Source organism: Salvelinus alpinus, chromosome 22, assembly GCF_045679555.1.
Source record: "Salvelinus alpinus chromosome 22, SLU_Salpinus.1, whole genome shotgun sequence".
Taxonomy (NCBI): Eukaryota; Metazoa; Chordata; class Actinopteri; order Salmoniformes; family Salmonidae; genus Salvelinus; species Salvelinus alpinus.
In genome coordinates, this window is record NC_092107.1 from 18,121,763 (window position 1) to 18,235,657 (window position 113,895).

Below are 113,895 nucleotides of genomic sequence, written 5' to 3' on the forward strand. Positions count from 1 at the left end.
CACCCCCACAACATGATGCTGCCACCCCTGTGCTTCACGGTTGGGATGATGTTCTTCAGCTTGCAAGCATCCCCTTTTTCCTCCAAACATAACAATGGTCATTCTGGCCAAACAGTTATATTTTTGTTTCATCAGACCAGAGGATATTTCTCCAAAAAGTCTGATCTTTGTCCCCATGTGCAGTTGCAAACCGTAGTCTGGCTTTGTTATGGTGGTTTTGGAGCATCAGCTTCTTCCTTGCAGAGCAGCCTTTCAGGTTGTCGATATAGGACTCGTTTTACTGTGGATATAGATACTTTTGTACCTGTTTCCTCTAGCATCTTCACAAGGTCCTTTGCACTTGTTCTGGGATTGATTTGCACTTTTCGCACCAAAGTACATTCATCTCTAGGAGACAGAAAGCGTTTCCTTCCTGAGCGGTATGATGGCTGCGTGGTCCCATGGTGTTTATACGTGGGTACTATTGTTTGTACAGATGAACGTGGTATCTTCAGTGTCACGTTCCTGACCTATTTCTGTTAGTTTGTTGTATGTGTTAGTTGGTCAGGACGTGAGTTTGGGTGGGCATTCTATGTTGTCTGTTTCTATGTTGGTTTAAGGGTTGCCTGGTATGGCTCTCAATTAGAGGCAGGTGTTTGGCGTTCCTCTAATTGAGAGTCATATTTAGGTAGGTTGTTTCACAGTGTTCGTTGTGGGTGGTTGTCTCCTGTGTCAGTGTTTGTCGCACCATACCGGACTGTTCGGTTTGTGTTGTACATCGTCATTTTATGTGTAGGCTATTTTCCCTGTTCGTGCGTTCTCGTGTTTAATGTAAGTTCGTCGTTCAGGTCTGTCTACTCCGTTTGTTGTTTTGTTAGTTTATAGTGAAGTTCGTGTTTTCGTCTTGTCTTTAATAAATATTATGTGTTCACAACCCGCTGCGCCTTGGTTCCCTCAATACTCCTCCTTTTCGGTTGAAGAGGAGGAGGACCACCGTTACAGAACCACCCACCAATCCAGAACCAAGCAGCGTAATGTCGAGCAACGGGAAAGTATACAGGACTTGTGGAGTTGGGAGCAAGTATTTAACGGAGAAGGACCATGGGCTAAAGTGAATCACCGTCCATGGGAACAGCTGGAGGCAGTTCGGAGAGCGGAGGAAAAGAGAGAGAGGAACCGGCGTTATGAGGGGACGCGTCTTGCACGGAAGCCCGAAAAGCCCGTGAGTAACACCCAAAAATTTCTTGGGGGGTGGCTAAGAGGTAGTGGGCCAAGGGCAGGTAGGAGACCTGCGCCCACTTCTCAGGCTAACCGTGGAGAGCGGGAGTACGGGCAGACACCGTGTTACGCAGTAGAGCGCAGGGTGTCTCCTGTACGTGTGCATAGCCCGGTGCGGGTTATTCCACCTCCCCGCACTGGTAGGGCTAGATTGGGCATTGAGCCAGGTGTCATGAGGCCGGCTCAACGCGTCTGGTCTCCAGTGCGTCTCCTCGGGCCGGCATACATGGCACCTGCCTTACGCATGGTTTCCCGGTTCGCCTACATAGCCCGGTGCGGGTTATTCCACCTCCCCGCACTGGTCGGGCGACCGGGAGCATTCAACCAGGTAAGGTTGGGCAGGCTCAATGCTCAAGAGAGCCAGTACGCCTGCACGGTCCGGTATTTCCGGCGCTACCTCCCCGCCCTAGCCCAGTACCACCAGTGCCTACACCACGCACCAGGCTTCCAGTGCGTTTCCAGAGCCCTGTTCCTCCTCCACGCACTCTTCCTATGGTGCGTGTATCCAGTTCGGTGCCTCCAGTTCCAGCACCACGCACTAAGCCACCTGTGCGTCTCCAGAGTCCTGTACACACTGTTCCTTCTCCCCGCACTCGCCCTGAGGTGCGTGCCCTTAGCCCGGTACCACCAGTGCCGGTACCACGCACCAGGCCTATAGTGCGCTTTGAGAGGTCAGTGTGCCCTGTCCCTGCTCCCCGCACTAGGCTTGAAGTGCGTGTCTCCAGTCCGGTGCCTCCAGTTCCGGCACCACGTACCAGGCCTACAGTGCGTCTCAGCCGGCCAGAGTCTGCCGTCTGCCCAATGGCGCCTGAACTGTCCGTCTGCCAAGCGCCGCATGAACTGCCCGTCTGTATTGAGCCTTCAAAGCCGCCCGTCTGCCATGAGCCTGCAAAGCCGCCCGTCTGCCATGAGCCTACAGAGCCTTCCGCCAGACTGGAGCCGCTAGAGCCTTCCGCCAGACAGGAGCCGCTAGAGCCTTCCGCCAGACAGGAGCAGCCAAAGCCTTCCGCTAGACAGGATCAGTCTGAGCCATCCGTCTCCTCAGCGCCGTCTGAGCCATCCGTCTCCCCAGCGCCGTCTGAGCCATCCGTCTCCCCAGCGCCGTCTGAGCCATCCGTCTCCCCAGCGCCGTCTGAGCCATCCGTCTCCCCAGCGCCGTCTGAGCCATCCGTCTCCCCAGCGCCGTCTGAGCCATCCGTCTGTCCCGAGCCATTAGAGCCGCCCGTCTGTCCCGAGCCGTCAGAGCCGTTAGTCAGTCAGGAGCCGCTAGAGCCATTCGTCAGTCAGGATCCGCCAGAGCCGCCAACCAGACAGGATCTGCCAGAGCCGCCAACCAGACAGGATCTGCCAGAGCCGCCAACCAGACAGGATCTGCCAGAGCCGCCAACCAGACAGGATCTGCCAGAGCCGCCAGCCAGACAGGATCTGCCAGAGCCGTCAGCGAGCCATGACCGTCCAGAGCCGTCAGCGAGCCATGAGCGTCCAGAGCCGTCAGCCTGCCATGAGCGTCCAGAGCCGTCAGCCTGCCATGAGCGTCCAGAGCCGTCAGTCAGCCATGAGCTGCCCCTCAGCCAGAAGCGGCTAGTAATCCAGAACTGCCCCTCAGTCCAGAGCTGTCTCTCTGTCCGGAGCTGCCCTTCAGTCCGGAGTTGCCCCTCTATCCTAAGCTACCTCTTTATCCTGAGCTACCTCTTTATCCTGAGCTACCTCTCTGTCCTGAGCTATTTCTCTGTCCTGAGCTACCTTATTCCGGAGCTGTCCTTTATCTTGGTGTTGCCCCTTAAATTAGGTGGGGGAAATAAGAGGGTGGTCATGATAAGGGGTAAACGTAAGCTGGGATTGACTATGGTGGGGTGGGGACCTCGTCCAGAGCCTGAGCCACCACCGTGGTCAGATGCCCACCCGGACCCTCCCCTAGACTTTCTGCTGGTGCGCCCGGGGTTCGCACCTTAAGGGGGGGGTTATGTCACGTTCCTGACCTATTTCTGTTAGTTTGTTGTATGTGTTAGTTGGTCAGGACGTGAGTTTGGGTGGGCATTCTATGTTGTCTGTTTCTATGTTGGTTTAAGGGTTGCCTGGTATGGCTCTCAATTAGAGGCAGGTGTTTGGCGTTCCTCTAATTGAGAGTCATATTTAGGTAGGTTGTTTCACAGTGTTCGTTGTGGGTGGTTGTCTCCTGTGTCAGTGTTTGTCGCACCATACGGGACTGTTCGGTTTGTGTTGTACATTTACATTTTACATTTAAGTCATTTAGCAGACGCTCTTATCCAGAGCGACTTACAAATTGGTGCATTCACCTTATGACATCCAGTGGAACAGCCACTTTACAATAGTGCATCTAAATCTTTTAAGGGGGGGGGTGAGAAGGATTACTTTATCCTATCCTAGGTATTCCTTAAAGAGGTGGGGTTTCAGGTGTCTCCGGAAGGTGGTGATTGACTCCGCTGTCCTGGCGTCGTGAGGGAGTTTGTTCCACCATTGGGGGGCCAGAGCAGCGAACAGTTTTGACTGGGCTGAGCGGGAACTGTACTTCCTCAGTGGTAGGGAGGCGAGCAGGCCAGAGGTGGATGAACGCAGTGCCCTTGTTTGGGTGTAGGGCCTGATCAGAGCCTGGAGGTACTGAGGTGCCGTTCCCCTCACAGCTCCGTAGGCAAACACCATGGTCTTGTAGCGGATGCGAGCTTCAACTGGAAGCCAGTGGAGAGAGCGGAGGAGCGGGGTGACGTGAGAGAACTTGGGAAGGTTGAACACCAGACGGGCTGCGGCGTTCTGGATGAGTTGTAGGGGTTTAATGGCACAGGCAGGGAGCCCAGCCAACAGCGAGTTGCAGTAATCCAGACGGGAGATGACAAGTGCCTGGATTAGGACCTGCGCCGCTTCCTGTGTGAGGCAGGGTCGTACTCTGCGGATGTTGTAGAGCATGAACCTACAGGAACGGGCCACCGCCTTGATGTTAGTTGAGAACGACAGGGTGTTGTCCAGGATCACGCCAAGGTTCTTAGCGCTCTGGGAGGAGGACACAATGGAGTTGTCAACCGTGATGGCGAGATCATGGAACGGGCAGTCCTTCCCCGGGAGGAAGAGCAGCTCCGTCTTGCCGAGGTTCAGCTTGAGGTGGTGATCCGTCATCCACACTGATATGTCTGCCAGACATGCAGAGATGCGATTCGCCACCTGGTCATCAGAAGGGGGAAAGGAGAAGATTAGTTGTGTGTCGTCTGCATAGCAATGATAGGAGAGACCATGTGAGGTTATGACAGAGCCAAGTGACTTGGTGTATAGCGAGAATAGGAGAGGGCCTAGAACAGAGCCCTGGGGGACACCAGTGGTGAGAGCACGTGGTGAGGAGACAGATTCTCGCCACGCCACCTGGTAGGAGCGACCTGTCAGGTAGGACGCAATCCAAGCGTGGGCCGCGCCGGAGATGCCCAACTCGGAGAGGGTGGAGAGGAGGATCTGATGGTTCACAGTATCGAAGGCAGCCGATAGGTCTAGAAGGATGAGAGCAGAGGAGAGAGAGTTAGCTTTAGCAGTGCGGAGCGCCTCCGTGATACAGAGAAGAGCAGTCTCAGTTGAATGACTAGTCTTGAAACCTGACTGATTTGGATCAAGAAGGTCATTCTGAGAGAGATAGCGGGAGAGCTGGCCAAGGACGGCACGTTCAAGAGTTTTGGAGAGAAAAGAAAGAAGGGATACTGGTCTGTAGTTGTTGACATCGGAGGGATCGAGTGTAGGTTTTTTCAGAAGGGGTGCAACTCTCGCTCTCTTGAAGACGGAAGGGACGTAGCCAGCGGTCAGGGATGAGTTGATGAGCGAGGTGAGGTAAGGGAGAAGGTCTCCGGAAATGGTCTGGAGAAGAGAGGAGGGGATAGGGTCAAGCGGGCAGGTTGTTGGGCGGCCGGCCGTCACAAGACGCGAGATTTCATCTGGAGAGAGAGGGGAGAAAGAGGTCAGAGCACAGGGTAGGGCAGTGTGAGCAGAACCAGCGGTGTCGTTTGACTTAGCAAACGAGGATCGGATGTCGTCGACCTTCTTTTCAAAATGGTTGACGAAGTCATCTGCAGAGAGGGAGGAGGGGGGGGGAGGGGGAGGAGGATTCAGGAGGGAGGAGAAGGTGGCAAAGAGCTTCCTAGGGTTAGAGGCAGATGCTTGGAATTTAGAGTGGTAGAAAGTGGCTTTAGCAGCAGAGACAGAAGAGGAAAATGTAGAGAGGAGGGAGTGAAAGGATGCCAGGTCCGCAGGGAGGCGAGTTTTCCTCCATTTCCGCTCGGCTGCCCGGAGCCCTGTTCTGTGAGCTCGCAATGAGTCGTCGAGCCACGGAGCGGGAGGGGAGGACCGAGCCGGCCTGGAGGATAGGGGACATAGAGAATCAAAGGATGCAGAAAGGGAGGAGAGGAGGGTTGAGGAGGCAGAATCAGGAGATAGGTTGGAGAAGGTTTGAGCAGAGGGAAGAGATGATAGGATGGAAGAGGAGAGGGTAGCGGGGGAGAGAGAGCGAAGGTTGGGACGGCGCGATACCATCCGAGTAGGGGCAGTGTGGGAAGTGTTGGATGAGAGCGAGAGGGAAAAGGATACAAGGTAGTGGTCGGAGACTTGGAGGGGAGTTGCAATGAGGTTAGTGGAAGAACAGCATCTAGTAAAGATGAGGTCGAGCGTATTGCCTGCCTTGTGAGTAGGGGGGGAAGGTGAGAGGGTGAGGTCAAAAGAGGAGAGGAGTGGAAAGGAGGAGGCAGAGAGGAATGAGTCAAAGGTAGACGTGGGGAGGTTAAAGTCGCCCAGAACTGTGAGAGGTGAGCCGTCCTCAGGAAAGGAGCTTATCAAGGCATCAAGCTCATTGATGAACTCTCCGAGGGAACCTGGAGGGCGATAAATGATAAGGATGTTAAGCTTGAAAGGGCTGGTAACTGTGACAGCATGGAATTCAAAGGAGGCGATAGACAGATGGGTAAGGGGAGAAAGAGAGAATGACCACTTGGGAGAGATGAGGATCCCGGTGCCACCACCCCGCTGACCAGAAGCTCTCGGGGTGTGCGAGAACACGTGGGCGGACGAAGAGAGAGCAGTAGGAGTAGCAGTGTTATCTGTGGTGATCCATGTTTCCGTCAGTGCCAAGAAGTCGAGGGACTGGAGGGAGGCATAGGCTGAGATGAACTCTGCCTTGTTGGCCGCAGATCGGCAGTTCCAGAGGCTACCAGAGACCTGGAACTCCACGTGGGTCGTGCGTGCTGGGACCACCAGATTAGGGTGGCCGCGGCCACGCGGTGTGGAGCGTTTGTATGGTCTGTGCAGAGAGGAGAGAACAGGGATAGACAGACACATAGTTGACAGGCTACAGAAGAGACTAAGCTAATGCAAAGGAGATTGGAATGACAAGTGGACTACGCGTCTCGAATGTTCAGAAAGTTAAGCTTACGTAGCAAGAATCTTATTGACTAGAATGATTAAGATGATACAGTACTGCTGAAGTAGGCTAGCTGGCAGTGGCTGCGTTGTTGACTTTGTAGGCTAGCTGGCAGTGGCTGCGTTGTTGACACTACACTAATCAAGTCGTTCCGTTGCGTGTAATGGTTTCTACAGTGCTGCTATTCGGGGGCTAGCTGGCTAGCTAGCAGTGTTGATTACGTTACGTTGCGTTAAAAGAACGACAGTAGCTGGCTAGCTAACCTAGAAAATCGCTCTAGACTACACAATTATCTTTGATACAAAGACGGCTATGTAGCTAGCTGTGTAGCTAGCTACGATCAAACAAATCCAACCGTTGTACTGTAATGAAATGAAATGAAAATGTGATACTACCTGTGGAGCGAAGCGGAATGCGACCGGGTTGTTGAGTGCGGAAGTTCTATTCGGTAGACGTTGGCTAGCTGTTGGCTAGCTAGCAGTGTCTCCTATGTTAAGGACGACAAATAGCTGGCTAGCTAACCTCGGTAAATTAAGATAATCACTCTAAAACTACACACTCTAACTACACAATTATCTTGGATACGAAGACAGCAAAGACAACTATGTAGCTAGCTAACACTACACTAATCAAGTCGTTCAGTTGAGTGTAATAGTTGCTACAGTGCTGCTATTCGGTAGACGGTGGACGTTTGCTAGCTGGCTAGCTGCTGGGCAGATAGCAGTGTAGACTGCGTTAGGACGACGTAATACGATAATTACGCAATTATTTTTGATACAAAGATGGCTATGTAGCTAGCTAAGAAGAAATTGCTAAGATTAGACAAATCAAACCGTTGTACTATAATTGAATGTAATGAAATGTAATGAAAAGTTATACTACCTGCGGACCAAAGCGCAAATGCGACCGCTCGCTCCAACCCGGAAGTGACAACCGCTCGCTCCAACCCGGAAGTTGTACATCGTCATTTTATGTGTAGGCTATTTTCCCTGTTCGTGCGTTCTCGTGTTTAATGTAAGTTCGTCGTTCAGGTCTGTCTACTCCGTTTGTTGTTTTGTTAGTTTATAGTGAAGTTCGTGTTTTCGTCTTGTCTTTAATAAATATTATGTGTTCACAACCCGCTGCGCCTTGGTTCCCTCAATACTCCTCCTTTTCTGTTGAAGAGGAGGAGGACCACCGTTACATTCAGGCATTTGGAAATTGCTCCCAAGGATGAACTAGAGGTCTATAATTTTTATTCTGAGGTCCTGGCTGATTTCTTTAGATTTTCCCATGATGTCAAGCGAAGAGGCACTGAGTTTGAAGGTAGGCCTTGAAATACATCCACAGGTACACCTCCAATTGACACAAATTATGTCAATTTGCCTATCAGAAGCTTCTAAAGCCATGACACCATTTTCTGGGATTGTCCAAGCTGTTTAAAGGCACAGTCAATTTAGTGCATGTAAACTTCTGACCCACTGGAATTGTGATACAGTGGATTATAAGTGAAATAATCTGACTGTAAACAATTGTTGGAAAAATGACTTGTGTCATGCACAAAGTAGATGTCCTAACCGACTTGCCAAAACTATAGTTTGTTAACAAGACATTTGTGGAGTGGTTGAAAAACGAGTTTTAATGACTACTACCTAAGTGTACGTAAACTTCCGACTTCAACTGTATGTCTTAATCTGTGATGATGGGCAATTTTTTTACTGTGTGACCATACAGTATATTTTCCATGTTTAATTTCTGTATGTTTTGTAGAATTCACAAAGCTTGAAGACATTGCCTATGTGTTTACAGATGAAGGAAAACAGAACAAGACAAGATTAACAGGAACTTGGTTTAGTTGGGGTTTAGACAACACAACTGCTTGGACCTTGCCAGTCAGTCACACACAAAACAAAATGGCCTCTGTGAGACAATGACATGAACGTTTATGATTCTTAGAAATATAGAGGAATAAACGTCATTGGCAAGAGAAATGCCATTTCTATGGTTTACAGTAAGTATAAATATACAGTCATAAATTATTCATAAAACTTCACTTCAACAACCATGCAGTATATGCATATACAGTGGGGAGAACAAGTATTTGATACACTGCCGATTTTGCAGGTTTTCCTACTTACAAAGCATGTAGAGGTCTGTAATTTTTATCATAGGTACACTTCAACTGTGAGAGACGGAATCTAAAACAAAAATCCAGAAAATCACATTGTATGATTTGTAAGTAATTAATTTGCATTTTATTGCATGACATAAGTATTTGATACATCAGAAAAGCAGAACTGAATATTTGGTACAGAAACCTTAGTTTGCAATTACAGAGATCATACGTTTCCTGTAGTTCTTGACCAGGTTTGCACACACTGCAGCAGGGATTTTGGCCCACTCCTCCATACAGACCTTCTCCAGATCCTTCAGGTTTCGGGGCTGTCGCTGGGCAATACGGACTTTCAGCTCCCTCCAAAGATTTTCTATTGGGTTCAGGTCTGGAGACTGGCTAGGCCACTCCAGGACCTTGAGATGCTTCTTACGGAGCCACTTCTTAGTTGCCCTGGCTGTGTCTTTCAGGTCGTTGTCATGCTGGAAGACCCAGCCACGACCCATCTTCAATGCTCTTACTGAGGGAAGGAGGTTGTTGGCCAAGATCTCGTGATACATGGCCCCATCCATCCTCCCCTCAATACGGTGCAGTCATCCTGTCCCCTTTGCAGAAAAGCATCCCCAAAAAATGATGTTTCCACCTCCATGCTTCACGGTTGGGATGGTGTCCTTGGGGTTGTACTCATCCTTCTTCTTCCTCCAAACATGGCGAGTGGAGTTTAGACCAAAAAGCTCTATTTTTGTCTCATCAGACCACATGACCTTCTCCCATTCCTCCTCTGGATCATCCAGATGGTCATTGGCAAACTTCAGACGGGCCTGGACATGCGCTGGCTTGAGCAGGGGGACCTTGCGTGCGCTGCAGGATTTTAATCCATGACGGCGTAGTGTGTTACTAATGGTTTTCTTTGAGACTGTGGTCCCAGCTCTCTTCAGGTCATTGACCAGGTACTGCCGTGTAGTTCTGGGCTGATCCCTCACCTTCCTCATGATCATTGATGCCCCACGAGGTGAGATCTTGCATGGAGCCCCAGGCCGAGGGTGATTGACCGTCATCTTGAACTTCTTCCATTTTCTAATAATTGCGCCAACAGTTGTTGCCTTCTCACCAAGCTGCTTGCCTATTGTCCTGTAGCCCATCCCAGCCTTGTGCAGGTCTACAATTTTATCCCTGATGTCCTTACACAGCTCTCTGGTCTTGGCCATTGTGGAGATGTTGGAGTCTGTTTGATTGAGTGTGTGGACAGGTGTCTTTTATACAGGTAACGAGTTCAAACAGGTGCAGTTAATACAGGTAATGAGTGGAGAACAGGAGGGCTTCTTAAATAAAACCTAACAGGTCTGTGAGAGCCGGAATTCTTACTGGTTGGTAGGTGATCAAATACTTATGTCATGCAATAAAATGCAAATTAATTACTTAAAAATCATACAATGTAATTTTCTGGATTTTTGTTTTAGATTCCGTCTCTCACAGTTGAAGTGTACCTATGATAAAAATTACAGACCTCTACATGCTTTGTAAGTAGGAAAACCTGCAAAATCGGCAGTGTATCAAATACTTGTTCTCCCCACTGTATATATAAAAAAGAGGTAATTGAAAGACCGGACTGACAGTATAGAGTTGGCACAGACCACAGCATTTCTCACCAGAGGGACTATCATCTGAGTGAAGGCAGGAAACCATAACCAACAGATACTGCCACCACAAAGCCTACTCCTTTACCAAAGCCTTAGCAACAAAATAAAATCTAGTAGGAAGTAGAGCAGCTTTACTGACACATTAAACTGATAGATGCTTCATTTCCCAGCATTGCTTGTGTGTGTGCGTAAGAGAGAGAGAGAGAGAGCTACTTACAAGCCAAAACACTTTATGCTCATTCATAATAAAGCAACAAATTCCCTATATCATATTCCCCGGTAATGTGATTCCACTAAGTGGTTGAGGACGGTCCTTCAATTGCAAGATGATTTCTCATGGTCAAATAATAGCTATGTTTATTTACCATTAAGAGCCAACACAGAAAGAGGCAAAGCCCTCTCCCTGTCTTCATGGTCTTTCATCATCACCATTATCCCAAAGATTTTGTCGAGAAAACGCTACTTGAGTAAAGTGAGTGTTATTTGTGCAGGCTATTTACATAGATGCTTATTCATGTAACCACTCTGGTTTAGTAGTGTGTTGTGTGCTCAAGACTGTAGAACCAGCAGGCCTGTCCTTTGAGACAATAGCGTTCCAGATACACATTTGGCGCAGGTCTCTACAGATGATTAGATCTGGCGATATTTTCAAAATGCATCCTTCCCCCCCTTCACTGGCGACATCACTGATGTATCACAAAACTTTTGTTCATGACTAAATAACTCAATGATTAATAATGTACAGTGCATTCGGAAAAAGTATTCAGACCCCTTTACTTTTTCCAGATTTTGTTACGTTACAGCCATATTCTAAAATGAAATAAATTGTTTTTTTCCCCTCATCAATCTACACACAATACCCCATAATGACAAAGCAAAAACAGGTAAACATTTTTTTTTAAATAACTGAAATTTCACATTTACATAAGTATTCAGTATTCTTCTTGGGTATGACGCTACAAGCATGGCACACCTGTATTTGGGGAGTTTCTCTCAAGCTCTGTCTGGTTAGATGGGGAGCATCGCTGCACAGCTATTTTCAGGTCTCTCCAGAGATGTTCAATCCGGTTCAAGTCCGGGCTCTGGCTGGGCCACTCAAGGACATTCAGAGACTTGTCCCGAAGCCACTCCTCCATTGTCTTGGCTGTGTGCTTCGGGTTGTTGTCCTGTTGGAAGGTGAACCTTTGCCCCAGTCTGAGGTCCTGAGCGCTCTGGAGCAGGTTTCCATCAAGGATCTCTCTGTACTTTGCTCCGTTCATCTTTCCCTCGATCCTGACTAGTCGACCAGTCCCTGCCGCTAAAAAACATCCCCACAGCATGATGCTGCCACCACCATGCCTCACTGTAAGGATGGTGCCAGGTTTCCTCCAGATGTGAAGCTTGGCATTCAGGCCAAAGAGTTCAATCTCAGTTTCATCAGACCAGAGAATCGTGTTTCTCACCTTTAGGTTTCTATCGGAAAACTCCAAGCAGGCTGTCGTGTGCCTTTTACTGAGGAGTGGCTTCCGTCTGTCCACTCTACCATAAAGGCCTGATTGGTGGAGTGCTGCAGAGATGGTTGTCCTTCTGGAAGGTTCTCCAATCTCCACAGAGGTACTCTGGAGTTCTGTTAGAGTGACCATCAGATTCTTTGTCATCTCCCTGACCAAGGCCTTTTTAAATGTATTTGTATTTTTTATTTAACATTTATTTAACTAGGCAAGTCAGTTAAGAACAAATTCTTATTTACAATGACGGCCTACCCTTCTCCCCTGATTGCTCAGTTTAGCCGGGCGTCCAGCTCTAGGAAGAATCTTGTTGGTTCCAAACTTCTTCCATTTAAGAATGATGGAGGCCACTGTGTTCTTGGGGACCTTCAATGCTGCACACATTTTTTTGTACCCTTCCTCAAATCGGTGCCTCGACACTCTCCTGTCTCGGAGCTCTACGGACAAATACTTCGACCTCGTGGCTTGGTTTTTACTCTGACATGCAATGTCAACTGTGGGACCTTATATAGACAGGTGTGTGCCTTTCCAAATCATGTCCAAACAATTTAATTTAACACCGGTGGACTCCAATCAAGTTGTAGAAACATCTCAAGGATGATCAATAGAAACAAGTCTTATGGGAAAGGTTCTGAATACTTACGTGAATAAGGTATTTCTGTTTTTTATTTTTAATAAATTTGGAAAATGTTCTAAAAACCTGTTTTCCCTTTGTTTATATGGGGTATTGTGTGTGGATTGATGAGTTTTTTTTATCAATACATTTTAGAATAAGGCTATAACATAACAAAATGTGGAAAAACCACTGTATGCCATTTAGCAGACACGTTTATCCAAATCAACTTACATTATAGGTGGTCCCAGGAATTAAACCCACTGTCTTGGCATTGCAAGCACCATGCTTTACCAACTGGGCTACAGAGGATCAGAAGGACGGAATGATGGTTTGCTCTAGTTTTGGAACAGTAGCCTGGTCTGTTGTACAGACAGGAAGCCCATCACTCTGGTTATCTGTGATTCACCAGAGGTTTGACAGTGATGAATCTTTATCTGAAGCAGAGCACTAATGAACAGCAGTCCTGGCCCTCACTGAGGTTGTAATTAAAAGTGTTCATTGATTAACCAGATGGAAATAGAATGGATGAACAGAACAGGGAATGATGAACTGAGATGAACCAGACTGATACGTACAGTTGAAGTTGGAAGTTTCCATACATCTTAGCCAAATACATTTATACTCAGTTTAATCCCAGTAAAAATTCCCTGTCTTAGGTCAGTTAGGATCACCAGTTTATTTTAAGAATGTGAAATGTCAGAAAGAATGATTTATTTCAGCTTTTATTTCTTTCATCACATTCCCAGTGGGTCTGTCATGGCCGATGCTGGAAGAAGACCAAAGTGCAGCTTGGTGAGCGTACATTTTCCTTTTTTTAAATGACGCCAACAAAAACAACAAACGATGAAAACAACCGTGAAGCTTACAGGGCCAAGTGCCACTAACAAAAGTCAACTACCCACACCTAAAGGAGGGAAAAAGGGCTACCTACAAAATCTTAGAAAACTAAACATAGAATGCCCACCTCAAATCACACCCTGACCAAACCAAATAGAGACATAAAAAGGCTCTCTCCCCAAAGGTGCGGACTCCGGCCGCAAAACCTGAACCTATAGGGGAGGGTCTGGGTGGGCATCTATCCGCGGTGGCGGCTCAGGTGCGGGACGCAGACCTCGCTCCACCTCTGGCCCACCCCACTTTGGTGGCACCTCTGGTGCGGGGACCCTCGTAGCTGGCCCCGGACTGGGCTCCCTCGTTGCGGGCCCCGGACTGGGCACCCTCGCTGACATCATTTTCTGGATTTTTCCAAGCTGTTTAAAGGCACAGTCAACTTAGTGTATGTAAACTTCTGACCCACTGGAATTGTGATACAGTGAATTATAAGTTAAATAATCTGTCTGTAAACAATTGTTGGAAAAAATGACTTGTGTCATGCACAAAGTAGATGTCCTAACCGACTTGCCAAAACTATAGTTTGTTAACAAGAAATTTGTGGAGTGGTTGAAAACGAGTTTTAATGACTCCAACCTAAGTGTATGTAAACTTCTGACTTCAACTGTAGCAGTATACATACACTTTGACATTAGTATCTTCTTGTTCTTTCATTGTCTTTCGGTCTTTCTTCATCAGAACTCACAGTATTTTTCACATTCTAATTACAGTGGCCAACCTAATCTGTCTGTAACCCTGACCCTCACCTGACACCCTCAGTCTACATCTTTCCCTTTCCTCCTGATAAATTATACTGATAAATGATATCCGCTTGGGGGTGTGTTGAGAGATACAAAGACTAAGGGCTTGATTCAATCCGTAGCACTGACATTTAAAGACAATGTTTCCGCGTTCACATTCATTGTGAACACCGCATATGTCGGGTCAATTGGAAATTACCTTTAAATTTCAAGCATGCTATAGCGCTGAACTTAAGCAATATGGATTGAATCGCGCCCTATTGCGTCATTGTGTGACATCGCAAAGTCTTTGAGAAGGGTCTTAAGTACAATGTTAGATTCTATGGAGAATTCTCGTCTGAAATCACTCCATTGACTTATTGACTAACAGGGAATTTATGTTGAAAGAACATTAACCAAAGTGTGATTTTCAAACAGCAGTTTTCTAAGTGTTGTTACATGGGGAGCCCCTTGTCTTTTATTGATCTAAAGGCCATGATCCTCCGAGTATGAATCACTTTTCATCTGATTTCAAAACGATCCTCATTTTCAGAGTGATTGTTATACTTTATCACGGTGCCTATTTCCAGATTTATTTTCAAAACGACTGGCCATTTTTTTACAGGAATGAGAATCACACTAGTTTTCTACTTTTACACATACAGTGGCAAGAAAAAGTATGTGAACCCTTTGGAATTTCCTGGATTTCTGTTTTGACATAAAACGGTATCTGATCTTCATCTAAGTCACAACAATAAACAAAGATGGTGTGCCTAAATTAATAACACACAAATTATTAGGTTTTTCTTGTCTATATTGAATACGTCATTAAACATTCACAGTGTAGGTTGGAAAAAGTATGTGAACCCCTAGGCTAATGACTTCTACAAATGGAGAAATTTCAGCAGTGTTGCTACTCTCCCTAGGAGTGACCGTTCTGCAAAAATGACTGCAAGAACACAGCGCAGAATGCTCAATGAGGTTAAGAAGAATACTAGTGTCAGCTAAAGACTTACAGAAATCTGTGGAAGATGCTAACATCTCTGTTGACGAGTCTGCGATACGTAAAACACTAAACAAGAATGGTGTTCATGGGAGGATACCATGGAAGAAGCCACTGCTGTCCCTCCAAAAAATTGCTGCACGTCTGAAGTTCACAAAGAGCACCTGGATGTTCCACAGCGCTACTGGCAAAATATTCTGTGGACAGATGACTAAAGTTGTGTTGTTTGGAAGGAACACACAACACTATGTGTGGAGAAAAAAAGGCACAGCACACCAACATCAAAACCTCATCCCAACTGTAAACTATGGTGGAGGGAACATCATAGTTTGGGGCTGCTTTGCTGCCTCAGGGCCTGGACAGCTTGCTATCATCGATGGAAAAATGAATTCCCAAGTTTATCAAGACATTTTGCAGGAGAATCTGTCCGCCAATTGAAGCTCAACAGAAGTTAGGTGATGCAACAGGACAACAACCCAAAATACATAAGTAAATCAACAACAAAATGGCTTGAACAGAAGAAAATATGCCTTCTGGAGTGGCCCAGTCAGTCCTGACCTCAACCCGATTGAGATGCCGTGGCATGACCTCAAGAGAGCAGTTCACACCAGACATCCCAAGAATATTGTCGAACTGAAACCTGTTTTGAAAAGAGGAATGGTCCAAAATTCCTCCTGACCGTTGTGCAGGTCTGATCTGCAACTACAGAAAACGTTTGGTTGAGGTTATTGCTGCCAAAGGAGGGTTAACCTGTTATTAAATCCAAGGGTTCACATACTTTTACCAACCTGCACTGTGAATGTTTACACGGTGTGTTCAATAAAGACATGAAAAATCATAATTGCTTGTGTGTTATTAGTTTAAGCAGACTGTGTTTGTCTATTGTTGTGACTTAGATGAGGATCAGATAGAATTACATGACCAATTTATGCAGAAATCCAGGTCATTCTAAAAGGTTCACATACTTTTTCTTCCCACTGTAGATATCAGACCTCATTGCTGAATGGACACTTTCGATCGAGGACACATAAAGACAAATCAAAGACTGATATCTTGACTTGAGGACAATACAGTCTTGCTCTCTGTGCAGCATACGACTTGTTACCTAGTTTACCAAAGGTGATGTGTTTAACAGAGATGGTGTTCCATTTCTGAACATTGCAGTTCCGGCAATGACTCCCCATGGAGTAATTATAATGACCATCAGCGATAATAAGTCAACCTCCAGTGAAAGGTAGGAATCTGTTTTCTGTGTGGTACAGCAGTGGGAGAGCATTGTGATACAGACATCACTCCTTTCGGTGCGTAGAGGCTAGACACATAACGTTTTTGCTTAAAGGGCAAGTGACTGTGCAGATGGATTGTGCCTTCATCTGACTACAGCTATCCCACTTTTCCAGAAGTGCATGTCTGTCCTGTTGGGGCTGTTCTTTACTGCAGGACAGAATCAAACACCTTATTATAAAAGGTCATGACTTTCATGCCTTCTTTTAACCTTTAGATTTGTAATGGCAAACTCAGTGAGGGAGACAAAGTCACTGTTACAGCCTTAAGGGTCAATGGCCAAAGCTCTCTGGAATAGCTGGGGAAAATCATATCAGAATTGAGTCTCTTTGGCTGCCATTATGAAAGGAATTCCCCTGACAGGCTGCCAGAATGGGGTTTTGGGATGAACGCCGAAAATAAGATGCGAGGTTAACACAGGCTTAGAAGATACATTTTGTTCTATGTGAGGTAATATCAGTCAGTTAACATGACCTTTATGAATTATGAAGCCTTTATGTGCTTTAGGTGTTTGTTTTGAGTACATAAATTCCTCAAAATTCACAAAAAAGTGATGTTAGCTGATGAACAAAATGTATAAGATCTCCTAAGCCTGTGTTTACCACAGACATTATTTTCTGCATTTATCCAATAACCCTCCAAAAAAAAACATTCATTTCCCTATAGGCTTTGACCAATGAGTTCAATGTAATGTCATTGAAATGATGTAGAAACAACGTTGATTCAACCTGTTTTTGCCCAGTGGGTCTCTATACTTTCCAGATTATAATAATAATAACAACATATGTATATTGTATAGTGTTTTTCATTACAAAGAAGAATCTCTTCCACAGCTTCATACTGTATGTCTGGTTGGAAAGGCAGTCAGGAGCTTTAGCGGAAGAAGCAGTGGAATACTGCAGGAAGGAGCAATGCTTTTTTTAGCCATGGGGCAAAGATAAAAATGTGCAGTTTTATAGCTAATCTCATGCTATTCTACACATTTTGCCATGAGGCTGAGAGATAATGTCGCTGTTTTAAAGCTAATTTCCTGCAGTTCTACACATATTTCCACGGGGCAGAGAGAAACTGTAGTTTTATAACTAATCTCATGCTATTCTACACATTTTGCCATGAGGCTGAGAGATAATGTCGCTGTTTTAAAGCTAATTTCCTGCTGTTCTACACATATTTCCACGGGGCAGAGAGAAACTGTAGTTTTATAACTAATCTCATGCTATTCTACACATTTTGCCATGAGGCTGAGAGATAATGTCGCTGTTTTAAAGCTAATTTCCTGCTGTTCTACACATATTTCCACGGGGCAGAGAAACGGTAGTTTTATAACTAATCACATGCTATTCTACACATTTTGCAACGAGTCTGAAACCATTTAGCATTTTTAAAGCTGCTATTCTACACATTTTGCCATGAGGCTGAGAGAAAATTGTGCAGTTAAACAAACTAAATTCCAGGGGGCCTGTCATGCCAAATAGTGTCCACTTGCCAAAATTTGTCCTGCCTTGTGAGGGCTGCTGGGTGTGTGGTACAGCAGTGGGAGGGAGCATTGTGATACAGTCAGGCAGGGAGAAAAGTCAGTCAGATACTGGTAGACAAGCCCAGAGGTCTTCATCAGACACGCCATCTTCTCCTCCTCCTCCTCCGTAGGAAGGCTGGATCTGGGTGATGCTTCGCCGGCTGTAAAAGCGCCAGAAAAGACCACCACACCTCAACAGTAGTCCGAAACAGTCCTCTACGAGGCGAGCCTCTTCCATTCCCTCAGACTGCAGTCCACAACCTTCCAGGAACCGGAACAGATGGAACAAAAAGCTGGTGGTGTGGTGCACCATTCAAATGCCATTAGCCAGCTAGCTAGCAAATGAACTGACCTGCCATCAGACCTGCAACTCCGTGAGTCACGACCAGATATTTTAGTTCAAACACATCCCGACCAACCACCCTACTTTCGTTTTTGCCTTAAGTAACCTTCTGTCTTATGTAACAATACCAAACATAACATACATTCATGTAGATGATTAATAACAATAGGGTACACTACAGCACAGGCAACATTTTAACACAATCATGGCAAGGCTGAATCTCCGGGTATCTTTTATCAATACATATACTGCCACTAACCGATTTAATAAATAAAACTGCAGCTAATTATCGTTTGTAGCAATATTTGCTTTGATTTGATTGAATTCCAACGATTGTGATCTAGGGGCATGAGAACATTTTGCATCCTGTAGATTAGATCTGTCCCTACCCACCAGGTTAATAAAGTGTGAGGTCTTTGTGTGAGAGAGTGACTAGACACCCACCTTAGATGTTTCCTCCATTATTTCCATGTTTGTCTGTCTGTACGTAATGTTTGCTTGTGCCTTAGTGTGAATCACGGGTAATGTATGAGTGACTAGGGATAAACTGACTTCTTTTTTTATCAACATTTTCACAGCTGGTGTGAGCTGGTGTGTGTGTGTGTGAGTTTGTGTGCCCCTTTATTCAAAGTAGACTCCTGATGCCGTAGATGCTTCTTAATGCGGAATTGAACACACTGTATCTCTGCAACTTTGATCTGCAGAGCTCTACAGAATCAGTTTGGACATATCACCCACAGAGTTTTCTAATATGCTCCCTCACAGTTTGTTTTGTAGAGCACTGCAGTGCAGGTGCTGTTGTAACCAGTTCTGCTACATTTGATAAGTGGTACAGTAGTAGTACACCAAAGGCCCGCACTTACAAAACTCTCAACTTTGAGAACTTTTTTCCCAGTGGTGACCAGGTGTCTGTAAAAACAATGATGTTGGGTGACAAACAATAACTGAGTTATGAAATGCGAGATAATTAGAGAGGGTACATTGGTTGTTTTAGATTTCCCCACTAAGATGAATATCAGGGGATAATTATATTATCTTACCATTGAGACAGAGACAGACCAACAAAGCACCTAAATCAACAATAAGGCTTATGCTGGACCAATACCGTTAAGTCCTTGAAGGACTGGTCTGCTGAAACGATCACAAGCATAAGAACAGTTTCAGAATGATTTTCACCATAAAATGACTAACGTGAATATTGTTCCTGTGTTGTGGCATATTATCCTTTATACAAACAATGAGTTTATAAAAACACCAGTCTCAACTTATTGAAATGTTAAAAGTTCAATCAAAAAACGTTTCACTATGAGGTCGAAACGTTCCTCTATGAGGTCGAAATAACACTGTGAAATTGTGAAAATTATGATAATTCCATTTTAGTGTAAGAGCGTGTTCAGCATGACATCACAATCTGATCTGATTATTCTGACCAATGACGAGTCATCATTTATTTGCATATTTATTTGTTTATTTATTTGCATAGGCTCTAGACTCTAGTAAATCCTGTCCACCAATCAGTACTGTGTATGTAAATATATTTACATATGTATCAACACGGCCACACAATCAGTCTGAGCATTTCAATCGTGAAATAAATTATAACAAATATACAGTACCAGTCAAAAGTTTGGACACACCTACTCATTCAAGGGTTTTTCTTTATTTCCACTATTTTTCTACATTGTAGAATAATAGTGAAGACATAAAAACTATGAAATAACACATATGGAATCATGTAGTAACCAAAAAAGTGTTAAGCAAATAAAAATATATTTTAGATTCTTCAAAGTAGCCACCCTTTGGCTTGATGACAGCTTTGCACACTCTTGGCATTCTCTCAACCAGCTTCACCTGGAATGCTTTTCCAACAGCCTTGAAGGAGTTCCCACATATGCTGAGCACATGTTGGCTGCTTTTCTTTCACTCCACGGTCCAACTCATCCCAAACCATCTCAATTGGGTTGATGTCGGGTGATTGTGGAGGCCAGGTCATCTGATGCAGCACTCCATCACTCTCCTTTCTGGTCAAATAGCATTTACACAGCCTAGAGGTGTGTTGGGTCAATGTCCTGTTGAAAAACAAATGATAGTCCCACTAAGCTTTAACCATATGGGATGGTGTATCGCTGCAGATGCTGTGGTAGCCATGCTGGTTATGTGGGACTTGAATTCTAAATAAATCACTGACAGTGTCACCAGCAAAGCACCCCCACACCATCACACCTCCTCCTCCATGCCTCACAGTGGGAACCATACATGCAGAATTAATCCGTTCACCTACTCCACTTCTCACAAAGACATTTGGAACCAAAAATCTCAAATTTGGACTCATCAGACCAAAGGACATATTTCCACCAGTTTAATGTCCATTGCTCATGTTTCTTGGCTCAAGCAAGTCTCTTCTTCTTATTGGTATCCTTTCATAGGGGTTTCTTTGCAGCAATTCGACCATGAAGGCCTGATTCACGGTCTCATCTGAACAGTTGATTTTGAGACGTGTTTGTTACTTGAACTCTGTGAAGCATTCATTTGGGCTGCAATCTGAGGTGCAGTTAACTCTAATTAACTTATCCTCTGCAGCAGAGGTAACTCTGGGTCTTCCTTTACTCTGGCGGTCCTCATGAGAGCCAGTTTCATCACAGCGCTTGATGGTTTTTGCGACTGCACTTGATGAAACTTTAAAATGTCTTGAAATTTTCCAGATTGACTGACCTTCATGTCTTAAAATAATGATGGACTGTCATTTCTCTTTGCTTATTTGAGCTGTTCTTGCCATAATATGGACTTGGTCTTTTACCAAATAGGACTATCTTCTGTATACCACTCCTACCTTGTCACAACACAACTGATTGGCTTAAACACATTAAGAAGGAAAGAAATTCCACAAATGAACATTTAACAAGGCACACCTGTTAATTGAAATGCATTCCAGGTGACTACCTCATGAAGCTGGTTGAGAGAATTTTTTGGTTACTACATGATTCCAGATGTGTTATTTAATAGTTTTGATGTCTTCACTATTATTCGACAATGTAGAAGATAGTAAAAAATAAAGAAAAATCCTTGAATGAGTAGGTGTCCAGATTTTTAATTGGTACTTATTTTCATGCAATAAACATACAGTGATGATTACAAATATATTTTTTAAATTGCATGGGGGCTTTAAATGTCTAAACATTCTATAACTAAACTCAGCAAAAAAAGAAACGTCCTCTCACTGTCAACTGCATTTATTGTCAGCAAACTTAACACGTGTAAATATTTGTATGAACATAAGATTCAACAACTGAGACATAAACTGAACAAGTTCCACAGACATGTGACTAACAGAAATGGAATAATGTGTCCCTGAACAAAGGTGGGGGTCAAAATCAAAAGTAACAGTCAGTCTCTGGTGTGGCCACTAGCTGCATTAAGTACTGCAGTGCATCTCCTCCTCATGAACTGCACCAGATTAGCCAGTTCTTACTGTGAGATGTTACCCCACTCTCCCACCAAGGCACCTGCAAGTTCCGGGACACTTCTGGGGGGAATGGCCCTAGCCCTCACCCTCTGATCCAACAGGTCCCAGACGTGCTCAATCGGATTGAGATCCGAACTCTTCGCTGGCCATGGCAGAACACTGACATTCCTGTCTTGCAGGAAATCACGCACAGAACGAGCATTATGGCTGGTGGCATTGTATGCTGGAGGGTCATGTCAGGATGAGCCTGCAGGAAGGATACCACACGAGGGAGGGGGATGTCTTCCCTGTAACGCACAGCGTTGAGATTGCCTGCCATGACAACAAGCTCAGACCAATGATGCTGTGACACACTACCCCAGACCATGAAGGACCCTCCACCTCCAAATCGATCCCGCTCCAGAGTACAGGCCTCGGTGTAACACTCATTCCTTTGACGATAAACGCGAATCCGACCATCACCTCTGGTGAGACAAAACCGTGACTCATTAATGAAGAGCACTTTTTGCCAGTCCTGTCTGGTTCAGGGACGGTGGGTTTGTGCCCATAGGCGACGTTGTTGCCAGTGATGTCTGGTGAGGACCTGCCTTACAACAGGCCTACAAGCCCCTCAGTCCAGCCTCTCTCAGCCTATTGAGGACAGTGTGAGCACTGATGGAGAGATTGTGCGTTCCTGGTGTAACTCGGGCAGTTGTTGTTGCCATCCTGTACCTGTCCCGCAGGTGTGATGTTCTGATGTTCGGATGTACCGATCCTGTGCAGGTGTTGTTACACGTGGTCCGTCCTGTCTCCCTGTAGCGCTGTCTTAGGTGTCTCAAGGGTACGGACATTGCAATTCATTGCCCTGGCCACATCTGCAGTCCTCATGCCTCCTTGCAGCATGCCTAAGGCACGTTCACGCAGATGAGCAGGGACCCTGGGCATCTTTCTTTTGGTGTTTTTCAGTCAGTAGAAAGGCCTCTTTTAGTGTCTTAAGTTTTCATTACTGTGACCTTAATTGCCTACCGTCTGTAAGCTGTCAGTGTCTTAACGACCGTTCCACAGGTGCATGTTTATTAATTGTTTATGGTTCATTGAACAAGCATGGGAAACAGTGTTTAAACCCTTTACAATGAAGATCTGTGAAGTTATTTGGATTTTTACGAATGATCTTTGAAAGACAGGGTCCTGAAAAAGGGACGTTTCTTTTCAGCTGACAAATACTTATCAGCTGACAAATACTTCTTAGCAGATTTCAAGACAACGATACAGCATCATCTAGTGAGGATATGTGAAACTACACCCACAGCATCACATAGGGCCATTTTGGCCTCCACACATCTTTGAAAAGGTGAGGACAACACATAGAGTTAGACAGAGGACTCTATATGGATAAAACCTGCTTTGGCATTGACATTGCCATTGAAGGCTTTCACCATTTTAAAGTAGTCAACTGGGTGGGACTTCCTCTGGGTTAAGGAATAGATCACATGATTCTATCTGGGTCATCAGGAGGGATCAGCCAATCAATTATACTTGTGCACAAACACTAGGTGGCAGTAAAAAGTAAAATAAAATGTTTTATTGTTTATTATTACATCTGGTTGGCTTGGGTGTTCGATCCAGGGACTTGTTGGTTATTTGGTTCCTTCCGATCTGCTGTAGTTGTAAGCAAATCATATAACAGAGGCTATTCTCTTCTACTACCAGTAGGGGAGGCACTAATACAGACCAATACCTTGTACTCTGTAAATTCACTGAACAAGCTTGAAGAACAAGTTTGCGCCTAAATATCAGCAAAGTTATTGTAGTACTAGTGCAGTATGTAATATCTCTACATATATTGTAGTTAACTGCTCTAACACAGGAACCTTGCCCAGTCATGATCATATACAACTGCCATAGTCTATATTTAGACAATCAATCATAGGCAGTTGAAGTACAATAAAGGGGGTTATAGCTTTCCAGCCGATTGGAGGTCCTCAGATTCCAGTACCTGAGCTACTTACTGGACTATAACATAAGATAATATCACATCCTACAGGCTGCAGATATGATTTCATTGGCTGTCCCTGCCCGTCACCGCAGAAGCATGTGTGGGTCGGACTTGGGAGGCATTTGGAGTTACAGGGGTGAGATGTCATGAACCTGACTGACCCGGATTACCAGAGGCTCCTGTGGCGATCGCATGAGCCACCAAATATAGCCTGGTGCAGCCAGGGATAGCTCCTCTTACGGAGGCCCGGGTGACTTCCTCTGACAATCTCAAAGGGTGTCTTGTAAAGGATATTATGAAGACAGCAGAGAGACTGGCATCCAGGGATATACACACTAACTGAACTGAGTTCAAGTTCCATCCACACTCCAAATAAAGAAAGCTAACTTTAGCATGTAGTTAACACAAAAAAAAGTGAGAAATAAAAATTGCATATGAAGTATTACGCAGGACAAGGAGACACTCGGTGAAGTTCAGTAAATGTATTTATTCATGGCAAACATTAATATTTCACATCTTTAAATTTGTACACTACCTCCAGAAGTTTAACAGTCCTTAACCATGTGTCTTTTCCAACCTGTAGATCAAAGTTAACCAACCAGTAAAAGCTAGCCATAGTTTTAGTCCACAAGTTGTCTTTCACGCAACGATTCAGTACCTCTGCTATCATTCCTTTCACTCAACCCCAAATAATAAAAAATGCAACCCCTAATTTATACCCGTCAAACTGATTTATTTTTTCAACTCACTGACAAAAATAAATATATTAGTGAATATATATACTCTGTTCAGCAGAACAGCAAGCGGAGCACGGATAAAAGATGTGAACACTTGACGACAACATGAGGATCTGACAAATCCACAGGAGCAAGAGACAAATTAGTTGTTCTAGCAGCAGCAACATTGTCTTTTTTACAGAACATGTTCAAATATACGGTTTACACCAAAGTGCAAATAGGTATGTACTGTATATAGCTTATACTGTATATTCATAATATGTTCTAATTTACTAAGTGTTCTTGCAAGGTTGAGGCTTTAGAGTATTATGGCACATTTCACAGGTCATACTATATCAACAATAGGTCATGCAAAGTTTACGATACACTAATATATATTTGTGTGACCAAAATGTTTAATTAATTTATATGTTAAATGTTTGATAACATACATTTAAAAAGCATGACATTCATATTTGTATCAGGATATATGAAAGATAGAATATCTTCACAGCAATGCTCTCAGTGTGCTACCGTAATCAACATTCTGAAACTGTACATCTAAGTACTCCTATGCCATAGGTCAGTAGTGCTGGGAAATTAAAAGCCTTGTTTGAAAACGAAAGCCTGCCGAAACAATGGAAAATACAATTAAAACCAACCAACCAGTGCTTTTCTATCAGCTCCCCACAATCCCTTAGGGACGGGAGAATCCTCTCCTCAGCCAAGCACCAAAGCAACCTTTTCCACTGTAATTCTTGCACCAACTGTTAGCATTTTTACATACATGTGTATATTACACACCGAGAGTACAAAACATTAGGGACACCTGCTCTTTCCATGTTATAGACTGACCAGGTGAAAGCTATGATCCCTTATTGATGTAACTTGTTAAAAGGGGAAGAGACAGGTTAAAAAATGATTTTTAAGCCTTGAGACACGGATTGTGTATGTGTGCCATTCAGAGGGTGAATGGGCAAGACAAAAGATATAAGTGCCTTTGAAGGGGGTATGGTTGTAGGCAGGCGCACCAGTTTGAGTGTGTCAAGAACTGCAATAGTGCTGAGATTTTCACACTCAACAGTTTCCTGTGTGCATCAACAATGGTCCAGCACACAAAGGCCAACTTGACAACTGTGGGAAGCATTGGAGTCAACATGGGCCAGCATCCCTGTGGAACGCTTTCGACACCTTGTAGAGTCCATGCCCGACGAATTGAAGTGTGTTCTGAGGGCAAAAGGGCGGTGTTCCTAATGTTCTGTACACTCAGTGTATAGCTATATATATATATATATATATATATATATATATATATATATATATATATATATATCTTTGTGTATATACCTAGAGTGTATAGCTATATATTTATGTATATGACTCCAGCTTGTATACAATCCACAATCTCCGATGGGATCAAAACCACCTTGTGACATGAAACCATCTCAGAATGAGTGCATGCAAGAAGGCTGTTACCCAATTCAATGTTAGAAATCAGCACTGCGATTTGTGTAGGTGTGCCGTTAGCCTTAAATTGTTTTCAGGGTAGAAAAAGACTCTCGAAATAGTAAGCTTCTCTCAATGAGGAAAAGACAGCCATCTCTGGCATGGATTCCTATCCCTCGTTTCAGCATCTGGGAGCCTCCCAAGGATCTTACTCTGGAGTAAGGGCCTCATGCCTCGTTAAAGCTTGGTCCATTAACTTCTGTTAGGGATTCATCTGCAGTTGCTCTTAAAACAGATACCCTAGAAGTACTTGGATTTTTCTTTTATTAAATAATTTTGTACATAGAATCATTTTTTGAGTTTGACATTTTGGCTTGATTATTGTTTTGTTTTCTTAAAGACAGAGTGATCTTAGGAGGACAAGCAATGTAAGAGAGAAATGTGTGAGAGCACAGTCTACTTCACTTGGCTGTCATCATCTGCACAAACTCTGCAAGGCAGAACAAAACAGGGAGAAAAAAATTAGAAGAAATCCACAAGAATAAAAAGGGCATTCTGTTAACAATGATTATGGCACATTAATAAGACTATTGGAACAAAGTAACATGAGGAATCAAGGTCTTCAATACTATTTTAAATTCAATGAGCAGTGATTCATTAAGCAGGTTATGTATAACTCCTTTTATTGCGGTTACTTTTAGCATCAAATCAAAGAGAAATAAGGCACAACTGACAGGGGCAACAGGGGCAACTGACAGGGGCAACAGTGGAAACACTAACTTCAGTGAACTTCAGTGAGCTCACCTTCATAGTTGACCTGTCCGTCTCCGTCAATGTCGGCCTCACGGATCATCTCGTCCACCTCCTCGTCTGTGAGCTTCTCCCCGAGGTTGGTCATGACGTGCCGCAGCTCTGCCGCGCTGATGTAGCCGTTCCCATCCTACAGGGAGAACAGGCTCATTCAATAGGCAACGAGAGAAGGTTCTACATACAGTACTTTGACCCGATCTCATTCTGACAGGGTTAAACAAGACTTTTCTATCGGAACGATCAGTGACATCTCCCTCTTCTGAATAGAGCCCAGGTTTATCTGGTCTGCTGGCACATGAACATGGTCCCTGGCTGCCCCATCTGTGTGACAGCTAGAGATATGCATGGCTCGGGGCCGTCTGCTCACCCAGCCCCAGCCTGGCGTGATCTCTGGATCTAGCTCTGCCAAGACTCAAGAGCCGCAAAGGGAGAGATAATAAACAGAGCAGGGGGATGCTGACACAGACTGGTGCCCTAGCAAACTGGCATTGTAGCAGTTACCAAGGTCCTTCAGGACTGTTGCACAAATGTCCAACAAAAACAAGGCCTGACACAATCACACCACTCACATCCGATCCGCCAATGAGGGTGCAAAGAAACAACCGCAATACACACTAAATTTAAATCCACACACACACCACTCCCAAAATCACATGGCTCTGTTTAAAAGCTGTTGCATTGTTCCAGGCTGCACGAAGCAATAAGCAATATAAGCCCAGGCAATGAGCGCTCTCCATTAGCTTGTGACTCAGATTTCTGCACTGCAATAAGCCCCCCATCCTGCATGCGGGTAACGTTATACTCCGCTCCCAACAGACAAAGCCCTCCTCTCAGCAACACAGTTAAGAAGACATAAGCATGATGACAAACACTGGATTACATAACACCGGGATGGCAGAGGCACGCGCACGAGCAGTGGCGCCGTAGTCCATCCCACTTTCAACGTCACATTCTCAAAACATGAAGTGTCAGTTTTTGTTCAATCACTTTGGTGCAATTTTCACAAGTATGTGATACATTTTCACAATTCTAAGCACAAAAATCTAAAACAGATAATCAAAATGGCTCAAAACACTAAGCACATTTCCAATTGACTGAGTACAACAATCAAAAGGGGACGGTGTGGAGCGTGCGTACCTTATCAAAGACTCTGAAGGCTTCTCTGATCTCCTCCTCGCTGTCTGTGTCCTTCATCTTCCTTGCCATCATTGTCAGGAACTCTGGGAAGTCGATTGTCCCGTTACCTAAGAACGAACAAGACAGTGTTTATTTTACGTTTGTGCACGTGCACACACACAGTTATTTTATTTCATAATAAGCCGTGTTGAAATCTTGTCGGTACATTCTGGAATGCGCCCAAAGAGAGATATCATCTTTGCATCTGTGAGTACACGGGCAGCACCATTGAGGCAATCTCCATTTCTAAGTAGTCCATTTTCTTCTTCTTCCATTAAGAATATGAGTTGGCAAACAAACAAAGGTTGCAAACTACCGCCTAGGTGTGTTGTTTGAACAGATATAAAGCCAAGGTGGCTGATTTACTGCCACCTACAGTTATGGAATGTTTGCTCATGAGTATAATTCATTGGCTGATACCTCCTGATGGAATCATGTGATCCTTCCATAACCCATATGGAATTCCCACCCAGTTGACTACTTTAAAAATGGTGGAAGCCCTCAATGGCAAGAGAGCAATAGTAATGGCGTCTTTTTGTAGGCATTAACTCTGCCAATGGCTCAACGTTTTTTTTGATAAACGCCATAAATAAGGTCTGTGGTAAACACATGCGTAGGGCTCCCGAGTGGCGCAACGGTCTAAGGCTCTGCATCTCAGTGCAAGAGGCATCACTACAGTCCCCGGTTCGAATCCAGGCTGAATCACATCCGGCCATGATTGGGAGTGCCATAGGGCGGCGCACAATTGGCCTTGCTTCGCCTGGGTTTGGCCGGAGTAGGCCGTCATTGTAAATAAGACTTTGTTCTTACCGGACTTGTCTAGTTAAAAATAAAACAAAATGTTTACCTTTATTTAATGCTTAGAAGATCTTACACGTTTTGTTCTATGAGAATCACCATCAGCTAACGTTACTTTTTGTGAATTTGGAAGCATTTATGTAATCAAAAACAAGCACATACAGGCTTCATAATTTTAACGGTCATGTTAACTGACTGATGAAAACGTTTAAGATCCCCTAAGCTTGTGTTAACCTCAGACCTTATTATCTGCATTTATCCCAAAACCCCATTCAATTCCACCATAAGAATGGCTGAACGAACCAAAAGGTAAGTAATTTCTAGTTTTCGGATCTAGTCCGCCAACTCGATGGGTGAGCCGCTGTTGTGGTTGGAAACGATAGATATTTGAAATGTGATCCACCACGAAACCAGAGCCATGGTGCCATCCAGGTGGGGCAGCAGGTAGCCTAGCGGTTAAGGGCCAGTAATTATGCAGTGTGTGTGTGTCACCATTCATCCACTATGTGAAAGGGGTCAGCCTCGTTAGGTTCTGACCATACTTCTGCGTGCGTGTCAGCACGTCAGTGTGTGTGTGTGTGTGTGTGTCATTGTACACATCTCTCGAATCTTACCATCGGCGTCCACCTCGTTGATCATGTCCTGTAGCTCTGCCTCAGTAGGGTTCTGTCCCAGAGAGCGCATGACAGTGCCCAGCTCCTTGGTGGTGATGGTGCCATCGCCGTCCTTGTCGAACAGTGAGAAGGCCTCCTTGAACTCTGATTAAGCAAACAGGGAACAGTGTGGGATTGGTGGAAATGCCTATATTGGCTACGTCAATAGTCTACATGGTCTTCCTATCCTTGTCTCCTTTCCTTCATCTGCACTGATGTGAGAGAACTGGACAGTTAAGGGCAAATTCCCTGGATGCGTTCAACATACTGATTTCACCCAAATTTTTTGATCTGTGCAGATGAAGAAAAAAAAAAATTACAACTACTAAGAATGGTTGGTACAAGATTAGCAGCAGCTGTACAAACTAACAGGCAGAGTAGCCTAAATGGTGGCCACTACCATGAGGATCCATGACTCTAAGCACCCACACTATCTGCCAACCGACAGGAACTCAAATCACTTTTCCTAACTGGGATTGGATTGAAGAGCTTTGAACGGACAGAACCTCACTGTTCAGGGTTAGGGATAGTACTCACCAGCAATCTGCTCCTCAGTCAGTTGGTCAGCCTGTGAAGACGAGAGGAAGCATGAGTGAGAGTTGTCCACGGCCCCAAACATATTATAGCCCGAGATAAAATTAAGCCACAATCACCTAATGGCTGCTCTTTTACTCCTGTGTGTAACCATACCTGCTCCACTGGATTCGCATGAGACCAGATGAGATGAGTGATACTTTCACCCCTATAACCTCAGTGCTCACAGGAGTAGCATAACGTTGTTCCTACACACGTTTACATGCACACCGTTATCCCATTATTATTCGGGATACTCAAGTATTCTGTTTTTGAGTTGACGCATAAAGTACCATTTAAAAGTCTGGACACACCGACTCAATCAAGGGTTTTTATTTTTTACTATTTTCTGCACTAGAATAATAGTGAAAACATCAAAACTATGAAATAATACATATGGAATCATGTAGTAACCCCCCAAAAAAGGGTGGCATTCTCTCCACCAGGTGCACCTGAAATGCTTTTCCAACAGCCTTGAAGGAGTTCCCACATAGGCTGAGGACTTGTTGGCTGATGTTCCTTCACTTCGCGGTCCAACTCATCCCAAACCATCTCAATTGGGTTGATGTCGGGTGATTGTGGAGGCCAGGTGATCTGATGCAGCACTCCATCACTCTCCTTCTTGGTCAAATAGCCCTTACACAGCCTGGATGTTGGGTCATTGTCCTGTTGAAAAACAAATGATAGTGGGACTAAGCGCAAACCAGATGGGATGGCGTATCGCTGCAGATGCTGTGGTAGCCAATGCTGGTTAAGTGTACCTTGAATTCTAAATAAATCCCAACAGTGTCACCAGCAAAGCACACCATCACACCTCCATGCTTCACGGTGGGCACCACACAGTCGGAGATCATCCGTTTACCTACTCTGCATCTCAAAAGGACTCAAATTTGGATAGATTCCCACCGGTCTAAATGTCCATTGCTTGTGTTTCTTAGCCCAAGCAAGTCTCTTCTTATTGGTGTCCTTAGTAGTGGTTTCTTTGCAGCAATTCGCCCAGGCCTGATTCCCACAGTCTCCTCTGAACTGTTGAGATGTGTCTGTCACTTGAACTCCGTAAAGCATTTATTTGGTCTGCAATTTCTGAGGCTGGTAACTGTAATGAACTTATCCTCTGCAGCAGAGGTAACTCTGGGTATTCCTTTCATGTGGCGGTCCTCATTGGAGCCAGTTTCATCATAGCGCTTGGTTCTTGTAACTGCTCTTGAAAAAAAACTTTCAAAGTTTGTGAAATTTTCCAGATTGCCTGACCTTCATGTCTTAAAGTAATGATGTACCGTCGTTTCTCTTTGCTTATTTGAGCTGTTCTTGCCATAATATGGACTTGTTTTTTTTACCAAATAGGGCTATATACCAGTAGATAGCCCTATACCTTGGTCACAACACAACTGATTGGCTCAAACACATTAAGGAAAGGAATTCCACAAATGAGCTTTTAACAAGGCACACCTGTTAATTGAAATGCATTCCAGGTGACTACCTCATGAAGCTTGTTGAGAGAATGCCAAGAGTGTGCAAAGCTGTCATCAAGGCGAAGGGTGGCTACTTTGAAGAATCTCAAATATATGTTGATTTGTTTAACACTTTTTGGGTTACTACATGATTCCATTTGTTATTTCATAGTTTTGATGTCTTTACTATTTTTTTTTACATTGTAGAATAATAGTGAAAAGAGAAACCTCTGGATTGAATAGGTGTGTCCAAACTTTTGGCTGGTACTGAATGAACATATCTGGTTTACAATAACTGGAAAAAGCTTGTATTCTGGTTGAGAATTATGCTGATGTTAAGGCAGGATATTAAGACGGGATACTGTGGCATGTAAAACATCTTATCCCGTTTACTGTTGTTTTTCGCGGTTTGCGCATGCTCTGTTCCAAATATCATGGCTGTTGAGTGATGTTTATCTAACTGTCAAACAAATCACTTCAAAAAAGTAAGCTCCCCACAGTTAGATCCACCATAATTCATTTTGCTGATATTCTGTACTTTCACCCCTAAGTTTCTGCTTATAATTTGACACTTGGCAGGCCATTTGTTTGTCAACTGTAGTTAGGCTGTGACAGAAGAGAAGCTGCATGTATCTAGACTAAATACAGTAGTGCTCACCAGAATAATGTCTTACATAGATAGAATGCATTAGTAATCTAGTTAACACCAATAAAGTTGTCTGTTTTGGTTTAGGCACCGGGGGTGGACGCAATAACTACAAAACAGTGGAAAGATTGGTCCTGTGCAAAATGTAATCAGTTTGATCGATTTCTCAACGTTTAAGGAAATTAAACGTTGAGAAAACAATGAATGTCTTCAGTTGCATATTTTATGTGGTTGAAATACTGTGTGCTTGCATAACAGCGTCAAAGATAACACGTCTCAAGAGATGCTGAAAGAAAGAAATCCAATTTCTCCAGTCCTGTTCCCGAGTCAAAATGAACATTGTGTACAAATTTTACTGCAAGAAATTGATAATTCTGCAGGAGTTAAATTAAGGACTGGCCACTTTTTTTCAATTTTCACCTAAAATGACATACCCAAATCTAATTGCCTGTAACTCAGGCCCTGAAGCAAGGATATACATATTATTGGTACCATTTCAAAGGAAACACTTTGAAGTTTGTCGAAATGTGAAAGGAATGTAGGAGAATAACACAATAGATCTGGTAAAAGATAATACAAATAAAAATACCAACCGTTCTTTTTTATTTCTTTGGAACAATCATCTTTGAAATGCAAGAGAAAGGCCATAATGTATTATTCCAGCCCAGGTGCTATTTAGATTTTAGCCACTAAAGGCAGTAGTATATGTGCAACGTTTTAAACTGATCCAATGAAACATTGCATTTCTGTTCAAAATGTTGTATCAAGACTGCCCAAATGTGCCTAATTTGTTTATTAATAACTTTGTTCAACTGTGCACTCTCCTCAAACAATAAAATTGTATTATTTCACTGTAATAGCTACTGTAAATTGGACAGCGCAGTTAGATTAACAAGAATAAGCTTTCTGCCAATATCAGAATTGTCTATGTCCTGGGAAATGTTCTTGTTACTTACAACCTCATGCTAATTGCATTAGCCTACGTTAGCTCAACCGTCCCGCAGGGGACCCACCAATACTGAAGTTAATACAGTGCCTTCAGAAAGTATTCAGACCCCTTGACTTTTTCCACATTTTGTTACAGCCTTATTCTCAAATGAATTAAATTGCTTAAATTGCCCCCTGCATCAACGTACACACAATACCCCATAATTACCAAGCAAAAACAGGTTAAGACATTTTCACACATTAAAAATATTGGGGTGGCAGGTAGCCTAATTGTTAGAGCGTTGGACTAGTAACCGAAAGGTTGCAAGATCGAATCCCCGAGCAGACAAGGTCAAAATCTATCGTTCTGCCCCTGAACAAGGCAGTTAACCCACTGTTCCTAGGCCGCCATTGAAAATAAGAATTTGTTCTTAACTTCCACTAGGGTAGGGGGCAGCATTCGGAATTTTGGATGAAAAGCGTGCCCAAATTAAACTGCCTGCTACTCAGCCATAAAAGCTAGAATATGCATATTATTAGTAGATTTGGATAGAAAACACTGAAGTTTCTAAAACTGTTTGAATGATGTCTGAGTATAACAGAACTCATATGGCAGGCAAAAACCTGAGAAAAAAATCCAACCGGGAAGTGGGAAATCTGAAATTTGTAGTTTTTCAAGTCATTGCCTATCGAATATATAGTGTCTATGGGGTCATATTGCACTTCCTAAGGCTTCCACTAGATGTCAACAGTCTTTAGAACCTTGTTTGACGCTTCTACTGTGAAGGATGGGGGAATGGGAGCTGAATGAGTCAGAGGTCTGCCAGAGTGGCATGAGCTGACCACGCGCGTTCACGTGAGAGTTAGCTTGCACTCCATTGCATTTCTACAGACAAAGGAATTCTCCGGTTGGAACATTATTGAAGATTTATGATAAAAACATCCTAAAGATTGATTCTATACTTCGTTTGACATGTTTCTACGAACTGTAATATGACTGTCTGAACTTTCGCCTGGACTTGCCCGCGCCTCGTGAGTTTGGATTGTGTACTAAACGCGCGAACAAAAAGGAGGTATTTGGACATAAATGATGGACTATATCGAACAAATCAAACATTTATTGTAGATTGTTATTGTTATTTTTTTATCTGACACAGCGGTTGCATTAAGGAGAAGTGGATCTATAATTCCATGCATAACAGTCGTATCTTTTATCAATGTTTATTATGAGTATTTCTGTAAATTGACGTGGCTCTCTGCAAAATAGCCAGATGTTTTGGAAGCAAAACATTACTGAACATAACACGCCAATGTAAACTGAGATTTTTGAATATAATATGAACTTTATCGAACAAAACATACATGTATTGTGTAACATGAAGTCCTATCCTATGAGTGTCATTGATGAAGATCATCAAAGGTTAGTGAATCATTTTATCTCCATTTCTGCTTTTTGTGACTCCTCTCTTTGGCTGGAAAAATGGCTGTGTTTTTCTGTGACTAGGTGCTGACCTAACATAATCGCATGGTATCTTCGTAAAGCCTTTTTGAAATCGGACACTGTGGTGGGATTAACAACAAGTTTCTTTAAAATGGTGTATAATACTTGTATGTTTGAGGAATTTTAATTATGAGATTTCTGTTTGAATTTGGCGCCCTGCACTTTCACTGGCTGTTGTCATATTGATCCCGTTAACGGGATTTCAGCCATAAGAAGTTAACTAATTATGACAAATGTTATGAAAATGTGGAGCAATGTAATAAAGGAATTACTTTTCAAATTAGTTACGTTATGTTGGTTGACAATTTCTAGCTAGTCTTACGAACCGCATAGCATTACAGCAGTATGTACCGGTATGTTAGCTAGTTACCTAACGTTAGTTGGCTACTAATACATCAAACTTGCCAAGCTGTATATTAACTAACTACCCAACGTTTGACTTGATTATTCACATCATTCTTAGCTAAGTGAAATTGTCGTTGTGCGTTTCAATGGACATTGTTAATTCTGGCCATCTACTCCAATTTTAGAGCACTGCTGAATTTACGAACGCTCAACACCCGTTGAATATGGCCAGTGTCAATAAATGTCAGCAAAATAACATCTAAAAAATGTTTTGTTGCCAGCAGCACAGTTAGTCACTAACGCTCGGATCAACCCTACCCTTCGGCCAGAGCGTCCAGTGTGCGCTCTGAACGCTCCAAGAGCGAAACACGAACGGACAATCTGACAACGCTTTGGATTTATGAACACCCAGAGCGCACTCTGGCACTCCAGATTGAATTTACGAACATCCGAAATCGTAAAATGTTCAGCTAACAAACTAGCAAGATGTTGCATAGCAACAGCATCAACTTCCGGTAGACAGACACAGCTCTAGCACGCTCAACTGAAATGACACTTTGTTTACAGTATACTAAAATGAACTAATAGTATGTAGTATATGCTCATTAAGCATGTAGTATGCTAGTATGGGTATTTGAACACAGCTTTGGTGGTTTCAATCTTCTTTCATATTTTGGTACCCTTCCCCAGATCTGTGCCTCGACACAATCCTGTCTCGGAGCTCTACGGACAATTCCTTTGACCCCATGGCTTGGTTTTTGCTCTTACATGCACCGTCTAATGTGTGGCCTTATAGACAGGCGTGTGCCCTTCCAAATCATGTCCAATCGAATTTGCCACAGGTGGACTCCAATCAAGTTGTAGAAACATCACAAGGATGATCAATGGAAACAGGATGCACCGGAGCTCAATTTTGAGTCTCACAGCAAAAGGGTCTGAATACTTACACTATCGTTCAGTTTGGTGTCACTTAATGTCCTTGTTTTCCATGAAAACATACATGAAATTAGTTGCAAAATTAATATGAAATAGTCAAGACGTTGACAAGGTTAAAAATAATGATTTTTAATTTAAATAGTAATTGTGTCCTTCAAATTTTGCTTTCGTCAAAGAATCCTCCATGTGCAGCAACTACAGCATTGCAGAACTTTGGCATTCTAGTTGTCAATTTGTTGAGGTAATCTGAAGAGATTTCACCCCATGCTTCCTGAAGCACCTCCCACAAGTTGGATTGGCTTGATGGGCACTTCTTACGTACCATACGGTCAAGCTGCTCCCACAACAGCTCAATAGGGTTAGAATCCAGTGAATATGCGGGCCACTCCATTATAGACCGAATACCAGCTGACTGCTTCCTCCCTAAATAGTTATTGCATAGTTTGGAGCTGTGCTTTGGGTCATTGTCCTGTTGGAGGAAATTAGCTCCAATTAAGCGCTGTCCACAGGGTATGGCATGGCAATGCAAAATGGAGTGATAGGGATCTTGAAGGTTTTTACCCTGTACAAATCTCCCACTTTACCAACACCAAAGCACCCCCAGACCATCACATTGCCTCCACCATGCTTGACAGATGGCGTCAAACACTCCTCCAGCATCAATTCCTTTTTTCTGCATCTCACAAATGTTCTTCTTTGTGATCCAAACACCTCAAACTTAGCAAAAAAGTTATGGACAGACAAATCTATCTTCTCTCTCCAGTGTCTTTGTTTTTTTGCCCATCTTAATATTTTATTTTTATTGGCCGGTCTGAGATATGGCTTTTTCTTGTCAACGTCTTGTCAACTCTGCCTAGAAGGCCAGCATCCCGGAGTCGCCTCTGCACTGTTGACATTGAGACTGGTGTTTTGCAGGTACTATTTAATGAAGCTGCCAGTTGAGGACTTGTGAGGCGTCGGTTTCTCAAACTAGACACGCAAATGTACTTGTCCTCTTGCTCAGTTGTGCACCGGGGCCTCCCACTTTTTTATTTTCTGGTTAGGGCCAGTTTGCGCTGTTCTGTGAAGGGAGTAGTACACAGCATTGTACGAGATCTTCAGTTTCTTGGCAATTTCTCACATGGAATAGCCTTCATTTTTCAGAACAAGAAGACTGACGAGTTTCAGAAGTAAGGTCCTTGTTTCTGGCCATTTTGAGCCTGTAATTGAACCCACAAACGCTGATGCTCCAGATACTCAACTAGTCTAAAGGCCAGTTTTAATGCTTCTTTAAGTCAGAACAACAGTTTTCAGCTGTTTTAACAAAATTGCATAAGGGTTTTCTAATGATCAATTAGCCTTTTAAAATGATACAATTTGGATTAGCTAACATAACATGCCATTGGAACACAGGAGTGATGGTTGCTGATAATGGGCCTCTGTACGCCTATGTAGATACTCCATTAAACAAAAAAAAAGTAGCTGTCATTTCCAGCTACAAGTAATTTACAACAATGTCTACACTTTATTTCTGATCAATTTGATGTTATTTTAACCAAAAAAATTGGTTCTTTCAAAAACAAGGACATTTCTAAGTGACCCCAAACCTTTGAACGGTAGTGTATGTAAATAAGCTAGTTCTTTCTTTAATTTTCAATACATTTGCAAAAATGTCTAAAAACCTGTTTTCGCCTCGTCATTATGGGGTAGTATGTGTAGATTGAGGGGAAACAATTAATTCAATCCATTTCAGAATAAGGCTGTAACGTAACAAAATGTGGAAAAAGTCAAGGGGGTCTGAATACTTTCCGAACGCACTTTATTATATTAAGCTACATGTGAGAGGTTATAGGCCTACAATCAGTGTCCATATTTCTGTTAGTATTCCATTTAACCCATATGAATATTCTGTTAAGTCATGGATACAGGGATACTCGTGAGTGGGATATCAACAGGTGCATCTAAACAGTTTATCCCAAATAAGACCGTAAGCAGAATGAGCTACTATCTGGAATGCTGTGCGCATGTAAACGTGGTCACTAATATCAGGCCAGTTAGCGGTTTCCCGCCAATTAGATCTGTATCTGGTACATGATATTTCAAATCTAATCCAGGTTTATTAGTCTCATACACAGATTTGCAGGTGCATGGAAATCCTTGTGTTTCTAGCTACAATGGTGCAGTAATACCAAGCAAAAAAATAAATACACACATAATCCATTAAAATAAAGAAATATCAGAACGAGCGACGTCAGAGACCATCAGTTGAGGACGAGGTCTTATCAGGCCTGTCTGAGTCAGTCAACCAGCACATTTCAGGCTGAGGAAGTGTGATGAGGGTTGGGTATAAATACACCTCAGTACGCCTGCTATAATTAGAGCGGCACGAACAGGGTGGCCAATGTAGCACACTGACTATTACCACCTCTGTTGCTTTTTGTGGGTCTTCGTCATCATACATACATACTTTATTGCTTGAGAGTGAAAGTGTACATACTAGTCAAAGTGTGCGCAACCCCCCCCCCCAAAAAAAAAAACAACAACAAAGGAACAGGTTAGTGTGCACGTAGCCGACAGAAAGGGGCGCACAGACTTATCAACACATGTTCATTACAATTAAAGGAAAATTCCACCCCAAAACAATATTTTTGAACATTAGTACATTGTTCACAAAGTCTCAAAATGTCTTGCTTGTCAGCACACAAGTTCAGATGAGTCACTTGGGATGAAAGTTGCATAACAGTCTAAGGCACTGCATCGCAGTGCTTGAGGCGTAACTACAGGCCCGGGTTTGATCCCAGGCTGTGTCACAGCCGGACATGACCAGGAGACCCATAAGGCGGCGCACAATCGGCCCAGCGTCGCCCGGGTTAGGCCAGCCGTGATTTCCTTGTCCCATCGCGCTCTAGTGCCTCCTTATGCCAGGCGCCTTCAAGCTGACTTCGGTCGCCAGCAGGACGGTGTTTCCTCCAACACGTTGGTGCTTCTGGCCTCCGGGTTAAGCGAGCAGTGTGTCAAGAAGCAGTGGGGCTTGGCAGGGACGCGTTTCAGAGAACACATGGCTCTCAACCGTCGCCTCTCCCGAGTCCGTAGGGGAGTTGCAGCAATAAGACAAGACTAACTGCCAATTGGATATCACGAAAAGGGGTAAAAGTACAACAAAAAACATATGATTCTGCGTTTTGCACATGTTCATTACAGTTAAAGAATTTAGCCTAGGACATGTGCTTTGCTCTATCTCAGTGAGTCATCAGAATGGGAGGGGGAAGGAAAGGGCAGCAAGCAGACTGCAGCGCATTCTATCCACGCAGAGGGTGGAGGAATCAAGCAGTGGTTGAGGAGCATTTACAAGGCAGTGTCAAGCACCAAATGGCTCAGGAAAACAGTGTTGCATTTGAGCAGTATTGAGATCCCATGTACTATACTGTGCCATTACATACAGTCCTGGTTAAAGGCTGTTCATTCCATTTTCACTGTGGTGGTAAAGTGGTGCTGCCTCATTTTTTGGGGCAGATGGCAAGATATTCAGATTTGCAATTGTGTCTTATCCTTTGGTGCAAAACAAACCCACCATGAATAATAGACTTACTTTCGTCCCGCAAAATAGCACTTATGAAGGATAAAGCAGAGCATACGAGGACAAGCCTTCGTTTGTCACAAGGTCTTTCAGAGTCTCTTTCCCATTTTTGCAGAAGCATGCACTGCGGATCCCGTGCCAGCATACTGCACCAACCATGATGTGGTTCAATGCAGAAGGGAGGAATGCGTGTGGTAGAGGGGCGAGAAAGGAGGGGTGGCAACGAAGATCATTCCCGAACAGCAGACTGCGGATCAACGTGGTGGTGCAATACGCAACAACACCATGACGAAAGACTCAAATATCGCGTCGCTATTGCCATCTCAATTTGCGCAACAAAACGATGCACAACAAGTATTACTAGCTATATCATATTGCCAGCTAGCTATGTAATTGGAAACATGACACTACACAGGTTCACTTGTGGCGCACAAGCTATCAGCTGCCTTGGGACAGTACAATCTTGGCATTGTTCATTGCAAAATACAAATGAACTGGCTCATGTCTATATAGCTGATGTTTCTAATGAAAACAATTATTTAGATGGCTAGCTAACCAGCCAACTAATACTATCGATTAAGTTAATTCAATTAGCAGTGTGTTTGGGTTTTATTACATCAAACAGCGCTATGCTTCTGTCTTAACCACCACGCCCACTCACCATTAGTACCCCCCCAACCCCGATAAGCGAAACCAATGACCTTAGCTAGCTAACAGTATGTAAAATTAGCCATGGCTAACGTTAATCAGATAGTCATGCCTCATACGTTTTTCCTTGGCAAGGAATACGTGACCACAATCAAGCATGCTCTTATTGTCTGTCATCCTCTGAGTCCGTATGAGCTTGTCCAACTGCAAGTTATTGCATTCCAACGTCGAGCCAACAGCCCGGTCAGGTGGTAATAGCAACAGTTGAGCTGCCAGCCCGACAAACTTTTTCAGTCACACCTCATTTAGCTAGCTAGTTTACGGATAGCAAGCTAGTTATAACTATAGGCGTTGCTCGAACCCAATACGAATTCATGTTAGCGAGATAGCATACGCTTGGCTTTGTCTGTGGATTGAATGAGTGTAGGAAGCTAGCTAGCAAAACGGTGGCTATACTCACCATTTTATTATGTTAGGTCTTCGCACTTCGAAAATATGAATGACTAAATAGTCAATGTCCCCCTCGTGGCTGGCAAACCAACTGTAGCCAACGTCTGTATCGTTGTTTAGTGCTGAAAAACAATTCGCTAGAGGTATACAGTCCCTTCACTGCGAAGTTGCCCGGAAACACTAGGGACCACGTCACTGCCGATGTGGCCTCATTTGCACTATATCGCTCCGCGAAAAAAAAAAAAATAACTATATCGCTCCGCGAAGTGACATCTTTCACCCATCTCCAACGAACCGGCCAATCTTAAAACTGCACACCACAAATGCGTCAGAATATAATCATGTATTCACCTTATATTGACCACTGCAATCACTGAAATTGCCTAGCAGATCCCCTGTTACTCATCAAAAAATAAAGTCATTGTACTATTTGCACGAATCGCGCAGAGATACTGCAGGATTCTGTTTGATGAGAAGCAGACGCACCCATTATTTCAGTCTATCGAAGCGGTGAACAGACAATATTTGAAATGGATATATACATTGTCAATTTGATAGCTATTATTTTTGATCAAGTATGACCACAGTGGTGTAATGAGATGAGCTTCAACTTGGCCAATGTAAAGCAGATCCTTATTGGCTCAGAGAAACGGGTAGAAAAGTACCCGGTTTTGTAATTGGCTGGTTGTAAACTGCATTGCGCCAAATTGGATGTATGCATTGCAAGACTAATGAGTTTATAATGAATATGCTGATTTCAGATATGACTAATTGGTCAAAATGTAAATCCTTGCAGTAGTATAGTAGTATGACATCGTGTGTAGGCCTATATGACAAGGACAAAAAAAAAAACACCCTGTAGATATTTATGATGTTTATCATATTTTTTACATCAATACTAATGGCATTTAAATGGAACCATGGCAGGGGTCTATAATAACTGCTCCTGTGTGTACAAAAAGTAGAGATATATCAATAATTCTTAATTGCGTTTGTGTGCCATATTGCAATATTCAGTCAGTGTTGTATCTTTTCGTCCTTTCATTTATTTGCACACAAAAAAGTCAGGACAACAGTTGGAAAAAGTTGGATCAGTAAAAAATGCGGTCCACCAAAATAAAATCCACATGGCTTTATCCATGTGCTCCCTCTTGTGGAGACAAATTGCATCATGAAACCACATTGTAAACTACTGTACTACAACCATCATCACACGCCTAATGGACTTTATGGGGAGAGTAAAACTGGTTTCACGATACATTGAGTACATTAAGTGTAACAGTATAACTTTAAACCGTCCCCTCGCTCCGACACGGGCGCGAACCAGGGACCCTCTGCACACATCAACAACTGACACCCACGAAGCGTCGTTACCCATCGCTCCACAAAAGCCGCGGCCCTTGCAGAGCAAGGGGAAACCCTACTTAAGTCTCAGAGCAAGTGACGTAACTGATTGAAACGCTACTAGCGCGTACCCGCTAACTAGCTAGCCATTTCACATCCGTTACATAAGTATACAGTACCCTAAAAAAAATGCAGATGAAAAAAAGTTTCAAAGTAACACAATTGTTGTATATATATGCAGGTAAATCCAGGGTCTTTCCAGTCTGGAGCTGTTGTACCAGTCATGGTGGTCCGACATGTATGACTTCCTCTTGGGGAAGGCTGTATCCATGTTGCCCCATTTCTCTGGCTTTGGTGGTGCTCAAGTCCATGTTCCTGTGGCATAGGGTTTCCACTGTGGCACCAGCACACAAGCATTTACCCACCGGGTTTGGCAAGTACATGGGCAACAGTGGGCATCGTAGAAGTCTGCCTTGGCACAGGCAGCTACGTAGATGGATCAGCTGACTCAGGATCTGGTTCAGCCTCTGTTTGATGATGACAGAGAGGGCACTGAATAGGGAGTAGGTACAGCATACCCACAGGAGCATGAGGATGCAGGTAGGTTCCACTGGGGGCTCCTCCGTAAGACTCTTCCTGGTTGCTCACCAGGTTCCTGAAGCCCACCGTATTGAAGGCCACGAAGCAGAAGTACAGGGATTTGAGCAGCTCCAGCCCTCCATGGCTGAGTAGAGAGTGAAGCACCGCACGCCAACACCAGGGCAGCAGCAAACAGTATGAGAGTGACGGTATACACAAAGGACCTTGACCCCTCTTTCCCACCCTCCATGTCTCTTTCCTCTCCTCCCCCCTCGGGTTGGTTGCTCTTGCCCCCTAGCCTGATGTGTGTTCTCCTCCGGTGGCACCATCACATGAGAAAGCCCAACATGGTGACAACCCTCTCCAGGAAGAGTCTGAAGAAGAGGATGGTGGCAGAGCAACCCAGCAGGCCGTAGATTACCAGGAGGACTATCCCATCTGTGGTGGATTGGGTCGTCATCCCAAAACCTGTCTGAGGGAAACGGAGAGAGAGAGAGTTTAATCTGTATGAGAAATCTAATTTCAGACAAGATCTCTTTTATTATGTCAGGTCATTTGGATAAGATTTTGAAACTTAATCTCAGAAATCACACTATTCCAATCAGCCGTTTAGAGGCAATTGTTAGAGTCAGAGGTCAAAGAATTTCAGGGTTGTGTGTGATTGTATTTCATCATCAAACATAAAAGTTCATGTGTAAAACTAGGTTGAACATGGTACTAAGGTCTTTGCCTACAAGCATCATCTGTCACACTACGAAATGAGCACATACCGGTAGTAAATATGCAGGCTGTTGAAAAAGGAAATTGATCCACAGTCGATTGTGTCAACCGCTCCCACCGTTTCTGTGTTTATAAAGTGGACACTGATAAGAGTGGTAGAATGTGGCTGTAAAATGATGACTGCACCTCTGCAACTTAGGTTGGTAAATAGTCTCTCCCCTTTCATATTTGTTTGTGGTTTCTACTGTATATGAAATGTTACCTATATTATTACCTGTTGGGGTTTTCCCATTTTTAGACCTCTTATGTCATGCACATTCCCCACAGAAGAGACCCTGTAGTTATTACAGTAGACATGGTAACACTGTTTGACAAATATCAAATCAGTGTAGATGAAGGGGAGGCAACAGGTTAAACCTCTACAGGATCGGTGTCCCGTCCATGGGACGGTTGAGCTAACGTAGGCTAATGTAATTAGCATGAGGTTGTAAGTAACAAGAACATTTCCCAGGACAGACATATCTGATATTGGCAGAAAGCTTAAATTCGTGTTAATCTAACTGCACTGTACAATTTGCAGTAGCTATTGAAGTGAAATAATACCATGCTATTGTTTGAGGAGAGTGCAGAGTTTTGAACTTGAAAAGTTATTAATAAACAAATTAGGCACATTTGGGCAGGCTTTGTAAGGTTCTGCTTTTCTTTTGTTAGTCAACCTTTCTTTTTCTTTGTGTTCTGGAACTTAGCCCAGTCTTTCATTTTTGATTTCACCCGTGTTCGTTTCTCACCTGGTTTCATCAGCTCCCTATTTAGTTCAGTTCTTTCTGGTTATGCTTTTGACTGCCTACCTGTGTTTGACCATTGCCTGCCTGTGACCACGATTCCTGCCTGTGACCACGATTCCTGCCTGTGACCACGATTCCTGCCTGTGACCACGATTCCTGCCTGTGACCACGATTCCTGCCTGTGACCACGATTCCTGCCTGTGACCACGATTCCTGCCTGTGACCACGATTCCTGCCTGTGACCACGATTCCTGCCTGTGACCACGATTCCTGCCTGTGACAACGATTCCTGCCTTTTGCGAAGGCTCAATAAACATCTGCTGCGCTCTGCGCGTGAATCTACACCTTTTTCTCCCTGAGTATTCATTACAGTCTTGATGCGCCGAAGTCAACAGGTGTAGACCTTTAGACCTTACTGTGAAATGCTTACTTACAAGGCCTTAGATGTGGGTGTCATTTTAGGTGAAAATTGAAAAAAGGGGCGGATCCTTAATAGGTTTTAACTAATAGCAAAGAAAAGTTTTGGAATTGACCTAATCAAGACCAAATTAAATCTGTGTGACATACCCTTTGGATATATCATTTTAGAATGTCAGTGTACTAGCTAGTACACAGTGCAGGTTTTAATCATGACCAGAGGGACCGCCTAAGTGCCAAATGATCCTAGGTAAAACAGCATAATTATACAGTTCTGGTGAGAACTGCCTAAACGTTTCACAAACTCATCCATGTTGAGGGAGCGTGCCCTTCTTGACTCAACACTGAGAATTCCAAGGTGACTTAACCTGTCATCAACCATTGTTGTCCTAAGGTGGGTTTTAATCCGTTTTAAAGCTGAGAAGCTTCTCTCGCAAGAAGCACAGCAGACTAGTGTAACAGAAATCTTACAAAGTCAAAATAGCTCATGGAAGACCTCTTTATAAGGTTCTAGAAACACAACAAAGTTATTAAGGAGGGGAGACTGTCTGTCCCTTCCACTTTCCGCTCTCCTATCAAGAAGCCGCTTGGTTTGATGAACCTCATGTTTGAGGTCCTCTAAATCTGACTCAAAGGTCTGAGCAAAGGCAAACAGAGGCTCCACATTCAAGAATGTCGTACTCTTTGATTTGAGAGACTTGACCCCTTGGACTCTCTTGCAATTCTTTGAAAAACGCCTCTGCAGCTCAGCTGTGAGACTGCCAAGCACCTGATAAAAGATAGCTCTTTGGAAGCTCTCACCATCACTTTGGTCACTATTTTTCTGTCCTACAGTGCTCATCAATGAGTCGTGAAATCTTAAGCTTGTTTTAGGCTGTCTTTCACACACAGTTTGTACACTTATTTTGCAGTGCTCTGCAATCTCCAAAGTAACCCTTTGTAGTCCTACTTCTGTAGTCCTGTAATGTGTCTGTAAGGGCACCTACTAGATCCACAGCCCTTGCTAGATCAAGAGAGCTTGATTGGAGCATGTCAGAAAGACATTAGGCATCACCAAGCACTTTACAAAAGGTAACCAAAAGCCCTGTGAAATGTAAATCCTTGCCTCTACTGATCTATCACCACTATTTTCATGTGTGATATCCTGTAGCACTCTCAGAACTTCTGGAAGACTGTCCCTCAGATTACGGCATGCCCACCTTACATCCGTAAGTCTCTGTAGTTCCCTGGTCTGCTGCTGTGGCTACAGCTCTTTCTGAACTGCAAGCCACTTGAGATGAACGTACGAGCCAGATACAAAAAAAGTTACCTGCCTCAGGCATTGATTTTACAGCATCGACAAGAACCAAATTCAAACAATGTGCATTACAGTGCACATAAAATGCAAATCTTGCACTGTTTTTAATCTGTGCAGACACACCAGAATGCTTTCCGCTCATGACGGATGCACCGTCATAGCCTTGCCCCACAAGATTATTTCTGTAGTCCAGACCATGTTTTCAAGGCAATCAATTATCCTTTTCTGAAAGCATCTAAGCTTTCAGCTGACTGAAAGTGTAAAAAGCTGTTGTGGATGGCCCCGTTTTAATAGTACCTCACAACTAAAGACGTGTTCTTTTTTCTTTAAATCTTTGGTTTCATCTGCAATTACACTAAAACTTCACTTTGTACCATCTCAGCTAAGCCCTCAAGAACTTCGTTCTGGATTTGGTGGCTTGTGTACTTAGCATTGCCACATGCATTCATCATTTTCTCTATGAGAGGGTCAAAATTACCCTTGTTGTGAGAGTCAAACTCTCAATGACCTCTCTGCGCTATATTTTGAGTGGTAGTTAATAGGTACACATATGCAATTGTTTTAATTACAGTTTTCCTCCACTTTCTTTCTCCGGTACTCATTTATGATATCTAACATTGATGAGTGACTGTCAATAGCCCTTTTATGCTGATTCCAAGCATACATAGCATTGATATGATGCTCTGCCTTCGAATGGAGCTTAAACCCAGAATCTTTAAACAGCGCCTTTTTCCAGTTACAAAAACCTAACTGTGATGTGAAGCCAGATTCAGGTGTATTGGGCAGAGAAAAATGCCTACAGGTGAAACAATAAGTCGAATCTTGACTTACAGAATATTCAAGCCATGAATTGTCCTTATACCAGGAGCTGTTGAAAGCCCTTTTCCTAGTACCATGCTGAGTTCTGGAAAACGTTTTCAAACACGGCTGTACAGGACCCTCTTCTCTGGATCTTGAAATGTCTGAATTACATGTTAAATAATGTGTCATAGCTCTATGGAAATGTATAATTTAGGGATCCACAAAATTAGATTCTAACAGGTGCTAAAACTAAAATGTGTAGTTTAAAGTATAGACCTGGCCTACCATTGGGTCCTTTTGGAACAGCATATCTGGTGCTTGATGCAGTTGGGAGGGGCTCCCATCTCCTGGCAGCTCTGACTCATTGTCTTGCTCAGAGCCAGAGGTCTCTGTGTCATCCCTTGATACATCTATTACATTAAAATAACAGAAGAACCATTAGCGTATAATCACAATAAAAATGCCAATGCCATCAAAACAAGAACACACATGAATCAACAACCAACATTTTAAAGTGAGGCTTAAATCTGACTAATCATCTATTACAAGCCGAAGCTAAACTTACATTTTGAACTGGGCATCTGACTGCGTGGTAGATGCTCTGACCTGGTGGTGGTAGACTGGGTCCTTGTGAAGTCTGACCACACTGACTCTGGCTACTCTGACTCTGGGGTCCGGTGGTGATGCAAGGCCTTGGGTCTGTCTGCACCTGATCTGCCTGTTTGTGCTTCTTTAAAAATAAGTCCGAAATCTCTCCCTTTCTTTTCATTGACCCTATGCAAAAATAAGAGTCTATGGTTACATCTAAGCATCCAATTACCCACATTTTAGTCCAATCTCAATAACAAATCTCCATTATCATAACTGTACCTTAAAATCAACTATTAGCTTAAGTTACTATTTATATCATGGCTAGCCCTACTCTGCAGTAAGTAACTTAGCTAGCTATAATTTCTTACACCTTTACGATAGCCTGTTTGCTATCTGCAAACTGTGGTCATCTTTTGAGTAACGTTAACAGATTGATAATAACAATTGTTCATTTTGAGTTCAAGAACAAAAATCTAACTGAGTTAATGAATTTCCAATTGTGGAACACTGACAGCTGTAGCCTACTAGTCACCCCACATTAGCTAAACATTCGAATAATGTAACTTACAACACTGCACATGCGTGTATTACTAGCACAGATGTAAACAATGTTAGTCTAAATTGAGAAGCCCTCTCTTACCTGATTAACTGTCTGTTAATGGAGCCAAAGGTCTAACGTTAACTTACACAGCGACACAACTTTCATAAAATTTGTTCAGGAAACCTAAACCTTAAAATTTACTTCAAAACTGAAGCCTTTGCCAATCGTGAAAAGAGCTCGTGGAGCTGTGGATATAGTCTCTCTTCTGTATGGTTCTTATTCTTCTGTATTTCGCAACGTTTTATTCTTTCTTCCTCGATTTGAAAAATGCGCCGCCGAACGTCAAAATAAATGCTTCTTTCAGCAAGAGCCGCGCCACCTTCCTGTTCAATTGAGCACAGCACAACAAGGGGAGTCCAAAAAATGTATTGTATGCTGTGGCATAAATTATATAATATGCCAGGGAGATATGTATTCTGTAGCTAATAAAGTAATACTAAATGTATGTGGTGTAGTAAGATGTTAGCGCATGTGCCACACCCTAATAATTTGGTCTATTTACTCCACTTAATTTCGCCTACTGTTCTGACTTGGTGGTGCACATGTAGCCTATAACCTGTTTTAGGGAAATGTAATCATCGAATATTGGAAGAGCTTTCATTGTCTGCTTATATTACCCCTTAACTTATCCTACGGTTCTGACTTGGTGTACAGTGAGAACACTAAGAATGGCCCATGTTCTGAATTATGTCGCTGTACATTCCAAAAGGGCTAAGCAAATACATTTGAAGTCAGAAGTTTTACACCTTAGCCAAATACATTTAAACTCAGTTTCACAATTCCTGACATTTAAGCCTAGTAAAAAATCCCTGCTTTAGGTCAGTTAGGAACAACACTTTATTTTAATAATGTGAAATGTCAGAATAATAGTAGAGAGAATGATTTCAGCTTTTATTTCTTTCATCACATTCCCAGTGGGTCAGAAGTTTACACACACTCAATTAGTATTTGGTAGCATTGCCTTTAAATTGTTTAACTTGGGTCAAACTTTTCGGTTAGCCTTCCACAAGCTTCCCACAATGAGTTGGGTGAATTTTGGCCCACTCCTCCTGACAGAGTTGGTGTAACTGAGTCAGGTTGGTAGGCCTCCTTGCTTGCACAGACTTTTTCAGTTCTGCCCACAAATTCTCTGTAGGATTGAGGTCAGTGATGGCCACTCCAATACCTTGACTTTGTTGTCCTTAAGCCATTTTGCCACAACTTTGGAAGTTTGCTTGAGGTCATTGTCCATTTGGAAGACCCATTTGCGACCAGGCTTTTAACTTCCTGACTGATGTCTTGAGATATTGCTTCAATATATCCACATAATTTTCCATCCTCATAATGCCATCTATTTTGTGAAGTGCACCAGTCCCTCCTGCAGCAAAGCACCCCCACAACATGATGCTGCCACCCCCGCGCTTCAGTTGGGATGGTGTTCTTCGGCTTGCAAGCCTCCTTTTTTCCTCCAAAAATAACGATGGTCATTATGGCCAAACAGTTCTATTTTTGTTTCATCAGACCAGAGGACATTTCCCCAAATAGTATAATCTTTGTCCCCATGTGCAGTTGCAAACTGTAGTCTGGCTTTTTTATGACGGTTTTGGAGCAGTGTCTTCTTTGCTCAGGCCTTTCAGTTTTTTTATTTCACCTTTATTTAACCAGGTAGGCTAGTTGAGAACAAGTTCTCATTTACAGCTGCGACCTGGCCAAGATATAGGTTATGTCGATATAGGACTCGTTTTACTGTGGATATAGATACATTTGTACCTGTTTCCGCCAGCATCTTCACACGGTCCTTTGCTTTTGTACTGGGATTGATTTGCACTTTTCGCACCAAAGTACGTTCATCTTTAGGAGACAGAACACGTCTCCTTCCTGAGCGGTTTGACGGCTGCGTGGTCCCATGGTGTTTATACTTGCGTACTATTGTTTTTACAGATGAACGTGGTATCTTCAGGCGTTTGGAAATTGCTCCCAAGGATGAACAAGACTTGTGGAGGTCTATAATTTTTTTTCTGAGGTCTTGGCTGATTTCTTTATTTTCCCATGATGTCAAGCAAAGAGGCACTGAGTTTGAAGGTAGGCCTTGAAATACAGCCACAGGTACACCTCCAATTGACTCAAATTATGTCAATTAGCCTATCAGAAGCTTCTAAAGCCATGACATATTTTCTGGAATTTCCAAGCTGTTTAAAGGCACAGTCAACTTCGTGTAAAAGAGTGTTCTGACCCACTGGAATTGTGATACAGTGAATTATAAGAGAAATAATCTGTCTGTAAACAATTGTTGGAAAAATTACTGTCATGTACAAAGTAGATGTCCTAAACGACTTGCCGAAACTATAGTTTGTTAACAAGAAATTTGTGGAGTGGTTGAAAAACGAGTTATAATGACTCCAACCTAAGTGTATGTAAACTTCCGACTTCAACTGTAGTTATATTGACTACGTCTGTCGTAGCTTGCTCATTAATGTCTTAATCGAAATTACAGATCGCCTCTTATCTTCGTCGTCCCCTTATATCATAGTTTGTACATCAGAAACCACAATTGTTTAAGCAAGTCAGCCATATCAGCTATGTTAAGGTTAAGCTCATAAAAGTAGTCCACCACAATCTTATATGGCACCGGCCGCCACTGGATTCAACCACAGAGTCAAATTGAAAGTAAATTCAAGTGCGACACTCACAACTGCACTGTTCTCAGACTTACCGCTTGTTTCATGGCCTCAGTATTGAGTAATTGCATCTGTATAAATTCAGACAGGCATGCAACTTCCCGGGAACCGTACTATGGGTCTCCGGCCTGCCCTCAGACATGGTACATTTTTCTGTATTCCCAATAAACAGACTTCAGTCAATAATTAACATTTACATGGAACATACATTAGTGACATTCCTCAAATAGCAAACAAGAATCAACCATTTTCCTCCTAGAGTCAGACATCGAGGTCAAGCACAAGTTACACAAAAGGGCTAGGTAGACAAAAACAACTACCCACCCCCCAAACAGGTCTGGCCACCTCCTAGAGATCCCGAAGCAGACATACCACCTCTCTTAGGAGATGTCTGGCAGTCTAACTGTCTGAATGCCTCTGACTGGAAAAAGAGAAGTGATGTACAGAATGGGAGGAGACCCTTGGCAGCGAGGAGACCCTTGGCTGGGAGGAGACCCTTGGATGCAGCGGTAGACGCCCTGTTGAAATATGTCTGGAAGTCTGTGGCTGCCCACAGAATTCTCCAACATCTGGCATTCACACATTGCACACACGCTTTGTATTAGCATCCATCCATGTCTCAGACAAACATAAAAAGATGCACACCCAGTCTCAGACAGTGGGAAAACACTTTCCGCAGTTATAATACAAACACGTACATGCACACACACACACACACACACACACACACACACACACACACACACACACACACACACACACACACATTGGAGGCTGGATACATTCTGTTGAAGATGAAGTGATCTAATCTTTAGCCTTTAGGCACTCTGAACTGTGCCACTCTGAACTGTGCTTGCAGACAGTGATAACCTCACGTCTTTGGGATAAACTGCCTGGCTAGGTTCATCTACCTATAGTTTCACCCTACAGAGCAACTCACTAGTGTCCGTTGCAGCAAATTTTATCCTGAGGGTAGAAGGTCTCTTTTCCACAGCAGTGTTTGCCTGGATTGTTGAGATGAACACGTGACTCACACACCATGTCACAGGATGGCAGATACAAGTGGCCACCTGGGGAGCACTGGTGCCCAGCCTCCACCCCACGGTGCAAAGTCTGGTTACAGCACAGCACCCCTCGGTCCACTACACCATATGGAGTTGTACCGCAGTACTGGGAGAGAGACAAAACAGTCAGCAGGGTATCAACACACATACAACATGAATAACAGACACATATACAGACATGAATACAGACAGCTTCATGCCAACACACTGTAGCATGCACATACCCAAAGTTCACATGCTAGAGAAGAGTGTAACTTTCTTACCAGGTGACCTGTGCCCATACTCCACTGACAGTGCTGTGATAGAAGAGAGACTGAAAGAGAGCTCGTTATCCGTCGTCTGACACACTCACAACAGAGCTGCTTTACCGCTTGGGGCTTACGGAACTAACTGTGCAGACAAAACTGACATAATACAGCATATATTTTTTTATTTTACATTTATTTAACTGGGTAAGTCAGTTAAGAACAAATTCTTATCTACAATGATGCCTACCAGGGAACAGTGGGTTTACTGCCTTATTCAGCGCCAGAACAGATTTTTTACCTTGGCTCAGGGATTCAAACCAGCAACCTTTTGGTTACTGGCCCAACGCTCTAACCACTAGGCTACCTGCCACCCAAAGTAAAGCAAACACCACTATGAAGAGTCATTCATACTGGCAAATCATGGGGCATATTTTCTCCCTGATAGACAGGTAGCACTCTAGGACATTGACAATGAATATAGGACACTCACTTCCCACTAGGGACAATGGGTCTGTGGACAACATGTCATTTCAGCCTTGTCTTATGTCACTTTTAGTTATTTTGACCATTTAAAAAAATGCACAGATACATCCCTGTAGTGTACAGCATTGTCTTCATGCCTTGACCAACAGCAACTCAACAGACAGATGGATAATTTAGCTGTTTGACTTGACTTTGAGATCAGAATTAAACCTAACGCGGTGGAGGATGTTCAATGAACTAGGCTTTAGCTGTAGGCCTTAGGTCTGTGGGTTAACGGACAGGTTGTCTCCAAGCACCCTATTGGACAGCTTCCCGGCACAGCAGATCTTGATGTCTGGATTGTCAACCTGAGACAAAGCTAGCACCATGGTAGTGATTAGATCAAGATTGGATAATGATTTGTCTAACCTGGCAGCATATACTGTACATACAGTAAAAGCAGCATCCATACAATAGTGTGATGACTGCTGAACAAAACTGGTCGTCTGTTAGAAAATGGACTTCTCTTTCAACCAACATATTTTGTACATTACAGCCTTGTAGAGAAATGTTAAAAGAAAAAACAAATTCCTTTTTGGAGTTACCCAACGCCTACATAATTTCCAGCAGCTGCCAAGATGTTACGAAACCATGTACTGTTAGGTGTACGATAGCATCTGCTAACCGCTTTGATGCTCAAGAGGGCTACATTAAAGAGGTTCTGGTTGTTGTAGGGCTGTTGCGGTGACTGACGCAGTCGATTACATTATCGCCACACCAGATCCAGTCATGACTACATCCCCTTAACCGTTCAGTCACGGTAATCTCCTATTAACTCTGCACGTGAATGGCGCTGATGGGTTGGTAGTACCCATCTCGCTAACGTCACAGCCCAGCTCTCAGATGTGTCAAACAATGGAGTCCACACGTTGGCAGTTAAGTATCAAAAATATGAATTAAAAACTAAACGTATCAAACTACAAAGGAAAACTAAACTATGTAGTGTGAAAGTTGGCATGCGTGGGGTGTAATGGAGAAGGTAAAATGTGTGTAAGTGTTGAAGGGTGCACCTAATCAAAAGAAAATAACAAAATCAACCAGATCACAAAATGGTGCTTGAGGAAAGAGAGCAAAAATTCCATCAACAACAAAATATAAAAACTACAAGACAGCTATAAATACATTACATCATGTCAATACAACAAGTTATACTTGTTACATTACAACCGTTTTAAACTGCCCTATCGGCACCAGGGAATCCAGGTGTGAATTGTTTTGTATGGTATTCCAGAACTGCAGCGGGTTGAAACTAAAGATGGATTTACCAGACTTTGTGGAGACAAGCAGGACCTCAAGAATGAACCAACCCTGTGAATGGGTTTGGTATCTCATATTTCACCAGGGAAGTGAGCTATGTTGGAAGCTTGTGGAGCAGAGCTTTGAAAAACATGAAGGGAGTAATGAAGTGATCTAGGGAAATTTAGTCCAGCTGACCTTCTGATACAAGATGCAGTGATGAGTATTAAAACTGTCACCTGTAATAAAGTGAAGGGCAATATGGTAGACAGCATCCAATGGTATCAGAAGTGGCTGCTGCATTCTGGTAAATGGTGTCACCATAGTCAAGAACTGGCAGGAAATTTGACTGCACAATTTGCTTCTTGCTGTTCATGGAGAGGCAAGATCTATTTCTAAAAAAGAAGCCAACTTTAATTCTTAGCGTTTTAACTAACTCATCCGTACGTTTTTTAAACGTTAGATCTTTATCAATCCAAATGCAAGGATATTTACATTCAATCAGTGAATATGTAGCCCATCAGACATTTTTCTGTGAATTAGAGAACATATGTTTAGTTTTTCCCGCATTAAGTACAAGTTATAAATCAACAAGGCTTTCTGTAATACAACAAAATCAGGTTGCAGTTCTAACGTAGAGTACCAGTCAAAAGTTTGGACATTGTCATGTGTGCTCCCTCTCCGGTCTCTAGGTCACCAGGCTGCTCGTTATGGCGCACACCTTTCACCATCGGTACGCGCGTCATTAGACTCACCTGCACTCCATCACTTCCTTGATTACCTTCCCTATATATGTCACTCCCTTCGGGCCCTTCCTCAGGCGTCATTGTTTCTGTTTCTTGTCTGTGCGCTGTTCTTGTTATGGATTATGTTTTCATTTATTAAACGATTCACTCTGAACTTGCTTCCTGACTCCCAGCGCACACATTACAGACACACCTACTCATTCAAGGGTTTTTATTTTTTACTATTTTATACATTGCAGAATAATAGTGAAGACCTCAAAACTATGAAATAACACATATGGAATCATGTAAAAACCAAAAAAGTGTTAAATAAATATAATAAATATATTTTACATTTGCGATTTTTCAAATAGCCAACCTTTGCCTTGACAGCTTTGCACACTTGGCATTATCTCAACCAGCTTCATGAGGTAGTCACCTGGAATGCATTTCAATTAACAGGTGTGCCTTCTTAAAAGTGTATTTGTGGAATTTCTTTCCTTCTTAATGCGTTTGATCCAATCAGTTGTTACAAGGTGGGGTACATAGAAGATAGCCCTGTTTAGTAAAAGACCAAGTTATGATATTATTTCAAGAACTTTGAAAGTTTCTTCAAGTTCAGTCGCTAAAACCATCAAGCGCTATGTTGAAATTGGATCTCATGAGGACCGCCACAGGAATGGAAGACCCAGAGTTACCTCTGCTGCAGAGGATAAGTTCATTAGAGTTACCAGCCTCAGAAATTGCAGACCAAATAAATGCTTCACAGAGTTTAAGTAACAGACACATCTCAACATCAACTGTTCAGAGGAGACTGTGTGAATCAGGCCTTCATGGTCGAATTGCTGCAAACAAACCACCACTAAAGGACACCAATAAGAAGAAGATACTTGCTTGGGCCAAGAAACACGAGCAATGGACATTAGACCGGTGAAAATAGGTGCTTTGGTCTGGAGTCCAAATTGGAGAGTTTTGGTTCCAACCGCCATGTCTTTGTGAGATGCGATGTGGGTGAACGGATGATCTTCGCATGTGTGGTTCCCACCATGAAGCATGGAGGAGGAGGTGTTATGGCACACTTAACCAGCATGGCTACCACAGCATTCTGCAGCAATACGCCATCCCATGTGGTTTGGGCTTAGTGGGACTATCATTTGTTTTTCAACAGGACAATGACCCAACACACCTCCAGGCTGTGTAAGGGCTATTTTACCAAGAAGGAGAGTGACGGAGTGCTGCATCAGATGACCTGGCCTCCACAATCCCCCGACCTCAACCAAATGGTTGAGATGGTTTGGGATGAGTCGGACCGCAGAGTGAAGGAAAAGCGGTCAACAAGTGCTCAGCATATGTGTGAACTCCTTCAAGACTGTTGGAAAAGCATTCCAGGTGAAGCTGGTTGAGAGAATGCCAAAGCTGTCATCAAGGCAAAGGGTGGCTATTTGAAGAATTTCAAATATAAAATATATTTGGATTTGTTTAACAATTTTTTGCTTACCACATGATATCATATGTGTTATTTCATAGTTTTGATGTCTTCACTATTATTCTACAATGTAGAAAAGTGGAAATAAAGAAAAACCCTTGAATGAGTTGGTGTTCTAAAACTTTTTACATGTAGTGTAAATGCTTTGATTTCTAAGACATTCTAAGGTTTGTATCAGCCACAACTGAAGCTGCGAAATAACTACATTTAGAGTTTAGGACCCTTTCTTAAATGACTACTTTTATGCTCAACATTTATGCTCAACATTGCGCACTTGGGAATGGGAATAATATCCTTGTTATTTTATTCAGTTCAATTATTTTCATCTTACTATAAAATCATGTAATGTAAAATAATGGCACTGGATTTATAAGCATGTCTTGTGTGCTAAATGAACTAGCCTACAGCCTAGGCTGCCATTGGAATGGCACATAGCCAGATAACATACAGTAGGCCAACTCAGAATATGCTATTCTGTTCTTCTGAAATACATTTTCTTCATATCATAATGTCTAGACCTGCCTAAAAGAAATAATTGATTTATTGTGATGGTGTATATTAAATTTATTAATTATTGTTTTTTAAAATTTAGATATTCCACAGGGGCGCATTAGCGGTTTGTATAAACAGGCAGGTGGCCTGTGACACAAGTCAGTATTCGACGTCCATCCATGTCTGAGGACGTCAGGAGATGACATGGAAACCGGCCACTAGGGGCAACAGTTAGTGCTGTTAGCTTCTAGTAGGTTTCAGTTTTGCTAGAGTGCTGTGGACAGGGATGGCAGATGGGTGCAAGCATCTGCTTCTGGTTCCAAAGGTTGCATGTTTTTGATGTTTTTGTTTTAAGCCTATCCCAGACCTTAACCCTTACCTTAACCATTTGGAGTTAATGCCTAACCTTAAGAATTCTGAGTTAATGCCTAATCCTGACCCTAACCTTAAAATTCTGAGTTAATGCCTAAACTTAACATTAAACAGTTTGAAATGTGCCATTTTGAACAACTACGTCATTTGAAGTTTGAAAAACATGTATGAATGCCTAATTCAATCAAATGTATTTATAAAGCTTACATCAGCTGATGTCACAAAGTGCTGTACAGACCCCTGCCTAAAACCCCAAACAGCAAACAAAGCAGGTATAGAAGCATGGTGGCTAGGAAAAACTCCCTAGAAAGGCCAGAACCTAGGAAGAAACCTCGAGAGGAACCAGGCTATGAGGTGTGGCCAGTCCTCTTCTGGCTGTGCCGGGTGGAGATTATAACAGAACATGGCCAAGATGTTCAAATGTTCATAGATGACCAGCAGGGTCAAATAATAATAATCACAGTGGTTGTCGAGGGTGCAACAGGTCAGCACCTCAGGAGTAAATGTCAGTTGGCTTTTCATAGCCGATCATTCACAGTATCTTTACTGCTCCTGTTGTCTCTAGAGAGTTGAAAACAGCAGGTATGGACAGGTAGCACGTCCGGTGAACAGGTCAGGGTTCCATAGCCGCAGGCAGAACAGTTGAAACTGGAGCAGCAAGCAAGAAATCAGCAAGAAATCATCAGGCCAGGTAGTCCTGAGGCATGGTCCTAGGGCTCAGGTGCTCAAAAAAGAAAGAAAGAGAGAAAGAGAGAGAAAGAGAAAGAATTAGAGAGCGCATACTTAAATTCACACAGGACACCGGATAAGACAGGAGAAATACTCTAGATATAACAGACTAACCCTAGCCTCCCGACACAAACTACTGCAGCATAATTCTGAGTGAGATTGTGAGAGCTTGTAGTATATGCGTGGATGCCAGTAGATGCTAAACAAGTACAATTTTCTTGACTGATATTGACCACACATCGTGTTTGATATCAAACAGCTGTTTAAACTTCTTCGGGCTAGGGGGCAGTATTTTCACGCACGGATGAAAACCGTGCCCAAAGTAAACTGCCTTTTACTCAGGCCCACAAGCTAGGATATGCATATAATTGGTAGATCTAGATAGAAAACACTCTAAAGTTTCCAAAACTGTTAAAATAATGTCTGTGAGTATAACAGAACTGATTTGGCAGGCGAAACCCCGAGGACAAACCATCCAGGGGAGAAAAAAATTGAAGTAATAGGATTTCCCAATAGGTTTCTATGGGAAGCCCTATTTAATAGGAACCGGTTGCAGTTCCTATGGCTTCCACTAGATGACAACAGTCTTTAGAAATTGGTTGATATTTTTCTTTTGAGAAATGAAGAAGTAGGGCTGTTCTTTGTAAGTGTCACTCCTGGTGGACTGTACTGTTTTGGTGCGCGTGAACTGGAACCCGCTTCACGTTGTTTTTATCCGGGATTAGAAACAGTTTATCCCGTCTTAAATTTGATTGATTATTTACGTTTTACGATACCTGAGGTTGGATTAGGAACGTTGTTTGAAATGTTTGGACCAAGTTTACAGGTAACTTATTAGATACTTTGTAGTCATGTTGGGCGAGTTTGAACCGGTGTATTTCTGAATCAAACGCGCCAAATAAATGGACATTTTGGGGATATGGAGAAGGAATTTATCGAACAAAAGGACAATTTGTGATGTTTCTGGGACATTTTGGAGTGCCAACAGAAGATCTTCAAAGGTAAGGCAGTAATTATATCGCTATTTCTGACTTTTGTGGTGCACCTGCCTGGTTGAAATATGATTTTCATGTGTTTGTATGCGGGGCGCTGTCCTCAGATAATCGCATGGTTTGCTTTTGCCGTAAAGCCTTTTTGAAATCTGACACTGCGCCTGGATTAACAAGAAGTTAAGCTTTATTTTGATGTATTACACTTATATTTTCGTAAATGTTGAATATTTATATTTCTGTAGTTTGAATTTGGCGCTCTGCAATTTCACTGGATGTTGTCAAATCGATCCCGCTAAAGGGATTGGCACGGGAAGAGATCACTAAGAGGTTTTAATGCTGATTCCTCCCATGTGTGGTATGTGTAGAGGTGGTTGGTGATAGTTAGACAATCATTACATTCTAAATTCCTCAACACGTGATTTCCCATCGAAACAGCTCTTTTCATTATATTCAGGATGGTGACCACCTCTCATACTTTAAAATGTTTATAATCATGATATATCTCTTTTTAATTTGTTACCGTTACACCATAGCCTACCCTACCAGTAATACAATTTCATATTTATTTTTTGCCAACTATTCTTAACATTTTAGCCTGTAACCTGGAGTCGCACAGTATAAGTACACATGGCTAGAGATTTTAAGTGGTTCGAGAAACAGTTCAAGAGTGACCAAGTAAAAGTGATATATCTTTTGAATTGCTTATCATTATTTCAATATCTTATTTGGTGGTAGAGGACCTAATCTTCAAATGGATATCCTATGGGGGCAGCCAAAGAACCCCTTTGGAACCCTTTTTTCTATGAGTTACTAGACAGACATAGAGTCAGACACAGAGTCAGAACGCGTGCGCGCACTTGTAAAGAGTAGCTGACAGAGGAGTATGGGGGGTGATAAAAGACATAATAAAGCCTAGGCAACCGTACCACCGTGTAGCTGTCGCCTACCGTTGAACGTCTGACTGACATGACGTGATACCAACGCCTTACTAACGTCTGTGTGACGCCTGCATGTTAATGAAAGTCATAAGGTGCATAGTTTATATTTATATTAATTAAATGTTAGAAATGTACCGTTTTCCCCGTGCAAGCCGACATTCCGAAGTAGCCACCTTGAGCTATAGTGTAGCCTCAGGCTTGTGTATTTCCTGTTATCGCTAATGTCCTAGAAAAGATTATGTCCAATCTATACGTAATCCATCTTTCCTTCAACACCTCATGGCAAGGTATGTTATCTTATCTCACTGTATACAGATCTATGTTGTTAGCCAATCACAGATGGTGTTGTTACCAGTTCCCAGTAGCCTACACCAGACAACCAATAAGAGTTGTGTCCACGGTTTTCAGTCGAATATAGGAGTTCATAGGCTTTCCCATTTCCCAAGGAATGCGAATAGCAGTGACCGTTCATAGAGTGAGAGACGGGCACAGTATTTGAGAGCTTGGCGGCGACACAGATTTTTTATTTATTTTTATTTTTACAAGCGGCAGATGCAATTTTCGAGAGTGTCTGCCTCAGATAGTTTCCTTAGAGATGAAAAGAATTACCAAGATTTCCTTGATCCGAGTAGTGAGTAGGCTATATTTAAGTTGTGATATCGTTGGGGGAATATTTCAGCCTACTGTGTCGATAATGCTAATTAGATTTATTTGAAAATAATAACTTTTTGTCGATAACGTATTGTGGAAAGCACATAGGCAATATTATTTACTGTGTCGATAAGGGAGTAGGCGATAAGGGAGTACAATAACGTCACTTGATGTAGGGTTTTTTTATGTGATTTTTCCACTGTCACTAGGCCTACACATTCACACTCGACCTGAATTGAATGGGGAATGCATAACTACTTTTCACTGAAGAAGGGAAACGAGGTACAACATACAACTTTCGATCGAAGACCGAAAATCATGCCTGACAAAATCACAACGATATCCTAATATAGTGTGAATACAGTAGAGCCTATTCTACACCAACGTAACTGTATGTGCAAGTATTATTTATCTAACGGATGCATTAAATTGTAAATGCACCTGTCTTCCTCCTCCCTGGGCCTGCTGTTTAAACATAGGCAGTGAAACAGATCTTGGGGCTATCTGCCTGTCTCCTGCTTTTCTCGCACTCTTTACCCTTTGTAGTGTGACACTACACAATGTCTTGCGGGAATTACAATACAATATTTCGATACATTGTAAAAAACTCTGATTCTTCTATAGAGGTGGCTCGACAGGGTAGATTGAGTAGTTCTTACTTACGGCTGAGATCGATATGACAACAGCCAGTGAAAGTGCAGGGCGCCAAATTCAAAACAACAGAAATCTCATAATTAAATTTCCTCAAACATGCAAGTATTTTACACCATTTTAAAGATAAACTTGTTGTTAATCCCACCACAGTGTCCGATTTCAAAAAGACTTTACGACGAAAGCACACCAAATGATTATGTTAGGTCTGCACCAAGTCATAGAAAAACCCAGCCATTTTTCCAGCCAAAGAGAGGAGTCACAAAAAGCAGAAATAGAGAGAAAATGAATCACTAACCTTTGATGATCTTCATCAGATGACACTCATAGGACTTCATGTTACACAATACATGTATGTTTTGTTCGATAAAGTTCATATTTATATCCAAAAATCTTAGTTTACATTGGCGCGTTATGTTCAGTAATGTTTTGCCTCCAAAACATCAGGTGATTTTGCAGAGAGCCACATCAATTTACAGAAATACTCATAATAAACATTGATAAAAGATACAAGTATTAAACATGGAACTTTAGATAAACTTCTCCTTAATGCAACCGCTGTGTCAGATTTAAAAAAAAAAATTGCTAAAAAAGCACACCATGCTATAATTTGAGTACAGCGCTCAGAGCCCAAATAAGCCATAAAGATATCCGCCATGTTTTGGAGTCAACAGAAGTCAGAAATAGCATTATAAATATTCACTTACCTTTGATGATCTTCATCAGAATGTACTCCCAGGAATCCCAGTTCCACAATAAATGTTTGTTTTGTTCGATATAGTCCATCATTTATGTCCAAATACCTTAATTTTGTTTGCGCGTTCAGTCCAGTAATCCAAATTCATGACGGCAGGTCAGACGAAAAGTCAAACAATTCCATTACAGTTCGTAGAAACATGTCAAACGATGTATAGAATCAATCTTTAGGATGTTTTTAACATAAATCTTCAATAATGTTTCAACCGGAGAATTCCTTTGTCTTCAGAAATGCAATGGAAAGCAGATCGCTCTCACGTGAGCGCGCATGTTCAGCTCATGCCAGACACCTGACTCAAAGAGCTCTCCTTCCTTCATTCTTCACAGTAGGAGCATCAAACAAGGTTCTAAAGACTGTTGACATCTAGTGGAAGCCTTAGGAAGTGCAATATGACCAATAGCTCACTGTATATTGGATAGGCAAACCTACAAACCTCAGATTTCCAACTTCCTGGTTGTATTTTTTCTCAGGTTTTTGCCTGCCATATGAGTTATGTTATACTCACAGACATCATTCAAACAGTTTTAGAAACTTCAGAGTGTTTTCCATCCAAATATACTAATAATATGCATATATTAGCTTCTGGGACTGAGTAGCAGGCAGTTTACTCCGGGCACCTTATTCATCCAAGCTACTCAATACTGCCCCCAGCCATAAGAAGTTTTATAACAGACTCACAGGCCATGGGCGACTGTATAGGTCTGTGGTCCACCAGTAGGTTGCCAATGAATATGGACATCCGGATGTATTGGTTTAGGTCAGTTAAATCTCCCCTGCAGGCCAGTTCGGTCTGTAACTCCTGATTAAGACCCCTCCGGTAGACTGTAAGGAGAGCTGGTTCACTCCATACGCTGCCGGCAGCCATGGTGCGGAACTCAAGTGCATACTCAGTAGTGGAGCGAAGGCCCTGTCGCAGCTGTGGTCCCCGGGGGGACGACCTGAAGCCGATTGGTCAAACACCTCCTTGAAGAGGGCGTGGAAATGGGATTAGTGTTTTTGGAGAGAGATGGAAGGAGATGGACCAAACTCATTTACATGCATACTTTGGGGTTATTATCCTTGCTGGTGTTTTCAGATCCAATGGAGAATCCACAGAATCCCTGTGGGATACAGAAACTGTCTGGTGGTGAATTTCTTTACTATCAAATGAGGAGAGACAAACTTATCACACAAGTCAGAGTTATACTTAAACTAAATCTTTATTCACTTATTAATAAGGGAGCAGGTCAATACAACACTGACATATAAAATGAATCGATTGAGTGCTCTGCGATAATGATGGCTGGTCGACGAATCACTCTCAGATGATTCGTTGAGAGCCCCAAGACAAAGGTACAAAGGTCTTGTATAGCCAAGATGCACCCCCTTCAGTCTACATGACAAACAACAGATGTATGGAATGGCTCACAAGATTTGTATGAAAGATACTTATAATTCACAGCAGACAGTATCTGCTGTAAAAACTTGTGTAGAGACCAGGGTCTGGCCCGATCCATCTCTCCATGGTACCTTATAGAACAGAAACACCAACTCATACTATGGAATGTGGTCTTGTTAGGTTTATCACCCAAAGCATTGTAAATCTTCTGTCAGCATTAAGCCCCCCAGAGGCCCACTTTCAGTTCACATATACACAATAGAGTTATAAGAACCCTCTATTCTGTTGCATAAAACAACCATTTGATGCAATAACAGTATTATAACATAATCTTGTAATTTCTCTCTGGCAGAGAACTTTTCTGTGCAACAATGTCTCTGGAAAACTTCCACATTATTTTCAGGATTAGCCGCTTCGATAACCGAGAAACAAGACCTGCAAAATATGGAATCAAGATCTGGGCTGCCTGTGATGCTGCTTCATCATATACGTGGAACTTGCAAGTGTATACAGCAAAGCCAGATGGAGGAGCCCCTGAGAAGAACCAATGGATGCGGGTTGTCCTGGACATGACACAGGGACTCCGTGGCCACAACATCACATGCTATGACTTTTTTACTTCGCACAATCTGGGACAGGAGCTCCTCAAGAGGAAGCTGACAATGGTAGGAACAGTAAGGAAAAACAAGCCAGAGCTTCAACCTCAGCTGTTAAATACACGGAACAGGCCTATCAATTCCTCTAAGTTTGTGTTCATGTCCGACACGTCCCTCGTGTCCGACGTGCCAAAGAATGGCAAAAATTTGGTTTTCATGAGTACGCTCCATAGGGATGGGAGAATCTGTGGCCAGGAATATTTAAAACCAGAAATCATAATGGATTACAATGCCACAAAAGGAGGGTTGGACAATTTAGACAAGCTGGTGACTAGATACAGCTGCAAAATAAGAACCCTACACTGGCCACTTGTGATATTTTTCAACATCTTGGACATCTCGGCGTACAACGCGTTTGTCATCTGGATGGCGTTGAACCCAGATTGGAACAGAGGGAAGCTCCAGAGGAGACGGCTCTTTCTCGAGGAGCTGGGCAAGGCATTGGTAAGACCTCAGATCCAGAGGAGGCAACATATCCCAAGGACCCCAGCTTCTGCAGCCATCATGAGGAGAATTCAGGGAGGAGGATGCTGGTGCCCCATCCACCCAACCCACAGAACCAACAACTCCAATACCGGAAGTAAGTGTGAGTAATGATGTTGCATGTGTGTGTGTCTGACTCTCCTACCTTGGCCTGCTGTAATTATATGTGAGTGAGTGAGATGTTAGTAAAGTTCCTGAACTAAGTGTTTTCATCATTCTAGATTGCAGCCGGTAGCAACAATTAGAAGTGTTTTGATGTGTGTGGACCCAAGAACTACAGGAAGACACAGTACACATACATCAAGTGCAAGAAATACACTTGCAACACACACACAGTAAAACTCATGTGGTGTGTAGACCGGACTTAATTTAATCATTTCCATAAAATCCTGTATGTAAAATTTGTTCTTCCAATTTGTTCAGTTCAAAGCAATAAACATCAACAGTGATCAAAACCTTATTTAATTTATATTTGTTCAAGATAAACATGATTTATTCCACCCATGTCTTGATTATTTAAAAAAAATTGCACTTTTATTGATTACATGTAATCTAACAGAGGTAAATGGCAAATATTAAACATGTCTGCTGTCTATATTACTTGTAACTGATAGTCAAGTCAACATCTAAGTATTAAGTATTTTTACGTAAATTGTTATGGCTGTTATGTTTTAAAAACCCAACAAAAACATGAACACCACACAAGGGTTAAATAGACAATAATAAGGTAGGAAGAATTTGATTCCGATTGTTGTAATCTCACTTTTCCGTCTGAACTGTCTTTGCTTAGTAATTAGTAGTAAAACATTACAGAGCTCTATAAATCACACAGCCAGTATGATGTCCAAGAAGGCTGTACTGTTTACAGTAATGATGACTCAACTCATTTCACCAATTTATCATCGACATTGCACAGATATCCAGATACACGCAGAAACCTGTTAGAGATTCTAAACCAAAATCCACTGCTTTCCTGGTTGAGATTTGGTTTCAGTAGGCATATCAGGAAGATAACTCAGAAATCACTACTCCACAGAGATCAATGAAAGGAGAAAAAAAACTTGATCCCATCATTAAAGAAAAGCCTTGTCTGAACCAATGAGTCTCCTTGGTGATGGATAAACTTCACATCAATTGGCAACTGTATCAGGATCTAGAGTAACTCCTTGGCTATTTGAATACATTGTTCAAATCTGAGTTTGTGTGTTGTAGTGTATCATGACAACTTCAACTATAATGAATACATGCTCTATTGATCTCCACTTGACAAGGAAAGGGTTGTATATAGCTCAGGTTAATGTATGTAGCCTTCCTAACAAAATACATGAGGTTTTTAACTTGGCCAAAATAAATAATATTCATATTTTAGCTTTAACCTAAACTCATTTGGATGCATCTGTTAATGATGGGCAAATTAACATTCATGTATATAGTCTACTTAGAAGGGACAGGAATTGGAATGGTGGGGGTGTAGCACTGTATATGCAGAATCATATACCTTTTAAGAGGAGGGATGACCTTAATGTACAGTTGAAGTCGGAAGTTTACATACACCTCAGCCAAATACATTTAAACTCAGTTTTTCACAATTCCTGACATTTAATCCTAGTGAAAATTCCCTGTCTTAGGTCAGTTAGGATCACCACTTTATTTTAATAATGTGAAATGTCAGAATAATAGTAGAGAGAATGATATACTTCAGCTTTTATTTATTTCATCACATTCCCAGTGGGTCAGAAGTTTACATACACTCAATTAGTATTTGGTAGCATTGCCTTTAAATTGTTTAACTTGGGTCAAACTTTTCGGGTAGCCTTCCACATGCTTCCCACAATAAGTTGGGTGAATTAATTCCTCCTGACAGAGCTGGTGTAACTGAGTCAGGTTTGTACTTGTCAGGACCCGGTGTGAGAAACAGTCACTAATAGTCGGCAGAACCCAGAAGATGAGGCAGACACAGCAGTACTAGAGACGGTGGTTTAATCAAGGTAAAAGATCTTCAGGCAAAAATATAAATCCACAACGTCAAAAGTAAAGCCAAGAGAAAAAAATGAATAACCTCCAAAATACAAAGAAAATCCACAAAGTGGTAAGAACAGCAGGGAAAAAACAAACCTCAAAAGACTAATAAAAAATAAACAAGAACAAAACCAGAGAACCTCTGGAAAATCCAACAAGGGAAATATATGTTCACAGCATGGCTGGGGCTGGGTGCTAACATACAAACACAGTGCAAAGAACTGAGGAACACAAAGGGATTAAATACCTACAAGGAAATGACACACAGGTGCAAATAATAATTAGAACAAGGGAAAAACAAAAGGTTCAAAAAAGGCGCAATGGGGGCATCTAGTGACCAAAAACCTGAACAATCCTGGCCAAATCCTGACAGTACTGTAGGATCCTTGCTCGCACACGCTTTTTCAGTTCTGCCCACACATTTTTTTGGGGATTGAGGTCAGGGCTTTGTGATGGCCACTCCAATACCTTGACTTTGTTGTCCTTAAGCCATTTTGCCACAACTTTGTAAGTTTGCTTGGGGTCATTGTCCATCTGGAATAGCCATTTGCAACCAAGCTTTAACTTCCTGACTGATGTCTTGAGATGTTGCTTCAAAATATCCACATCATTTTCTCTCCTCATGATGCCATCTATTTTGTGATGTGCACCAGTCCCTCCTGCAGCAAAGCACCCCCACAACATGATGCTGCCATACCCGTGCTTCACGGTTGGGATGGTGTTCTTCAGCTTGCAAGCACCCCCCTTTTTCCTCCAAACATAACGATGGCCATAATGGCCAAACAATTCTATTTTTGTTTCATCGGACCAGAGGACATTTCTCCAAAAAGTATGATCTTTGTCCTCATGTGCAGTTGCAAACCGTATGCTGGCTTTTTTATATTGGTTTTGGAGCAGTGGCTTCTTCCTTGCTGAGCGGCCTTTCAGGTTATGTCGATATAGGACTCATTTTACTGTGGATCTACTGTATATAGTTTTGTACCTGTTTCCTCCAGCATCTTCACAAGGTCCTTTGCTGTTGTACTGGGATTGATTTGCACTTTTCGCACCAAAGCACGTTCATCTCTAGGAGACAGAACACGTCTCCTTCCTGAGCGGTTTGACGGCTGCGTGGTCCCATGGTGTTTATACTTGCGTACTATTTTTTATACAGATTAACGCGGTACCTTCAGGCATTTGGACATTGCTCCCAAGGATGAACCAGGCTTGTAGAGGTCTACAATTTTTTTTCTAAGGCCTTTGCTGATTTCTTTTGATTTTCCCATGGTGTCAAGCAAAGAGGCACTGAGTTTGAAGGTAGGCCTTGAAATACATCCACAGGTACACCTCCAATTGACTCAAATGATGTCAATTAGCCTATCAGAAGCTTCTAAAGCCATGACATCATTTTCTGGAATTTTCACACAGTCAACTTGGTGTATGTAAACTTCTGACCAACTGGAATTGTGATACAGTCAATTATAAGAGAAATAATATGTCTGTAAACAATTTTTGGAAGAATTACGTGTGTCATGCACAAAGTAGATGTCCTAACCGACTTGCCAAAACTATAGTTTGTTAACAAGAAATGTGTGGAGTGGTTGAAAAACAAGTTTTAATGACTCCAACCTAAGTGTATGTAAACTTCCGACTTCAACTGTATGTCAAGTAGAGGCACTATGGGCTCAAGTAAATCTGCCTCACCAGGCACCCATATTGGTATGATGTGTGTATAGACCTCCTATCTCTAAGGTGTCCTCTCTGGATGACTTATGTACAGGCCAGAGCAATGCCAGTGGGCTGGACAGACCATAATATTGTGACCATAACCATGAACACCAAGGTTCCAAAGAAACCCCCAAGGCTGTGGTCAAGGTACATTTCTAAACATTTCATCATGAACAATTTCAAAATGATTTGGCTGCTGTACACTGGGAGCTGATTTATCTAGAGGATTATTTAAATCACGTTACATAATATTTTATTTATTTGCTCACTGGAGTAATGGACCATCACTGGAGTAATGGACCGTCACTGGAGTAATGGACCGTCACTGGAGTAATGGACCGTCACTGGAGTAATGGACCGTCACTGGAGTAATGGACCGTCACTGGAGTAATGGACCGTCACTGGAGTAATGGACCGTCACTGGAGTAATGGACCGTCACTGGAGTAATGGACCGTCACTGGAGTAATGGACCGTCACTGGAGTAATGGACCGTCACTGGAGTAATGGACCTTCACTGGAGTAATGGACCGTCACTGGAGTAATGGACCGTCACTGGAGTAATGGACCGTCACTGGAGTAATGGACCGTCACTGGAGTAATGGACCGTCACTGGAGTAATGGACCGTCACTGGAGTAATGGACCTTCACTGGAGTAATGGACCGTCACTGGAGTAATGGACCATCACTGGAGTAATGGACCATCACTGGAGTAATGGACCGTCACTGGAGTAATGGACCGTCACTGGAGTCACTGGAGTACAGTTGGGGCTCGTCCATCTCCATGGATTGATGATGAACATTCATGGAATCTAGTCTACTATGCATTTTCTCAAAGAAATATGGCAAGTTAGCAGACAAATCTATACTAGAAATTGATTAACATAATTATAGAACACTACCTGACTATGCAGTTAAATTAAATTGCAAGAAAATAACTTTATTTTACAAAAATGTTTTTATTGATTGTAAAAATGAGTCAGAAAAGGTATGGAATACAGGGATTACTTTTTATTTTTTTCACCTTTATTTAACCAGGTAGGCCAGTTGAGAACAAGTTCTCATTTACAACTGCAACCTGGCCAAGATAAAGCAAAGCAGTGCGACAAAAACAACAACACAGAGTTACACATAAACAAATATACAGTCAATAACACAATAGAAAAAAATATATGTACAGTGTGTGCAAATGTAGTAAGATTAGGGAGGTAGACAATAAATGGGCCATAGTGGTGAAAAAATTACAATTTAGCATTAACACCAGAGTGATAGATGTGCAGATGATGATGTGCAAGTAGAGATACCGGGGTGCAAAAGAGCAAGAAGATAAATAACAATATGGGGATGAAGTAGTTGGGTGTGCTATTTACAGATTGGCTGTGTACAGGTACAGTGATCGGTAAACTGCTCTGACAGCTGATGCTTAAAGTTAGAGAGGGAGATATAATTCTCCAGCTTCTGTGATTTTTGCAATTCGTTCCAGTCATTGGCAGCAGAGAACTGGAAGGAAAGGCGGCCAAAGGAAGTGTTGGCTTTGGGGATGACAAGTGAAATATACCTGCTGGAGCGCGTGCTACGGGTGTGTGTTGCTATGGTGACCAATGAGCTGAGATAAGGCGGGGCTTTACCTAACAATGACTTATAAATGACCCCGAGCCAGTGGGTTTGGCGGTGAATATGTAGGTAGGGCCAGCCAACGAGATCATACAGGTCATAGTGGTGCGTAGTATATGGGGCTTTGGTGGCAAAACGAATGGCACTGTGATAGACTACATCCAGTTTGCTGAGTAGGGTGTTGGAGGCTGTTTTGTAAATGACATTGCCAAAGTCAAGGATCGGTAGGATAGTCAGTTTTATGAGGGAATGTTTGGCAGCAGGAGTGAAGGAGGCTTTTTTGCGAAATAGGAAGCCGATTCTAGATTTAATTTTGGATTAGAGATGCTTAGCCTGAGTCTGGAAGGAGAGTTTACAGTCTAACCAGACACCTAGGTATTTGTAGTTGTCCACATATTCTAAGTCAGAACTGTCCAGAGTAGTGATGCTAGTCGGGCGGGCGGGTGGGTGCGGGCAGCAATCGGTTAAGAGCATGTATTTAGTTTTACTAGCATTTAAAAGCAGTTAGAGGCCACGGAAGGAGTGTTGTATGGCATTGAAACTCGTTTGGGGGCGTTCCGCTAGCGGGACAACTTCCGGTGAAGCTGGAGGGTGCGCAATTCAAATAAATAATCATAAAATATTATGGATATTAAACATTTGGTTACATACAAGTGTCTTATATCGGTTGAAAGCTTAAATTCTTGTTAATCTAACTGCACTCTCTGATTTACAGTAGTCATTACAGCGAAAGCATACCATGCGATTGTTTGAGGATGGCACCCCACATCAAAATATTTTTCCACTGGCACAGGTTTCATAAATTCACAAATAGCGATTAAATATTCACTTACTTTTTGAAAATCTTCCTCTGTCATCCAAAGTCTCCCAGCTATAATATGTAGTGTTGTTTTGTTAGATAAAATCCTTCTTTATATCCCAAAAAGTCTGTTTATTTGGTGCCATCGATTTGAGTAATCCACTCATTCTACATGCAGAGAAAAGAATCCGAACATCTACCCCTAAACTTTGTTTCAACAAGTCAAAATACATTTCTATTTGCTCCTCAGATACCCTAAATGTAATCCAACTATAATATTTCTTACGGAAAAAAGTATGCTGTTTGGGATAGGGGGCAGCATTTTCACTTTTGGATGAATTGGTGCCCATAGGGAACTGCCTCCTACTCTGTCCCAGATGCTAATATATGCATATTATTATTACTATTGGATAGAAAACACTCTGAAGTTTCTAAAACTGTTTGAATTATGTCTGTGAGTATAACAGAACTCATATGGCAGGCAAACTTCCAAACAGGAAGTGGAAATTCTGGGGCTGGTTGATGTTAAAGTCATCGCCTATTCAATTCCCACTAAGATATGGATCTGTTCGCACTTCCTACGCCTTCCACTAGACGTCAACAGTCAGTAGAACGTGGAATGAAGCCTCTAGTGTGATGTGGGGCCGGATGGCAGCTATTTGAGTCAGTGGTCTGGCAGAATGCTAGTTCCTGGTCATGCGCGCTAGTCATGAAATGGCCATGTGTTCCATTACTTCTGTAGACAAAAACGTATGCTCCGGTTGGAACGTTATTGGATATATATGATAACAACATCCTGAAGATTGATTCTCTACTTAATTTGACCAGTTTATTCGACCTGGAATATAACTTTTTGAAGTTTTCGTCCGAGTTCGCCTGGACCGGCGCCAGCATTTGAACATGTGAACTAAACGTGCTAGCAAAATTAGCTAATTGGACACTAGTAATGGACATTATCGAACAAAACAACGATTTATTGTGGAACTAGGATTCCTGGCACTGCATTCTGATGAAAGATCATCAAAGGTAAGGGAATATTTATGATGTAAATTCGTATTTCTGTTGACTCCAACATGGCGTAGAAATGTTGTGTATTTCTGAGTGCCGTCTCAGATTATTGCATGGTATGCTGTTTCCTAAAGTTTAAAAAAAATCAGACACAGCGGTTGCATTAAGAATAAGTGTATCTTTAATTATATGTAAAACATGTATCTTTCATCAAAGTTTATCATGAGTATTTCTGTTATTTGACGTGGCTCTCTGTAATTACTCCGGATATTTTGGAGGCATTTCTGAACATGGCGCCAATGTAAACCGAGATTTGTGGATATAAATATGCACATTATCGAACAAAACATAAATGTATTGTGTAACATGATGTCCTATGAGTGTCATCTGATGAAGATTATCAAAGCTTAGTGGTTCATTTTATCTCTATTTCTGCTTTTGTGACTATCTTTGGCTGGGAGAAATGGCTGTGAGTTTTTTGGATTTGGTGGTGATCTAACATAAATATATGTTGTGTTTTCGCTGTAAAACATTGTAATATTCGGACACGATGGGTAGATTAACAAGATGTTCATCTTTCCTTTGCTGTATTGGACTTGTTAATGTGTGAAAGTTCCATATTTCCCAAAAATATTTTTGAATTTTGCGCGCTGGCTTTTCAGCGGAATGTTGTGGGTAGAAAGGTTTTAATAGGAAACCGATTTTAGCAGGTGCATTCTGTCTTCATCGCATGAGCATGCACAAATTTCCAAGATTGTGTCCCTGTACTAAAACTCATATTTCTTATTCGTTTTGGAAGTTACAAGCCTGAAACCCTGAAACCTTGAACATAGACTGCTGACACCCTGTGGAAGCCATAGGAACTGCCTCATGGGAGCTAGAATGCAGTATGCTTTCCATTGTAAGAGCATGGACTATCTCAAAAAAGAAATTTCGGTTGGTTTTTCCTTATGATTTTCTCCTACCATATCTATTGTGTTATATTCTCCTACATTATTTTAACATTTCTACAAACTTCAAAGTGTTTTCTTTCCAATGGTACCAATCATATGCATATCCTGGTTTCAGGGCCTGAGCAACAGGCAGTCTACTTTGGGCAGGTCATTCAGGTGGAAATTGAGAAAAAAAGGGGCCTAGCCCTAAGAAGTCTTAACACAGTGTTCAAAGAAGGGCCAGATGTATACAGAATGGTGTCGTCTGCGTAGAGGTGGATCAAAGAATCACCCGCAGCAAGAGTGATATATACAGAGAAAAGACTCGGCCCGAGAATTGAACGCTGTGGCACCCCTATAGAGACTGCCAGAGGTCCGGACAACAGGCCCTCCAATTTGAAACACTGAACTCTATCTGAGAAATAGTTGGTGAACCAGATGAGGCAGACATTTGGCCTTGGCCAGGTCGAAAGCCTTGGCCAGTACGGCTGCACAGTACTGTCTTTTATCGATGGCGGTTATGATATCGTTTAGGACCTTGAGCGTGGCTGAGGTGCACCCATGAACAGCTTGGAAACCAGATTGCATAGTGTAGAAGGTACGGTGGGATTCAAAATGGTCGGTGATCTGTTTGTTAACATGACTTTCAAAGATTTTAGAAAGGCAGGGCAGGATGGATATAGGTCTATAACAGTTTGGGTGTAGAGTCTCCCGCGGCAGCTTTCCAATATTTGGGGATCTCAGACTATACAAAAGAGAGGTTGAACAGGCTAGTAATAGGGGTTGCAACAATATCGGCTGATAATTTTAGAAAGAGAGGGTCCAGATTGTCTAGCCCATCTGATTTGTAGGGATCCAGATTTTCAAGCTCTTTCAGAACATCAGCTGTTTGTATTTGGGTGAAGGAGAAGCGAGGGGGGGGGCTTGGGCAAGTTACTGCAGGGGGTGCAGAGCTGTTGGCCGGGGTAGGGGTAGCCAGGTGGAAAGCATGGCCAGTCGTAGAAAAATGCTTATTGAAATTATCGATTATCTTAGACTTATCGGTGGTGACAGTGTTTCCTAGTCTCAGTGCAGTGGTCAGCTGGGAGGAAGTGCTCTTATTCTCCATGGACTTTACAGTGTCCCAAAATTTGGGGGAATTAGTGCTACAGGATGCAAATTTCTGCTTGAAAAAGCTAGCCTTACCTTTCCTAACTGCCTGTGTATATTGGTTCCTGACTTCACTGAAAAGTTGCATATCGCGGGGGCTATTCGATGCTAATGCAGAACGCCATAGGATGTTTTTGTGCTGGTCAAGGTCAGTCAAGTCTGGGGTGAACCAGGGGCTATATCTGTTCTTAGTTCTACATTTTTTGAATGGAGCATGCTTATTTAAGATGGTGAGGAAAGCACTTTTAAAGAGCAACCAGGCATCCTCTACTGACGGGATGAGGTCAATATCCTTCCAGGATACCCGGGCCAGGTCGATTAGAAGGGCCTTCACGCTGAAGTATTACTTCAGGGAGCGTTTGACAGTGATGAGGGGTGATCGTTTGACCGCGGACCCATTACGGACGCAGGCAATGAGGCAGTGATCGCTGAGATCCTGGTTGAAGACGGCAGAGGTGTATTTAGAGGGCAAGTTGGTCAGGATGATATCTAAGAGGGTGCCCATGGTTACTTTAAGAGCCACCCATGTATTTTACTGCATCTTGACTTCACCTACTGCCTATCATCACCCCATATGCATCATTAGACGCACTTAAAGCATTCATAACAGTTCAAGGTAGCAGCTTTTATAAATGCCTTAACGTTTACAGATACAGTCAAAATACGTTACACACAGGTGTTCGAATGTTATAACACATGCTTTTGCTATCTCTTGAACGCCATGGACTGTCAGTCCCTGCATCTAGCGAGCTGTCTATGAATTTGAGAGGGATTGCATTTCCCCATCCCCATCCTTCAGCTGTACACAAAACAGGTGATGGTGTTGCAGTTTTAAAACATACATATTTATCTGTAACGTAGGTGCAGGGAGTCAAGAAACGAGTGCAGTTAGTGAGTTTAATAATAATGAACATGGAACGGCACAAAACATGAGAAGCGTCTGACATGGAAACATAAATATTACTAACTGACGACTACTAACAAAAGGGTACTATATAAAGGATGAGTTATGAAGTCTAAGTGTGACTGATGATGAGACGCAGGTGTGCGTAATGAGGGTTGCCAGGTGTGCGTAAAGATGGGTTTCCAGGTCCTGTGGTTAGTAAACCGGCACAACGTCTACCAGTTAGTGAGCAGGAGAAGACAGTACCCTCCAACCCCCCCTCAGATGATGTTGGGATCTAGAATGTCATCCACCGAAACCAACACCACTCCTCTGGACCGTACACTTTCCAGTCCACCAGGTACTGGAGCCGACCCCCACAAATTCGGGAGTCCAGGAGGGATCTGACTGTATGGACGGGGCTTCACTCGATGTCCAAGGGAGGTGGAGGGGTCTCGTGGGAGATGGAATCAGCCCGGGGACCAGGAACCACCGGCCTGTAGAGGAAAACATGAAAAGATGGTGAGATCCGGTAGTTAGCGGGGAGTTGTAATCTGTAAATTACCTTGTTGACCTTCCAGAGGACCTAGAACGGCCCCACAAACAGGGGACTCAGGTTCTTACAGGGCAGGCGGAGCAGGAGGTTTCTGGTGGAGAGCCAGACGTGATCATCAGGATGCATGCTGGCCAATGAAGCTCATGATTCCAAAATCAACCTATGCTTCTTCAGACGGGGAATTGTCATGAAGGTGGACAGCTGGGCAAGTGAAATAACCTTTTGTTTATCAATCACATTCTATTACATCTGAAGTTATTATGATTTGAATGAATGTCATATCAGAGAGCACACAATGTTTAAATTTGTCACTTTATGCTTAAAGGTCAGTACCCTGTCTAGCCTGCCAGAAGTTTGAGAGGGTAAAGACTGTGGCGCCGGAGTTGAAGCCCATCAAAGTTGTTTCACCATGGCACATAATCGGTAAGTGTCCCAATTCAAATCTTGCCCCGATAAGTTGTTTTGTAATGTTTGCTTTATTTGACCACAGCAGAGTTCAATATTATAGAATGTGTGTGTGTGTCAGTATCCTTACATATATGAAAATCTGCATACTGTATGACACAGATAAAGGTACGAATAAAACAATATTATCTTTAAATGTTAGTGGTGGACCTCATCGGACCCTTCACGAAATCCAAGAATGGCAACAGCTGGTATCTGACGACGACCGATCACTTTACCAAGTGGGTGGAGGCAATAGCCATTATGGTCAGTAAAGGAAGAGTACGCGCTTAACTCTAAATTCCCTTCTGTAACCCATTAAAAAGGGTGCTTGGAACCAAAACTCGATTTTCGTTTTGTATGATACCCATCATGGACGAGACTGGCGAGGCTACCTCCAAGGCGATGATGATCTTCAACACCCACTGTTCTCCTGGGGTCATCTTGAGTGACCGAGGTCATGAATGCTAGAACAAGGTACGGATGTTCTAGGTCATATTCTGTCATCAATGGTTTGTTTCACTTATTTTTTACAATTTGTTTTTGTTTTCCCATGGTACATAAATCAGACATATTTCAATATCTTATATTTTCAATAGATATCGCTTTCCTACCCCCTCCTCAAGGTTTGGTGAACGGGCCAATCAAAACCTCAAGACTGCCATGGGCTGGTCCCTTGATTGGAACCAGGAAGGGTTCCAATTTCCTGAAGGTAATTCTCTTTGCACACAACAGCAGCATCCAGGCCTCCACCGAGTACGGACGGGAGCCGCAGCTGTTGACTGAGGTAAACAATGCAATTGTATACAATATACAATTATTGCATGTACTGTAGTCTATCAAATGTATGATTGACTTAGTTATGTTGTTTGCCTTTTGCTATTTTTGTATAACGTACTTTCAGATCACTGAAACCCCACCTGATGTAGTGGAAGTTGTCGAACCAGATCAGAACTCTTCGAGTACTACCTTCAGGCACGGACTGAGAAGGATGTGGAGGTTTTTGACCAGGTAAAAATGATTGTCTTCCGTTAATTTATTTTCTGAAATATATGAAATAAAATTGCATTTATTCCTATTATCAATTAAGGTGAGACTGAACATCGACAAGGCGCAGGAGAAACAAAAGGAGAGCTACCGGAGCAGAATCAAGAAGGGGACCAAGTGCTTCGACATCCAGGCGAATTACTTGGTTTGGAAGGACGAAAGTAAGGCGAGAGCTGGGAAACCTCGCTGCACTTTTGCTCCTAGCTGGGGTCACCATCTGTTAAAGTGAATATACAAAATCTCAGATAATAACCGTTTGCTTTTGCACTCAAAATAACCTGAAGCTAGTTTTAGTCTCCCTAACACTGATATTGTCCTGTCTTCCTAGGATTACCTCAGTGGAAGCCAACAATCTTCTCCAGTTGGAGCAGTTGGACGGTCGACCACTGAAAGCCCTGACGCCCTACACTTCGGTGAAGCCCAAAAGACAAAGTATGTTAAGCTTTGGTTGACATTTGAGAAAGCAAGAAATGGTAGTTATGCTGAGCTTATTAAAATGTACCTCTTCAATTTACTTTAGGATCATCGACTGTCCCAGCCCCCCCAGGAGGTATCCCATCCACCAGAACCAGTGAGTTCGTGTCAGTCTGATTCTCTGTGCTCTAAGTCGGAGGGGGACCAGCTTGAGGTAGGCTATACCTCCCAAAAGTGTTGAAAAGTACATATCTCCAATTTAAAACACTGCACTAATCCATACAATTTTCTCACAGTAAAGTGTAACCTGTGTGTTTGCTTGTTTACGTCTCTGTCTCCTACCCTGTTCCCTTTAACTCTGCTCCTGTTCTCCAGGACCTAGGGGTTCTGCCCAACACCCAGACGTGGATCCACCTGATGTCCTCCATTACCAACCAGCCTCCAACGTTTCATTACATCATCTACAGCTACTGTTATTGTAATGTTGTCATTATCTTCTCAAAAAGTTATTGCTCTATCATACTGGGCACATATGTGAGATACACAGATTAATTAAAAACACTAGCACTGCAAACACTCAAAACAAAGAGAGCAGTAGGTCCTGGAATTTGCAGTCTCCCTCTTCAAGTCCCCATTCCGAGACTGGATGCCTGTTGAGAACAAGTGACAGGCAGAACCTCCCACCCACACAGCAACCACCTCCTCTATATTCCACACACCAGAATTCAGTATTTAGTCTGTGATTGCCATGTGAGTGTACAAAAACATCTGTGAAAATAAATTAATGACACAACTGTACCAAAAAAGATCAGTTTTTGTATTAGAATCCTAAAAATTGCCAGGTTGGTTTTCACAGCTGTTTGACAAGGTGTTCATTATTGTAAGCTGTAAGGTATCATTTGATGGTATTTATTTGTTCCATATTATTCATTGTTGTATCCTAGGACCTACAATAGATACATATATTAAACCACCTGGGTGTTTTAATGAGCTATGCGAGATTAAAAAAAAAATATCATAGAGGACGACTGAAATTATATTATTTCAGTGTAGATAAGGGAAGGACAGGTTAAAATAAAAACATGACAGACAGACAAACCAGTGTATGAATCTGTAACGGGTGTCGTCTTCCTCCTCCTCGGACGAGGAGAGGAGAGAAGGATCGGTAGACCAATGCGCAGCGAGGTGTGATGACATAATGATTTATTGAAAAAAACAGACGAACACTGACACGAACTAGACTTCAGAAATACAAAATAACAAACGGACAATGTAGACGAAACCTGAACATGGAACTTACAATAAAAGACACGAAGAACTCACGAGCAGGAAACAGACTACATCAAACGAAATAACACCGAAACAATCCCGTGTGGTGCGCAGACACAAACACAGGAGACAATCACCCACAAACAAACAGTGTGAACAGCCAGCCTATATATGGTTCCCAATCAGAGGAAAACGTAAACCACCTGTCTCTGATTGAGAACCATATAAGGCTGATTAACAGTGATCTAAACACAAAACATACAATGCCCACCCCAACTCACGCCCTGACCAACTAAACATATACAAAAATAACATAAAATAGGTCAGGAACGTGACAGAATCAAACGGATTTGCGTATGAATGGAATGGAAATTAGCTGACTTTGTGATCTGTAATTAAGTAACTTTAATGTGTCAAGCAGATTACACGTTTTCTTTGCCATTTTCGAAACATTGCAAGGTTTAAGACATGGATTTCATGTTGTAATGTTAACAAGGTACCCAAAAGTGGTTTGAAGTAATGTTTTCATTTTATTGGCTGTTTAAAGAAGTCATCACCTTGCTTCCTTTGACCACCTCTGCAGGAAGTGCAACTCATACTCACTTCCTGCAGAGGTGGTCAAAGGAAGCAAGGTGATGCACCAGAAGTCAGTAAACTGGGGATCCATATGAGCACACACACACACGCACACACACACAGTGTGAAAGTTAATTATCAACAGGTCATTGATGGGTCATGGGAAATCCGTTGAAGGGAGTAGAAATGACGTTATGGATGCACTGTCATTGGATGTTCTGGATGGGACTTTCCTGCTGGATCTCTTGATGCCAAGCTGATAAGAATGAATGTAGCAAGATAATAAATGAATTTGATGCTCTGTGTTTTGGGTTGTGTAACAGGGATTTCACAGTGTGTTTGTGTGGTATCTTTTAAAAGGACATTTTAAAAGGAAATAGGAAGAATTACAGGAAAAGGTGAGGAGGACCAGGGGACCGGAGCCTAAGAGTGCTAGTCTTTGATGAAAGAGATGTTACTCATAACCGGCACCATTTGATGTAATTACACTTGTCTTGGAAGTCTTGGCTGAGGAGTGCTGTGTATGATGATGTGTATGATGATGTGATATTGCTGAGGCTACCTTTAAAAGCACACTCCCTAAAATCCTCTTCTTGTCAAGTGTGGAAACATTCCTACTTTTTGAGTTGCATTTGCTTAGGACAAACAGTAGTGTGGGATGGTGGTGCACGTTCAACCTGTGGTGGTTGATGAGTAGCCCCACAGATAAGTAAGGCTGACTAGGTCAATAATATGGGGATTCAGTGGAAAAGTCCATCTGAGCCAGTGGAGGCTGGTGGGAGGAAGTATAGGAGGACGGGCTCATTGTAATGGCTAGGAATGAATGAATGGAATGGAGGTTTCCATACATTTGATGTGTTTGATACTGTTCCATTTATTCCATTTCAGCCATTACAATGAGCCCGTCCTCCTATAGCGCCGCCTAACAGCCTCCACTGACCTGAGCATACAAATATAGTTAGTCATTTAAAAATGGACCCACGTTCATAATTATTCCACACTACTGTTTGTCCCAAGCAACGCAACTAACAAAGTAGGAATGTGTCCACAGTTTATGGGAAGAGGATTTTAGGGGAATTACTACAGAACCCACTCAGACCTTTAAACAAAAAGACTTTCAGATAACATTGCTTCATCTAAAAGAGATCAGGTTCTTACATAAAAACCCATTGATGTATGTTTCTCCCTGTATTCGAGAATTTTTACACACTACTGAGGTGCATCAGACGAGCCATATCAAGCTGTACTGATCTGGCCTAATCACAGACTCACATCTTGCGACTTTGATATTAATAGTCTTGGATGAGGCCTCCAGTCCTTGCGCCTGGTTTTTCTTTACAATAATGTGGTCATTGCATCAAATCAAATCAAATTTTATTAGTCACACGCGCCGAATAAAACAGGTTTAGACCTTACAATGAAATGCTTACTTACGCGCCCCTAACCAAAAATGCAATAAAAAAAAATGCAGATAAGAATTAGAGATGAAAGTGACAAGTAATTAAAGAGCAGCAGTAAAATACCAATAGCGAGACTATATACGGGGGGCACCGATACAGAGTCAATGTACGGGGGCACCGGTTAGTTGAGGTAGTATGTACATGTACAGTTGAAGTCTGTAAAATTGTAGACCTCCACAAGTCTGGCTCATCCTTGGGAGCAATTTCCAAACGTCTGAAGGTACCACGTTCATCTGTACAAACAATTGTACGCAAGTATGAACACCATGGGACCACGCAGCAGTCATAGCGCTCAGTAAGGACACGCGTTCTGTCTCCTAGAGATGAACGTACTTTGGTGAGAAAAGTACAAATCAATCCCAGAACAACAGCAAAGGACTTTGTGAAGATACTGGAGGAAACGGGTACAAACGTATCTATATCCACAGTAAAACGAGTCCTATATCAACAGGGGTTTTGTATTGTCTAGGGGTTTTGTATTGTCTAGGGGTTTTGTAGGTCTAGGTATTTGCATGTTTATGGTGGCCTGATATGGTTCCCAATCAGAGGCAGCTGTTTATCGTTGACTCTGATTGGGGACCATATTTAGGTAGCCATTTCCCTTTGGTGTTTGTGGGTTCTTGTTCTATGTTTAGTTCCTGTCTGCACTATTCATATTGCTTCACGTTTCGTTTTGTTAGTTTGTTCAGTGTTCATTCTTTAATAAATAGAATGTACGCATACAACGCTGCGCCTTGGTCCGATTCATACGACGAACGTGACATATGGAACCTACATATGAGTGTCAAAACCCACAAAATCTACCACACAAGGCAAAACATTGCATCACACCATATGTGTCAACCGTATGTTGATGTTTATTTTTTATTTTTTTCATTGACCATATTAAATGATCATTGTAATTGCACACGCATTGATGTCAGACATGCACCTAACCCAATGCTCTGTTGCTGATGACTGGGATGAATGCAAGAGCAGATTTCAGCAGCGGGACAAGGCACCCTCTTTGACTAATGACTGATATAATGGCATGTACGTGATAGTCCTATCTGGCGTATATGTTTATGATGGTCATAATGTTTCTTGACAGCGTCATGAAGTGTATTTTCTATAAGTTATTTAAAATATGATGAAAAAAAACATGACTGTAAAGAATTCATTACAACAACAAAGGATTTAAGAAACAAACTTTCAAACAAAAGGAAACTTCTTGGCAGGGAAAAAAACTAATTTGAATAAATGTGGGTGTCATAATCAGCACTAAAATAACGCAATATACTTTGTCACAACAGTTGTAAATGTATCGGTCATGACAATGTTTTGGCAATATCATGACAGGTTATGCCAAGTTATGTCAGCTGTTATTACATGTTATGACATGGCTGTCATGTGTTGCTGACGTCAAGAGTGGCGAGGGGAATCAGTAAACCATTCAACTTCAGGACACACTCACTGCTTGAATGATGCAATTCATGTTCCAGATGTATAATATAAAACAACCATGAAATTCAAATGAAGATATTCCCCCCCATCGTTTTACAATATATAAACCTCGGTAACAGTTAAACATTTCATTTGGGATGTATTTACTTTGTTATGTCATACCTCGAAATCACAAACAAAATACACGTGGCTCATAATTAGAAACGTATTTTCCTTCGTTTGTATGAAATTGGGAAAACTCCAAAACAGTCGAAGTGGGTCTAATTATCCCCTACACCCTAGATAATGTTCACTCCCTCAGCTTTGAGACACTTGTACATATGGAGGAGATGCGTGTGAATGAACAAAGTAAGGGGAAGGGGAAGGGAGTGATTAGGGATTCAGTCACAGGGTCCAAACTAAAGTAGATTCTAGTGCATCACTCAAAGCTGTCTTCTCACAGACTTCCTGCTTGTTTCATGGCCAAAGTATAGAGTAATGGCATTGCTGTAAACTCAGACTGCCATGCAACTTCCTGGGGACAGCACTAGGGGTCGCAACCCACAGTTTGAATGTCAGGTTTAGAGACTTTAACAATGCAGAATTGTTTGTTAATTAATGACGTTCAACTATATGTTTCCACATGGTCTCTAGACTTTAGATCAGGGTGTGAAGCCGCTGTCAAAAAACATAAGTAGATTCCAGTGCTTTTTTCTTTCCCGTCTGTGTCAGGTATGCCCTCAGACATTGTACATGTTTCTGTATTCCCATTAAACAGACATCAGTCAATAATGAACAACATTTACTTTGAAAATACTTCAGTAACATTCCTAAAATCCCTAATAAGAATCAACCTGATTCCTCCTCAACTTCCTCCTAAACACTGAGGTCAAGTCACACAAGACTACACAGCAGGAGACCTTTAGACCGTCAGCTGCAGTGGAAGACACCCTTTTCAAAAGATGCCTGGAAGGCTAACATAAGTTTTCCGTTTGTCTCTCTAGAGACATGGTGAATTCCATTGAGCCGTGGCCGGCCACAGAATCCTCTCACATCTGAGGTAGTGGGACTGGGAATGTCGGGATATTTTTTTATCCCACTTGCATCACTTTGCTCCTGAGTGGCACAGCGGGCTAAGGCACTGCATCACAGTGCTAGAGGCCATCACTACAGACCCTGGTTCGATTCCAGGCTGTATCACAACTGGCCGTGATTGGGAGTCCCATTGGGCGGCGCACAATTGGCCCAGCGTAGTCCGGGTTAGGGTTTGGCCGGGGCAGACCGTCATTGTAAATAAGAATGTGTTCTTAACTGACTTGCCTAGTTAAATAAAGGTTAAATTAAATTAAAAATCCATGTCTCTCAGACACACATATACAGTACAAAGATGCTGACCCAGTTGAAGGCAGTGGGAAAATACTTTCTAGAGTTTGTTATAGTACAAACACGCATGCACGAGCGCAAACATCCACACGCTCGAACGCGCACACAAACAAGACATTGCATCAACACTTAGACAGGGGGGCTGGATATATATGCAGGAAATGTAAAACTTGCAGTGTATTTGAGGTTTAAAATTTCCACTTTGAAATTTCAGACTGGATTCTCCCTTACGTAAAATGTACAACCCTAACAAAAATGTCCATTAATTATAATCCACATAATACAGTAATTCACATTTCCTGTTTCTTTAGGATTATTTTCCAGCTGTAGCAAACTGGCTCAAACTAAGATGCTACATCTGTACAAACCATAGCAGTTTCCACCCTACAGAGCAACTCACTTCAGTCCGTTGCAACAGATTTCATCCTGAGGGTCATATGTCTCCTCTCCACAGCAGTGTTTGCCTGGATCATCGAGATGGACGCGTGACTCACACACCATGTCACGGGACGGCAGATACAAGTGGCCACCTGGGGAGCACTGGTGCCCAGCCTCCACCCCACGGTGCAACGTCTGGTTACAGCACAGCACCCCTCGGTCCTCTACACCATATGGAGTTGTACCACAGAACTGGGAGAGACACACACACACACACCAGTCAGCAGGGTATCAACACACACACACGAATAACAGACACACCTACAGACTTGAATGCACATACCCTAAATTCACACACAATCATAAAAGTCCACTTGCTAGAAAAGAAAGTCTGACTTTCCTACTTACCAGGGGACCTGTGCAGACATCCTCTACCGACAGAGTGCCGTGATAGAAAAGAGACCCAAAGAGAGCTCCCGTTACCAGTCAGGTACACTCTCACACTGAAGAGGAACTGCGCTACTCTAATTGGTTGTGGAATGGAGCTTACATAACTAACTGTGTGGACTAAACTGACAGTGTACAGCATATAGCCAAAGTAAAGCAATCACCACTACAAATAGTCATTGCTACTGGCAAATCATGGGGCAGATTTTCTCCCTGATAGACTTTTAGATCAAACAGCACTCTAGAACATTGGCTTGGAGTATAAGACACCCACTTCCAACTGGGGCCCTGTCTAAACATTCTGAACAAACTGAAATGGGTCTGTGGACAACATAAAGTTTCAGCCTTGTTTTGCCGCTTTTAGTTATTTTGACCATTTAAAAATGTACAAATACACAGATACATCACTGTAGTGGCGCAGGTCCTAATCCAGGCACTTGTCATCTCCCGTCTGGATTACTGCAACTCGCTGTTGGCTGGGCTCCCTGCCTGTGCTATTAAACCCCTACAACTCATCCAGAACGCCGCAGCCCGTCTGGTGTTCAACCTTCCCAAGTTCTCTCACGTCACCCCGCTCCTCCGCTCTCTCCACTGGCTTCCAGTTGAAGCTCGCATCCGCTACAAGACCATGGTGCTTGCCTACGGAGCTGTGAGGGGAACGGCACCTCCGTACCTTCAGGCTCTGATCAGGCCCTACACCCAAACAAGGGCACTGCGTTCATCCACCTCTGGCCTGCTCGCCTCCCTACCTCTGAGGAAGTACAGCTCCCGCTCAGCCCAGTCAAAACTGTTCGCTGCCCTGGCACCCCAATGGTGGAACAAACTCCCTCACGACGCCAGGTCAGCGGAGTCAATCACCACCTTCCGGAGACACCTGAAACCCCACCTCTTTAAGGAATACCTAGGATAGGATAAAGTAATCCTTCTAACCCCCCCCCCTCCCCCTTAAAGAGTTAGATGCACTATTGTAAAGTGGTTGTTCCACTGGATATCATAAGGTGAATGCACCAATTTGTAATTCGCTCTGGATAAGAGCGTCTGCTAAATGACTTAAATGTAAATGTAGTGTACAGCATTGTCTTCATGCCTTGACCAACAGCAACTCAACAGACAGATGGATGATTTAGCTGTTTAACTTCAATTTGACTGAGATGAGGAGAACTCATTTTAATGTAGCGGAGGACGTTCAATGAACTAGGCTTTAGCTGTAGGCCTAAGCTCTGTCGGCTAATGGACTCACCAAGTTGTCTCCAAGCACCCTATTGGACAGCTGCCCGGCGCAGCAGATTTTGATGTCTGGATTGTAAACCTGAGAGCCACAGCCTGCACCATTGTAGACACCTGGTTAGAGAGATGGGAAGGAGGAAGGACAGAGATGGTGATGGAGGTGATGATTAGATCAAGAATTGTAAGCCATCTTTCTAACCTGGCATCATATACTGTACATATGGTAAAATCAACATCCTTACAAATACAGTGTGATGACTGCTGAACAAAACTGACTCTCCTTTCACCTACATATTTGGTGCATTACAGCCTTGAAGAGAAATGTTCAAGGAACACCCAAAAAACATTTGTCTTTCCACAATAATGGGAATTACCCAAATCAAACCTCTAAATCATGCTACAGTGTGAGCCAAAAGTAATTTCTAGCAGCTGCCAGGAAGTTGTGAAACAGTGTACTGTTTTCCAGGAGGGCTAAACAAGAGGGAGTGTACAGATGAAGTCAGGAAGTTTACATAAACAAGTTAATGACTCCAACATAAGTGTTTTAACCACTCCACAAATTTCTTGTTAACAAACTATAGTTTTGGCAAGTCGGTTAGGACATCTACTTTGTGCATGACACAAGTAATTTTTCCAACAGTTGTTTACAGACAGATTATTTCACTGTATCACAATTCCAGTGGGTCAGAAGTTTACATGCACTAAGTTGACTGTGCCTTTAAACAGCTTGGAAAATTCCAGAAAATGATGTCATGGCTTTAGAAGCTTCTGATAGGCTAATTGACATCATTTGAGTCAATTGGAGGTGTACCTGTGGATGTATTTCAAGGCCTACCTTCAAACGCAGTGCCTCTTTGCTTGACATCATGGGAAAATCAAAAGAAATCAGCCAGGACCTCAGAATAAAAATTGTAGACCTCCACAAGTCTGGTTCATCCTTGGGAGCAATTTCCAAACACCTGAAGTTACCACGTTCATCTGTACAAACAATAGTATGCAAGTAAAAACAACATGGGACTACGCAGCCATCATACCGCTCAGGAAGGAGACGTGTTCTGTCTCCTAGAGATGAACGTATTTTGGTGCGAAAAGTGCAGATCAATCCCAGAACAACAGCAAAGGACCTTGTGAAGATGCTGGAGGAAACAGGTACAAAAGTATCTATATCCACAGTCAAACGAGTCCTATATTGACATAACCTGAAAGGTCGCTCAGCAAGGAAGAAGCCACTGCTCCAAAACCGCCATAAAAAAGCCAAACTACGGTTTGTAACTGTACATGGAGACAAAGATCGTACTTTTAGGAGAAATGTCCTCTGGTCTGATGAGACAAAAACAGAACTGTTTGGCCATAATGACCATCGTTATGTTTCGAGGAAAAAGGGGGACGCTTGCAAGCCGAAGAACACCATCCCAACCGTGAAGCACGGGGGTGGCAGCATCATGTTGTGGGGGTGCTTTGCTGCAGGAGGGACTGGTGCATTTCACAAAATAGATGGCATCATTAGCAGGAAAATTATGTGGGTATATTGAAGCAACATCTCAAGACATCAGTCAGGAAGTTAAAGCTTGGACACAAATGGGTCTTCCAAATGGACAATGACCCCAAGCATACTCCCAAAGTTGTATCAAAATGGCATAAGGACAACAAAGTCAAGGTATTGGAGTGGCTATCACAAAGCCCTGACCTCAATCCTTTAGAAAATGTGTGGGCAGAACTGAAAAAGCGTGTGCGAGCAAGGAGGCCTACATACCTGACTCAGTTACAACAGCTCTGTCAGGAGGAATCGGCCAAAATTCACCCAACCTATTGTGGGAAGCTTGTGGAAGGCTACCCGAAACGTTTGACCCAAGTTAAACAGTTTGAAGGCAATTCTACCAAATACTAATTGAGTGTATGTAAACTTCTGACCCACTGGGGATGTGATGAAAGAAATAAAAGCTGAAATAAATAATTCTCTCTACTATTATTCTAACATTTCACATTCTTAAAATAAAGTGTTGATCCTAACTGACCTAAGACAGGGAATTGTTACTAGGATTAAATGTCAGGAATTGTGAAAAACTGAGTTTAAATGTTTTTGGCTAAGGTGTATGTAAACTTCCGGCTTCAACTGTATATCACTAATCTTCTGGATAGCAACAGAGGTGTATTGGCTGTTCAGATGCATAATGAGGGAGAAAGGGTTAAATACCAGTGCTTGTGTGAATATGTTCATTGTCTGTGCAGCTGCATCCAGCAACTTTGAGTCACTAGCTTAATGTAATCATTGCGAGCTAGGAAAATGGGACCAAATACTAAACTTTTGACTTCTTTAATACACATATAAGTGAATTTGTCCCAATATTTTTGTTCCCCTAAAATGGGGGGACTATGTATAAAAAGTGCTGTAGTTTCTAAACGGTTCCCACAATATGATTGAAAATACCCCAAAATTAAATCTGAGGGTCTGCACTTTATCCTCAGTCATTGTATCATTTCAAATCTAAAGTGCTGTAGTACAGAGCCTAAACAATAACTTTTCACTGTCCAAATACTTTGAGCTCACTATATATATATATAATACAAATACACACATACAAGCATAGTTAAAAAATGTTTTGTAAAAAACATAATCCATCATCATGTTTTTAATTATTCCACCACTATCCTTCTACAGACAAAGGTTTACAGTTAAAGAGCCCACTTGAGAGTATCACACTGTGACTGCTTGTTGGCAGATCAATGCCTCGGGCCTTGGCCAAAAGCCAAAACCCACAAGGAAAATAAAGCAATATCTGACACCTGCAGATGTTCAGTTAATTTGAAATCTATTAAAGAACATTCAGAGAAGCTGACATGTAGTGGGTGTTTTGAATTAATGACATGCATCATTTAAAATGGATGTGACACCCATTGTGGCTTTTAGCCATTGGACATCAAATATATTATTTTAAAGCTGACTGTTAATGAACTGTTCAAATTGAACATTGAATAAAGAAAAGGGAGACATTATGAGGTTCAGTATGTGGTTGAAGGCCAAAGGCAACCTTACCAGTTTGGAGAACTCGCATCAATTCCCCTGTACTGAAAAAAAGAGAGAACAAAATACACACAAAGATGACAAACTATCATAATGTGAAGTTTCATTACAGCCATACAAAACTAGCAGGTTGGCTTTTTACTAACATTAGAACTTGATGATGCACAGCAGCTTGCATTGACAGGCTCTGGGGATAGTGGTTCAAAGCAGCAGCTGGTCAAACTGGTGGTCTCCACAGCATCGGTGGTGGCTGGACATATTAGTCAGGACCTTCCGTCCTTCGACAACATTTCCACAGCAAAGCTGGTGGTCTTCATTGTAACGCTCTTTGGGACAAGTAATAACAATTGATCAGATGTACTGTTTGAAGCACTGAAGCGCTTTCGAGTGCTCAAGTGTTACAAGCTTGACATTGTGAAGGGGAGGGAGTGAACATAGAAACCATGAGGTGGAGCTGGGAAATGATGTTGTCACAGGGACACTGCTTGAGAGAATTGGAAAACACCTCCCAAACAGCTTTCGAAACAGACAGACCTCTATGGGAAAGACAGTTTGAGATCCTAACATTTTTTAATGCCTATTTATGAATTTTAAAAAAGCACAATTATGACAGCAAAGATGTAAAAAAAAACTGACCTCACTGACCTTTTCCACAACACTTGGCATGGGGTTGGGTCCTGGTTAGGATCCGTGAGTCACAACACAGTTGGTTGAGTGGGTCGTAGGCCCCAACCCACAGCAATCTGACACCAGCTGGCTCACATTCAGAGTTAACTGACCTGCAACGGTTGAATCACAGATAAACACACACAGCATATCAATTCAAAAGGTGCTGAAAAAAGTATGATTTCAACCCAGTTACCAGGTTTGAGTGAATAGGTACAACAGGAAGCCTGGGTGAGGCCGAAGGCCCTTTTTCCACAGCAGGACAGCCCCGCCCCTTTATGCCGTACTCCTTCACAGCAGGTGTAATCTAGACCGCTATAATTAACCCCGTTGCAGACGTGATCTCTGGGAGACCTGAAAGGCAGAGGCTCATCTTCATGTCTAGAGGGCATTATCTTCACCTATATGCAGCATATAAACTAGACATTGACAAAGTGGAGTCACAATGCTCACACTTACATCATGATGACACATCTTAATTAAAGAAAGGTAGTAGGATGAAGTTGCCCCTAAACACTGTTCTAAGGTCAGTACTACGACACCGTCTCAGTCATTGATATGTTGTATGAGTCATTGTTTTGCTGAGACCTGCTTTTCCAGTTGCAATTGGTGAAAATTGAAAAGTTATCATTGCTACATTTTTGAAATGTCAATACTTTTTTCATGCTAATATCAGCTACACTACATTACCAAAAGTATGTGGACACCTGCTCGCTGAACCTGTCATTACAAAATCATGGGCATTAATATGGAGTTGGTCCCCCCTTGCTTCCATAACAGCCTCCAGTCCTCTGGGAAGGCTTTCCACTAGATGTTGGAACATTGCTGAGGGGACTTCTTTCCATTCAGCTACAAGTGAGATTGGGCATTGATGTTGAACGATTAGGCCTGTCTCGCAGTCGGCGTTTCAATTCATCCCAAAGGTGTTGGATGGGGGTGAGGTCAGGGCTCTGTGCAGGCCAATCACGTTTTTCCACACCGATCTCCACAAACTATCTCTTTTTATTTATTTCACCTTTATTTAACCAGGTAGGCTAGTTGAGAACAAGTTCTCATTTGCAACTGCGACCTGGCCAAGATAAAGCATAGCAGTGTGAACAGACAACACAGAGTTACACATGGAGTAAACAATAAACAAGTCAATAACATGGTAGAAAAGAAAAAAAAAAGAGAATCTATATACAATGTGTGCAAAAGGCATGAGGTAGGCAATAAATCGAATAATTACAATTTAGCAGATTAACACTGGAGTGATAAATCATCAGATGATCATGTGCAAGAAGAGATACTGGTGTGCAAAAGAGCAGACAAGTAAATAAATAAAAGCAGTATGGGGGGTGAGGTAGGTAAATTGGGTGGGTAGTTTACAGATGGACTATGTACAGCTGCAGCGATCGGTTAGCTGCTCGGATAGCAGATTTTTAAAGTTGTTGAGGGAGATAAAAGTCTCCAACTTCAGAGATTTTTGCAATTCGTTCCAGTCGCAGGCAGCAGAGAACTGGAAGGAAAGGCGTCCAAATGAGGTTTTGGCTTTAGGGATGATCAGTGAGATACACCTGCTGGAGCGCGTGCTGCGGGTGGGTGTAGCCATCGTGACCAGTGAACTGAGATAAGGCGGCACTTTACCTAGCATAGCCTTGTAGATGACCTGGAGCCAGTGGGTCTGACGACGAACATGTAGCGAGGGCCAGCCGACTAGGGCATACAGGTCGCAGTGGTGGGTCGTATAAGGTGCTTTAGTAACAAAACGAATGGCACTGTGATAAACTGCATCCAGTTTGCTGAGTAGAGTATTGGAAGCTATTTTGTAGATGACATCGCCGAAGTCGAGGATCGGTAGGATAGTCAGTTTTACTAGGGTAAGTTTGGCGGCGTGAGTGAAGGAGGCTTTGTTGCGGAATAGAAAGCCGATTCTTGATTTGATTTTGGATTGGAGATGTTTGATATGAGTCTGGAAGGAGAGTTTGCAGTCTAGCCAGACACCTAGGTACTTATAGATGTCCGCATATTCTAGGTCGGAACCGTCCAGGGTGGTGATGCTAGTCGGGCGTGCGGGTGCAGGCAGCGAACGGTTGAAAAGCATGCATTTGGTTTTACTAGCGTTTAAGAGCAGTTGGAGGCCACGGAAGGAGTGTTGTATGGCATTGAAGCTCGTTTGGTGCAAGGGGACATTTTTATGCTGAAACAGGAAAGGGCCTTCCCCAAGCTGTTTCCAAAAAGTTGGAAGCACAGAATCATCTCTGGAATGTTATTGTATGCTGTAACGTTAAGATTGTCCTTCACTGGAACTAAGGGGCCTAGCCAGAACCATGAAAAATACCATTATACCTCCTCCACCTAACTTTACAGTTGGCACTATGGATTAGGGCAGGTAGTGTTCTCCTGGCATCCGCCAAACACAAATCCGTCAAAACTGCCAGATGGTGAAGCATGATTCATCACTCCAGAGAACGAGTTTCCACTGCTCCAGAGTCCAATGGCGGCGAGCCTTACACCACTCCAGCCAACACTTGGTATTGCGCATGGTGATCTTAGGCTTCTGTGCGGCTGCTCGGCCATCGAAACCCATTTCATGAAGCCCCCAACGAACAGGTCTTGTGCTGACATTGCTTCAAGAGGCAGTTTGGAACTCGGTAGTGAGTGTTGCAAACTGAAGATCTCTGCAAACGCTAGACTTGCAGAGTTGCAAAGAAAAAGCCATATCTCAGACTGGCCAATCAAAATAAAAGATTAAGATGGGCAAAAGAACACAGACACTGGACAGGGAGACTCTGCCTAGAAGGCCAGCATCCCGGAGTCACCTCTTCACTGTTGACGTTGAGACTGGTGTTTTGCGGATACTATTTAATGAAGCTGCCAGTTGAGGACTTGTGAGGTGCCATTGGAACACAGGAGTGATGGTTGCTGATAATGGGCCTCTGTACGCCTATGTAGATATTCCATTAAAAATCAACCATTTCCAGCTACACTCGTCATTTACAACATTAACAATGTCTACACTGTATTTCTGATCAATTTTATGTTATTTTAATGGACAAAAAAAAAATCGCTTTTCTTTCAAAAACAAGGACATTTCTAAGTGATCCCAAACTTTTGAACTGTAGTGTATATAAATATAGAACAAAACACACATCACGACAAGAGACAACACAACACTACTTAAAGAGAAACCTAAGACAACAACATAGCAAGGCAGCAACACATGACAACAAATCACGGTAGCAACACAACATGACAACAACATGGTAGCAACACAACATGGTAGCAGCACAAAACATGATACAAACATTATTGGGCACAGACAGCAGCACAAAGGGCAAGAAGGTATTACAGGAGAATAGGAGTGATTGTGATACATTTGATAGATGTGTGATGTGTGTGGTATTCTGTAAGAAGACAAATAGGAAGATGTATTAAACAGTGATATAGCTATAAAGATTTAGCAACAGTAACGGCATGATAACATAGCAATGACAATGCTACAATGATAGCTAATAGGATTAGAAGTGTAATGACATGGCTATAAATGTGCTATAACAATATAAGGCTAATATGCTAAGCAACAGTAGGAGTAATAGAGGCTAATAGCATAGCAGCAATGGGGGCAATGCACTGCACATAGGCAATAGGCAATGGCTAGGGAAGCTAAACACAGTCCCAGCTAAGTATTAGCAACAGGCTAATAGAGAATACATTACACATTATAAGGCATAACGGTTACTAGCATACATTAGCGGCTAGACTAACAAACTACAGGCTATTAAGGAAATGATAAGTGAATAGCTGGAAAGCTAATAAGCTTGTAGGAAAAGGATATAACCTAACATAATAAACAGTATAAGCTAACATAACATAACAGTATAAACCCCATACATAGTTTGCACAGGTTCGCATAAATGTTTGCATTCCAGTTAGCATGCTAGGTTAATTAAGCTAGCATGTTAATACAAACAAGGCTATGGGGGCTGCCGTCTAGGAAAGGTCACATGACAATGAGAAAGCGGAAATGCCAGCATTATTGGATGCTAATTACCTCACAGCAGGTGGCCATCTTATGCCTATAGGTGTTAATGGCAAGTAGAGTAACTATTGTCCCAATGGTAAAAGTACTCATAGCTCGACCATGAAGCTATTAAATGACTATGTAACATGACATATTATATACAGGTGAAATACTAACATAGATACACTCACTTCTTAAGTCTAGGCGTCCCGCTAGCGGGACAACTTCCGGTGAAATTGGAGGGCCCGCAATTCAAATAAATAATCATAACAATTATGGATGTTAAACAATTAGGTACATACAAGTGTCTTATATCGGTTGAAAGCTTAAATTCTTGTTAATCAAACTGCACTGTCTGATTTACTGTAGGCTTTACAGCGAAATGATGCCATGCGATTGTTTGAGGACGGCGCCCCACATCAAAATATTTTTCCACGGAGCCTCCCGGGTGGCGCAGTGGTTTAGTGCACTGCATCGCAGCGCTAGCTGCGCCACCAGAGACTCTGGGTTCGCACCCAGGCTCTGTCGCAGCCGGCCGCGACCGGGAGGTCCGTGGGGCGACGCACAATTGGCCTAGCGTCGTCCGGGTTAGGGAGGGTTTGGCCGGTAGGGATATCCTTGTCTCATCGCGCACCAGCGACTCCTGTGGCGGGCCGGGCGCAGTGCGCGCTAACCAAGGGAGCCGGGTGCACGGTGTTTCCTCCGACACATTGGTGCGGCTGGCTTCCGGGTTGGAGGCGTGCTGTGTTAAGAAGCAGTGCGGGTTGTGGTTGGGTTGTGTTTCGGAGGACGCATGGCTTTCGACCTTCGTCTCTCCCGAGCCCGTATGGGAGTTGTAGCGATGAGACAAGATAGTAATTACTAGCAATTGGATACCACGAAAAGGGGATAACATTTTTTTTTAAATATATATATATTTTCCATCCACACAGGTTTCATAAGTTCACAAATAGCGATTAAATATTCACGTACTTTTTGAAAATCTTCCTCTGATTTGTCACCCAAAGGGTCCCAGCTATAATATGTGGTGTCGTTTTGTTAGATAAAACCCATCTTTATATCCCAAAAAGTCAGTTTAGTTGGCGCCATCGATTTGAGTAATCCACTCATTCAACTTGCCAAGATAGGAATCTGAAAATCTACCCCAAACTTTGTTTCAACAAGTCAAAATACATTTCTATTTAATTCTCAGATGAAAGATATTTAATCTCTATTTAATCATTTAATCCTCACCCCCCAAAAAATCTGGTTGGTTTTTCTTTGGATTTTCTCCTACCATATCTATTGTGTTATAGTCACCTACATTATTTTAACATTTCTACAAACTTCAGAGTGTTTTCTTTCCAATGGTACCAATTGTATGCATATCCTGGCTTCAGGGCCCGAGCAACAGGCAGTTTACTTTGGGCACGTCAGTCAGGCGGAAATTGAGAAAAAAGAACCCTAGCCTGAAGAAGGCTGTACAACAACAACTATAAATAGTTTGGAATTAAGTAGTAATGGGCTTATGACATAGTAACACATAATATATACATAAGATAACAGTAAAGGCACTCTGGCTCCACAAAGTCCACTTACTCTAGGCATTGAAGCACAAACACTAAAGGTGTTCAGAGGTTGTAGCAAGAAAGGTGTCCACAGGTGGTAGTCGAAGGATGGGAGAAGTCCAGAGGTGAAGGTAGCAGCACAGAGATACAGGAGCAGTTGAAAAAGGTCAGAGTGGTGAGAGAGTTCTACAGCCAGACACACATTGTAGAGGTCTGCCGTGGCACAGGCAGCTACGCAGATGGATCAGCTGACTCAGGATCCAGTTCATCCCGTTTGATGATGACAGAGAGGGCATTGAAGAGGGAGTAGGTACAGCATACCCCCAGGAGCATGAGGAGGCAGTTTGAGAGTGACCGAATACCCAGAGGGCCTCCACCCTTCTTTCCCACCCTCCAGCAGGCCATAGATTACCAGGAGGACGTTGCACTCTGTTGTGGATTGGGCCGTCATCCCAAAATCTGCCCGAGAGGGAATTGGAAAGAGAGAAAGAGAGACGGAGAGAGATAGTTACATCTGTGAGAGAAATCACATTTCAGACATGATCTCTTTTATTATGTCTGGTCATTTTGATAAGATTTTTAAACTTAATCTCAGAAATAACACTATTCCAATCAGCCCTGTAGAGGTAATTGTTGGAGTCAGAGGTCTAAGAATGTCAGGGTTGTGTGATTGTATTTTGTCAACAAACATAAAAGTCAGAGCTTCTTAAATCATACAGCAAGAGGCTGTGTGGTCCACATGAGAACAGTGTGATTATCTGGGAAGGTGTCCAAGGAGTCAAACCATCTCCCACGACAAGAGCCTGAAAGGAAACATATTGAAGACTTATTTTCTTACTCACTTTCCTCTCATTTCTTGCCAAGTCACCCCAAAAAAATTCTGCCACATGTTGTTTCCATTCCCATTACGTTTTCTTTGACCGTTATAGTACTTCTCGTGCACTATTTTTGAACCATCTCATAATTCAGACAGTTCCGGGCTATTTTTTGGCGCCGGGGGATAACCGGCGTAGGATCCGCTAACCGGGGGTATATCCTATTGCTTCCTTCAATCATCTACAGATCAGAGGCAGGAAGCCTACACAAAGCCGACCCTGGCCCCACTGCCTGTGGGTGTCTCAGGGGGCGTTGGGATGTGACAAAAAACACATTTCCATTGTAGGACAAATCAAAGCACCCCGCCCCCAAGGGCCCTTCCCTTATGGAAGAGGAGATATACTTTTTTTTAATCAAACAACGTCATTGAGAAACTGTCAAATCAGTCCCTTCCATAATTTTCTGAATATTTGTAGGAATTTAACGATTTTTTTAGGAAGACTGTAATTTTAAGACTAGAACGTGTTTGCAGTGTATACAATTGTTTACCCTGTAATTGCATACCGCCATTCATGGGACTGGACAGCTTTGATTAGTTGTTTATATCGAATTTTCTTTCTGTTATCATGCAGATGCCAGATTGGCTGTGGCCTCCCACCCAGCCATGTAAAATAGTCAGCCTATATTTAGATTGTGTTGAAAGGATTAACCCTTGATTTAAACAGTTGTTCAACAGTTGTATTTTTTACAGTCTATGGTTTAGCCGTATGCAGAAATCAGCTATCTCTTTATCTTTTTAAGGCCAGCGGGCAGTATCCTGAGTTCCGGATGACTGACGTGCCCAAAGTAAACTGCCTGTTACTCAGGCCCAGAAGCTAGGATATGCATATAATTGGTAGCATTGGATAGAAAACTGTTAAAATAATGTCTGTGAGTATAACAGAACTGATATGGCAGGCAAAAACCTGAGGAGAATCCATCCGGAATAAATAAAATTGAGGTCACAGGCCATTTCAATGCAAGCCTATGGGATATTCAAAATAATTCCTCCCAGATTGAAGTTCCTATGGCTTCCACTAGATGTCAACAAATCAAATTGTATTTGTCACATACACATGGTTAGCAGATGTTAATGCGAGTGTAGCGAAATGCTTGTGCTTCTAGTTCCGACAATGCAGTAATAACCAACGAGTAATTTAACCTAACAATTCCCCAACTACTACCTTATACACACAAGTGTAACGGGATAAAGAATATGCACAAGTGTAACGGGATAAAGAATATCCCAAAGAATATGTACATAAAGATATATGAATGAGTGATGGTACAGAACGGCATAGGCAGATGCAGTAGATGGTATAGAGTACAGTATATACATATGAGATGAGTAATGTAGGGTATATAAACATAAAGTGGCATAGTTTAAAGTGGCTAGTGATACATGTATTACATAAAGATGGCAAGATGCAGTAGATGATAGAGTACAGGATATACATATACATATGAGATGAGTAATGTAGGGTATGTAAACATTATATTAAGTGGCATTGTTTAAAACTTCTCACGAGTCACCAACCCTGATCCGGTAGCACCCCCCAACTCACCCCACTGATTAGCACAGCTAGCATAGCGTCACAAGTAACTTGTAGCATCTAAATATCATTAAATCACAAGTCCAAGACACCAGATGAAAGATACAGGTCTTGTGAATAAAGCCACCATTTCAGATTTTTTAAATGTTTTACAGGGAAGACAGAATATGTAAATCTATTAGCTAACCACGTTAGCGGAGGACACGATATTTTTACCAGGCAGATTCGGCTAGGCGCCCACGTCCAGTTCACATGCACAACAGATATGATATAAAATCGTAAATTGGGTCTTACTATGGCTGATCTTTCATCAGAATGTTGATCAAAGTGTCCTTTGTCAAGATGAGTCGTTGGTTCCGTTCAGAATTCTTCCTTGCCCACTCCATTTAGCACAGGTACCGGTCGAGTGGCACGAATTTCTCAAACGTAAATACAATCCGACAACGGTACACCGAAAAACTCCCGGAAAAATTCAAATAATCTGATTAAACTATATTGAAAAAACATACATTACGATGATATGGTCACATGTATCAAACAAAATTCGACACGGAGATAGTTTGCATACATAACGCCAGCAAAACAGTACACCAACGCAGCTCAAATTCGAAAATTCAGATGTCCGGAAGTTGTCGGTCACGCCAAAGAAATGGGTCCTATTTCACGTCAGTCCCAGATAAACAAAGAATTTCTCCTCTGACGTCATCTTGACAACCAGAGGAAGGCGAATGAGGTGTGTTTCTGGTCATAGGGGGCACGACCATATATAGGCAGAGCTTTGAAGCCAGCATAACACATCTTGATTTTATGTTCTTGGTCATGGAAAGTGCTGTTGAATGACTTCTGTATCACTCAGAGACAAAATTGAAACGGATTTAGAAACTAGGGATTGTTTTCTTTCCAATGGTATGATTTATATGCATATAGTAAGAGCAATAATTGAATAAGAGGCAGTTTAATCTGTAGAGCAAATTATGCTAATGCGAAAATATTACCCCCTGTATTCTCAAGAGGTTATTAAAGTGGCTAGTGATACATTTTTACATAAATTTCCATCAATTCCCATTATTAAAGTGGCTGGAGTTGAGTCAGTATGTTGGCAGCAGCCACTAAATGTTAGTGGTGGCTATTTAACAGTCTGATGGCCTTGAAATAGAAGCTGTTTTTCAGTCTCTCAGTCCCTGCTTTGATGCACCTGTACTGACCTCGCCTTCTGGATGATAGCGGGGTGAACAGGCAGTGGCTTGGGTGGTTGTTGTCCTTGATGATCTTTATGGCCTTCCTGTGATATCGGGTGGTGTAGGTGTCCTGGAGGGCAGATAGTTTGCCCCCGGTGATGCGTTGTGCAGACCTCACTACCCTCTGGAGAGCCTTACGGTTGTGGGCGGAGCAGTTGCCGTACCAGGCCGTGATACAGCCCGACAGGATGCTCTCGATTGTGCATCTGTAGAAGTTTGTGAGTGCTTTTGGTGACAAGCCGAATTTCTTCAGCCTCCTGAGGTTGAAGAGGCGCTGCTGCGCCTTCTTCACAACGCTGTCTGTGTGGGTGGACCAATTCAGTTTGTCCGTGATGTGTACGCCGAGGAACTTAAAACTTACTACCCTCTCCACTACTGTCCCGTCGATGTGGATAGGGGGGTGCTCCCTCTGCTGTTTCCTGAAGTCCACAATCATCTCCTTTGTTTTGTTGAGTGTGAGGTTATTTTCCTGACACCACACTCCGAGGGCCCTCACCTCCTCCCTGTAGGCCGTCTCGTCGTTGTTGGTAATCAAGCCTACCACTGTAGTGTCGTCCGCAAACTTGATGATTGAGTTGGAGGCGTGCATGGCCACGCAGTCGTGGGTGAACAGGGAATACAGGAGAGGGCTCAGAACGCACCCTTGTGGGGCCCCAGTGTTGAGGATCAGCGGGGTGGAGATGTTGTTACCTACCCTCCCCACCTGGGGGCGGCCCGTCAGGAAGTACAGGACCCAGTTGCACAGGGCGGGGTCGAGACCCAGGGTCTCGAGTTTGGAGGGTACTATGGTGTTAAATGCTGAGCTGTAGTCGATGAACAGCATTCTCACATAGGTATTCCTCTTGTCCAGATGGGTTAGGGCAGTGTGCAGTGTGGTTGCGATTGCGTCGTCTGTGGACCTATTGGGTCGGTAAGCAAATTGGAGTGGGTCTAGGGTGTCAGGTAGGGTGGAGGTGATATGGTTCTTGACTAGTCTGTCAAAGCACTTCATGATGATGGAAGTGAGTGCTACGGGGCGGTAGTTGTTTAGCTCAGTTACCTTAGCTTTCTTGGGAACAGGAACAATGGTGGCCGTCTTGAAGCATGTGGGAACAGCAGACTGGGATAAGGGTTGATTGAATATGTCCGTAAACACACCAGCCAGCTGGTCTGCGCATGCTCTGAGGACGTGGCTGGGAATGCCGTCTGGGCCTGCAGCCTTGCGAGGGTTAACACGTTTAAATGTTTTACTCACCCCGGCTGCAGTGAAGGAGAGCCCGCAGGTTTTGGTAGCGGGCCGTGTCAGTGGCACTGTATTGTCCTCAAAGCGAGCAAAAAATGTATTTAGTCTGTCTGGGAGCAAGACATCCTGGTCCGCGACGGGGCTGGTTTTCTTTTTGTAATCCGTGATTGACTGTAGACCCTGCCACATACCTCTTGTGTCTGAGCCGTTGAACTGCGACTCTACTTTGTCTCTATACTGGCACTTTGCTTGTTTGATTGCCTTGCGGAGGGAATAGCTACACTGTTTGTATTCTGTCATGTTTCCGGTCACCTTGCCCTGGTTAAAAGCAGTGGTTCGCGCTTTCAGTTTCGCGCGAATGCTGCCATCAATCCACGGTTTGTGGTTTGGGAATGTTTTAATCGTTGCTGTGGGTATAACGTCGCTGATGCACATTCTAATGAACTCGCTCACCGAATCAGCGTATTCGTCAATGTTGTTGTTGGACGCAATGCGGAACATATCCCAATCCACGTGATCAAAGCAGTCTTGAAGCGTGGAATCAGATTGGTTGGACCAGCGTTGGACAGAGCTGAGCTCGGGAGCTTCTTGTTTTAGTTTCTGTCTGTAGGCTGAAACCAACAAAATGGAGTCGTGGTCAGCTTTTCTGAAAGGAGGGCGGGGGAGGGCCTTATATGCGTCGCGGAAGATAGAATAACAATGGTCCAGGGTTTTACCAGCCCTGGTAGCACAATCGATATGCTGATAGAATTTAGGGAGTCTTGTTTTCAGATTAGCCTTGTTAAAATCCCCAGCTACAATGAATGCAGCCTCAGGATGTGTGGTTTCCAGTTTACATAGAGTCAGATAAAGTTCGTTCAGGGCCATCGATGTGTCTGCTTGGGGGGGAATATATACGGCTGGCTATAATCGAAGAGAATTCCCTTGGTAGATAATGCGGTCGACATTTGATTGTGAGGAATTCTAAGTCAGGTGAACAGAAGGACTTGAGTTCCTGTATGTTGTTATGATCACACCACGTGTCTTTAGAAAGGGTTTCAGGTTTGTTTTTTGAAAAACAAATGAGTAGTTGTAGTTTTTCCAAGGTGTCTCTCATTAAAAAAGTAGTCTTGTTGCGCGCATGAATGAGGTGCGCGCTCTTCGTTATTTATCTTCCCTACATAGTATTCTCCATTTTAAATTGTATTGTTTATTTAGATATTAGAGTACCTGAGGATTAATTAGACACATAGTTTGAATTGTTTGGACAAACTTTACTGGTAACTTTTTGGATTCGTTTGTATACATGATGAACAAGTGGATTACTGAATCAAGCGACCCAACTAAACGGACATTTTTGGGATATAAAGAAGGACTTTATCGAACAAAACTACCATTTGTTGTATAGCTGGGACCCTTGTGATTGCAAACAGAGGAAGATCTTCAAAGGTAAGTGATTTATTTTATTGCTATTTGTGATTTTGTGACGCCTGTGCTGATTTGGAAAAGTATTTTGGTGTGGGGCGCTGTCCTCAGATAATCGCATGGTATGCTTTTGCTGTAAAGCCTTTTTGAAATCTGACAACGCGGTTGGATTAACAAGAAGTTACGCTTAAAAACGATGTAAGACACTTGTATTTTCATGAATGTTTAATATTACGATTTTTGTATTTTGAATTTCGCGCTCTACAATTTCACCAGATGTTGTCGTGGTGGGATGCTAGCTGGACAATTTATTAAATCACTTGCCGTGATAAAAGTTTTTGTTGTTTTTGTGCACTCTCCTCAAACAATAGCATGCTATTTTTTCACTGTATTAGTTACTGTAAATTGGACAGTGCAGTTAGAATAACAAGAATTTAAGCTTTCTGCCCATATAAGACATGTCTATGTCCTGGGAAATGTTCTTCTTACTTACAAAGTCATGCTAATCACATTAGCGCACGTTAGCACAACCATCCCGGTGGAGGGACACCGATCCCGTAGAGGTTTTAACTTACTCTGCTAATTGATGAAGACAAAAGGCCCAGCGCCCTGGAATGTTTTTGCATTGATTAATTTCTGGAACAAGCCTCAGAGGCATGTAATGACATTCTGCTTCCCCATATTTTTATTTTATTTAACCTTTATTTTATCAGGGAGTCATACTGAGACTAATATCTCTTTTACAGATGAGCCCTGAGTTTCATACATAACAGAAAATACAAACAAAAAAAGTCCTAAATCAGCTTTTTGAATTGGCCTAGAGGCAACAAAACAAAACATTTAAGAACATTTTGAAAACCTAAAGCTGATTTACCTAACTCAGTAGAGACCAAAGGAAATTCCAGAGTTAGCCATCCCTGAGACCAGGTGTGGTAACTCGTATGTCTAAAGTTTCGTAAAGATGTTTGGTATAGTGGGACTTTTTTGTAAAATGGCTTTATAAATGACAAAATAGCAATGTATCAACCTATTTGACATCAAAGAGGGCCAACTAACTTTCTGGTAGAGCATGCAGTGATGAGTACAAAAATTCTCACCTGTAATAAAGCACAGTGCATCTAATGGTTTTAATAAAGTGGCAGCTGCATTCATATAGATGATGTAGCCATAGTCTAGGACCGATAGGAACATCAACTGAATAATCTACTTTATACTATTTAGCAAAAGGCAGGAACTTTTGCTATGGAAGAATCCATTTTTATTCTCACCTTATTATTTGTACTTACAGCTTTCCACAGTGCCTCCGGTGCTATGAGGTTTCAGATAATATGGTATATACTGTATGTTGGATTCCAAAAAGGCAACCACTCCCCAAAACTAAATTTAAACCATATTTATTGTGCAGTGAAGTCACACACCTACACACAAATACCTGAAATAGGCTTCATTTCCTGTCACTTGACAATATGATGCAATCACTTCACAGACAGGTCTACACCTAAGATGTTAGTGTCACGTGAAGAAATAGCTTCAGTATGGAATTGAAGGAGGGAATAACTCGTATTAAGACAGAAAAATGCATTCACATACAATGAACTTTTGTGATAATATGGTAGAAAACACATTATAAAATATGGCTTATCCTGGGATGTGACTCATGAGAGAGCATGAACATTTTTCATAAGCAAATAAAATCAACTGATAGTTTCAAGGGGCAATCTGTGATTTCTATCTGTGATAGCTACATCCATTTATTGACTTTTAAATGATTGATACACCAATTGATTCTTGAAGAATATAACGTATGTGTGCACCCCATAAGCTTAGTTCAACTTTCCTACCCCATCAGAAACCAAAATAAAAAAATGTTACGCCATTGTTTGTAAACAATGCAAATGTGAGCAAACACTGTATAGCCTCAAAACATGGTCATTTTGAGCACCTGGAGAGGATGGAATGAAGAGGGGAGGAATGATCGCTGAGATCAGAGATTAACTTGATGGTGTCTGAGAAATGTCTTGTTTTCACCCAGATGTAAGTGTTTCCTGGCACCAGTTCAGGAGAGCTGCAGTGGTCGGGTAATGTGAGGTATTGAGGGGAAAAGCAGGCCTGCATGGACATGACGTTCACCATCACGATGGACCGCTCATTCATCTTCACAGACACACTCTCCACTGTCCCTAGCAGAACTGGACACACACACTTTAGATCAGTGTTGTGAAACCACTGTACATCAATGAGTCAAAGTGCTTCCCTTAAAAGGCGATTGAAGTGCTTCCCACTGTTTTTGCCAAAGGCCAAAGTATAAAGTCATGTTTCCTTTCATCCTGTGCTTCAAACTGGAGGCCTGACCTCTGATAGTAAACAACAGTCTAATCAAATGGGCTAAGACAGAGACAGAATCCAGGCAGGGACCCATCAAAACACACCCCCTTTATCTTTTATGAACTACATATAGAATCATCATATCACTCGTCTGGCCTGTAAGTTGGTCTTTCGGTGATCATTCAGAGATGATTTGGTATTTTATTATGATCCCCATTAGCTGTTGCGAAAGCAGCAGCTCCTCTTCCTGGTGTAATGTCTGCTTCCAACTCACACTTTCAAACACATAGATCCCCTGAACACAGCTCACTCTCCAGATCTCAATCACCTGAATTCTGATCACCTGTTCACACACATGTATGTCATTATCACACACTATTTAGTTCAGTTCTTTGCACCCCATCACTGTGAGGTATTGTTTGTTTTGTGACACACTTGTTTGTTTTGTGACACACTTGTTTGTTTTGTGACACACTTCTATTTGGAACGCTGGTTTTTCCTGGACTGTGCTCCTCCTGTGTATGATAGTTTTTACCTGACTCACTATTGATGCCTTTTGCCTATTCCCTGCCGGTAATTTAGCTTATCAGATTTCCCGGATGACGTTACTAGCCTTTTCCCTGCCTGTACTGTTGCCTTTTTGGACCCCTGTGTATGACCTTCTGCTGCCTCTGGACCCAGCTACCTGCCTCCTCCTGTGGTCCTTTACAATAAACACCTGCTGCGCCCTGCGCTTGAAAACAGCTCTCTGTCTCCCATCGTGTTCATTACAAATGGGGTGCACACAAAACATGGCATAATACACAACATCAATAGCCAAGAACAACTCAAGGAAAGAAATACATTAATAAAAAAAAGTCTCACGTAGCCTACATATCAATACATACACACAAACTATCTAGGTCAAAAGGGGAGAGGCGTTGTGCCGTGAGGTGTTGCTTTATCTGTTTTATATACCCAGGTTTGCTCTTCATTTGAGCAACATGAGATGGAAGGGAGTTTCATGCAATAACGGCTCTATATAATACTGTACGCTTTCTTGAATTTGTTCTGGATTTGGGGACTCTGAAAATACCCCTGGTGGCATGGGGTGGCAGGTAGCCTAGTGGTTAGAGCATTGGACTAGTAACCGAAAGGTTGAAAGAGCAAATCCCTGAGCTGACTAGGTAAAAATCTGTCGTTCTATCCCTGAACAAGGCAGTTAACCCACTGATCCTAGGCCGTCATTGAAAATTAAAATGTATTCTTAACTGACTTGCCTAGTTAAATAAAGACAAAAATGTCTTGTGTGTGTAAGTTGACTATGCAAACAATTTTGATTTTTCAACTCAATCTTTCTTATAAAAAGAAGTGATGCAGTCAGTCTCTCCTCAACTCTTAGCGATAGGGAGACTGGCATGCATAGTATTTATATCAGCCCTCTGATTACAATTAAGAGCAAGACATGCCACTCTGTTCTGGGCCAGCTGCAGCTTAACTAGGTCCTTCCTTGCAGCACTGGACCACACGACTGGACAATAATCATGATTAGACAAAACTAGAGCCTGCAGGACTTGCTTTTTGGAGTGTGGTGTCAAAAAAGCAAAGCATCTCTCTATTGTGGATATACCTCTCCCCATCTTTATAATACTGAATCTATATGTTTTGACCATGACAGTTTACAATCTAACGTAACACCAAGTCATTTAGTCTCCTCAACTTGTTCAACAGCCACACAATTCATTACCAGATTCAGCTGAGGTATAGAACTTAGGGAATGATTTGTACCAAATACAATGCTCTTAGTTTAGATTAACAGACGTAACACAAACTGTGACATAAATCATGGATCGATGAAAAAGGGGAGTCAAGATCAGATTGTATCCTGTTCCCACTGACCTGGAATCATGTTTTTGCTGGTGGTGTGTGGTTCAGGCCTTGGGTGCAGGACCCCCACGCAGCAAGACCACAGGGAGGTGTTGGGGTAGCGGTGCCCAAGGCAGATGAACCCTGGCTGGGTAGGGTAGAGCAGGTCTAGTCCTGGGGCAGAGCAGCAGATCTGGGTGGAGCTGACCTCCATCAGGACACTCCCAGAGCACTGGGCCTCCTCTGAGAGCCTATCTTGAACCTGCAGGTTGTACAGAGTCCCTTCACAGCACATATTCTTGCCACTGTTGGGGTTGTAGGCTATCGCTCCAGATACGTTTTTTGGACATCCCAATACCAAAAGAGCACATATCATCTCTCAGAATTTGGTGCCTATTGTGGTGTCCTGTTGGGCAAACTCAGGGCCATGTACTGATGATTATTTATAATTGATTGGATTTTACCCGTTATATTTTGATGAATAGCACTCAAGGAAATAAAATCGAGAGAGTTCTAGCTATAAGAATTATGAGTTTTAGCCCATTGATTACTTGAATAAACAGATTGAGCAATGTTTTTCTGGTTAGGACAGTGTATTCAAATTTCTACTTTTGAAGCCGCTGTACATCATTCAGTGAATCCCAAACCAGCCCCTCGCCCCTACCAACCCACTCGGAGGGCCTTTCATGGTCACGTGTTGCTGACGAAACTCAGAGGGTGACTTCAAGAGGATCAATAAACCCATCAGCTTCAGGACACACTCATTACTTTAATGATGCAATTCATGTTCCACATTCAAATAATAAAACAAGCATAAAATTCAAATGAACAAATTTCCCCGTCATTTTACAATAAATACACCTCAGTAGCAGTTAAACATTTAATTTGGGATGGCTCAGTCAAAGTGGCTAAGGGTCCAATTCAAAACTGAAGCAGATTCAAGTGTGTCACCATTGCACTGTTCTCACAGACTATCCGCCGGTTTCATTGCCAAGGTGATGAGTAATGGGTATACATTCAGACAGCCATGCAAGTCCCCGGGGAAAGCACCAGGGATCGTGACCCACAGTTTGAATGTCAGGGTTCGAGACTTTAACATAATTCATTAATGATGAGACCACATCTCTAGCTTTACAGGAAAGTAGACAACCCCCCCCTGACTGACTTTCTAACTGTCTGAATGCCTCTATTGAGAAAGGGAAAAAAGGGAATAGGAATATGTCTTTTTCAAAGATGCCTGGAAGGCTAACTTACAGTAATCTTTGTCTCTCTGGAGACATGGTGCATTTCATTGAGCCAATGCCACCCACACAATTCTCTCGCATATGGGGATTGGAATTGTCGGAATGTCTTTTTTTCCAATGTCTCTGAGACAGAGAAAATTGTTTCCAAGGTTTGACATAGTGCAAACTGTCACGCCCTGACCTTAGAGATCCTTTTCTCGAGCTTCTAAGCTCGAGACCTCCAGTGCGCCTCCACGGCCCAGTGTATCCGGTGCCTCTGCCAAGGACAAGGCCTCCTGTATGTCTCTCCAGCCTGGTGAGCCCTGTGGCAGCTCCACATACCAGACTGCCCATACGTCTCCTCTCTCCAGTGATGATCCATGGCAAGAAGCCTCCAGTGATGATCCATGGCACGAAGCCTCCAGTGATGATCCATGGCACGAAGCCTCCAGTGATGATCCATGGCACGAAGCCTCCAGTGATGATCCATGGCACGAAGCCTCCAGTGATGATCCATGGCAAGAAGCCTCCAGTGATGATCCATGGCACGAAGCCTCCAGTGATGATCCATGGCACGAAGCCTCCAGTGATGATCCATGGCACGAAGCCTCCAGTGATGATCCATGGCACGAAGCCTCCAGTGATGATCCATGGCACGAAGCCTCCAGTGATGATCCATGGCACGAAGCCTCCAGTGATGATCCATGGCAAGAAGCCTCCAGTGATGATCCATGGCACGAAGCCTCCAGTGATGATCCATGGCAAGAAGCCTCCAGTGATGATCCATGGCAAGAAACCTCCAGCGTGATCCATGGCAAGAAGCCTCCAGCGAGGAGTCATGGCACGAAGCCTCCAGCGAGGAGTCATGGCACGAAGCCTCCAGCGACGGCCTCCAGTCCAGAGCCACCAGCGACGGTCTCCAGTCCGGAGCCCCCAGCGACGGTCTCCAGTCCGGGGCCCCCAGCGACGGTGCCTAGTCCGGGGCCTCCAGCGACGAGGGTCCCCAGTCCGGGGTCCACGACGAGGGTCCCCACTCCGGGGTCGGCGACGAGGGTCCCCGCACCAAAGGTGCTTCCAAAATGGGGTGAGCCAGTAGTGGAGCGGGGTCTGTGTCCCTCACCTGAGCCACCACTGCGGATAGATGCCCACCCAGACTCTCCCCTATAGGTTCAGGTTTTGCTGGGGGGGGGGGGGTACTGTCACGCCCTGACCTTAGAGATCCTTTTTATGTCTCTATTTGGGTTGGTCAGGGTGTGATTTGGGGTGGGTATTCTGTTCTTTAGTTCTATTATTTGTATTTCTATGTTATGGCCGGGTAGGGTTCTCAATCAGGGACAGCTGTCTATCGTTGTCTCTGATTGAGAACCATACTTAGGTAGCCCTTTTCCCACTTGTCTTTGTGGGAGGTTAACTTTGTTTGTGGCACATAGCCCTTAAGCTTCACGGTTGTTTTGTATAGTTTATTGTTTTTGTCGGCGTCATTTCTAATAAAAGGAATATGTACGCTCACCACGCTGCACTTTGGTCTACTTCCTTTGACGGCCGTAACACAAACACGCAAGAACGCACACACAAACATCAACACTTAAGAAAGGGAGGCTGGATACAGTCTGCTGTAGAAAAAGTGATCTAATCGTTTGCCCTTAGGCACTATGAACTGTGTTTTTATACAAAGGTTGATCTAATGCTGATTGGTTAAAACCGCCATCCAGTCGGTGTCTATTGCACAAGTTGCCACCAGCTAAATCTATGATGTTATAATGCCTATTTACTCTGTTCCATCTGACTGCGCAATCCACTGTCTCATCAGCCCAGCCAGGCAATTTATAAACTGGGTCGCGTCTCTAGCAACCCTAGATTTGTGTCAGGAATATATCTTGTGGAAGGACGATTGTATGAATAAATTAATCAAAATAATGTTTTTAATTCAAATATGTCAATCATTATTTGAATACGTCGGTAAACCATTGTATTAAAGTGATAATGCCCTCGAAGCCAGTGTTTGGAGGATATATTGGCACCGTTTGCCACGGTTTGCTCGAATTCGTCTTAGGCCAAACAACACCCGTGCCAATATATCCTCCAAACACCGGCTTCATTTCAGACTGGATTTTCCCTTACGAAAAATGTACCAACCATTACAAAAATGTCCATTCATTATCATTTACATAATAATTAACATTTCCTGTTGCTGCAGGATTATTTTCTTGCTGTTGCAAACTGGCTCAAATTAAAATCCTACATCTGCACAAACCAGTTTCCACCCTACAGAGCAACTCACTTGAGTCCGTTGCAACATATTTCATCCTGAGGGTCATGTGTCTCCTCTCCACAACAGGGTTTGCTTGGATCATCGAGATAAACACGTGACTCACACACCATGTCACAGGATGGCAGATACAAGTGGTCACCTGAGGACCACTGGTGCGCAGCCTCCACCCCACGGTGCAACATCTGGTTACAGCACATCACCCATTGGTCCTCTACAGCATAGGGAGTTTTCCCTCAGCACTGGGAGAGAGACACACACCAGTCAGCAGGGTATCAACACACACACACACACAAATAACAGACACACATACAGACACCTTCATGCACTAACAAACCGTAGCATGCACATACACAAAATTCACACACAATCACAAAAGAAAGGCCACATTCTAGAAAGTTCCAAGCGATAGAAAAGAGATCCAAAGCGAGCTCTAGTTGCCCACTGTCTGATTCACTAGCGCACAGAAGAGTATCTGCTCTGCTCTAACTTGCTAGAGGTGGGGCTGACATAACTAACTGTGCAGCCAAAACTGACATAGTACGGCATATAGCCCAAAATAAAGCAAGCACCACTTTAACGAGTCATTGTTACTGGCAAATCATCAAATCAAATGTTATTGGTCACATGCACACGGTTAGCAGATGTTAATGTGAGTGTAGCGAAGTGCTTGTGCTTCTAGTTCCGACAGTGCAGAAATATCTAACTAGTAATCCAACAATTCCCCAACAACTACCTAATACACACACATCTAAAGGGGTGAATGAGAATATGTACATATAAGTATATGAGCGGTGGCCGAGCGGCATAGGCAAGGTGCAATAGATGGTATAAAATACAGTATATACATGTGTTGTGAGTAATGTAAGATATGTAAACATTATTAAAGTGGCATTATTTAAAACTTCTTGCCGCACGGATCCCTTTAGCGGGATCATTTTTTTAAACAACCGCTGAATTGCAGAGCGCCAAATTCAAAAATAACACTAAAAATATTTATAATCATGAAATCACAAGTGAAATATACCAAAACACAGCTTAGCTTGTTGTTAATCCACCTATCGTGTCAGATATTGAAAATATGCTTTACAGCGAAAGCAATCCAAGCGTTTGTGAGTTTATCAATCACTAGACAAAAATTTAAGAACAGCTAGCCCCAAATTAGCTTGGTCACGAAAGTCAGAAAAGCAATAAAATTAATCGCTTACCTTTGATAATCTTCGGATGTTTGCACTCACGAGACTCCCAGTTACACAATAAATGTTATTTTTGTTCGATAAAGATTAGTTTTATAACCAAAAACCGCCATTTGGTTTGCGCGTTATGTTCAGAAAACAACAGGCTCGTTCCGGTCCTGAAATTCCAAAAAGTATCCGTAATGTTCGTAGAAACATGTCAAACATTTTTATAATCAATCATATTTCAACCGGACGGTAACCTATTCAATACTACAGAGAAAGAAAATGTCGAGCTACATCTCTCGCGCGCAGGAACTAATCAAAGGACACCTGACGCGTTTGGAAAAATCTCGCAAATTTTTCTAAATAAAAGCTTGAAACTATGTCTAAAGCCTGGTCACAGCCTGAGGAAGCCATTGGAAAAGGAATCTGGTTGATACCCCTTTAAATGGAGGGGCAGGCAACGGAACAGGGATTTTTCCAAATAAAAGGCACTTCCGGGTTGGATTTCCTCAGGTTTTCGCCTGCAAAATCAGTTCTGTTATACTCACAGACAATATTTTGACAGTTTTGGAAACGTTAGAGTGTTTTCTATCCTAATCTGTCAATTATATGCATATTCTAGCATCTGAACCTGAGAAATAGTCTGTTTACCTTGGGAGCGTTATTGGGAGAATGATAACTGTGATAATGATAATGATAAATGATAACTGTCTTTAAGTTGGCAGATAAAGTGGCTGCATTCAAAGCCAAACTGGAACTGTGGGCATACTTCACATGTTCCAAACATTAGCGGGATTTGGGGAGAAACTGAGACTGGGCCGTCTTTCTCCCAGCTGGTGTGCGATCACCTAGCTTCGCTGTCAACGGAGTGATGATTAGACCCTCAGATAGCCACTTCGACCGAGCCAGCAAGGCTGCCGGCTCCTGAGCCAAGTGTTATCCCAACAAGCTACACATTATGTTTTAGAGTTTGCACAATTTCATACAAAAGTGTCATGGTTCCACCTGTCAGAGGGTGGCAGACACCGTCCAAGAGACATTAATGACACTCAGGTGTGTCCTATTTACTCATTATGATTTCCCTGTTAAAAGAGGTGTGTTTTCTGTTGTCCTTCACAGAAGCTTGAATTGTTTACTGTGTGTGTTCGTTTCTTGAGTGTGTTTGAGACTTACATGCTGACCAAACCGGACGCATGCGTGCTTGTTGATTTTGTACCACCACACCAGACACGATCAGGACACGCAGGTTGAAATATCAAAAAAACTCTGAACCAATTATATTAATTTGGGGACAAAAAGCATCGAAAAGCATTAAACATTTATGGCAATTTAGCTAGCTAGTTGCTGTTGCTAGCTAATTTGTCCTAGGATATAAACATTGGGTTGTTATTTAACTGAAATGCACAAGGTCCTCTACTCCGACAACTAATCCACAGATAAAACGGTAAACCAAATTCCTTCCTCGTCATCGCTCCTCCTTCCTCAGGCTTCTTTTTTACTTATTTGGACTTTATATGACGGTTGGCAACTAAGTTTACAATGCATTACTACAACCGACTGGAGAGTGGACGTCAGTTCATCTTTCAATCGCCCACGTGGGTGTATGCTCCTAAACACCAATGAGGAGATGGCACATGGGTATATGTTCTTAAAAACCAATGAGGAGATGGGAAGGCCGAACTTTCAGCGCGTTGAGAGTCACAAATAGAACCTATTTTTTCTATTTTAGCGCCTGGCCACACCGACGCTCGCGAGCAGTGTGAGTGCAATGACTGAATAACATGTGTAAATTTATTTTGCAGCATGTTACCTGTCAGCATGTTAGTGTTTGTTGTTTTTCAAATGTACTGTGACCCTGCGGCTACCGTTTCTCAGTAAAGTATTATGTTTATCCACTGATTCCTCATCTGGTCTCTTCTCTGCACCTGGGTCCAACAACACCACGTCACAAAAAGAATGGGAATTACTGACGTTTATACAGTTGAAGCCGGAAGTTTACATACACTACATACACTTTGACTGTTTGAGGTTGTGGACAGGTGTCTTTTATACTGATAACAAGTTCAAACAGGTGCCATTAATACAGGTAACGAGTGGAGGACAGAGGAGCCTCTTAAAGAAGAAGTTACAGGTCTGTGAGAGCCAGAAATCTTGCTTGTTTGTAGGTGACCAAATACTTATTTTCCACCATAATTTACAAATAAATTCATTAAAAATCCTACAATGTGATTTTCTGGATTTCTTTTTCTTGTTTTGTCTGTCATAGTTGAAGTGTACCTATGATGAAAATTACAGGCCTCTCTCATCTTTTTAAGTGGGAGAACTTGCACAATTGGTGGCTGACTAAATACTTTTTTTGCCCCACTGTAGGACTCGTTTTACTGTGGATATAGATACTTTTGTACCTGTTTCCTCCAGCATCTTCACAAGGTCCTTTGCTGTTGTTCTGGGATTGATTTGCACATTTCGCACCAAAGTACGTTCATCTCTAGGAGACAGAACGCGTCTCCTTCCTGAGCGGTATGACGGCTGCGTGGTCCCATGGTGTTTATACTTACGTACTATTGTTTGTACAGATGAACGTGGTACCTTCAGGCATTTGGAAATTGCTCCTATGGATGAACCAGACTTGGAGAGGTCTACAATTTTTATTCTGAGGTCTTGGCTGATTTCTTTTGATTTTCCCGTGATGTCAAGCAAAGAGGCACTGAGTTTGAAGGTAGGCCTTGAAATACATCCACAGGTACACCTCCAATTGACTCAAATGATGTCAATTAGCCTATCAGAAGCTTCGAAAGCCATGACGTCATCGTCTGGAACTTTTCAAGCTGTTTAAAGGCACAGTCAACTTAGTGTATGTAAACTTCTGACCCACAGGAATTGTGATACAGTGAATTATAAGTGAAATAATCGAAATAGTCTGTAAAAATTTGGGGGAAATTACTTGTGTCATGCACAAAGTAGATGTCTTAACCGACTTGCCAAAACTATATTTTGTTAACAATACATTTGTGGAGTGGTTGAAAAACTAGTTTTAATGACTCCAACCTAAGTGTATGGAGAAATTTGTTCATTTGAATTTCAAGGTCATTTTGCATGATAAATCTGGAACATGAATTGCATCATTCAATTCAGGAGTGTGTCCTGAAGCTGAAGGGTTTATTGATCCCCTCGCCACTCATGACGTCACCCTCTAAGTTTCGTCAGCAACACCTGACAACTGAGGGCCCTCCAAGCAAGTTAGTAGGGGCGAGGGGCTGGTTTGGGATTCACTGAATGATGTACAGCGGCTTCAAGATGCTGATCTAAAGTAAAAGTTTGAATACACTGTCCTAACCAAAAAGACAATCTTAAAATAGATTTTGCTGATTGATTTCTCTTAATTGCCTAAATGGAAGGCCTCCCCTCTTGAGGATGGTAGTGTCTGCTGGTTTTGGTCATCTCTCTTCATTGCTCAAGTAATGAATGTACTAAAACTCTCCAGATTCCATTTCCTTGAGTGCTGTTCATCGAAATATAAAGGGTAAAATCCAATCAATTATAAATAATCATCAGTACATGGCCCTGAGTTCACCCAACATGACACCACAATAGGCATCAAATTCTGAGAGATGACATGGACTCTTTTGGTACTTGGAGGTCTAAAAAAAGATATCTGGAGGAAAGGTTTACTACCCCAACAGTGGCAAGATGAAGTGCTGTGCAGGGACTCTGTACAACCTGCAGGTTCAAGAAAGGCTCTCAGAGGATGTAGGAGTGTCCTGATGGAGGCCGGCTCCACCCAGACCTGCTGCTCTGCCCCAGGGCTAGACCTGCTCTACCCTACCCAGCCAGGGTTCACCTGCTGTGGGCACCGCTACCCAACGCCTCTATGTGGTCTTGCTGCGCAGTGGTCCTGCACCCAAGGCCTGAACCACACACCACCGGCAAGAACATGATTCCAGGTCAGTGGGAACAGGATACAATCTCAGTTGGAATAGGATACAATCCGAACTTGATTCCCATTTTTCATCGATCCATGATTTATGTCACTGTTTGAGTTACATCTGTTAATCTAAACTAAGAGCATTGTATTTGGTACAAATCATTCCCTAAGTTCTAGACCTCAGCTGAATCTGGTAATGAATGGTGTGGCTGTTGAGCAAGTTGAGGAGAGTAAATTACTTGGTGTTACCTTAGATTGTAAATTGTCATGGTCAAAACATATAGGTTCAATGGTTGTAAAGATGGGGAGAGGTCTTTCGGTAAGGAAGAGATGCTCTGATTTTTTTACACCACTCCTGCAGGCTTTAGTTTTGTCTTATCATGATTTTTGTCCAGTCGTGTCGTCGAGTGCTGCAAGGAAAGACCTAGTTAAGCTGCAGCTGGCCCAGAACAGAGCAGCATGTTTTGCTCTTCATTGTAATCGGAGGGCTAATATAAAAACTATGCATGCCAGACTCTATTGGCTAAGAGTTGAGGAGAGACTGACTGCATCACTTCTCCTTTTTATAAGAAACATGAATGTGTTGAAAATTCCAAATTGTTTGCATAGTCAATTTACACACAGCTCTGACACACACACTTACCCCACCAGACAAGGCATCAAGGGTCTTTTCACAGTCCCCAAATCCAGAACAAATTCAAGAAAGCGTACAGTATTATATAGAGCCGTTAATGCATGAAACTCCCTTCCATCTCATATTGCTCAAATGAAGAGCAAACCTGGGTATATAAAACAAATAAAGCAACACCTCACGGCACAACGCCTCTCCCCTATTTGACCTAGATAGTTTGTGTGTATGTATTGATATGTAGGCTACGTGAGACTTTTTTTAAATTGATGTAGTTCTGTCCTTGAGTTGATCCTAATAAAATACCAAATACCAAATAAGACCAACTTACAGGCCAGACGAGTGATATGATGATTCTATATGTAGTTCATAAAAGATAAAGGGGGTGTGTTTTGATGGGTCCCTGTCCGGATTCTGTCTCTGTCTTAGCCCGTTTGATTAGACTGTTGTTTACTATCCTCAGGACCCAGGCTTCTACCACTGGGGGGCCTGAAGACAGAAGTCCTGTGTGACACTAGAGTTCAGGCCTCCAGTTTGAAGCACAGGATGAAAGGAAACATGACAATACAGTGGGAAGCACTTGAATCACTTTGGGAAGCACTTTGACTCATTGATGTACAGTGGCTTCACAACACTGATCTAAAGTGTGTGTGTGTCCAGTTCTGCTAGGGACAGTGGAGAGTGTGTCTGTGAAGATGAATGAGCGGTCCATCGTGATGGGGAACGTCATGTCCATGCAGGCCTCGTGTGGCCCTGTCAACGCCCT

At 42.7% G+C, this 113,895-nt stretch overlaps 2 protein-coding genes and 2 long non-coding RNA genes across 4 annotated transcripts; 1 reads left to right on the forward strand and 3 right to left on the reverse strand.

Annotated features, from left to right (window-relative positions):
- Positions 1–26,156: 26,156 nt before the first annotated feature.
- Positions 26,157–40,927, reverse strand: LOC139549163 (calmodulin-1). The gene is made up of 6 exons (XM_071359324.1): positions 40,330–40,927; positions 29,824–29,854; positions 29,248–29,391; positions 27,797–27,903; positions 26,654–26,789; positions 26,157–26,339 (listed from the first exon to the last, which is right to left on the reverse strand). Exons 1-6 carry the CDS (start codon positions 40,330–40,332, stop codon positions 26,311–26,313), a joined length of 450 nt encoding a protein of 149 aa, XP_071215425.1. The 5' UTR covers positions 40,333–40,927; the 3' UTR covers positions 26,157–26,310.
- A 311-nt stretch (positions 40,928–41,238) lies between these two features.
- LOC139549164 (uncharacterized) lies at positions 41,239–50,756 on the reverse strand. The gene is made up of 4 exons (XR_011669842.1): positions 50,436–50,756; positions 50,147–50,264; positions 46,548–46,672; positions 41,239–42,714 (listed from the first exon to the last, which is right to left on the reverse strand). It is a non-coding gene; the product is annotated as an uncharacterized lncRNA (long non-coding RNA).
- Positions 50,757–73,600: 22,844 nt separating this feature from the next.
- LOC139549165 (galaxin-like) lies at positions 73,601–88,262 on the reverse strand. Its single transcript, XM_071359325.1, has 7 exons — positions 88,108–88,262; positions 87,891–88,024; positions 87,392–87,571; positions 87,258–87,289; positions 84,237–84,337; positions 82,572–82,801; positions 73,601–74,097 (listed from the first exon to the last, which is right to left on the reverse strand). The coding sequence occupies exons 3-7, from the start codon at positions 87,421–87,423 to the stop codon at positions 74,025–74,027; spliced, it is 468 nt and encodes a 155-aa protein (XP_071215426.1). The 5' UTR covers positions 87,424–87,571; positions 87,891–88,024; positions 88,108–88,262; the 3' UTR covers positions 73,601–74,024.
- LOC139549788 (uncharacterized) lies at positions 75,943–76,660 on the forward strand. Its single transcript, XR_011669936.1, has 3 exons — positions 75,943–76,079; positions 76,168–76,275; positions 76,437–76,660. It is a non-coding gene; the product is annotated as an uncharacterized lncRNA (long non-coding RNA).
- Positions 88,263–113,895: the final 25,633 nt, after the last annotated feature.

Bases quoted from the DNA above. Each gene is read 5' to 3' on its own strand.
- LOC139549163 (XM_071359324.1), bottom strand. The intron at 27,904-29,247 runs GTAAGATTCGAG...GTTCGTTCTTAG, and splicing joins CAACGAGGTGGACGCCGATG to GTAACGGGACAATCGACTTC. The intron at 26,340-26,653 runs GTGAGCTCACTG...TCTGCCTTGCAG, and splicing joins CGGACAGGTCAACTATGAAG to AGTTTGTGCAGATGATGACA.
- LOC139549165 (XM_071359325.1), bottom strand. From the start codon at position 87,423: ATGCAAGCTGCTGTGCATCATCAAGTTCTAAT. The intron at 87,290-87,391 runs GTTAGTAAAAAG...TCTTTTTTTCAG, and splicing joins GTGCATCATCAAGTTCTAAT to TACAGGGGAATTGATGCGAG. The intron at 74,098-82,571 runs GTGAGTTGCTCT...TTTCCTCTACAG, and splicing joins ATCTGTTGCAACGGACTGAA to GCCGGTGGTTCCTGGTCCCC.